Below are 144,179 nucleotides of genomic sequence, written 5' to 3'. Positions count from 1 at the left end.
AATGATCGATGCATTTGGGATACGATGACATGCACCAACCAAGTCAGCGAGCCTGACCACCCGACCCCGTCAGTCGCCTCTAACGACAAATCATAGTCGCCTTATACGGCAAGCATGATCTGCTTAAGATCTATTCTTCCCCGGATCTTCACGGGTCATGTCAATATTGAAAAGTGGCCCTACACCACAACAGCTTGCTGTGTAGTATTTGTTGGGCGACGAGGTTGCCTTGCGGTTTATGCGTTCGTCCGTCACGCCGAAGGTCCATGTTCGAATCCCCAGATGATATAGCCGTGATATTGCGGAGTACTACTAAAAGCGGCGTAAAACCAAAATGGCTATCTTTTTACACTGAATATTGAATATTTGAGAACACACGAGACAGTGTTTCGGGGAATTCGGGTACAGTGTATTTGGGTATTGGTAGATTAACATAGAGCATTAGAATTTTTTGATCGTTTCTCATGATCCACCCGTACCGAGTGCTGCCCTGCCCATAGTCCCTGTCTGACAGAGGCACCCAGGCCAACATGACTACACCCGTCTCCACATACCTCACCCACAGGGGGCGTTGCCAAGACAAAAGACATCACGTGATGTATTAGCATCACGGTCACCTTCCTACATGTGTAACCTAACGGAAAACTATAAAAAAACCTAAAAAAATACTAATATGTCAAATATTTTAAAGACCTTCATACGACATTCGGGCCTATATAAAGCTGTCAAAACGTTGTATGGTAGACATGTGGGGGACATTTCCCAGTTTGACGACATCAGTGTCAAAAATGATGTCCGATGCAATTATCTACATGTATAATGACGTATTCCATATGTTCCCGTATTTTATTCAGGTGAACAATTAACTTGCCTTTGCATGTGTTTGTGACAGGTGCCACAGGTGGGACAGGATGCACTCACCTTTTCGCGAACACTTGGTGTCATCACCATTTAATAGTGATTCATAAACACATACTCATGATATAGTCGGAATCGCACAATGGATATATTTGTAATAATAATGGAAAGTGTTCTTGTCCCTTTATATAATTGTACCATATACTAGTTATATTATTTTAATAAACATATAAAAAACAGAAAATAGTATTAGCTGTTTAATAACTTGTTCTCGTGGCCAGCCAAACTTTCACCTGAAACCGCCACTCATGAACATTTTAAGTTTATTCGATAAAAGAGACATGTTATTTGATAAGTGAAGCCCGATGTGCTCTAGACTCCCTTCATCACACATCATGCTAATCACAGGCTCGTCAAGCAGGGAGAGAGTACGCCCTGTTTAGACAGAACCAGTTATACCTTAACCAGCAAGTAACGCCTTACCTCAAACCGTACAAACCGACCCGGATACTTGTGGTCAAGAAGAAAACTCGTCGAACTAAACTCCTCCGCAAACATCTCCTTTATTCCCATCGTTTTTGTAAGGCTTCATCTGAAATATAAGAACACTGTGTGAGGTGAAGTGACCACCGCAATCGGTCATACCTGTTCCGTAAAAACCAACTGTAGGTATCGCTACCAGACCTGTGACGCACCATGCACTGGAGCTCTATTGATTGTCGCTGTTCTCTTTAGCCTCATTCAACACTTGCAGCTCCGGCAGTTTAGTACTTGTACATATGTCACTGTTTAACGACCTATATGCGGAGTCGATGCTGGATTGCCATCGTTCAGCCGAGCCCTAATAATACAAGGCGGATGTAATTGTGGAAGTTTCTATTCACGAGAGCGGGGTAATTGAAAACTGATCTGACGCGGACCCAGAGTGGAATAGTTCAATCGATTTCCATCAATGGAGTCAGGCCTAACAGTACAACTATCAACACCCTGTTGCCAATTATTAAATGTGACTCTCTACTTGCTTTGTGTATGGCCTCCTGTTTCTCTTGCTCTGTTTTCTCTTGTCATTTTTTCTTTTCAATCCATGTCCTTTCTTTCTTTATATACGGAGCTATAACTGCTAAGACTATCATTAATCCATCAAGTCATTGTGGCTTCTTTAGACTCCTCCACTGAATAGGGGCGTTTGGGTAAGTTAGTTGTTCAAGCGTTTGTTCGTCACGCTGAAAGCCCGGGTTTGAATCCGCACATGGGTACTATATGTGAACCCATCTCAGTGACCAGCCGTTATATTGCTGGAGGCTGCGTCAAGCAGGACTTCCTCACTCACCGATTAAATGATTACCTGAATATGACTCGCATGCATACTAACATTATGTATCGTTGCGTGTAGATAAAACTTTTGTTTGTTTGTGTTTGCCTATGGTTCGTTTTTCCTATTTGGCATATAAACCTGTCTGATAAGGTTTCCATTCGCTGAGAAGCATGTCCATCCATTGTCCCTCATCCGTCCAATTCCCCTCCTAGCCACACATCCACGGACCCAGCGACTGTACATGTATTGCCATCCACCCATTCATCCATCATTCCATTCATTATCGCGTCTACCATTCCACCCACCCTCAACCCACGCGGAACTTATCCACCCTCAACCCACGCGGAACTTACCCACCCTCAACCCACGCGGAACTTACCCACCCATTACCCAGCCACCTACCAATGTCGATCTGTCCATCTATCCATCCACAAATATATCTATCATCAACCTATACATCTAATCATCCACCCAGCTAAACATCCACCCATATATCTAACCATCCTTCCCGCTAACCATCCATACATCCATATATCTGTCATCCACCCATCTATCAATCCACCCTTTCATATATCCATCAACCCTTATACCTATCCATCCTCCCATATATCTATGCATCCGCCCAGCTTTTCATCCACCCATATATATATCCATCCGCCCATATATCTATCCATCCGCCCATATATCTATCCATCCGCCCATATATCTATCAATTCACTGTGGCATGTCCAAGGGGGCATGGGTGGCCCAGTCGTCTAAGGCGCCGCAATTCGCTGTGCAGAGTTGCGTCCCTTGGGCACGCCAGAAACCTATGATTGTGGGTTCGAATCCAGGTTCGCCCCGATTATGTTTCTAGGTTTGTCAGCACCATACCCATGCACGTGGGTTTCACCGAAGTGGTAAATGTCTGAGGCCTGCATCACTTCAGGCTTTCCTCCCACATTTAGCTGACGCGCCGCGACAAACTGGTATACTGTTAAAAGCGGCGTTAAACCCAACTCACTCACTCCAGACTTGCCGGCCTTATGTATTTATTAAGACAGTTACCAAGCTGTCCGAGGCGGGCGTTCGTGCCTTTGAAATCATGGCGTCTGGTCACAGGAATGAGCAATCCTTGAAAAGTTTCTTAACCACATTGTACGCCTGTGGCTCAGCGTCCGGCATGTAGCAATAGACTGCATCCACACAAGGAAGATAGTTGTCTTAATATAGTTCAATCTGTCATCATTCAACCATTGTATTAACATCAATTATCCACATGTATATACCCCCTATCTGACATATCTGTACACCACCTGCTTGGTAACGTTGTCAGCATCTACACCAAAAAGTCCCATTCATTGTAATACAGTTCTATCCATAGAGCTGTATCTCTTCCTGTCTCCATATGTCCTTTGTCCATTACACCAATGTTTGTAACAGGCTTTGCTGTAAATGTGACATCAAGGACATGATATAATACGTTGCTATGCAACACTTGTGTATATGATCATCTAACGCGGAGTCAATATATCGATTTTTGTACAGCATGCATTTAATTCAGTTTCTTTTTATAGTGATAGATATTATTACCTTAGTCATCGTGAATGTGGTTCCGGAACGGTACCAGAATATATCAGTATATGCCTCAAGCTGTATACGTGCTACAGTGTGTGTCAAACGGGACATTCATCAGTATTGGTTAGCTGTTACTGGACTCTATCGACTTCAATTGCGCTCCTCTGCAAAGCACAACACAACATTTTTTTCGGTTGTCGCTGGTTGAATAGTTCTGTCAATAACTGACGGAGGACTTTGTGAGGGTGTGTGTGGGTGTGGGTAGTATAATGTGGTTAGGGGTAGGGTTTGGCTTGTGTGGTGGGGTTGATGTGTGTGGTTGGGGTTGGGACAGCATCATTAGTTCTTGCTGCGGATAAACAAAGATCTGAAGACATCCCATCACAGGTGACGTCAGAGAGGACTTTCGCGAACTTTCATCGACCAACGGTAGGAGTGTTGATGTGCAGGGTGGGACTGTTGATGTCTGGTGGGTGTGGGGGTAATGTGCGGTGGGGGTTAGGGAGGGGGAGGTGATTTATAATGGGGAGGTGATTGGCGATGGGGGTGGAGGAGGAGCGGATGTGTGGTGCGGGTGGGGTGATGTGTTGTGGGGTTGGGATGGGTAATGTGTGGTGGGGGTCAGGATGGTCGGGATGGTGGGGTTGTGAGTGTGTGTGTGTGTGTTTATTCGGGGGGGGGGGGGGGGGGTGATGTGTGGTGGGGCTGGGGTAATATGTGGTGATGTGTGTGGTGGGGGTGGTGATGTGTGTGGTGGGGGTAGTGATGTGTGTGGTGGGGGTGGCGATGGGTGGTGGGGGTGGTGATGTGTGTGGTGGGGGTGGTGATGTGTGTGGTGTGGGTGGTGATGTGTTTGGTGGGGGTAGTGATGTGTGTGGTGGGGGTAGTGATGTGTTTGGTGGGGGTGATGTGTGTTGTGGGGGGAATGATGTGTGTGGTGGGTGTGGTGATGGGTGTGGTGATGTGTTTGGTGGGGGTGGTGGTGATGTGTGTTGTGGGGGGGGTGATGTGTGGTGGGGCTGGGGTAATATGTGGTGATGTGTGTGGTGGGGGTGGTGATGTGTGTGGTGGGGGTAGTGATGTGTGTGGTGGGGGTGGCGATGGGTGGTGGGGGTGGTGATGTGTGTGGTGGGGGTGGTGATGTGTGTGGTGTGGGTGGTGATGTGTTTGGTGGGGGTAGTGATGTGTGTGGTGGGGGTAGTGATGTGTTTGGTGGGGGTGATGTGTGTGGTGGGGGGAATGATGTGTGTGGTGGGTGTGGTGATGGGTGTGGTGATGTGTTTGGTGGGGGTGGTGGTGATGTGTGTTGTGGGGGTGGTGATGTGTGTGGTGGGGGTGGAGATGTGGGGGTTGTGGGGGTTGTGATGTGTGTGTTGCGGGGGTGATGTGTGTGGTGGGGGTGATGTGTGTGGTAGGGGTGGTGATGTGTGTGGTAGGGGTTAGTGGTGTTTGTGGTGGGGGTTAGTGATGTGTGTGGTGGGGGGGGGGGGTGATGTGTGTGGTGGTGGTGGGGGGTGATGTGTGTGGTTGGGGGGTGGTGATGTGTGTGGTGTGTGTGTGTGTGGAGGGGGGTGATTTGTGTGGTGGGGTTGATGTGTGTGGTGGGGGTGGTGATGTGTGTGTTGTGGGGGTTGTGATGTGTGTGGTGGGGGTGGTGATGTGTGTGGTGGGGGTGGTAATGTGTGTGGTGGTGGTGGTGGTGGGGGGGGGGGGGGTGATGTGTGTGGTGGGGGGGGGTGATGTGTGTGGTTGGGGTGGTGGTGGTGGGGGGTGATGTGTGTGGTGGTGGGGGGGGGGTGATGTGTGTGGTGGGGTGGGGGTGGTGATGTGTGTGGTGGGGCTGGTGATGTGTGTGGTTGGGGTGGTGGTGGTGGGGGGTGATGTGTGTGGTGGTGGGGGGGAGTGATGTGTGTGGTGGGGGTAGTGATGTGTGTGGTGGGGCTGGTGATGTGTGTGGTGGGGGTGGTGATGTGTGTGGTGGGGGTAGTGATGTGTGTGGTGGGGGTGATGTGTGTGGTGGGGGTGATGTGTGTGGTGGGGGTGATGTGTGTGGTGGGGGTGGTGATGTGTGTGGTGGTGGTGGTGGGTGGGGGGTGGGGTGATGATGTGTGTGGTGGGGGAGGGATGTTTGTGGTTAGGGTTAGGCAATTCCAGAAACCTGGGACATTTGGAAAGTAGGATTAAAAACATTCGTTGGCCCATCATTTATAAGGGCACTACAGGGTCGGACTCCCGTCAGCTGACGTCGTCAACAGCTGATAAGGAAGACTGACACTATCAGCTCAGTATGTCGCAGAGCCACAGCTGTCCTGTATGTGTGGGCGTCCTGCATGTGTGGGCGTCCTGCATATGTTGGCGTCCTGCATGTGTGGGCGTCCTACTTGTGTGGGCGTCCTGCATGTGTGGGTGTCCTGCATGTGTGGGCGTCCTACTTGTGTGGGTGTCCTGCATGTGTGGGCGTCCTGCATGTGTGGGCGTCCTGCATGTGTGGGCGTCCTGCATGTGTGGGCGTCCTGCATGTGTGGGCGTCCTGCATGTGTGGGTGTCCTGCATGTGTGGGCGTCCTGCATGTGTGGGTGTCCTGCATGTGTGGGTGTCCTGCATATGTTGGTGTCCTGCATATGTTGGCGTCCTGCATATGTTGGCGTCCTACTTGTGTGGGCGTCCTGCTTGTGTGGGCGTCCTGCATGTGTGGGCGTCCTGCATGTGTGGGCGTCCTGCATGTGTGGGCGTCCTGCATGTGTGGGTGTCCTGCATGTGTGGGTGTCCTGCATATGTTGGCGTCCTGCATGTGTGGGCGTCCTGAATGTGTGGGCGTCCTGCATGTGTGGGCGTCCTGCATGTGTGGGCGTCCTGTATGTGTGGGCGTCCTGCATGTGTGGGCGTCCTGCATGTGTGGGTGTCCTGCATGTGTGGGTGTCCTGCATATGTTGGCGTCCTGCTTGTGTGGGCGTCCTGAATGTGTGGGCGTCCTGCATGTGTGGGCGTCCTGCATGTGTGGGCGTCCTGTATGTGTGGGCGTCCTGCATGTGTGGGTGTCCTGCATGTGTGGGCGTCCTGCATGTGTGGGTGTCCTGCATGTGTGGGTGTCCTGCATATGTTGGCGTCCTGCATATGTTGGCGTCCTGCATGTGTGGGCGTCCTACTTGTGTGGGCGTCCTGCATGTGTGGGTGTCCTGCATGTGTGGGCGTCCTACTTGTGTGGGCGTCCTGCATGTGTGGGCGTCCTGCATGTGTGGGCGTCCTGCATGTGTGGGCGTCCTGCATGTGTGGGCGTCCTGTATGTGTGGGCGTCCTGCATGTGTGGGTGTCCTGCATGTGTGGGCGTCCTGCATGTGTGGGTGTCCTGCATGTGTGGGTGTCCTGCATATGTTGGTGTCCTGCATATGTTGGCGTCCTGCATATGTTGGCGTCCTACTTGTGTGGGCGTCCTGCTTGTGTGGGCGTCCTGCATGTGTGGGCGTCCTGCATGTGTGGGCGTCCTGCATGTGTGGGCGTCCTGCATGTGTGGGTGTCCTGCATGTGTGGGCGTCCTGCATGTGTGGGCGTCCTGCATGTGTGGGCGTCCTGCATGTGTGGTTGTCCTGCATGTGTGGGCGGTCTGCATGTGTGGTTGTCCTGCATGTTTGGGTGTCCTGCATGTGTGGGCGTCCTGCATGTGTGGATGTCCTGCATGTTTGGGCGTCCTGCATGTGTGGGTGTCCTGCATGTGTGGGCGTCCTGCATGTGTGGGCGTCCCTTTGGACGTCACGTATGCTCCCTCTGTTTCTTTACTCAGATAAATCGTGATGTGTCGAATTAGCAAAATCAATTTGGCCAAGAAGTTTAACTTGAGATTCCGATATATCAGCGAAAAGATACAAGTGAAACAGCCCAAACTACTTCAGATTTTGACTTACAATGTCTGCATAAAGTTTAAGAACGACAAACGACTCTCTTTACTACTATGACTGCCCAGTAGTCAGCTGTCCCTTTCTGTCCAGCAATATTCCAGCAGCCCCAGCCCTTGGTGTCTACATGTCACAACCTTTGAAGCGCAAGCGAGCATCTTCTTTCCACGAAGTTTTCAAAGAGCTATTCTGACTTGTACCAAATGTTCCCGTGTGTGTTAGTGTACACAGTTGACTTTCCTTTGCATGTGTTTGTGAGGGACAGGACACCCGGTATCATCACTTTTTGATATAGTCGGACCCGTACAAAGGACTTTCATCTTAGCAGATACTCCAAGTGATTATAGAAAGTGCTTTTGTCGCATTTATATAAACAATACAAAATAATTATACCGTTGCTATGAGTTGTAGTGATAAAATATGTCAGTTTCCTCAGTATAATGGAAAAAGGGTTTCTCGCTTATTTCGATGTTTAATAGTTTGGTAAAACCCACGAGCATGGATTTGGTTCTGACAACGATCCATATTCGAACCCATGATCATAGGATGCAGGTACACCTAAGGGACCCAACCCTTCACAGCAGAGACGACTTGGCCACCCGTGCGCCCCTTTCTCTAGACGCGTGGGTGCAGACTCATTGATTAACACATTATCACTTGCAGGGGCAATCCTACTGTGGGCGTCCTTATTTGTTTTTCTTTATTTGTTGTTTCACGCCGAAGAAAGCAATATAACAGCCATACGACGGCGGTGTGTAATTAATCGAGCCTGGACCAGACAATGCAGTGATTGACATCATGAGCATCGATCTGGATACGATGACATGCATAAACCTAGTCAGCGAACCTGACCACCCGATCCCGTTAGTCGCCTTTTACGACAAGCATAGTCCTCTTTTACGGCAAGCATGGGTTGCTGAAGACCTATTCTACCCCGGATCTTCACGGGGGACAAGCATGGGTTGCTGAAGACCTACTCTACCCCGGATCTTCAAGTTTCCCTACCATTTACTGCTGTGATGATCGTGAATGTTGCAGGTCTATGACGCGTCCTCATCCATGTGAAGATACCGATGTAAGTGTGGCAAATTGTTTAAATAAAAGATTATCTCTAAAACCTGTATCGGAATTGACTATCACAGTCTAGAAGTACTCGTTGCCTCCTTCCTGATATCGTGTTGATAACAAGTATCCCATAATGAGATGAAATTTAGATTTTGAATCTTTTCTGAACCTTATTATATATAAATAAGAATCAAAATGTCCTTGAAATGTGGCCAAGGTGCAGAGAACTTCCAATATTGCTGTGAATGTGAAGAGGCGGGTGTAGAGATCGATACAAAATGCGTCGTCAGGTGGTTTGAGTGAAATATGGTGCATGACGATACTTTACTTAACAAATATTACACAGCGGATTTTGAGAACGGAATACACTTGCATGTTGCTGCCATACAGCCGTGAGCCAGGCCGACCTTTACTTACACCTTCTAACTACACAGTCACCCGGCCATATTACCATCACGACACCAGTGCCACAAGTACTAGCCTTGCTCCAAGGCTGTACTGAAAGAAAGGCTCATTGGTGTGCAGTAATTCTATCCTCCTAATAGGCAAGTCTAGATACGTGAACAGTACAGTCTATTATGGGGACAACTTGTTATTATTATTTACAAAATCTAGGAATTATTATATAAACTAATAATTATTGCCTTAGAGACTTGTGCTAGTCCACAGTGCCACTCCTTCAGAGTGATAAGGCGGGACAATTGGTGAGATAATTCCTAGTAAGCCACTTCATGATAGATTTGTACCTTTTATGGTTTCCACATTCCTTCCCGTCTGCTTGTGGCACGGTGGTTATAATGAACGGTCACGTGGTGAGAGTAAATTGATTGTGGTGTCTACGTATGAATGTAGGCAGTATGCAAAAGTAAAATCAAATTAGTATTTAGTTCCCAGTCAAGAAGATTCCCACCCATTAATGTACACACACGTATGATCTAAGAAACGCGTCCAACAAGTACAATTCCGAGTTCTCAATGATATCGCCATACCAAACTACAATAGCTGTTCATATTTTCAACATTGACAATAACGACAATTAAATGTTTCTCGACGAGTTAAATGTATTTATCGCGCAGTGTTAGATATAATAATCTACTTACATTAATTCACGTGAATAGCCCCATCTGCCGCCACCTTGTAGCGGGGTTACAGGTGAAAACAGTTCGTATGTCAACGACTCCCAAGTGATCAACTGTCACTTGATATCTGGCTGTGTTTGGTGCAACTCTCTCCGACAGATGGCGGATAATGCACTGAGCAGTGGGCGGGCCATCCAGTGGCTGCCGAGTACACGTGACGCACTAGTCCCTGAGATAATGAAGTGTCACCAAGCCATGATGGGTACTTCGAACCAATCCAAGCATTTCTGCTGCCGACAGGACCCGAGGACCAGTTATCATTGTGGGCCCTTATTGTGTATTTAAACAGTAATGATCACGTATTGTCTTCAGATAACACCCGTTTTTGTGCAGGTGAATCGATCAAAATCATGTGCACAGCACTATAGTGGCAAAAAGCGTTTTTCACGTGCAACTGGTCACGTGCCCATAATACTGCACGTGTTTTCAGCCATACTTGTTAGCAGTCATTAACAAAAAAAGAAAAACACAAGAAAACAAAAGTCTTTACGGCCATTTGTCATGCCACGCCTTTCAAATGTGCAACGTGAACGTGCCATCGGCATGTTGCAGACGGGAACGTCCGTAGCTGAAGTAGCAAGGACGATGGGTTGTAGTCGACGGACTGTTTATGATTTACAGACGCGTCTACAGCAAACGGGTACCACCGCTGATCGCCCTCGGCCAGGTCGACCACGTGTGACGTCACATGCAGAGGATCGTCAGATTGACCTACGTCACCTCCGTAACCTATTTTTGACGGCTACATCAACCAGAAATGAACTGTTTGGGGGTAGACTGAGTGCGCAAACTGTTCGAAACCGTCTGAGAACTGCTCACATTCAAGCACGACGGCCATACTGCGGGCCGATTCTGACTCAATTACACAGACTTCAACGTCAATTGTGGGCACAGCGACACTTACGATGAACAATGATAGACCCCACACAGCAATTTTGACAAGGAATTTCCTTCAGAATGCGGGAGTCAACGTTATGGACTGGCCGTCAAGGTCTCCCGACCTCAATCCCAGCGAACACGTCTGGGACGCTCTTGACAGAAGTCTGCGCACACAGAATTTGCAAGATCTTGGCACCATTTTGCAGCAACAATGGCGTCGTCTTCCCAATCATGTGTTCACAAGCATCACAAGGTCCATGCGGAGGCTTTGTGTGGCAGTTGTCAACGCACATGGTGGCCATACACGCTACTGAACTTGTGTGCCATCAGATTCTCGTGCTTGGGACTTATGATTTAAACTGTTGATGTTATTACCGAATACCGTAGGTGCTTGGAACAAATTATGGTTACCACCGTTAATTAAAATCCTTCTTTGGACATTAATGATTAACAATTACCTTCTCTGATACATTTGTCCGTTGTATATCATATGTGGGATTACTTTTAAAAATGTGAAGATTTTAATTTGACTCAGTATATATATGCCATATACTAGTTTATAGGTTGATGGTGTTGCAAGGAAGGTTTATGGTGTTGCAGTGGAGGTTGATGGTGTTGCACAGGAGGTTGATACTGTTGTTTTGAAGGTTGATGGTGTTGCATGTGATGTTGATGTTGGTGTAGGGGAGGTTGATGCTGTTGCAGTGTAGTGTAATGATGTTGTCGTGAGGTTGATACTGTTGCAGGTGAGGTTGATGCTGAAATATATCCCTTTCTGTAGACCAATAGCGTTTACGTTTTGCCTTGGTCGTCTCGCTTTCTTAACATGTCCCCAACTGAACACCTTGGGACCACCTCTCGTTTTTCTTGGGAAAGGTGGTCCTAGTGTCTTCAACTGGGCACATGTTAAGAAAGCGAGATGGCCAAGGCAAAACGCTAACGCAGTGGTCTGCAGAAAGTGGTCGGCGTTACATGCTGCTTGTATATATACTAGCCACATAAAGAAACTGTGCACGGAGAAAATATGTTCTGGATTGAAATACAACACAGCAAGAACAAAATGATGCAGACGCTGTAGCAGCTGAATGATCGGACCATAAGAAAATGTCAACGGGACCTGAACAGCATCTGTTACGATGACGTCAGAAGATCACAATGGAGTAGGGGGACAAACGACAAAGTCACAAAGTCAATAACGGGTATGACCACCCTGTGCGTGAATCACAGCAGTGCATCGGCGACGCATGGAGTCCACCAAATGGGCATGGAAGGCCTGGGGAATGGCCTGCCATATCCTCCTCAAATCCTGTGCCAAGTCACGGACGTTATCTGGAGGATGTGGAAGACGACGCAGACGGCGCTCCATTTCATCCGACACATGCTCTATTGGGGAGAGATCTGGAGAAACTGCAGGCCATGGCAGTAACATGACATTGTTATGGTGAAGGAAATCCATTGCGACCCTAGCCGTGTGAGGACGAGCGTTGTCCTGTTGAAATGTCAATCCCGGGCCATGACGTTGCAGGAAAGGAATGACCACAGGCCTCAGAATCTGATCTCTGTAGCCAACACCGGTGAGATTGCCCTGAACAACCACCAAAGGGGTTCGGTGCCGTGCTGTTATCCCACCCCAAATCATCACAGAGCCACCTCCAAAACGATTCCTCTCCACAATACAGTTGCGTGCATAACGTTCTCCCAAACGCCGGGAAATGTTGAACCTCGATTCATCTGTAAAGACAACATTTCTCCACCATATTCGAGGTTGGCGAACATGATTTCGACACCATCTTAGACGGTTGACGCGATGACGGTGTGTCAGGATGGGACGTATGGCAGGGCGTCGTGATCGAATCCCGTATCCCGTACTGACGTAAACGATTCCTGACAGTGTTGGAATGGATACGGCGCAGTCCAGGAATAGTCTGGGACTTCGTTACTGCCGTTTGGAACCTGTGTCGGAGATGTGTAGCTCGAATCCATCTGTCCTGTCTTGGCGTCGTTACTCGGGGACGTCCTGAACGTTGGTGGTCGGCAACGTCATTTGTGTTCTGATAACGCCTCACCAATGCCGATATCGTGTTACGATGGCATTGGAAATGTTTTGCCACCTGTTGTTGCCTCATTCCCGCTCGGATCATTCCAATGGCTTCATGGCGCTGTGCAGCTGTCAATCTTGGCATGATTTGCTTGTGATATGCTTGTGTCTGCGCCTGAGAAGTTTTGAATTTTTGAATGACCACAGATCATGCTTTCCAAAGTGACAGCGAATTTTGAGTTGCACATGCTGTGTACAGCTGCACAGGATGCACGTGCAGTAACACATTGCACGCCCATAGGCCCCCATCAATGACGTCATATCGCATGGCACGTGCATGAGCGTTTGAATGTCTCCAATAATTGCTGTGTTCAAACCTATATTTCATATATGGACGGTGTGCCCTTATAATCTATATTTTCTCCGTGCACAGTTTCTTAATGTGGCTAGAATATATATCAGAATCAACCTCCCCTGCAAAGTTATCAACCTCTCCTGCAACAACATCAACCTCCCCTGCAAAAACATCAACCACTCCTGTAATAATATCAACCACCCCTGCAACAGCATTAACCTGCAACAACATCAAACTCCACTGCAACAACGTCAACTACCCCTGCAACATTATCAACCTCCCCTGCAACAACATCAAACACCCCTGTAACAACATCAACCACCCCTGCAACAGCATCAAACATCTCTGTAACAACATCAACCACCCCTGCAACAACATCAAACATCTATGTAACAACATCAACCACCCCTGCAACAGCATCAAACATCTCTGTAACAACATCAACCACCCCTGCAACAGCATCAAACATCTCTGTAACAACATCAACCACCCCTGCAACAGCATCAAACATCTCTGTAACAACATCAACCACCCCTGCAACAGCATCAACCTGCTACAACATCAAACATCTCTGTAACAACATCAACCACCCCTGCAACAGCATCAAACATCTCTGTAACAACATCAACCACCCCTGCAACAGCATCAAACACCCCTGTAATTACATCAACCACCCCTGCAACAGCATCAAACATCTCTGTAACAACATCAACCACCCCTGCAACAGCATCAAACATCTCTGTAACAACATCAACCACCCCTGCAACAGCATCAAACATCTCTGTAACAACATCAACCACCCCTGCAACAGCATTAACCTCCCCTGCAACAACATCAACCACCTCTGCAACAGTATCATCTACCCTGCAACACCATCAACCTCCCCTGCAACAGTATCATCTACCCTGCAACATTATCAACCCCCTGCAACAGTATCATCTATCCTGCAACACCATCAACCTCCCTGCAACACCATCAACCTCTCCTGCAACAGTATCAACCCCCTGCAACAGTATCATCTATCCTGCAACAGTATCAACCCCCTGCAACAGTATCATCTACCCTGCAACAGTATCAACCCCCTGCAAGTATCATCTACCCTGCAACAGTATCAACCCCCTGCAACAGTATCATCTACCCTGCAACAGTATCAACCCCCTGCAACACCATCAACCTCCCTGCAACAGTATCAACCCCCTGCAACACCATCAACCTCTCCTGCAACAGTATCAACCCCCTGCAACACCATCAACCTCTCCTGCAACAATATCAACCCCCTGCAACAGTATCATCTACCCTGCAACAGTATCAACCCCCTGCAACAGTATCATCTACCCTGCAACAGTATCAACCCCCTGCAAGTATCATCTACCCTGCAACAGTATCAACCCCCTGCAACAGTATCATCTACCCTGCAACAGTATCAACCCCCTGCAACAGTATCATCTACCCTGCAACAGTATCAACCCCCTGCAACAGTATCATCTACCCTGCAACAGTATCAACCCCCTGCAACAGTATCATCTACCCTGCAACAGTATCAACCCCCTGCAACACCATCAACCTCCCTGCAACACCGTCAACCTCCCTGCAGCAACGCCCTCAGTGACAGCGAGCAAAAAGAGAAACTTTGCCGACTCCGCCAGACAAAACACATGATATGCTGACATGATTTATGGAATGAGGTTAAGGTGGAGCATGGCGCTTTAGTCGGGGTATATGCGCGGGACGTGTTGACCACAATTCAGTGGGGCGTTACACAGTACAAAACGTCAGTCACACATCACCGCTTCTTGACAAATGTCATGCCGCAGTGCTTACGACCTTGAGCTTCGCTCTTCGCAAGTCACTTATAGGGACAACTTGTTCTATTACATAAAAATTATGATTTAAACTCCATGTAATAATGTTTGACTTAGAGACCTGTGCAAGTCTATTGCAAGTAATCTCAACGAAGGGCACGGTTTTTTTAACTGTTGTTGTAATAAATAGAACTAGAGGAAACTCCGTGCTGTGCATGTTAGGTGCACCACCAATAAACAGAATCAATATTAAGCAATCAATACATCTGCGTACCATCGACACCAAATAGACGCCGCATGTACATCATTCGGAATGCTCCACGCTCACACTGACCTAGCTTGACCTGAAGTTCTATTCTTCTTCACTGCCTTAGACACTGTCATCTCAGACATTTCTCCATCACACGAAACAAAAGGCAGCGGCAAGTATAAGTGTGACATCATCTGTCATGTATGGCCAATGCGAGAATCTGATGTAACACCAGAACTTAGATCTGAGTAATATATACTTGCTGTCGCTTTAATCATCGTGACAACATGTACAATGTGTGACATAAGTCCAGACTTGATTCCCTCCCCATGTACAATGTGTGACACAAGTCCAGACTTGATTCCCTCCCCATGTACAATGTGTGACATAAGTCCAGACTTGATTCCCACCCCATGTACAATGTGTGACATAAGTCCAGACTTGATTCCCTCCCCATGTACAATGTGTAACAGAAGTCCAGACTTGATTCCGACCCCCTGTACAATGTGTAACAGAAGTCCAGACTTGATTCCGACCCCCTGTACAATGTGTAACAGAAGTCCAGACTTGATTCCCACCCCATGTACAATGTGTGACACAAGTCCAGACTTGATTCCCACCCCATGTACAATGTGTGACACAAGTCCAGACTTGATTCCCACCCCATGTACAATGTGTGACACAAGTCCAGACTTGATTCCCACCCCATGTACAAAGAGTGACATAAGTCCAGACTTGATTCCGACCCCCTGTACAATGTGTGACACAAGTCCAGACTTGATTCCCTCCCCATGTACAATGTGTGACACAAGTCCAGACTTGATTCCCACCCCATGTACAATGTGTGACACAAGTCCAGACTTGATTCCCACCCCATGTACAATGTGTAACAGAAGTCCAGACTTGATTCCGACCCCATGTACAATGTGTGACACAAGTCCAGACTTGATTCCCTCCCCATGTACAATGTGTAACAGAAGTCCAGACTTGATTCCCACCCCATGTACAATGTGTGACACAAGTCCAGACTTGATTCCCACCCCATGTACAATGTGTAACAGAAGTCCAGACTTGATTCCGACCCCCTGTACAATGTGTAACAGAAGTCCAGACTTGATTCCCACCCCATGTACAATGTGTGACATAAGTCCAGACTTGATTCCCTCCCCATGTACAATGTGTGACACAAGTCCAGACTTGATTCCCTCCCATGTACAATGTGTGACACCCGACCTCCGCCCGACTGGACGTGACATGATACAGTAAAACCCAGTGTAAGTAATACTCACTCTCGCACAGCCATGCAACCCTCCCATGGATATGCATCTCCATAAACGTGGATGACGCATCATGCAACTCCATATCCTTTCTCTCCATCACACATTATGGATATTGTGTTGCAGCAGGCTGTTCCTGATTTAGGGAGAAGGCTTCACTTTAACCGCTGTTACGCCAGCCAGATGCTGCCAAGTTTAGTTTCCTGTGTATGCACATGTTTAAATTATATTGTTTTCTGTATTTCATCTGACATTCAACACGGGGCAAATTGAGATATAAGCTTGGCATAATACGTTCTGAAGACGAAATTGTGCTGACACAGCCTAACGCAGATTACTCTTTCATTGCCACTGCTTGAAGGCGTAAGACTGTAAGTGTCATTTCAAACTCTTGGTCGTCTGATAAAGTAGAGTTTCCATGAATTTTCCACTAGTTTTGATCTCCTTTTATGTCGAGCAATATTCCAGCAGCTCCAGCCTTTAGTGTCTAAAATTCACACGATACAATCGAGGATGCTCTTTATGCTGGGATTTCAAACAGATTCACGCGGCCCATATTGTTTGATCAGGGTTTTACTTCCACAGTAAAACTATCAAAAAGTGCAGGACATGTTCCAATCTGAATCATCAGTGCGGAAAATGATACAACTCCCTGTTTTGACGTGAGTGTGTTCCCGTATTTTCCAGGTAAACATTTGACTTGCCTTTGCATGTGTTTGTGACGAGTGCAACTGATGGGGCAGGATACGTGTACACCTGCCGTCATCACTTTTTGAAAGTTATTCATCAACACGTTTATAATATAGTCGACATCGTACGATGGAAAATTGTTATATTTGCGAAAAGTGTTTGGTTGCTTTTATTTGGATTTTTTTTCTGAACAAATAGACTTGTGAGTTGGGTGAATCTAAGGTTATACATGCTACATATACTACTCATGTCCTCCATCCTACCTCTGTGTCACACATCACCCTGTCTCCCTATCATATATGTCTCCCATGTCACCCCCGTCTCCCTATCACACCTGTCTCCCATGTCACCCCGGACTCCCTATCACACCTGTCTCCCATGTCACCCCCGTCTCCCTATCATACATGACTCCCATGTCACCCCCGTCTCCCTATCACACCTGTCCCCCATGTCACCCCCGTCTCCCTATCATACATATCTCCGATGTCACCCCCGTCTCCCTATCACACCTGTCTCCCATGTCACCCCCGTCTCCCTATCATACATGACTCCCATGTCACCCCTGTCTACCTATCACACCTGTCTCCCATGTCACCCCCGTCTCCCTATCACACCTGTCTCCCATGTCACCCCCGTCTCCCTATCACACCTGTCTCCCATGTCACCCCCGTCTCCCTATCACACCTGTCTCCCATAACACCCCCGTCTCCCTATCATACATGAATCCCATGTCACCCCCGTCTCCCTATCACACCTGTCTCCCATGTCACCCCCGTCTCCCTATCACACCTGTCTCCCATGTCACCCCCGTCTCCCTATCACACCTGTCTCCCATAACACCCCCGTCTCCCTATCATACATGACTCCCATGTCACCCCCGTCTCCCTATCACACCTGTCTCCCATGTCACCCCGTCTCCCTATCACACCTGTCTCCCATGTCACCCCCGTCTCCCTATCACACCTGACTCCCATAACACCCCCGTCTCCCTATCATACATGACTCCCATGTCACCCCCGTCTCCCTATCACACCTGTCTCCCATGTCACCCCCGTCTCCCTATCACACCTGTCTCCCATGTCACCCCGGACTCCCTATCACACCTGTCTCCGATGTCACCCCCGTCTCCCTATCATACATGTCTCCGATGTCACCCCCGTCTCCCTATCATACATGACTCCCATGTCACCCCCGTCTCCCTATCATACATGACTCCCATGTCACCCCTGTCTCCCTATCACACCTGTCTCCCATGTCACCCCGGACTCCCTATCACACCTGTCTCCGATGTCACCCCCGTCTCCCTATCACACCTGTCTCCCATGTCACCCCGGACTCCCTATCACACCTGTCTCCCATGTCACCCCCGCCTCCCTATCATACATGACTCCCATGTCTCCCCCGTCTCCCTATCACACCTGTCTCCCCGTCTCCCTATCACACCTGTCTCCCATGTCACCCCCGTCTCCCTATCACACCTGTCCCCCATGTCACCCCCGCCTCCTATCATACATGACTCCCATGTCACCCCCGCCTCCTATCATACATGACTCCCATTTCACCCCCGTCTCCCTATCACACCTGTCTCCCATGTCACCCCGGACTCCCTATCACACCTGTCCCCCATGTCACCCCCGTCTCCCTATCACTCCTGTCCCCCATGTCACCCCCGTCTCCCTATCACACCTGTCTCCCATGTCACCCCCGTCTCCCTATCACACCTGTCTCCCATGTCACCCCGGACTCCCTATCACACCTGTCGGCTATTTTACTCCTGGACCATCATCACCCGTCTGGCGTGTTACTCCTGGACCATCATCACCCGTCTGGCGTGTTACTCCTGGACCATCATCACCCGTCTGGCGTGTTACTCCTGGACTATCATCACCCATCTGGCGTGTTACTCCTGGATCATCAGCCGTCTGGCGTGTTACTCCTGGATCATCATCAGCCGTCTGCCGTGTTACTCCTGGACCACCATCACCCGTCTGGCGTGTTACTCCTGGACCATCATCAGCCGTCTGCCGTGTTACTCCTGGACCACCATCACCCGTCTGGCGTGTTACTCCTGGACCATCATCACCCGTCTGGCGTGTTACTCCTGGACCATTATCACCCGTCTGCCGTGTTTCTCCTGGACCATCCTGGACTACTGAGGCGTGATAAGTAAAGTATAAGCCGCATTGAATAACAAAGATTATTATAACAAACGTGTATTCAAAACTAGAATACGTTTATTGACAACAGTCCTTTATCATAAACAAGACATTTACATATATGTAATGACAGAGCACACGTGTTTTTCCTCAATACATTATTCATCAAAACATTCATTTCAATGCCAGAATAAGTTTATTGACAACTGTCATATCACGAACAAGACATTAACATGTGTAAAATGACAGAGCACACATGTTTTTCTTTAATATATATACATCAAAGCATTCATTTAAATTTTAATTTACAAATAAACATTAATCACATACAGTTTCGGCAAAGAATGTAAAAACTACATATACCTAATAACCTTTATATTCTCAGTTTAATTAACACACCAATCAATAAATGTCTACAACTAAACCAGGTCACGTTGAACAGGCCGTACCACAACGTGGCACAACAGGAATGCCGAGTCGCCGAGTTGCAGGGTAAATGTCACTGGAGACGCTGTATCAGTGAAACACAACGTCGCGTTGCAAACGTCTTTGGCGTTTGGCAAAGTGTGATCAGCAGGGCATGGAATCGATACCAGACGTTTGGATCAGCTCCCCAGCGACATGCAGGTGCACGACAGCGTCCCACCACACAGTGTAAAGACTGAGGACTGCCACCACACTCAGAAATAACCAGCGGGACGCTAGTGGCGTTAACGTTTCTATTCAGTCAGTGGGTAATCGTTTCCGTGAGGCTTGTCTTCGGCCACGGAGACCATGCATTCGCATCCTAATGACCCGACACCACAGGCAGACACGTTTGGATTGAACTGAAAATCACGTCAATTGCCCAGACTAGGGCTGAGGTCCAGTACCTTTCACTGATGGATCGATATGCTGTCTACATTTCAGGATTCCAACGTAGCCGAATATGGCCTCTCTGGAGGGGTCTTAATCACGATTTGGGTTGGGATCAGTAGAGCTGGAAGAACCGATCTCAACACATGTCATATCACAACGCCCTGTCCTTCCGGGAACTCTACCGGAACTCGGCAATGTCTTACTGAAGAGTGTCACAGTCTTCCCTTGGCAACCATTCAGACACTTATTGGGAGCATGAGACGACGGTGCCAGGCTGTGAACGCATCACGTGGATCACATACGAGCTGTTTTCCTGGTCAAAGATCTTGTTTTCGTGATTTTTGACTTTCGTTACTTTCAGTTATGGTCAGATACTCTCATTTTGACGGGTGATTGATTATTGGTCACATGATGTTTGTTGTCATTGTGTTGCACATGACAACGGATTTTTACCCATTAAAAGTGTCTTACTATCTTTAAAAGTGGTGCCCCTTTGTTCAGTATATATAAATATGTGCCATTGAGTTAAAGGTTAGGAAATAATCACAGCGTGTTCATAATGATGAAAACAATAACCCGAAAACAATAACAACAATGATAAATACAGCATTGACATTGGTATTCTGGAGGGGGATTTTATCGAAAATAAATATTGTCCCCGAAAATTCGTGAAAATAATAAATACAACTGCATGCATCAGACTGTTGAATAAAGGAAAGTGCCCACCACAAACAATACACTGTTGCAAGGTGTTTTTCTGTTTTAAAAAAGTGTCTTATTATCTTTAAAAGTGGTGCTCCTTTGTCCAGTATACATAAGTATGTGCCATTGAGTTAAAGGTTAGGAAATACAATACAATACAATGTACAATACAATGTTGCAAGGTGTTCTGTTCTTAATATTCTGTATTAAAAAATCAACTAAAATAATATCTGGTTTTGTAGCTGTAGCTAACCCCCTCCCCCCCCCCCCCCATCTCAAATGAGTGATACTCATTTCTCTATCCAATTGTTTTTATAATAGCTCATATATGAACAATGTGTTAAAGTAATCATGAACTCCACACACATGGTGAAGACGGTATAGTGAGGGGGAGGGGGAGGGGGGGAGGGGGGAGGGGGAGGGGGGAGGGGGGAGAATGGCATGATAGACTCTCGGTCGTTTACACATGAAACTCGCAGAACGCATGTGAAACTCAAGGCATCTATTACCCCTTGACTTCAGGGCGCCGTCACAGTCCCTCTTGTACAGGTGGTAGGAAATGTCTACTGACCGCACGCTAATGAACTGCTGACAGTTTTGTTACAAAACAAGGTATTTCTATATAAGGACATAATCCCTGAATTGTACATATTAGTGACAGTACTGAGAATTGGAAGGTGATGCACAGATTCTCGGTCGTCTATTGGATCCCAAAGGACTCCTGTATCGTGGTGTCCTTCAACTTCTGAAATATGACAAAAAAGACAGTCAATTTTGTGAATACATCACTCTAGAAAATACATCTTACACTTGTCGTTGCCATGAATTATAAATCAAATTAATCTTTGATCATCTGTGCGACTCATTTGTTAAAATACCTCATTTGGCGTGTTTACTTTTTAACATATGTGACCCACATCATGCATGAATGTTCTCCCTGTGGGCGGTGTAGGTTGCCGCGGGGATCCAACCTAAGGCTCAGATTCGATTTCCCAAATGGGTAAACTGTGAGAAGTGTGAGTGATTTGGGTTTAACGCCGCTTATAACAGTATTCCAGTTATATCACGGCGTGTCAGCTTAATGTGGGAGGAAAGCCCGAAGTGATGCAGGTCTCAGACGTTTACCACTTCAGTGAAACCCACGAGCACGGGCATGGTGCATAATCGGGGTGAATCGGGGTGAACGGAGTGAACCGGGATTCGAACCAATCATAGGTTTCTAGCGTGCCCAAGGGGTGCAACTCTGCACAGCGAATTGCGGCACATCAGACGACTGGGCCACCCGTGCCCCCGTAAACTGTCTATTTGAGGTGTTGACGGAAGGGGGAAACCTGGTTGGGACATGAGGACATTAGCTGTAACACTAACAGCTGATTGATGGCTTGTGGCGGCGAATGTGGACTGCTTCTGTAAGTCTTCTTTTAGTGAAATCATGGAGGTTGTTGGAGAGGATTTGGACGTTGTCCCAGTTAACGTTGGTGTTGTGACTAGGACAATTGCTGATATGGTCTCACATGGCTAATTTGCTCACGCAGTTAAAACTTTGGTTAAGAGTGCTAAAAGGGATTCATATTGGTTACTCAAACATGTCAGAACTGTTAACGTCCAGTCGAGTGTCTAACCAGAGCATCTAATGTGATGATTGCACTTCTTCTCCGGTATGGGTCTGAAATATGGGGGGTTGGGTATTCTGGAGTTGTAGACAGAGTACATCCTTAGGCTTGCCTCTGGCTAAACTCTATGACCCCAATATTTTATCACAAACGTGGAGGCGATATTTGAGTAGCTCGAAAGGCAATGACGAGCAATTTGTTAAACAACTTCCATCTCTCTGCAAATCATAATTGTGCCCAACAGCGATTTTTTCCCAAGTTTACAAACCAGATTCTACCTGTCACAATCTGCGGTTAGTATGGGGTCCATTGAGAACAAAGAACTTAGCTATTGCCGACGACTTTTATTAAATATTTCGTTGTGAGGTATTTTAAGAAGAAAGAATTTTTTACATATCTAAAAGGTATGAACACACAAGCCCATTTAGAAAGTGGTTAATTATAACAAATGATATATTTGGGAAAACACCTTTTTCGTAAAGTCCGGATTTTCGTACTTTTTTGGAAAAAGTCCCATACGGGATACGGACCCACACTACCAGAGTGAGGCACCTAATAGACAGCACACATAGTCAGGGATCTAACCCACTCAGCCGCAGAGGCTTCCACAAAATGAAAGACCGAAAACTGATGGTCTAGATCAGGTACTTTGTGTACCCCTCTGACAAGTGTAAATTATCACGGCTCTCAAGGTCGAAAGCTATGAACACACAATGCCATTAAGAAAGTGGACAAATGTAAAGAATGTTATATTTGGGATAACAATTTCTTCGTAAGGTTCGTATTCAGTACTTTTGGGTGGTTTTTTTGTGTGCTAGCGATTAGGTGTGGGTTCGAATTCCGAATCAAGAACTAGAATCTTTACTTTACTAAGAAAGTGCTATCCCAAATATATCATTTGTTAGATCTAAAATTATTTATGTTGGCAAAATAAGCTCTCTTTCCAACGACTATTTTATACTCCAGTTTGAAAGAAATGAATTATAGGATGTAAGAACTTATAGTCATCTTGTAGTCAATGTCTTCTGTGAATTATGCAATACATTGCTTTTGTACCACCAGCCGGGGTTAAGGGAGAAATAAAAGGTCTGAACAAGGATAGCTTATAAGAGATTGAATGATACATTATAATATCAAGGTTTGATTTGTCACATTAATATATATTGAAGTCGTAATACAATCGTGATGCAAGAATAAATGAAAACCGTTATACAGTTACAGTATCAATAACAGATATAGGCTTTAAGTTAATATTTATGTGCCAGCGGTACATCTAGAATGTCTTATGAGCGAGTATAAAGACCGACTGAATTAGCCATATAAATATCATCTGAACAGGATCATGGTTCATAGTCCCAGGTTATATTTATTCATTGTCACAAAACCACCTCCAGTGTTCAGTACATTGGGGAAATTGATAGCTAGATGCCCTTCAAACATAAATAATCACAGTGCTCAGTTGGGGACATTGATAGCTACATGCCCTTCAAACATAAATAATCACAGTGCTCAGTTGGGGACATTGATGGCTACATGCACTTCAAACATAAATAATCACATTGCTCAGTTGGGGAAATTGATAGCTACATGCCCTTCAAACATAAATAATCACAGTGCTCAGTTCGGGAAATTGATAGCTACATGCCCTTCAAACATAAATAATCACAGTGCTCAGTTGGGGACATTGATAGCTACATGCCCTTCAAACATAAATAATCACATTGCTCAGTTGGGGACATTGATAGCTACATGCCCTTCAAACATAAATAATCACATTGCTCAGTTGGGGAAATTGATAGCTACATGCCCTTCAAACATAAATAATCACAGTGCTCAGTTGGGGACATTGATAGCTACATGCCCTTCAAACATAAATAATCACATTGCTCAGTTGGGTACATTGATAGCTACATGCCCTTCAAACATAAATAATCACAGTGCTCAGTTGGGGAAATAGATAGCTACATGCCCTTCAAACATAAATAATCACATTGCTCAGTTGGGGAAATAGATAGCTACATGCCCTTCAAACATAAATAATCACATTGCTCAGTTGGGGATATTGATAGCTACATGCCCTTCAAACATAAATAATCACAGTGCTCAGTTGGGGACATTGATAGCTACATGCCCTTCAAACATAAACATCCCAGTGCTCAGTTGGGAAAATGGATAGTTACATGCCCTTCAAACATACATAATCACAGTGCTCAGTTCGGGAAATTGATAGCAACACATGCCCTTCAAACATAAATAATCACAGTGCTCAGTTGGGGACATTGATAACTTCATACATTTAAAACATAAACATCCCAGTGCTCAGTTGGGGACATTGATAGCTACATGCCCTTCAAACATAAATAATCACAGTGCTCAGTTCGGGAAATTGATAACTTCATACATTTAAAACATAAACATCACAGTGCTCAGTTGGGGAAATTGATAGCTACATGCCCTTCAAACATAAATAATCACATTGCTCAGTTGGGGAAATTGATAACTTCATACATTTAAAACATAAACATCACAGTGCTCAGTTGGGGACATTGATGGCTACATGCCCTTCAAACATAAATAATCACAGTGCTCAGTTGGGGAAATTGATAGCTACATGCCCTTCAAACATAAATAATCACATTGCTCAGTTGGGGAAATTGATAGCTACATGCCCTTCAAACATAAACATCCCAGTGCTCAGTTGGGGACATTGATAACTTCATGCCCTTCAAACATATAGCTCCAAGTGCATAGTTCTTCTATTAAACAATAATCATATTTAGTCGCGGTTAATTCCTACCGTCCATCTCCATATTGAACATTAATATGTTTGCTGATTATGAAAACAATGGTTCATACATTGTTTTAAAAATGGCGCCATTCTTGAAATAAGATCGTATTTTCATTCATGAATTGAATATACAAACATTTAGTTTAATGATCCTAGTGGCTTCATTGGCGATGTATAGACACAATGGCATCACGATATGACTATAAGCAAACTGCTTATAACTGATAACAAACCAAAACAAATTAAGAACTAATTATTGTTTTAACGAATACCGCGTATTTAATGAAAATATATTGTCACAATCATACATACTGTAAGTGTTGAGTTCTGACAATAAATATTTTATCAATACTTTCAAACTTGAAGACATAATTCTAATGGCATTTATAGGGGCTGTTGCCAGAGTTGCAATGTAAAATGGCAATTTGGGGATCATGGTGAAGGTTGAGAAAAGCTACTCTTTTGCGACGGTCAAACAAAGTTGGTTGTCTTAAAACATCAGTCCCACAATAACCTTACTGAGTTGTTTCCCTTAACAGTTACAGGACAGGCTAAGCGAGTATTCGAAGTACAGTTTGACCCAAAGTATGCCTCTTGGTTGAACAACCGACACCCCCGTGGTTTACAGAGACGCTGACACATGTGATGTAGTTAAAGGCGGCATTAAACAACACTCAATCGTTCAGACAACATAAACATAAACCGGGTGAGCGAATATGGTTTTACTCCGCATTTAGCAATATTCCAACAACATCACGGCGGGGGACACCAGAAATGGACTTCACACTTTGTACCCATGTCGGGAATCGAACCCAGGTCTTTGGCGTGACGAGCGAACGCTTTAACCACAAGGCTACCCAACCATTCCAAACATAAACCGAGATAAGTGAATTTAGTTATCATTATTAAAATGAAAAAGAAGATTACTTGATTATATCTATTAATTTACCTGTCACTTGACGCCAATGTTATCACGCCGAGCGCCGGTCAGGTGGGTCTGCTCATTGTCCATCCCGTGAGAAGACGGTCCACAACATCCACATACTTTATGACAGTACAAGCAGACCCGGTCAGCGACCCACCGCATCACGAACATCATGACCACGGACACAATCAGCACAATCCCACCCAGGATAACAATGACAGGTACCAGCCAGGCGTCGGTCACCTTGTGTTCATACCAGACTGCAGCTAACACCTTAGGGTCAAAGAATGATCTGCTTCCAGTGTTGAAGATGTTCTGTGTCGTTGTCACGATTTGTGATTCCAGCGCTGCGGTGATGTTGTGAGCCGTTGAGGTGATGTTGTGAGTCGTTGCGGGGATGTTGTGAGTCGTTGCGGGGATGTTGTGAGTCTGGAATAAGCCCGCTGCAGCACCATCGTTGTTAACCAGCATGCTGTCACGTCTTCTTGGTGTCCTGGTCAGATGAAGTCACCGTGTGCATGCCTCAGAGAAGTTCTGAAAACGGAACTCTCATATCAATGCAATGTTCACAGGGCATTAATTAAAACCTTAAAATTAGAAAAGACCCTCACACAAAAATACCATGTTTATTATATACGTCTTAATCAAAAGGTATTCGCCATCTGGCATTCATGCCAAAATCTTAACATCGCTACAGCATTTTGACATCTGTCCTCAATGTAACATCTGTCCTCAATGTAACATCTGTCCTCAATGTAACATCTGTCCTCAATACTACATCTGTCCTCAATGTTACATCTGTCCTCAATGTTACATCTGTCCTCAATGTTACATCTGTCCTCAATGTTACATCTGTCCTCAATGTAACATCTGTCCTCAATGTAACATCTGTCCTCAATGTAACATCTGTCCTCAATGTTACATCTATCCTCAATGCTACATCTATCCTCAATGTTACATCTGTCCTCAGTGTAACATCTATCCTCAGTGTTACATCTGTCCTCAATGTAACATCTGTACTTTTTCAACCAATCAACATTGTTAAACCGACACCGTTTTGGTTCAAGACATATATACACGCATTTAGAAAGTCTCCTACCTGGCTGTAGGAAACACAAGCTGGTGAACTCAACGAGCCATCAGACTTAGTGTCGATCTCTGTTGTCGACTGAGGGAATTACGAGCAAATCATATACAACATCACGCGGCCCATTGTATTAAAGTCTTCATCGAATTCCCCCTGGCAAATATGATGTAGGTTACATGATAGGGGATAGTGTCATGACTATGTATGATATTATTCACAGCACAACACTGGTGGCACTATGAATTACACAGAAATGGCTTGGTATTATCACCTGATCACCTATATTATTATTATGTACAGATTAAAATAAAAAATGCAGCAAAGAGGGTTTGGGTGATCCTGGCACAGTCAAGCTGGTTAGGCTCATCATCAGCTCAGGGCCCTTGCCCCCTCTACACGCAGCCCAGACGTCGAATGGGTAGTCAAACCCTACCAGAACTTTTCGGAGAATGTGAAGACTCCCCAACACTGCAGCCTTCTGACAATGTGTTGGACAGTGTCATTGCATAATCTACATTTCATATGTACATTTTAATGCAAAATCACATATTGAGTTTCGAGTGGGAAGTGACTGGTCCTTAGCAGCAAACAGAAAGCCTCCTGTTTCCCTTTGCAGGCCAGCCGACTTCATCAAAGCGAAGGACTCTGCAGGGTTGCTGATCTTCTAAACACACTGCACATAACCTCGATGCAGTGGTCCTTGAGACAGCCTCTCCTGGAAAAACTGAGTCCTGGCCGATTTGACATGGCACTTCGCTTGGTCGACACTTATTTCTGTACCGTCCAACAGTACAGAACCATCAACAAAATCAACACTGACATTAAGATTATGTCCCAGGATCCCAGAAGAGGGATCTGTTTTAGAAACAATTTTGCATGCAACATGCAATTCTCCATTTTGAGTCATACCTGTGACACCGGTGGGGCAGGATAGGCTCACCTTTTCGCGAACACCTGGCATCATAAATTACTGATAGTGATTCATAAACACAAGCTCTTGATATGATCGGTTCTGCTTTCTCGTGATTATGGAAAGGGATTTGTCACTTTCATTAATATTAGATACCAGATGTAGAAAAAAGATCTTGATGTCTTTAGGATTTACACTTGTATATTAACAAGTGTATAAGGATTACCTCCCTTTACTGGAATGCTATTTGAATCCTCCATCCTCTGATTAATCTAATACTGCATCACTCGCCTAGAACACCACCCTCACCACCCACAGCCATCCCCCACCCTAACTCCCACCCACCGCCAATACATGTCATTAAATCCGTCTGTATCAAACTTTCATGACACCATCCGTACTTTAACAGGTTATTTACTTAATGGAGTCACTGAGCTAAGCACTTCCAATAATATGCACTCATACCTGGATACAATGCAGGGGGGTAATAAAAACGTTGTGGTTTGCATTGAAACCTCTGAAACATGTGAAGTACATCACAAGATGAACGACATAAGTGATCCATTTGTCAAATAGGCCTTACCAAACTAACCAGACTGGAGATATGCTACCTCTCACGCTGTTAGAACTGAAATACTGCTCGATTACTCACTCACTCACTCACTGACTCACTCATTCACTCACTCACTCACTCAGTATGAGAGATTCAAATATAGAAAACGGTTATTTCCATGAATAGATTTCCTCAACCCGATCTGTTCCCTCTGAAACATAATAAAGATAAAATAAGCTGACTGTGGCCTGACTTCAAAGACATCGCTGAAACTTGCCAGAAAACGTTTGGACTTCAAATTGCGGCTTTGGTTGGCTACCTGAACTGTCCAGTAGCATTCCCAGGTCCCGTCTCTCTGTCGGACATACTGCAACAAAGGACATTTTCGTCAAGCCACAACAAATCTGTTCATAATTGTCTGTTATAGTGCATTGATTTCTTATGTTTCTCTGCAGTGTATTTCAGCTTTGTTTCCAAATAATGCGGTCGGAGAAAACAACTAGTTGGTACCATAATGGACCTCCGCCACCGTCTCGCTGTGACAGCCTAAACACTCACATCCGATTAGTTTGTATGTTTATTTGTTTGCATAACGTCGCATTCAGCAATATTCTAGCTGTAAACAATCCTGTCAGTACAATGATCAGTACAGTGTTATATGGTAGTGTAATTGTTGATCAATGTTGTCATTCTCTCATAGTGTTTCTGTTGAGACAAGTAGAATTGTTGCCAATTGTTAGTTGTCAGGAATGTAGTACTATCTAATGTAAGCAGTTGTGTGGAAGTTACTATATTTAGATGCTTTTTGGAATCAAGTGTAATCTGGACTCTTCCTGAACGGCTAGATTCGTCCAGCACTGTATCGAATTTTTTAGGAGGTATTTTCATTATATAAAGGGGCAAAACGTGCCTCTCTCACCTCACATTGCATCTCACATTACATCAAGACCAGCAGTTGGGTGAAGATAAATGTTTTCACCCTGGATATCCAGCCGAGGCCTATTGTGGAAGACTGACCACTGTTGCTGCTAGGTAAATAGTATTACCACTGAAATTTTTAACATATGTAATTGTACTGCCAGTGTTTTTTGTACTGCCACTGTAATGTGTACTGCCATTGTAATTGCTGTGCGGTATTGTATGGATAAGTGAAGCTATAACCTTACGAACAGTGTGTTTTGATAGCATTTGACATGAGGGGTCAAGTTCGATACCCAGCCAAATTGGCCATTACTGTGTAGGTCAGGGGTCAAATAACTATCCCAACACTGTTCAATGGAATTGTAAGAAATCGAATCAATTTTAGTTTTACAAAATCATTTATCCGAGAAAGCTCCCATCGATCGGCACGAGAGCATTACGGTAAGGGCGATAGATAATACCAGAATAGAATATGATATCTGCGACCCAAATACAATAATTGTGCGCAATTCAAGTAGCATGTTTCATCTAGACTCACTTATTTACATATAAACACTTCTGTCCGGCTTTGACTCGAGTGTAGTTGAGATTGCTGGAACATTACAGACTGTGACGTCAAACACCATCAAAATTACGTCACATGATTTTAAAAAAGAGTACATTTTCCCATACATTTTCTGTTCAAATATATATATATATATATATATATATATATATATATATATATATATATATATATATATATATATATATATACAACACACTTAAATATCTACATTCTCAGCTTAAACCTTCAAGTACAAATGCATACAAATAAACAGGTGCCAGACACTTATGACATGGCGATGATGACGTCACTTCCCAAACGATGCTGAACTGTGGATATTACGAGCAGCGATACACAAACCGTCCGGGACCGAAGACGTGCAATCAACCGAGCGTGACCACCCGATCCACAAACTCGCCTCATCTGAGCAGCATATGATAGGGCTGCTGGGAACCGCCTATACCCCATGGTCCAGGATTCATGGGTTGCTGAAGACCTATTCTACCCCGGATCTTCACGTGTTTCTTTTGATTTGTAACAAATAGAAAGTGTCGCATGGACTGCAGTTGTGGTCTGTCAATGACGATCGTTGTATGAATATATACGTCAAAAAGAAGTTATACCAATACTTCGAGAAACTACTGAAGACAAAACAAAACATGTTGCACGTGATTAATATCATGAGCATCGATCAACGCAATTGGGACACGATGACATGCATCAACAAGACAGCGAGCCTGGCCACCCGATCCCGTTACTCGCCTCTTAGGACAAACATAGTGGCTTTTTACGACAAGCATGGGTTGCTGAAGACCTATTCTACCCCGTATCTTCACGGGTCTATATATCAATGAGATTGGTGTTTTGGCATGTTGTGAAAACAAAATTACACTCCAGACAAGAAGAAACTGTCGGGGTAACAGGTCAAATGTGATGACCCACAAGGTCACTGTCAAAACACAGCTTGTAAAGTCAGTCAACACTGGATTAATAGCGAGTATGTCCACCTCGTGCATCACTTTACGTCACAACACGTCCCCGCACCGATGACGTCTAGCACTGGATGACGTCAAGCGCTTGGTGACGTCAGCAGGAATCCGTTGCCACTGTGAGCCTCCGCCACCGTGCAAGCTGTTGAATTCACTGTTTTGAAGTGTATTGTCTGGACAGAAGAACGGACACCGACAATAAATCCGGCGGAATACTTGTTGCAATTAGAACAACTATTAATACACATTTATCTCGAAATCTCGAGTTATCTCGAAATCAAAGCTTTTTCTCATGTTTGAAACATCAAAGAATGTCTTCAATGCCAAGTGTCCGGAAGACAGAGATCGTGCATATCTTGGTGTATAGATGCGGATACATTAACGTCTTTTGGCATCCCCTACAACGATCTCATAAAGACAGTGGAAAAATAAACTCACATGCTCATAAATCTATCGATATTTGTGAGAAAAAAAACACTTTTACATTGTAAATGGTCGATTAAGCGACGACAAAGGAGTCGGCAGAGTAACTTGTGAAGTTGTAAGCTTAGTGGATTATGCAATTGCAAATGCCGATAATTTTCGACAATCAATGACTTTTAGATGCACTGTTTTGAACCTCTGTTCTCAGATATCCACTCAGCATTCTCTGCGACCTTCTCAACAACGCATATTGTTAATAGTTTTCTTGTATCGCCCTTGGCAGTCAGTGGACTCCGGCTTATCAGAGGATGAAACAAAACACGTGTGCGTGATTCTGTAGACATTCACTCAGATTTGGTTAGATATCTAATGTGAATGTTTTTGATTCAGATGACGCACTCCATGTTATAACGAATTGTAACGATGCAATCAGCAATGTGCTGATCTCTACGGCTAGTAGAATGTTCGGCTATAAAACTGTCAAGCTGAAAACCCCACAAAGGCAAACATTCCAAAATTGGTTTGCTAAACAATGTAAAATTTTCCACGGTTGATATTTTGAAGCTGAGCGAATATTAAAAAAGTGAATAAAAGCTACAAAAACCTTTCATATTCATACAAAATGTCTGCCCAAAACGGTCGATTGTACGATTCGGACTGTATCCTGGGCATGTGTTTATGAATCACTATGAAGAAGTGATGATACCAGGTGTTCACGATAAGGTGAGCGTATCCTGCCCTAACGTATACGCTCGTCACAAATACATATGAAGGCAAGTCAACTGGTCACCTGCAAAAAATATTTCAAAACAAACAGCTTGTGTTAAATGCAAGTAAATAGTATAAAAATTGTCTAAAAAATATTTCGGAGAGTAAACATATAAATTGTGTGTTGTTTTTAAGAAAACACTGCTTATTGTTTTTACAGGTGCTCTTCTCAGTGCTATTAAGCGGTGCTATTTGCTGTTTGACTGGATAAGTAAGGTTGAATTAAGGCAAGGTTATGCATTATTCCACTGGGGAGTCGCATTCATATTAAGCCACATGTTGGGCTAGGGGGCAGCTGTAGTTTGAATTTGAAAACACATTAATTTCCAGATTTACAGTAACCGTCTAGACTTGAAAAACTTGACAGCTATTTTTGCATTGTTGTATACCGACGATACGGCTCTATTATCCTACGATCCGAATTATTTCCAGAATATGTTAGATTTTATTTGGCGGGACTAAAAAGAACTATAAGCACTCCTTTAACACTGGTGAATGATATTATAGATAATGTTGATTATTATCAATAACTTGGCGTCATGTTTCAGACATCTAACAAATTTACAAAGACTACACAAATTCTAAATGAACAGGCAACCAAGGGAGATAGAAGAATGTCCCCCTAATTGGTCGGGACTGTAACCTATGCAATCTCGATGACGTCGAAGATGAATTTCACTACCATTTTGTATGTCTAGTATTTGAAAAAGATAAATATGTTTTTTCATAAATATTTGTGTGTTGAGCCAAATGTATACAAAACGAATTACCTCTTTAATAGTTCAAACATAGGAAAATTGTCTAAAGTTATTATGGCTACATGCAGAAAATAAATTATATGGTTTGAAAACGCTGTATTTGTCTATATTCTATATGTATTTTGTGTGTATATATTTGTTACCACCAAGTGCAGATCTGTCGTGTAGCTAACATATCCTAGCATTGCACTGTACATATTGTACCTCGTAGGCAGAGACTGTGGCCTGAGTGTCATAAAGCTTTTTAAGTTAAGTTCAGTTCAGCTATGTCTCTCTCCAGGTCCCGACGGTTGCCTTGTGGTACTTACCGCCTTCTGACTTCACTGTCAAGGTCATGTCAGGAGAATATACTGGCCATGCGAACGCTTTAACAACTAGTCTACCTCACCGCCCCATTAATTAACGATGACAGCTGCATGTGCGTTAATAATAATAATAATAATAATAATAATAATAATAATAATAATAATAACAACAACGTGGATAGGCAGTTAGAAGTTGGTATGATGGACAAGGGAGATAGTTCTATAGATACACAACTTCTTCATGACCATTAATTTAACGCTTCGGTGTATATACTAACCCCGTTATCAAGCACGTGATGACCGTGGATCCCAAACTAGTCGCTGTATCCCTTGTTAACCCAGTACCCCAATACCCTAAACAACGGCTGCACACATCCTGGGGACCCGTGAAGATCCGGGGTAGACTAGGTCTTCAGCAACCCAGGCTTGCCGTAAAAGGCGACTATGCTTGTGGTGAGAGGCGACTAACGGAACTGGGTGGTCAGGTTCGCTGACTTGGTTGATGCATGTCATCGTATCCCAATTGCGTGGATCGGTGCTCATGATGTCAATCACTTGATTGACTGGTCCAGGCTCTATTATTTACAGATCGCCGTCACATAGCTGGTATATTGGTGAGTGTGGCGTTGAACAACAAACAAACAAGCACATCTGGCAAACCAATATGTGCAAACATGATTTATTCAAACCTATGCAATACAACATAGCTATAGCCAAAGCTGAAACACATCAGCACTTCTCCAGACGTTTAGTTCACTCAGTCCTGTGTGCAGACATGCGACATGACGAATGGTACTGACGTTATATACTTCAACAGACAAACTGGTTCCAACGTATTCCGCCGTTCCTTGCTCCCCGTCTCACGGTAGATGTCAGTGGTGTTGTCTTGTTGACCTCGTATAGTTCATTTAGTCCTGTTTGTCTGAACTAAGGCCTCGATAGGCCGCTGATGACCCGCTTCCTCGTTCAAATTCTGAAATGTGAGAGACAAGAGATTCAAGCATTGCAAATATATAAAACTAACAATATACAAAACTAACGTTAAGAAGAGATGTTTCCAAAATGTGTACCACTTAATGACAAAAACTAACGATCAGTCAAGTGTTACCACAGAGTGTCTATATTCTTATCGCGATATGCTGCATGTGACTTCGAACTTTACAGGGTAATCCTGCACGAGACAAGTGGTGCATCACGAGTCATGGATCTGTGACGTGACATGTGATGCGTTCATGATCATCGGATCACACAACATAACAGTATGTTCGTTTCATCGAATCAACCTAATATCCATTGAATAAGAGTAATTCTTCGTATATTAACTAACATATATCGTATTTGCGTTTCTTTTGTTGTTGGGTATATTTAGTAAAAAATATCTGCAAGGTGAATCTTGGATTCGAACCCACGATCACAGGATCCTGGTACGCCCAACAGACGCATCTGCACAGTGACCCAAGGCGCCTAGACTGAGGAACACGAGCGTCTCCAACAAACCTTAAATTATACATTTATGGTCAGTATTATTCAGACATGAAATTCTCAAATTTAAATAGGTCTAAGTGTGGTTTCATTCTGTTGTATTGGGGGCGGTGGGGTAGTCCAGTGGTTAAAGCTTTTGCTAGTCGTGCCGAAGGACCGGGTTCGTTTTCCCCCATGGGTACTATGTGAAGTCCATATCTGGTGTCCCATCGTAGTATTGCTGGATGTTTGACGTGTGTATGTATGTTTAACAACTGCATATACAGTCGAAACCGAACTGGAACTTGAGCCCAAATAGGTCAAAGCACAGGAACAATATTTCAGCTCAAATCGAGTTCTGGGACAAAACGTTGAAAATTCCATTTTCGCAAAAAATCGCTCTCCCGTGCTTCGATATTGTGATTTCTCTTTCTCATTTAGATCGATGTAAACCAACATATCCCTTTGTCGCATTTGTATACAAATATATAACCGTAGTGGACCCGTTGTCGCCTTCGGCTATTACATCAACGCGGGGGGCACAGATGGCCCAGTCGACTAAGGCGCCGCAATTCGCTGTGCAGAGTTGCGTCCCTTGGGCACGCCAGAAACCTATGATTGTGGGTTCGAATCCCGGTTCGCCCCGATTATGTTTCTAGGTTTGTCAGCACCATACCCGTGCTCGTGGGTTTCACCGAAGTGGTAAACGTCTAAGACCTGCATCACTTCAGGCTTTCCTCCCACATTAAGCTGACACGCCGCGATATAACTGGAATACTGTTAAAAGCGGCGTTAAACCGAACTCACTCACTATTACATCAACGCAAGGAGCACAGTAGTGGTTCGTGATATCAGGAGCTCTCTGTAGTCAAAGCATCCGTGTTTATGACCTCTACATCACTGACGTCAATGACATACTTGAATCCGACTGCCTTCACAACAGGACGCAGGATGCACAAGACATTCTTCACATATATGTGTGCTGCCAGTTTCATTTCTTGAAATATGTTCTCAGTAAGAAAATATTTATTTAGGAGAAGCTACGTCATGCATCACACTTGGTTTGTCATGCTATAAATTTAGTTTGTTGGCATGATAAAATGAATTGGTGTGTCACAAGTTTTAACATAAACACGGATACCGCACAGGAAGTATGATCTCCAGTATGGAGAAAAAAACTGCTGACTAACCGTTGTTGGGGTCAGTCACACAGACATTCAGCTTCATGGGGCCTATAATTTCAAAGGATATGGCTCAAACCTGAAGCTCAAATGAACCTAAAGTTCATATACCGATTATATAGATTGTGACAGACAGACAGTGCACGTATTCGAAGAACTACAAATGTTTGTGGTACGATTCAAACCTTGTAAAAATCAGTTGACGTGTTAATAATCAAGATGACCCGTGAAGATCTTCAGCAACCCATGCTTGACGTAAAAGGCGATTATGCTTTTCGTAAGAGGCGGCAAACGGGATCGGGTGGTCAGGCTCGCTGACTTGGTTGATGCATGTCATCGTATCCAAATTGCGTGGATCGATGCTCATGATATCAATCACCGGATTGTCTGGTCCAGACTCGATTATTTACAGACCGCCGTTATATAGCTTGAATATTGCTGAGTGCGGCGTTAAACAACAAACAAACAAACCAATAATACTTTCTCTCTTGAGGGATACGTATAACAAAACGGGGATAAATATTATTTTCGTATTTAATAAATTACCCTTAATAGGAATTATCGCAATTAGTTTATTAATTCCTGTGATTACCTGTCATGTTGACGGCGTCGTTGTCGTGCATGGATTCCGTCAGGTGGGTGTATTCGTTGTCCAGGCGTCGGGCGGGGGCCTCACAACAACCACACACCTTGTGACAGCACTTCAACACCCACAGTTCGAACCCCCGGATCACATACACCAGCGCCAGAGCCACCAGCACCAGTATCCCTACCACGACGACAATCACAGGCACCAGCCAGGCCACAGTCGTCTTGTTGGCATCCCAAGCTTCCGATAAAATCTTCTGGTCAAAGATCCCAGGCGATGTCGTTGTGGTGTTGACGATGTTCTGTGTCGTTGTGGGATTGACGATGCTCTGTGTCGCTGCTGAAGTAGTTTCCAACAGTGTGCTGGTAACGCCGACATGAACGGCGGCTGTAGCATTGCTCCCTGACATGTCGCCTAGTCGTCTTGAGCGCCCCCGGAGATGGTTATTCCAGCATCCTGTTTGATAACGACTTCCTGTAACAGTAGCAAGTACATCGCTGTCAGTTCTCTATTCAAACCCAAAACATTATACTTGCCATGAAAAAAACCAGTTGACCTTCTTTTGTTACCATACCCGTCCGGATGCATTCTGTCAACAATCGGGGCGGTCGGGTAGCCTAGTAGTAACGCGTTCTGTCGCCACGTCGAAGACCCGGGTTCGATTCCCGACATTGGTGCAATGTGTGAAGCCCATTTCTGATGTCCCCCACCGTGATATTCATGGAATATTGCTAAAAGCGGTGTAACACTATATTAACTGTCAACACTGCTAAGTAATTCTTACCTACATTTCAGTCTTAGAGGATAAGACATTTTATACGTATTTAGTTAAATACATAACTCCGAGTGTAACACAAACTGTTGAGCTCAGCGTATAACTATTCTATGGTCGAGTTATTAAATATATGTAGTAAAAATGAAACACTGCACGGTATGGTAATATCGTTATGATTATGTATTATATCGTTAATATCGGAACACATGTGTCCTTGTCCGTGACATAGGAAACTCACTTACAATCTCACCGGGATACACGCACGGGGAATGCCATACCTTGTAACAATATTACTGTGTCTATCCTATTTCTTCCACATACTGAACACGTGCATGCATTTAGCAGACATTCATATTGTCGGCAACGCCACTGTCGCAACGTCACTGTCGGCAACTTCATTGTCGCCAACACCACTGCCTATGGTTATTTATAAGGTTTGATCCTCACGGGGATGACAATGGGTCTCAACAACCGCTGTCTGTTGTACGAGGCGACTTTCGGGTGATCAGACTTGGTAGCTTAGCAACCCCGACCGGGTGGGGAGTATCTCGTGTTATCACTCACTGGTAATACCAATCACTTGTAATACCAATCACTTGTAATATCAATCACTGGTTATATCAATCACTGGTTATATCAATCACTTGTAATATCAATCACTGGTTACATCAATCACTGGTAATACCAATCACTTGTAATACCAATCACTTGTAATACCAATCACTTGTAATATCAATCACTTGTAATATCAATCACTTGTAATACCAATCACTTGTAGTATCAATCACTGGTTATATCAATCACTTGTAATACCAATCACTGGTTATACCAGTCACTTGTAATACCAATCACTTGTAATACCAATCACTTGTAATATCAATCACTTGTAATAGCAATCACTTGTAATACCAATCACTTGTAATATCAATCACTTGTAATATCAATCACTTGTAATATCTATCACTTGTAATATCGATAACTTGTAATATCGATCACTTGTAATATCAATCACTTGTGATATCAATCACTTGTAATAACAATCACTGACAATACCAATCACTTGTAATATCAATCACTTGTAATATCAATCACTTGTAATAACAATCACTGACAATACCAATCACTTGTAATATCTATCACTTGTAATATCGATCACTTGTAATATCAATCACTTGTAATACCAATCACTGGTTATATCAATCACTGGTAATACCAATCACTTGTAATATCGATCACTTGTAATATCAATCACTTGTAATACCAATCACTTGTAATACCAATCACTTGTAATATCAATCACTTGTAATACCAATCACTGGTTATATCAATCACTTGTAATACCAATCACTGGTTATATCAATCACTGGTAATACCAATCACTTGTAATATCAATCACTTGTAATATCAATCACTTGTAATACCAATCACTTGTAATATCAATCACTTGTAATATCAATCACTTGTAATATCTATCACTTGTAATATCAATCACTTGTAATATCTATCACTTGTAATACCAATCACTTGTAATATCAATCACTTGTAATATCAATCAATTGTAATACCAATCACTTGTAATATCAATCACTTGTAATACCAATCACTTGTAATATCAATCACTTGTAATACCAATCACTTGTGATATCAATCACTTGTAATATCAATCACTGGTAATGTCAATCACTTGTAATATCTATCACTTGTAATATCCATCACTTGTAATACCAATCAGATGTTGCACTATTAATAGGGTCATGTAAGACAGAGTGTGATATAAACTCAAAATGTCCGATGCAATTCCCTATTTTGACTTATACCATATGTTCCCATGTTTTTAGGTGAACAATCGACTTGTCTTTGCATGTGTTTGTGACGCGTTCCCATGTTTACGGCATATTGTTGTCGTGTGACATACATACCATTCAGTGATACATGTACATGACTTCCATCGCTAGTTTCAGAATAAAGAAGAAAACCAAATCTTTTTAATTCAATTCCCCGTCGTACTGGTTGATGCCAAACCCTGCTCGTGTCAAACTGTCAAACTGTAAAACATTTAAAAATCAAGTTTATTTTTCCACACTGTTTTTTTAAAAAAAGTATATATATATAAAATAACACTTCCCTTTGTTTACAGGTGTTATGATGAAACACATCAAACGTACCGACTCTTCCAGTTGATGATGGAGGAAAGTCTTCACATTATATAAAATACATACCACTGTATTATTGAAATACCGGGTATCCCCGTGACATATCCCCGTGACATATCCCCGTGACATATCCCCGCCTCCCTTGTCTCCAGCTTACCCACTGGAGTTCATAATTTAAGAAGAGACCCCACCCTCAAAACCCTGGATCCATCCATGTCAGCGGGAACACCGTGAGTGTATATGACACATTCTACCCTTGTCGGGAATCGAACACGGACCCTCGTCATAGCGGCCGAACGCTTTATCCACTGGGTTACCCTCTCACCCCTTCTATTATCAGAATAGTCCGAAAACATTCCAGGAAGAGCTAGACACTAAAACATACTTAATTATATATTTAGAATATTTTGAACGCACCATGAATCGGACAGTATAAATAGATAGTAACAACAAGAGTGCGCGGAACGTGGAGGGACTCCAAAAGGCCAAATATTTCATCGCAAAATAGCTTCTGTTATTACACCCAAACCTCACCGTTTGAATTTTTTTAAATTAATTTGTTTCATCCTATGTCACGGTGACACGCCTTTATCAACCACTCCTTATCAATCATTGATATAAAAATATACTGATCGTGAGATCTAACTGTTAAAAGACGTCCGTGTTATAAACAATCACATGATCAAACACTAGCCTGTGGCACAGGCCCTGAACCATATTATTTTCCCTTCCTCCCAGCCCTTTCTGTGATACAAAAATCCTAAACGAAGCAAGTCTAGATTTTTCTATTGAAGCTACCTTCTCACCGAGGCTCCTTTTCAATTTAAATTGATTAATCTGTTTCTATCAAAATTATATATTTTCAGAGACTAAGCGTTTGTCTGAATCAAACACGCACAATGTGCGCTCCCAACCTCCAGAAACAAGGCTCAGCGAGAACGGGCGATCTCAGTTTGGCCCACCGACGTGGCAACTGTGAGTTTGGGAATGTCAAAACTGTCAAAGACAGCGAATACAAATACACTTGAAATAGAAACTACCAAGGTTGTAATCTACTGATTGTACAGATTTTACTCACCTTGTATTTGAGAATTAGAATTTTGCACACAATCATCGAAATTCCATCATTCCTAAAATGAATCTCGCAGATGAAATTGACACCTCACACGTTTCACTGAACGGGCTTCCTTTCCCATGGAGGACGTCGCAGGGGGTCGTTTCATAACCACGTCATTCATTTCAAATTTTGAACGAATGTTTGAAGATTATCACATTCAACTCAAACTCAGGACAAATATATTTCTCTCTATTGGCTGATATGTCGATCATCGCATGTTACGTGATCAAGAGCGAGAGATCGACCTTAAACGACTTTAAATGCTATATCGTTTATGATATGTCCCTAAACAGAACCGCGTGGCCTCGGCTGGTGTTTTCAAGCTTGTCAAATTTTGTCATAACTCGAAAACGACATTGCACGCTTTGTGAATGATTTTCTTTCTATCATCAGCTTTTGTATTTTAGTCATAATTACACTTTAAGGAGACAATAACCTGTATGCTTGAAATAGTAATAGCTGTTAAATGTACGTAATTAAAGACCCATCAAGGTCCTGTTTTCATAAACATAGACTTTTTAAAAAACAAACATTTATGTTATTGTAAAGATAAGTAACTCATTTTCATCGACAATTTAAAAAAAAATACAATATGTTTTATACAATCAAGCATCATAAAAAGTTAAATTATATACTTTGTATCATAAAAGCTGAACCACATTTGATCCCTCGCACGTACAGCTGTTGTCACAGGGCTGGAAGATAGCAGGTGACAGGTAGATCAGGTTTATTGATTTTTACACCTGTAGCGGCGAAAACGCAAGCTGGGACTGTTACTGTGATAGCTTTCTTCACCTGGATATATATATATATATACATATTTATATATATATACAACTGAAACTGTATATCTACGTGATTACCGTTGAAAACAACACCATTGTGTGTGGCATCTGGTTCAGAGGACCAGTATAAAGTATATTCACTAGTTTTGTTTGTTTGTTGTTTAACGTCGCACTCAGCCATATTCCAGCTATATGACGGCGGTCTGTAAATAATCAAGTCTGGACCAGACAATCCAGTGATTGACATCATGAGCAACGAGTCACACAATTGAGAACGATGACATTCATGAACCAAGTCAGCGAGTCTGACCACCCGATCCCGTTAGTCGCCTCTTACGACAAGCATAGTCACCTTTTACGGCAAGCATGGGTTCCTGAAGACCTATTCTATCCCGGATGTTCATGGGTCATGGTCACTAGTTATAGTTTTCAAATTGTTTCAGGCTGTGGGATAGCTTTCCTTATAAAGTTTCGGCAAAATATAGCTTTGTCTCAGGTGGTATTTCAGTGTCAATAAGTGAAAAAGACAATTACCTGTTCACGCGCATACATAATTGTACAGGTCTAGTTTATGTTACTGACGGTCAAAGGAACCTTTACCATAGATTGAAATAACTCAAGTTTAAAAACAAATAAAGATAGATGTATGAAGCAAAATGTATTGAAAATATCAAAATCAACATTTGAAATGACAGTCATACAGTATCTCATATTTGCTCGAACTGAGGTGGGGTAGCAAAAATAAGCTTTCAACGTACTGGACAAAGGGCACGTACATCTAAACATCGCTCAAGTTCATTGACATGCTACATTAGTAGCGTGTTGGACCACCACCTGCTCGCAAAAACTCTCCGGCGCTCAGGAAAAGCCAGTCGTCACTTGGGATGTGGAGTCAGTATACTGTGTCTGAGTGGGGTATTCATGTTAAACTGCGGCATGCTATCTCAGTGTGCTAGCACTATAAATCGGCATAAGTACATTAGGGCCGGACTAGTACAAGCAGACAGACAGACAGACAGATACACACACACACACACGTGCATGCACGTCGCTATATAAATTTAAATGCAATAATCTTCGACACGACGTTAAACCCAATTTCACCTCACCTCACTTCTTCCTAACGTATGTAATGATATACAATTGAGAAAGAAGTTCCACAAATAATTTACATCTATTCTTAAATAAATTCTAAATAATTTAATTAAATACACGACGGAAGCCTTTTAGGGCCATCTGCTATTATAACTTTTTTCTTCATTTCAAAATACTTCGTTAACATTTCAAGTAAATGACCTTAAAACTTCAAGATAAGTCATTGAAAATTAAGTATTGAAATTTCCACTTAGTATCTTAAAATTTCAAGAAAAAGTAAAAAAGCCAATGGCCTTAAAAGGCTTCTGTGTGTTTCTAATCAAAACTAATAGAAACGTTTTTAAATATTTTTTCGTTCAGCGAAATTACAATATTTCTGCTAACAGCTGGTGTGTGGATGTGCTGGGCTGTAAACACAGCAACATGCAATAACGAAAACTAAAGCATTCCCTCAGTCCGTTTGACTCCAAATGAGAACGATGAATTGCAAAATAACTCGAAATCCAGAAAAGTGTATGAAACATCAATACGGTACTTGACCATGAATACCCTGTACCCAACAAAATCTGAATTTTGTTTAATTTAAGAAGACCTTTGTCAGGGTCACGCTGTCTTACGACTGCCACCTTATCACTGCGACCTGAATACAATCGAGTTGGTATGGGGCATCGTCAAGGGTGACGTTGGACGATCGAACACAACGTTCAAATTACGAGACGTTGAACAACTCGTTAAGGAATCCCTTGGTCGGGTAACAGTAGAAACATGGAGGCGTTGTGTGGCCACAGTCGTTGACGAGATAGAGTCACGTTATTGGTCACGAGATGGACTACGGCCAGCAACAGTCCAACCTATCATAGTGGCAGTCGGTTCAGGCACCAGCAGTTCCGACGACGAGATCTATGGCATGAGCGAGTCAGATTGCGACTGAAATTATCATGTACACATTTCTATACAAAATTACATGATAGTTTCTTAAAATACTTCTTCCGTCATTGGTCTTAAATTAAACAAAATTCAGATTTTGTTGGGTACAGGGTATCCATGGTCAAGTACCGTATTGATGTTCCATACACTTTTCTGGATTTCGAGTTATTTTGCAATTCATCGTTCTCATTTGGAGTCAAACGGACTTGTAGTGTTACACAAAATCGGTCGTGTGTGGGCGGTTAGTCTCTCTGCGGTATTGTGATGCTTGAATGACGATTTAGTACCAGTAATTTATTACATCGAAGCCTTCTAGAACATAGTTAGGTAATATGTTGTGTCGGTGGATGTAAAACATATCGGAAAGTGTCGTTCTGTGACTGTGAAGCCTTCTTTTTCCACACTTTAACGCCATGGTGCTGTTACAGTTATCTCCCTTGTAGACGATCTGATCGAAGCGCTCGTCAATTCCGTGAAACAACCATTCCTTGTTTTCGATTCACACGATTCCAAAAGTGATTACCTCTAATCCGTTCAACAGAATGTCACACTTTTGATGACACTTTATGTACATCAACAATAAACAGTGAATATTTATTTTTGCTTCAAATAATTTATTATGAGCAAAGGCTCTATTATGATAAGGTGATTACATCATCATCCACAACAGCCCACCAGGACAGGATTGATTGATTTATTTCCTCCACGTGCATGTATATACGTGAAATGACAAACATCAAATACTCCCTGAAACATGTAGGCAGCAATAATAGATATAAAATCTATTGCGCTTGAAAGTTAATACAATGCATTTTGAGCCGTGAAGATCTGTATCTCTTCTAAATGCCCTTCAAAGACTTAATGTAATTCTAAATGTATACACAGGTGGTTGCAAGAGACACTCTTCTGTTCTACACATTGTTTTACACATTATAACATAACGATATGCTGGAGATAATACGGCGTGACGTGTTTGTATGTACAGAACTTTCAGTGCACATATAACATGTTTGATCAAGGCAACGATATTCGAGGCCTCAGCAAAGCTTTCAAAACGTGTTATTTTTTACATTTGGAAGACATTACCAAATTTGACGCACCAGTGACAGAAATGATGTCCGTCGCAATTCCTTATTTTGACTTGTACCAATAAATTTTCAGGTGGGCAGTTGACTTGTCTTCGCATGTATTTGTGACGGATGGCACTTGTGGGTCAGGATACGCTCACCTTTTCGCGTACGCCTGGTACAATCACTATTTCATAGTAATTCATAAACACGTGCTCGTTGGAAAGGGAAACGGTTTTGTCGCTTTATTTCCTTTGTTTTCCTGCCGGCTCGTCTTGGGTCAGGCAAGACGGCACCACCAGCTCGGACAAAGACGGCACCGTCGGCTCGTCTTGGGTCAGGCAAGACGGCACCGCCAGCTCGGACAAAGACGGCAACGTCGGCTCGTCTTGGGTCAGGCAAGACTGTCGGGGCATTGGAGGGAGGAAACGTAACGCCTATTTATTTCAAACCAAATCGGTGCGAAACGGCACTTTTTGACAATTCAGAAATGGATTAAGTTGTTGTGTTGTACTACGGATGTAAACAATCAGGACACTTTGACAAAATGAACTTGACATAAACCGGACTATACCTGGTTGCTCTAAACCGATTTTCAGACCTTGGTCATGTTCGAATCTTGATTGGATTCGTTATTATTGTTACGTGTCGACTTCTAAATAGAAACAATAAGTTAACCAAGAAGTCCGTGGGCAATAGAACAGTGTGAAACCTACAAACAACAAAGAAATAGTATACGATTAACATCTGTATTATAAAAATAACTAGGTTACACATCAATGAAAATAACTGGAGTTACAATAGCAGTACCAGTACAATGACAGTACCAGTACAATGACAGTACAAAATACAACAGCTATACTAGAACATTCCAGAAGATTCGAGTAAAATACTTGACTTCACAAGGATCTAAATATAGCAACTTGCACTCAACTGCATAACTGGATATTACTACAGCTCTATTGACTTGTTCCATACGTTCCCGTGCCTTTGTCGGGTGAAACATTGCCTTGCCTTTGCTTGTGTTTGTGACGGGTGCCGCCGGTGGGACCTGGTATCATTACTGTTTGATTGTGATTCCTGAACACGTGACGATGATACACTCATTATTCGGAATCGTACACTGGATATTTCTTATGATTATCGAAATTGTCACGTCATGTATTTCTATCAAAAACAAGAACAATTAATTGACTATATTTTGGCTAAACAACTCGTTGTCTGCGGGATCAATACAACCTGTGATCGCCAAAGTGGTAAGCGTTTGAGACATGCATCGTTGCAGGCTTTTCGCACACTTCCAATTCCTTGCAATCACTATGTACTGTTCAAAGCGGCGTTAAACAAAGCTGACTCGCATCCATATTGGGGCGGTGAGGTAGCTGAGTGGATAAAGCGTTCGCTCGTCACGTTCGATTCCCCCACATGGGTACAATGTGTAAATCCCATTTCTGGTGTCGACAGATGTGATTTTGCTGGCATATTGAAAAGCGGCGTAAAACCATATTATCTCACTCACTTTTAATATTCTTAACATTTACATCAAGCGATTCTTCGTCAATTCTGATGGTACCGTTGCCAGTGACATCGTCCAGATTAACAACGTGATGTCACGATGTCCTAAGTAAGATGTACTCACCCCCACAGAGTCGTCCGGATAGCAGGGGTCCTGGACTCAGGGGGTCTCACTGTATGCTCAATACCAATCCTCCCGCGAAGATCCGGGGTAGAATAGGTCTTCAACAACCCATGCTTGCCGTGAAAGGCGAATGGTACTTAATTGTCTTAAAAGGCGATTAACGGGGTTGGGTAGTAAGGCTCGCTGACTGTCTTGGTTGATGCATGTCATTGTATCCCAATTGCGTGGATCGATGCTCTCATTATGTCAACCACTGGATTGTCTGGTCCAGACTCGATTATTTACAGACCGCCGTGATATAGAGGAATATTGCTGAGTGCGGCGTTAAACAAACAAACAAACAAATCAATACAATCTTTCCAGCAAAGACGTTCTGTTCCGTCTGACAAAACCAGTATTGTTCCTTCGAAGTATCAGTGAGTGAGTCACAATTCAACGTCACATCGGGAAACTTTCGGCCCTATTGTGACGTTCCTTCGAAGAAGTACTTGGCGCTGTTTTGATACTGCCGTGTCGCTTGTATGACCTGTCAGTGGTTGAGCTATGAAAGACAATTTGTTCCCTGTGGATAAACACGGCGCTTTTGTGTTATTGAAGAGCGTGACACACAACCTGAAGATATGCAACGTATAGTATTGGTCATTTCCTCTGAGTAAGAAATGTGGCATGTGAGAAGTGAAAAATATGAACAGGTTCCAACACGCATGTCAGGCCGGTCACGTGCAACACACGTGAGTCACTGAAGACTTCAGTCATCCCGTGTTTAACACTGTCTAGATTGTTGTGTGTATTCACCGTCCCTCCATGGTGTGGAATGCAGGTGGTGGGGATGTCGGATCAGTAGAAGGCGGTGGTGGTATCTTCAGTGACGCCGATGTCAAGACGCCAGGATACCGACCACACATTTAAAAGAAAGGCATGAACAGAAACCCAGTTATCTAAATTATTGTAAACTACGTTTATAACGAACACGCTTATAACGAACTGACAAATATTACGAACTTATTTTTAGTGTTGAACATTTGTTGTATATATATCCTGTATGTATGCGTATAACGAACTACGGTTATTACGAACTAAAAATGATAGTCCCATCGAGTTCGTTATAACCGTAGTTTATTGCATACATATCTGTAGGATAGATGTGTCATTTGTATGACTATTAACTTCATAGGCTTTAAAACCTTGAGTTCTTAGCTCTGTGTTCTGCCGATGCAGAAATCGAAAGCGGCAATTGTTGGAAGCAGACACGAGCTCGAGACGAAGGTTGACGCATCCAAACAACAAACAACGTATATGGACATACGTGACTATATGGACATACGTGATTAAGTGGACATACGTGACTATATGGACATACGTGGCTGTATGGACATACGTGACTATATGGACATACGTGACTGTATGGACATACTTGACTTTATGGACATACGTGACTGTATGGATATACGCGATTATATGGACATACGCGACTGTATGGAAATACGTGACTATATGGACACACTTGACTATATGGATATACGTGATCATATGGACATGCGTGACTGTATGGACATGCGTGACCTTATGGACATACGCGGCTGTATGGACATACGTGACTGTATGGACATACGTGACTGTATGGACATACGCGACTTTATGGACATACGTCACTATATGGACATACGTGACTGTATGGACATACGTCACTATATGGACATACGTCACTATATGGACATACGTGACTTTATGGACATACGCGACTTTATGGACATACGTCACTATATGGACATACGTGGCTGTATGGACATACGTGACTGTATGGACATACGTGACTCTATGGACATACGTGACTCTATGGACATACGTGACTGTATGGACATACTTGACTGTATGGACATACGTGATCATATGGACATACGTGACCGTGTGGACATACGTTGCTGTGTGGACATACGCGACTGTATGGACATACGCGACTGTATGGACATACGCGACTGTATGGACATACGCGACTGTATGGACATACGCGACTGTATGGACATACGCGACTGTATGGACATACGCGACTGTATGGACATACGCGACTTTATGGACATACGTGACTGTATGGACAAACGTTACGTGTGAATGGCCGACTGAACTTGTCAAGTAACATGAAATTGTAAACGTTGCTTTGTCGTTGCGTCTGTCCATTTGGTCCCCGCCATTGCATAATTCCAACGTGCAAGCGATTCATATAATACTAGTTTAGGGCCCCACGAAATTATGCAGAGCCCTGAACCATGCATTGTTAATATCCCCTCGCGACGGTGCTTGGTGCACGTGCAACTGCGGCAGAGGACGCATTCCTCGTGCTTCACGCAAGGGCGCCTCACGCAGTACAAATACAGACTCTGGTTTATTTTGCAAATATTTTCCCCAAGAAAATATTTTGTCAAAGTGTAAAAGTAGGAATGTGTTTCAAGAAGGGGAATACCCTCGTAACTCTCCATTCGTAACGCTCCATGTTTATTTACGTGACAGGTAATGAATCACGCTTTTGTAACCAAAGGTGCACGCGCGCGTAATCTATACATACGCATGTAACATTACCGGCCTCGCAGCTTCGACTAACGCCCAACTTACTCATCCGTTCAAATACAATCTAAACACAGAGAGAGAAAGAGAGAGACAATATTTTATTAAGATGTCACGTGCAAATAACATATGCAATATAAACAATTATCATCATTATTGCACCCAGCCTTTACAGGCTTATGAGACATCGTATGTACATTAAAACATGTATAAAAGTATTTAAACATAACTCAGTGAGACGTTTCCGATGAATCAAGATCCACCCTCAAGACTATATATAGACTGCCCTACCATGTCTGTGTGTGCTGTTCGTATACTATACTCAACAACAAAAGTTCCTGTGACATAATATTTTTGATGTATTTTCAAACAAGTAAAGTTTGGTTTTCAATATTGCAGTACATGTATGGAATCAAGTCACAAAAACCGCAGCTGCTACAGAAAAGCATGCATTCCATGCAAAAGTTGACTTTTATGCCAGCCCCATGCATTTCACTACCCAAGAATGGGTATAAAAACATGTGCGTTAACGGGATTCCATGATTATATGCATTGTTTAGCATCGTGCTGACAACAACCACCCGTGACGTGGGGTCAATACATGACGTCGAACAGGTCTTCGTGCAAAAAGTCCAGCCTCCCTCAGTCTGTTAAGTACCGTTTGATCTGATATTCTGCGTACCCCAGGGATCTGTGTGGTTGTAGACGTGGCTGTGGCAGTGCGGTCTCGGAGATGTCGCAGCCAGATGTATAGATCTTGTGCTTGGGTTGTCACCCTTGGTCTTCCTGACCATGGTCTGTCGTCAACTCTGTTGGTATTGTTGTATCGGGTCCACTGTGCGGAGATTGTCTGTCTGGATACGCGAAAGTTCCTGGCCACTTCTTGCTGAGTTGCTCCAGCTTGTAATCTCCCAATGGCGTTGTTCCGTTGAGCTGCATTCAGTCTTGGTATTCTGTCACTATACTGCCGTTATAAGGACTGTATGAACAGCCGTTGATGTGGATTTTTATACCCATTCAGCAGGGGGGCCTGCATGCCTAAATGCAGGATCCTGTGCTGCACGTTTTTTACAGGCGGTTGCGTTTGGATGAAGCTGCAATATTGATCCCCAAACGCTACGTTTATGTGCTTTGCGTGTGTTTTCGCGAATTATAGACACATCATCTTTCTGTTTGACTTATTTGGTTCTCATTTAATGTAATTATTTTAGATATTTGGCAAATAGTGGTTTTATATCTATGTCAAGTTTCTTTTTTTTAAGAGTATATATTACCCCGAACATCATGTTTGCCGTAACTCAATCGGAGATCTAGCTGAGATGTTATCTCTTATCTGATTCCTGACGAGACTCGTGACCAGACGTTAAGTTGGATTATTCGTTTCCTGAACACTTGCAGGGCAGGTTTATTTCTTTCTATCCAGGAAGAAACATGTCTGGGCGTGGCGAGTTAAACTTGTTGCAAATTGTTTGATTTGTGATAACCACGGCAGTGAGCTGGTGATTGACGACCTCCACAGTGCCTGAATAGTACCTGCGTGTAAAAACACCGTACTGAGGTGCATTCAATAAGCCGTTTGGTGCCGAGGCGCCAGCCAACGCTAGCGAGCACCTTCGAATATTTCCAAATGAACGAAACGCACGCTGAGAGCGCTTTCCAGCGCCTCCGCGCATACTGAGGAGGAGGCACGCCGAGGGACAAAGATGGCGGACTTGGACAAATGCGGGGCCTGTGAACATTAACTTTTCGACATGGAACAACTTGTAAGCCATACAAGCACTCAGTGGTGAAGTTTGATACCACCACGTTCATTGGAAAACTTGTCACTTGTTCAAACCAGGAAAACCCAATTATTTTAGTTGCATTTTGAAGCCCCTCGCAGCACGGAGTATTTTTCCTTGCAACCCATGTTAATTTCAGCACAGAAAAAAAATCCTTTTCATGCGTCTGTTTGTGAACAAGATGCAGTTTTGTCCCTATAACACTCATATGATTTCTTTTTGTAAACAATTGACATATATTATTATGCGATATAAACCTTCACTTGTCGAAAACGAAACTTCATAGGAGTCTGTCTTCTCTTATTTAAATCTAAAACATTGCGATTTGTTCATTTTTACTGCAGTCTACAGTATTCAAGCAATATCAGGGCGGCCTGTAAATAATCGATTTTGTCCCTGACAACTTTACCAGTGGTTGATTTTGACAACGTCCCATGCCGTCAGGGCATTCGTCTGGTAACGATTGGCGGGGTACAACGAAACACAATCCACCAAGTCACCGATCCATTTAGTTGAATCTTACACCATGCATACAAACGGATACAACGAACTGTTACAAAATCCACGATTTATCTCCTTTGAATTATCATATAAAATTTACGTACATAACGAACTCTCTACAGCGAATTAACGGATATATAGAACTGATATCGGATCACCGACGAGGCCCATCCACCACTAATTTGTGACTTGTGCAGCGAACTGCGAAATCTCACTCTGTGTGGGGGCGGTCGGGTAGCCTAGTGGTTAAAGCGTTCGCTCGTCACGCCGAAGACGCGGGTTCGATTCCCGACATAGGTACAACGTGTGAAGCCCATTTCTGTTGTCCCCCGCCGTGATATTGCTAGAATATTGCTAAAAGCGGCGTAAAACCATACTCACTCACTGTACGCAATCAGCGGCGAATCAACACAATCACAGTCTATATTTTTAACTTTCCTCGGTAGGATTACATGAGTTGGGTCCGACGTATATCACGATAATGCCATAAAATAAAGTTGAGTTATCTAAACGGTGACCGTCTAACTAACGGTAATTTTATTGTATCTTTATTCTAAACAATAAAACTTTACATACACAATGTTCAACAATATTGCTAAATTACGCCATTTTGAAAACCGCGCCCTCTGCCGGCGGCAGTTGACACATCGTTTGATTGCACCCGAACGTCCGCGGAGAACGCTAAGTAAGCGCTCAGAAAGCGCCTCGGCCTATTGAACGCATGCCAGGTGTTCAAGGCTCACGTGACCCTGAAACTGGAGATGTGGAGGGAATTCCCCGTGAATTCCTAACACACGCTATGATGTGACACACACACGTGTATTTTCAACAGGTACACACACGTGTATATTCAACGCCTACACACCCGTGTATCTATCTACCTAACTGGAATCGTTCACAAGTTGCTTCCGACATTTCAAAGACGCATTTCTAACGTTGCATTTAAACCCGTAGTGGAAGTTTCAGAATACCTCCTCCTCGCCACCAGGATGACATGGAGCGCCGTGTGCTCATCTCGACATTGACATCCCGGGCAACACGAGGGAAGTCCCGGGAAGCTTGTAAGTCAGTTGGATCGTCGGTTCAATGTAGCGTGACTATTTAATGATTATGTCATACAAGTACTCCGTTATTCCCGTCCATTCCTGAGGATAAAAACACATCTGTGACGTCATTCTTTTGTTTGAACGCTCCATTATTTTTCAGGAATGGAGAGGTGCTTATCAACTGTACATTATCTTGAAGCAACATTTGAATTTTTCAAATATTTTCAACTACAGAATATTTTGTCAAAGTGTAAAAGTAGGGGTGAGTTTTAAGTAGGGGAATGTCCGAGTAACTCTTCATTCCTTAAAAATAATGGAGCAGAGGCCCCTCTACATAGTTGATACTCGCTATCATGCTGTACAGACCCTCAACACGTTTAGAGACCACTTTTCTGTGCAGTGAATATATCTCTTAATGTTTGGATCAAATTACTGCCACAACTCTCAAGATTAGGGATATTCTGGGATATTCCGTAACTGCCATGCTCGAAGTCTTCTCTCCAGCTTCACCCTTGGAATCGTGTGATGATAATATTCATACTGAAACACTATTCACGCGAAGAGAAACACGAATACATCGGTTATGCTGATGGAATGAACTAAAATATATTTGCAAGGGTAAGTGAGTGTGTATGGTTTTACGCCAATTTTAGCAATATTCCAGCAATATCACGCGGGGGACACCAGAAATGGGCTTCACGCATTATACCCATTTCGGGAATCGAACCCGGGTCTTCGGCGTGGCGAGCGAACGCTTTAACCACTAGGCTACCCGACCGCCCCTATTAGCAAGGTTACGTGTGACATAGTTCAGACGGCGTGATGGCTGCTCATGATATCAGTCACTGGTTTATCAGGGTCATATTCGATAATGCACAGGCTGATGTAACATAGTTGAACAGCGTATCCATTCACTCACTCACTCACTTATATTCCATTTATATTCTTCGACTATCCTGGGTATTATATATCTAATCAAATATTAATCATAATATCATAATACTATCTATCCTGATGGAACTGAATAAGGGAACACTCAGGTTCAGACACAGTAGAATGATATGCTATCATGAGTTCCCAGCCTTGTCTGCCAAATACGTGTTGGAAACAATGCACACAAACACATCTCAACATTTGATTCTGTCGTGTTGAATTTGTATGTGCGTTATTTTCAATGTACTGACAGTAAAGTTTATTTCCCACGATTCCCTTATTCGATTTCCATCAGCATATATTGCCCTCGACAGCCGAGGATGATTCTGTATGCGTCATACTCGTAGCATGGACAACACTCGTCACAAGAAAGATAATCTACTCTACTTACATGAAACACACCGACAACAGATGTCACATGTTTGCATGTCAGTAAGATATAGGATAGATAAAGCATAGCTTTAATATTGCTCAGCATGACTCCAAAAGAAGAGGACAACATCTTGAAGTACAAAAGTGTCAATTTGCAAACATAGCCCACGACACAATGAGTGTAACTATTGTATTGTATAGTATTGTATTGTATTGTATTTATAAGATGTGCTCGTGAAAAAGGATGCGAGAGGAATATCCTGTCAATAAAATATCCCGTCCATATTTCGTTATGCTACCTACATCTATATATGGCGCATGACGCAGATGCATTGTGTGTGTGTGGCTGTGGGTGGTGGGGGTGGGGGCGGCCGGTGATGACGCTCTGCCACTGGACCACGGAGGCGGTCTGATTAAGTAGAAGATGAAGATGAGTGAGTGAGTATGGTTTTACGCCGCTTTTAGCAATATTCCAGCAACAGCACGGCGGGAGACACCAGAAATGGGCTTCACGCATTGTACAATATGTGGGGAATCGAACCCAAGTCTTCGACGCGAAGAGCGAACACTTTAACCACTGGGCTACCCCACCGCCCCAGGTGAGGAGGAATAAACGGCAATGACACACGCAATCCTAACGCACGTCAAACATTGGGATGGTCTTACCCACGTCCACGCTCCTCGCAGCGATATCCCGTGCGGGTTCTCTTGTACTATCGCTGCGGCCGGTCAAAGCTCCCCACTGTGATAGATGGCTACAACCATGCTTGGAGTTGAACTCGCAGCCGACTGCCCGTTATGTTTACAAACACGCGATGACTGCCGTGACGCCGAATACTCTTAAATTACCCCTGCAAAATTATTTTCTTTGTTTGTCAGGTTGAACTTCTGTTTCATTACAACAATCATGTATTTGATATAGTGAGGATGTAAGGGGGAAGTTGGTTGATTTTTCGTTCGTCTGCAACATCGAACCAATCTTTTCAAAGAAACAAACAAACAAAGGTAAATTCATCTGGCCAGTCGTAAAACCTTTTCAAAATTGCATTTCCAAAGACATAAAGAAAGTATAAACATTTGGGGTAAGCAGGCAAATTTCAGGATTCTCGTAATGGCCGCGCCCACACTGGTGGCAGCGATATGGCCGAGTGTAAAACGAAGGTGTCACGCGGTGTGAAGGATCTTGGCGCACGTCAAGCAAAGGGGCACAACTCTGTCGCGGTCTAACGCACGTTAAACAAAGGAGCATAACTCTGTCACGGTCTAACACATCTTTCAACCTGACCAGATGTCCCAAAAACAAACACAGAAAACATCAATTATCCAGAATTCAACTGAAACAAAAGTTTCCGAAATGTTCACGAATGTTAATAATGACGACCTCCTTAAAAACGTTCACCGCTGACTGATACTTGCGAAATGGCCTGCTGATGCCAAATATACGGGATTCTCAAATGCAGGATTCTACATGTCAGTTTAACACGGCGGATCAGCTTAGTGTGTGAGGAATGCCCCAAGTGATGCAGGTCTCAGACGTTTACCGCTTTGGTGAATCTCGAGAGCAGGGGAAAGGTGCCCCCAAACCAAGAACCATGAGCATCGGAAATCCGGGACTCGAACCCTGGATCGTGGGATGCTAACACGCCTCAGCCATGCAACTTTGCTCGGAGAATTGTAGCGCGTAAAGCGTCCAGGTTCGATCCCCACTTATTTGTTTGTTTGTTGTTCAACGCCGCACTCAGCAATCTTCCACCAAAATGACACTTATTTGTTTGTTTGTTTGTTAATTCCACCTATATGACAGCGGTCTGTAAATAATCGAGTCTGAACCAGACAATCCATTGACTGACATCATGAGCATTGATCCTAGGGATGGGACGGGTCCAAATTTACAACCCGGGTACCCACCACCTTATTACCCGACCCTACCCGGGTACCCGCTGTAGATATTTAGAGATAGATACAAACTGTCCGATTTGTAAAGGTTTGACCTCAGCCCTGGCAAAATGTATCTAGATACACGTGTAAAATGATCTGGTCATCCATACACTGACGTTTACTGCATGAAGTTCTATCTTTATTCAAACATATAAAAGACAGAAGGAATGGGTGCATTGTCAGAAAGAAATGGGAACATCAGTGACTTATAGTGTAACCATAGAGTTTTTGTCATTAAAGAATATATCACGTGACTAACCACGGGTCCGGGTAGTCCTGTGGGTACCCGGGTCCTACTCAGGACCCACCTGACCCGAGTAACCTAGTTACCCGCCCCAGCCTTAATCGATCCACGCAATTGGGATCGATGACATGCATCAACCAAGTCAACGATTTGTGATTTGTAACTTGTGGGAGACCGACACTCACGGAATATTGTATACTTACGATGATTTAACAGAGTTGCCTACCCTGACACGAAAATCGTTTTCGGAGGAGGGGACATGAGAGCTTCAGAGTTGATGCGCCGCGATACACGGTGCAGAGTTGCCTCCCTTAGTTGTGTCAGGATCTGTTTGTTGTAAGTTCGAATCCCATTATAATCTTCACGATCAACCTTAATTTGTCATCTCATGTGTTTCAGCAAAGCGGTGGAGGATTAATTATGGCATATTGGCAATATTATATAAAAGAAATTAAAGTAAACTACGGACATAACGAACACACTTATAACGAACTGGCGGATATAACGAACTGTTTTTTTTTGTCCCGGCCATTTGTTGTATATATGCTGTATATATGTTTATAACGAACTACGGTAATAACGAACTAAAATTACTGGTCCCTCTGAGTTCGTTATAACCGTAGTTTACTGTAACTGCACTGCACAACTACCCAGCCACATATTACTGTTTACAAACTGTAGCAGGAATCAGTGATGGTTGAATTGACGTGATCAAATTTCACAACAGTTCTTTCAATTTTCAATTACAAAAAAAACCAAACTCGGTACACTTTATTTTCCCCTTCAATACACGCCGCGTTGTCCTCACGCTGTATACTGACGCCGTGATATAAATACTTTTCTAAGTGGCTTCAATCCAAAATAACTCCCAATTATACACACGTTGCGGTCATTACTTTTCACCCATCTTATGTAACCACTGAAGTTCGCCAAACTTCTTATGTGCTCATCTTCTACAATATTTTGTTTTGGATGTTAAAAAAAAGTCCTGTTTACACCCACTTGACATTGTAAACAAAGCTTTGTTTACATCATTCAATTTTTAAACACTGTATGAATCTATTCATATCAAGTTAATTAATGCAAAATAAATTCGTATTTCTAAATATTTTAAAGAACTTACCAACTCCAACACCCAACCAATCATACCCCGGACCTGAATATGAAGAAGAATATTTAATAAATCATGTACAATTAAAACGAGAGAGAGTAGTAGTAGTAGTAGTAGTAGTAGTAGTAGTAGTAGTAGTAGTGATTTTGAAGTAACGTTGTTGTTTTTCTCTTCAAACATTTTAGCGAGGCGACAAGCGATTTTACTTATTTATCGGAACATAATATAAATTTTAAATGACCCCTAGCTAAAATTGCCAAGACAATATGCCTTTATTCAGCGGTTGAACTCTATATGTGTGGTCTTAAGTCTGTGTTATTTATCTTCAAAGCAAGACTTCCTTGATGGCCGCCTGAAGGTGTGTGGATGTGTCTCGGCCGCAATTCACAGCTGCACGTGCTGTCAACGCCAAGTTTGAAAACAACAATTGAAACAGTTTGTGTTTAATGTTTAATTAGTTGTTGTTTAAACAGAGGTTTAAATTACCCATGTATGTTAAGCGCCTACAAGCAGCCTGCTCTGCTGGATTCAGTCACGTGATCAAGCTGGAACACGTAAGGGATTTTCCAAGCGGTAAAACCCATCTAAATATAGATATGTTGTCGTCTCAAAATTCATTTGCAAATCTGACTGCGGACGAAGTAATAGGTTCAGAAAGGTAGGTACGCTTCATTTTCATCCACTATTTAAATAAGCTGGGTACATTTGTGAACACTATGTTTTCTACAGCGAGTTTGGCATATGGACCCTATGACCTTTACACGCATGCGCAAACATCATGTAAACAAACGCGACAAGCTTAGGATGTTACTTCATATCAGTTATTTACTGATTTGAAATAATATGATGTTTAAGTTTAAGCGATAAACATGAAACTACTCCCAAACTTGCTGATGGGAAGCATGCTTATCATTATCAATATACTAGTATTTGATCAGGGCTGGAGAAATCTGATTCTTTATGAAGTAACATTCTACGCGTGCCAAATGAAGTCATTTTGTGAATAATTAGACCCGCGTCAGTTTCTACACTGTCGACCAAGCGTCGAATGACGCCGTATTTTCAAAAAGGAAGTAGAATTAGTTTTTCCATTAGTCACTGCCCGGGAAGTAAATAGTTTTCCGAATCCTCATTGACAATGACAGGTAGAATTAGTGCCAAGTCACCCTGATGGGTCATTCTACTTCACACAGAGGAACCAGAGTGCTTAAAATGAGGCCATACAATTCTGACAAACATGCGAGATAGATTCGTGCATGAGCGCGATAAGCTGAATATGGATATTAGGGGCGTGACAGTTGTGTGCGCTATATATAATAGATTGTATGGATATCCCCAGACGCTCAAAACTCCTCGAACGGACACAAAATCATATTTCCCTTAAAAGTACGAGAATCAACCCAAAAGAATACGAGAATGTGTACTTTACTTGAAAAGTGTTATCCCAAATATTAAAGCTGGGACGGGTAACTAGGTTACTCGGGTCGGGTGGGTCCTGAGTAGGACCCGGGTACCCACAGGACTACCCGGACCCGTGGTTAGTCACGTGATATGTTCTTTAATGACAAAAACTCTATGGTTACACTATAAGTCACTGATGTTCCCATTTCTTTCTGACAATGCACCCATTCCTTCTGTCTTTTATATGTTTGAATAAAGATAGAACTTCATGCAGTAAACGTCAGTGTATGGATGACCAGATCATTTTACACGTGTATCTAAATACATTTTGCCAGGGCTAAGGTCAAACCTTTCCAAATCGGACAGTTTGTATCTATCTCTAAATATCTACAGTGGGTACCCGGGTAGGGTCGGGTAATAAGGTGGTGGGTCCCCGGGTTGTAAATCTGGACCCGTTCCAGCTCTACCAAATATAATATTAGTTCTATTTCCATTAGGTTTTGAGACATACCCAATAGCCCATCAAACCTAAGTGTTTAGTTAGTTGACAACGTTAAAGATTTTCACAGATAAATCAGTCATTGTACCATTGCATGAATGTGAAGCAGAGCAGAGCATGGACCCGCACCGGCGCAGTAGGGACGGTTTGTGGGCTTGCATCGTCTCTCTGATCTGTAGTCGAGGCCTGCGGTTGTGACGGGAGTTCATTCCTATTACATAGAGTAATGACGTGACGACGATAGCTGTCATTATTGACTTGAACCGGAAAATCGCCGAAATTTTGTCAGATTTGCTGACCTCTCCACACACAAAGTTCAGGAATTTCTCCATTACATGTAACTTGACATGTGTATTTCAAGAAATCTGTTTCCAATGTATGTTGTACAAAAAGGTATAATATTCGTTTTACATTTAGGTTTAATAGGTGGAACATGTAGGTATACTAGTGTTACATGTAGGTATAATAAAGTTTTATAAATCCAATTAAAGTACACGAACAGATCTGAGATCAAGCAGAGCGATTTTGAAGACCGTATCATGGCCCTATTCTGAATGAGTATAGTTTTATGCCGCTTTAAGCCATACCACGGCGGGAGACACCAGAGATGGTCTTCACACATTGTTCCCATGTGAGGCATCAAACCCGGACCTTCGGTGTGACGAGATAGCCTCTTGACCACTAGCCTACCAGAGGGTATCCTGACAGCAGATTCTGTACGGTTGTGTTACTCAAATACTACATGCCGCTCTGTAAGAGTTGGGACTCCTCGTCATTGCTATGTGTCACAATTTCGCTGTAAAGAGTCATTCGATTCCCCCTGTCAAGGACACGGGTAGGAATGGCTGGTCACGGCACAGAGACCCTGAATCATATACTAGCAGCTTACAGATTAGGACTGGGACGAGTCAAAATTGACAACCCGGGTACCCGACCCCCTATTACCCGACCCTACCCGGGTACCCACTGTAGGTCTCAAGAGTAGGGAACACAATGTCTAATTGGGGATAGTTTAACTGTAGCCCTGGTAAAAACTGTTTAGATACATGTATGAAACCAGAGACCATATAATAGATATATGGTCTCTTATGAAACGATCAAATCATGCCTACACTGAAGTTGACTGAAGCTTTATCTTTACTCAAACATATACAAGTCAAATGTAATGCGTGCATCATCAGAACAAAATTTGAACATTAGCGACTTGTAGTGTAACCGCTGAGCTATAGTGAGTTTTTGTCATTAAACAATACATCACGTGACTAACCACGGCTCCGGGTAGTACTGTGGGTACCCGGGTCCTACTCAGGACCCACCCGACCCGAGTACCCTGGCTACCCGTCCCATCCCTATTACAAATGCACGCCTAGATACAGAATACTACACTCGTCAGTGCCTCAGTTATCGATCTGTTATATATCACTGTAGTAAATTGCCACACTCCCTCAAATGTAAACAAACATGTGATAATATTTCGTGTGGAACTTTACATTCAAATATAGCAAACCACGTCATACAGAGCACGAGACATCTGCATATATGTTATGTAATATCCAAGGTTGGGTTGAGATCTGCTGTTGATCGCCTTATTCGGGTCGAGTCGAAGTTAATGGTTGTAATGACGTCATGTCAGTGATGTTACGCCAATATATCATTCGTGACCAACTCGTGTTATTACGGGACAAGCCGAATAGCGACTCGTGTCCCTCTCGTGGCCATTTTTGCGACCAGGTTCCGTCTTAGCGCAAACGGGCTAACTAAAACAATTGTCAACTCGTTGGGTAATGGTTCACATACATTTCCCCAAATATTATTATTATATATTTCAGATGCAATTTAAAGCACATCTGGACATGCGGAATTATACAGTTTGATTGAACACATTAAACTGTGTCTTGGGTATCTGTTTTTAGATTATTTCTGAGGGATTCTTTGACGAAGAACTTGAAATCATACGCGCATTCTGATTGGTTTGTCATATTGTCGCACATAACATTCATCGATAGGGGTATGCGTCTTCTTCAGGTTACGGAAAGGGGCGAGTGGTGACGAATGGCCAATATATAAGATAGCTACGCGATAAATCTCAAAGAAAATGAAAACGTTTATTTTACGTCATTTCTGGAGACACGAACATGCGCTCGCAACTTGATGACGTCGTATATTGGACGATGTGTTTGTACGGTGAGTGTCTCGTGAGTTGTTCCCCATAGGTGTAGCTGATCAACATAGGTAAACGCGAAGACCAAACGATCTCATCCCAAACCGGGAGAGATATGACAATCGGGTTTGGGAGAAAAGGTACAGGTAATTGACATGAGGATTGTGAGAATGTGCAGGAAATACTCCCCTGTGCATTAAATGGGCTTGTCCGACATTGCCGAGGCCGGATTCTATTGAGGGAGTCATCTTTAGTTAAATACGGGTATATATATTCGAAGCTTGCACATTTTATCATCATCATTAAAGAGGCTGTACATTATATTAAAAAGAAATAAACGACGAGTGGCGAGCTCCGCCCTAAACCTGGTGGTTTAATGTACATGCAGTGTTTTATTGTACGATAAACAACTCCCACTCGTCGTTTATTTCCTAAATATAGCACAGTCTCCTGGGCGTGGCAGTGCACGCCCATTCCTTGTGAGGGTACGGGGGTTTCAGCAGACTTGGTGCAAGTGGAGCTTGTTTCCCGTGTATATTCACACTGCACGCACTACACCCTCATCTGTACTTGAATCACTGATAGACAACTATTTGCTTATTAAACAAACGGGGACACGGTTGGCCTAAGGCCCCCAAATCGCTGTGCAGAGTTGCGTCTCCTGGGCACGCCAGAAAATTTTGATTTTAGTTCGAATCCCTGTTCACCCCGATTATGTTTTCTGGTTTGTCAGCACCATACCCGTGCTCGTGGGTTTCACCAAAGTGGTAAACGTCTGGGGCCTGCATCAATTCGGGATTTCCTCCCACATTAAGCTGACACGCCGTGATATAACTGCAGTGCCATTCAAAGCGGCGTTAAACCCAACTCACTCACTCACTCTTAAACAAACTTGATTTACAATGATGTTTAAAATTGTGAAATTGCAAAAGGATGGAACAGATCTAGAATGGAAGTGTGAAATCCCTCAATCTGCGCACATATACGTTTTGTTTATTTGTTTGTTGTTTTACAACAGTCTCGGACTGTCGGTCAGGCGGGTATTTATAACACTGCATACTGTGTGACTGACTGACTGACTGATATAGGAGATTTAACGTGCGCTTTCTGACTGTAGCGTATTTCGCACACGGTGCATACTGTACACACAGATGTCCATTTATAGCCACGCTAGTTACATCACGTTTTGACGTCATGACACAATGGTTCTTTTGTGTATAAGATACAGGGCGGAACAATCAGTGGACAATCAGTCTTACACGAGGTACGCGGGGTAGTTAAACACTCACATAGCTACGCTCTCCAGCTGTGTGTCACTAGTGACCATCATTTTTCCTTCCTGCTCGGAGATTTACAGAGAATGCGGATATCGCGGTAACCAGCACGCAAAGATATTACACACCAGGACCTAAATAACGTGATCCTTTCCAAAATCCCCGAACACATCCCGTTATTTGAATACAGCGTGTTAGAAGACGACGTGTGTGTGTGTGTGTGTGTGTGTGTGTGTGTGTGTGACAGTAAGCTCATCAGGTCCATATTTTGGTCAATGACGTATATCTGTTTAATCTGTTGGGGGCTTAAAGTCCAATGGGCGATCTCTCTCGATGTTATACTTCCCACCCATCCCTTCCTCTCGATCCGTCTGTTCAACTCATGTTAAAAACATAATAATAATAGCAATATTTCTCCATGGTATCCACTGAAGAGTGCCTGACTGTTCACAGCTGCCCCCAAAGGTCTCGTCAATCGGACACCTGTCACACTGGCGATAACAAAGCAGACATGGAAAAACCCAAGGCCTTGTTCTATTTATAGCTCTGACGGCTCTGAACTTCCCGATGATGTTAGCAATCAAGCTGTTGACATTGGCAACAAGCGACCCTTGTTTGCGACATTTGTTTCTGAGAACAATACTTTGCAGAGCTTCCTTATTGCATCGTTATTCTACAAGGAAGGTTAAAGGTCATCATAGATAAAACAAAATCGGGCCGATGTTATATGCAAACTTTGTTTGAATATAGTGTCAGTAGGTGTTATCAATCATGTTTGGTAAACTATGATACAGTTATTGTATTTCTGCCACCGAGAGAGAGGCCCGTTTGGCATCACGGTGATGTAGCCAGCACTGAATGTGTGAACACGAGGCTGCGTCCTCTTGGGGGACAAACACGCCAACAGACGTGCACCTAGTTGTGGTCCATTGATCGTAGTCGTCAAGGGTGTGTTGTTAGATACGCCAGGCAACGTTGTTGGTCTGTAGACGACGAATGTCTGTGCAACGCTGAGGTAGGTGAACGAATGGAACGAACGCTTATTTTAATGATAACAGTATGATTTTTGGAAGTTGAGAGTGAATGAGTGAGTATGGTTTTACCCCGCTTTTAGCAATATTCCAGCAATTTCACGGCGGGGAATACCCTTCACACATTGTACCCTTGTATAGGGAGGGAATCGAACCCGGGTCTTCGGCGTGAGTAGCGAACTCTTTAACCACTAGGCTACCCCACCGCCCCGGGAGATGAGAGGGTACTACTATTACACTAGAATTCCTCTCAGAAATAAATATGGATTCCATGTGGAACTGTTTATAAATTGGATGTCGGTACTCATTCTAGCCGTGTGACAGCACGACTGTGTTCTTTCTGGGCTGTATGAATGACATTAAAATGGGCAGTACCCTATAATAGGTCATTAAATGTCATATATGAATTCCGTCCACACGGAACATGGGGAGGGTCTAGCACCCGGCGTTTGCCGTAAGAAGCTATTAATTGGGTTTCTTTTATTGTTCCTTAGTCAGGTGCACAATTGCCTTGCCTTTGTATGTGTTTGTGATTAATAAACACATGCTCATGATGTAGTCGGAATCGTACGATTGACTCTGCTTTTGGCAGAATCTTCTTATGAATATCGAAGGTTTGTAGCTTTTATTTACACATTGTTCCCAGGGGGGAATAGAACCCGGGCCTTCGTTGTGACGATCGAACGCTTTAACCACTTGGTTACACCCTCGCTCCTTATATGTAGAGTATTAACATAGGGTGGGCATTTGTCCTCTAAAAGTGAAAGCGAAAGTATATTCGAAACTGAAAATGGGCCAGTTTCAGGGAAACTCTGTGACCAGCCTTGCAAGCCTTTCTTAGAAGTACATGGTTAACGAGTTTTTTTCAAAACTTTAAATAAAACTGGTGACTGAAAAAAGAGAAAAACGAAACTCCAAAACATAACAAATGTTATATTTGGGATAACACTTTCTTAGAAAAGTACAGATTCTCGTGCTTTTTTGGGTTGAGTCCCGTCCGGGAATCGAAACCCACACTTGCCAGAGTGAGGCACCTAATCACCAGCACACAAAGTCAGGGATCTAACCCACTCAGCCACAGAGGCTTCCTAAAAAATGAAAGTCCGACAACTGGTAGTCTAGAACACGTACTTTGAGTACCCCTCTGACAAGTGTAAATTGGCACGGCTCCCATGGCCGAAATCTATGAATACACAATGCCATTTAGAAAGTGGTCAAATGTAACAAATATTATATTTGGGATAACACTTTCTTAGCAAAGTACAGATTCTCGGAGTCGTGCCAATTTACACTTGTCAGAGTACGTGATCTAGACTACCAGTTATCGGACTTTCATTTTTGTGGAAGCCTCGGTGGCTGAGATTAGATTGGTTCGGTGGGTTAGATTGCTGACTTTGTGTGCTGGCGATTAGGTGCCTCACTCTGGCAAGTGTGGGTTCGAATCCCGGACGGGACTCAACCCAAAAGACTACGAGAATCTGTACTTTACTAAGAAAGTGTTATCACAAATATAACATTTGTTACATTTGACCACTTTCTAAATGGCATTGTGTATTCATTCAAAAACATATTCTGATACGAATAGCCACTCGTGTGAAGAATGGTGGTATGGCAGTCAAAGGCTTGTTTACTGTAAGCAGTAGGCTAATACATCGCCCTGACCACTCCGTTGGCAGTCTGATCAATCTAGATGGACGACCCTGACCATTCCGCGAGCAGTCTGATCAATCTAGATGGACGACCCTGACCCTTCCGCGAGCAGTCTGATCAATCTAGATGGACGACCCTGACCATTCCGCGAGCAGTCTGATCAATCTAGATGGACGACCCTGACCATTCCGCGAGCAGTCTGATCAATCTAGATGGACGACCCTGACCATTCCGCGAGCAGTCTGATCAATCTAGATGGACGACCCTGACCATTCCGCGAACAGTCTGATCAATCTAGATGGACGACCCTGACCATTCCGCGAGCAGTCTGATCAGTATAGATGGACGACCCTGACCATTCCGCGAGCAGTCTGATCAGTATAGATGGACGACCCTGACCATTCCGCGAGCAGTCTGATCAATCTAGATGGACGACCCTGACCATTCCGCGAGCAGTCTGATCAATCTAGATGGACGACCCTGACCATTCCGCGAGCAGTCTGATCAATCTAGATGGACGACCCTGACCATTCCGCGAGCAGTCTGATCAATCTAGATGGACGACCCTGACCATTCCGCGAGCAGTCTGATCAATCTAGTTCAACATATAGCATCAGTGTTCATGACACACGCCCATGAGCGAACTATGTACATACTGTTTGTTGAGTGAGTGGTTATTGTTTTACGCCGTTTCCAGCAATATCACGGCGGGGGACACAAGAAATGGGCTTCACACAACCACTAGGCTACCCCACTGCCCCACACACATACATAACAGATGAAGATAACATAATCTATAATCGTAACTACTTCTATTTGAGGCAATAATGAGACCGTTGTTACGTCCATATCTATTCCGGATGCGGAAAACGGGCGTTTTACATGAATAGCACATTCGTCATTTTCTTTCCGGTAAGATTGGGTATGTTAGAGTCCGAGTCCCTGACTGGTTCCGATTAAGATCCTTGTTCTGTCAACACCCGGCTCGATGGTGGCGAATCAATTCGACTTTCCTCCTAGATAACGTTGTCACGTGATATAAAAGCGGCGTTAAACCCAACTCACTCACTCACTCTTGCTGGTAAGCTCCCGATCGTCACATTCACCTTAGTAAATGAATTGTTTGTTTCTTTGTTGTTTAATGCCGCACTCAGACATATTCCAGCTATATGACGGCGGTCTGAAAATAATCGACACTGCACCAGACAATCCAGTGATTGATATCATGAGCATCGATCCACACAATTGGGATACGATGGCATACATCTGCCAGGTCAGCGAGCCTGACCAACCGATCCCGTTAGTCGCCTCTTACAACAAGCACAGTCGCCTTTTACGGCAAGCATGGGTCTATCCCGGATCTTCACGGGTCCTTTCGTAAATGAAATGAAAGGCAATGTGTATGTGTGTTTCTGAGACAACATTGGTTTCATATTGATGGTCAATCGTCGATCATCTTCATACTGATTTTCAAGGAATGCGTGATTGGAATGGATTTATATATTTTCAGCCAATCCAATGATGACGTCCGAGCTGAAGTGAAGGTCTTGCTGTGCTTGGTGCACGCTGTCAAGACTACTCTCCTCTGCGGTTGAGGAGGTGCAATAAATGCTGCTAAGGATCAACGTCGGCGACGCCCTGACATGCGTGTACATCGTGTTGGAACTTCTACAACTGCATACAATGCTTCGTGTCACAGACGGCTCATTTGGGCAAACCACGAGGCATTTTTACTTCAATAAAAATAAAATCGGCACGGGAGCCTCGAGTGACGTTTTCATCGGCGTTGAAAAAGTAAGACTAAGTGGATATTGGTTATGTGTATAGAATGTCATTAGAAGGTTCCTCGCCTTCTGAAACAGGAACCCGTGTAACTCTGTTTTTCACGGTGGTAGTTAGCTATAGGGTGGGGCATATGTTTTGCGAACACCTGGTGTCATCACTGTAACAATATAGGTTTTGATTGTGATGCTTCTGTTTTGGTAGTGTGACAGAGATATGTGACAGAGGTGTGACATAGTGGGGGGCAGGGGTGCGACAGAGATACACGTGTGACAGAGATGTGTGACATAGTGGGGGGCAGGGGTGCGACAGAGATACACGTGTGACAGAGAGGTGTGACATAGTGGGGGGCAGGGGTGCGACAGAGATACACGTGTGACAGAGATACATGTGTGACAGAGATGTGTGACAGAGGTTTGACAGAGATGTGAATATGAACATCCCTTTTGCCTGGACGTTGTTCGTGACTTGTATACAGTATCGTAACATGATGTCGGTATCGGATACACAGTGATTCTTGTTGCATGTCACTCGGGTTGGGAAACTCCAGCAGTTTACGTTCTATTGTCTTTGAAAGGCGACAGGCGAAACCCATGCGTTGAAGATCTTCAAGGATGCCCAATGGAGCAACTCTCAAGAAAACGTTCGAGAAGTTGAAGCTTTGACGAGAATGTCCCATCGAAACATTGTGGGCTATTTTCGACGAGAAGAGGAGGTGAGTACGTTTTTGTCACTGTTCATTTATCAAAAAAAGTAATATAAGAATGTCTTTATCATTGTGAAACACATTCTCTACTGGGTGCCGTTCTGACATAGTCCCTGTCGAATGATGGTGCTATGTTAAACACTAGTATGGAAGAAGTGATCATAATCACAGTAAGTGGGTAGACGGGAACTAGGGCTATACTTGGGGTCCTAGGTTGTCCTATTGACAGTGCTAGTGGTGACATGGGGGTCCTAGGTTGTCCTATTGATAGTGCCAATGATGACATGGAGGTCCTAGGTTATCCTATTGACAGTTCAGTTCAATTTCCGGAAACCAAGTGACAACCATAGGGACCTCGTTCTTGTTTCGTAGATGAAACAGGCCTGTGTGTTGTCCATGTGTTTCAATGCGGGATGTTTTGTCAGTGTGACACAGGTCGAGGAGTTCTTGTTTCGTAGATGAAACAGGGCTGTGTGTTGTCCATGTGTTTCAATGCGGGATGTTTTGTCAGTGTGACACAGGTCGAGGAGTTCTTGTTTCGTAGATGAAACAGGGCTGTGTGTTGTCCATGTGTTTCAATGCGGGATGTTTTGTCAGTGTGGCACAGGTCGAGGAGTTCTTGTGATGGAGTACTGCTCCGGGGGAAGCCTGCACTCCTTTCTCCAGCAACCAGAGAACATGCACGGTCTGGATGACCAGCAGTTCCTCATCTTTTTAAATGACACATGTAAGTAGTAGAAATAATAATAATAATAATGATATAATAATGATATAATAATGATATAATAATATAATGATAACAATAAATTACTTCAATCTGTTAACAATAAATGATAATGCTATAATAATGATAACAATAAATTACTTCAATCTGTTAACAATAAATGATAAAAAATTGGCCATTTATATAGCGCATATTTCCACACCACTCAGGGACATGCTCAAAGCGCTATTATTATCCCGGTCACTGGATCAGTGTGCAGAATCATTTTCAGCTCCTTGGGGAGTATACAACCCAAGCTGCCTGTTAGGCGCTAGAGGGTGTACATCCACATTGCCATCTCATACTACCGGGTACCCACTCAGTGCTGGGTGAAAAGAGGCCCATTTCGAACAAAGTCACTTGCCCAAGGAGACGCCACACGTTGTTCAGACTGACTGTGCTGCTGTAAACATATCGCCACCAAGTACCGTTCCTGCGATCGGTTATCATGGTAAGATATGTTGTAATTTGGTACTAAATGTCTGTTTCATGAAGGCCAGGGATGGAAGTACCTCCGGCAACGTGGCTTTGTGCACCGCGACATCAAGCCGGGCAACATCCTGAGAGACGTCAAGCCAGATTCAAGGTTTGTAACGCCCTGTGGTAGCCGCGCGGGTTTTAACGCTAAGATGAACGCGTCTAACCCACTTTAACACGAGGTTATGATGGCCATAGTGCTAACATCGCTTTGTGAAACGGGGCCCTGACTGTTGAAGCCACTTGTTTATGAACTGAAACATTTATATGACAATATATTTTTTTAATTAACAATTGTAGACATTATTCAATTCTGTACATGCTCACGTCACAACACGTATTTTTGTATTGATTATACAGTAAACTACGGTTATAACGAACTCAAAGGGATCATACATTTTAGTTCGTAATGACCGTAGTTCGTTATAAGTATTTATACAACATATATACAACAAATGGCCTGGACTAAAAAAAGGAAGTTCGTTATTTCGGTCAGTTCGTTATAAGAGTGTTCTTTATAAACGTAGTTACTCTATTATATTTTGAATTATATAGAATGGAGCGGTTCTAATTACATGGAATACATGAACGTATGCGTGTAATTATTTTCAGTATTTCGTTGTTCTGACAGTGTTGTGTACAAGTTGGCTGACTTCGGGGCCAGCAAGAGTGTTGAACACGACAATGGACAGTTTTTGTCTCTCGCTGGGACCGAGGAGTACTTGGTGCGTCTTCATTCTGATGATTTTATATTTTTTGTGATGATTCAGTAATGGTGTCTAGTGAGTGAGTATGCTTTTACACGCTTTTAGCAATACTCCAACAATATCACGGCGGGGGAAAGGTATGAAAGAAAGGTGCTTCACACATTGTGCCTATGTGGGGAATCGAACCCAGGTCTTCAGCGTGACGCGCGGACGCTTTAACCACTAGGCTACCCCACTGCCCCAAATGGTGTCTAGACATAGCTGAGACCTAGAAATGTCCGGGTTATAAAAGTAGTCCCCCTAATTGAAATGTGAAGAGAAACCTAACGGCTATCTGCACAAGCTATCTATCTTGATAATATACTGTCACAAGTTCTGCATCTGTCTTAAATCTGTCGTGATGTGTGGAAAGAATATCCCTTTTCCTGACGTCACAGCTAACTGTCACACGCAGTCCCGTGAAGTAAATTGTCCGCAGTGCATTTGTATAGTGATGTAGGATCCATTAACGAGCTCTTGTTTTCCAAGGAACAGAGAGAGTTCTCAACACACAATGCCGATGGCACTTGTTGTTACCCTGTCTGGCGCTCGGCATTAAGGGGCTAAAACAAGGACTGGTCGGCTCGGAGTCAGTATACTGTGTCTGAGTGGGGTATTCATGTTAAACTGCGGCATGGTATCTCAGTGGGCTAGCTCTATAAATCGGCACGTCGCTATATATGTGCAATAATCTTGGACGCGACGTAAAACCCAGTTTCACCTCACCTCACCTCATCTGGATCACAGCTTTCGGCCATGGGAGCCGTGCCAATTTACTCTTGTCTAAGGGGTACGCAAAGTACGTGATCTAGACTACCAGTTGTCGGACTTTCATTTTTTAGGAAGCCTCTGTGGCTGAGTGGGTTAGATCCCTGACTTTGTGTGCTGGTGATTAGGTGCCTCACTCTGGCAAAAAAAAAAAAGTACGAGAATCTGTACTTTACAAAGAAAGTGTATTATCATTATTATTATTATTATTATTATTATTATTATTATTATTATTATTATTATTATTAGCATCCAGCAATGTACGAGAAGGCCTTCATGGGCAGCGGTGGCAACACCGTGTTTGACGAGTCTGCAGACCTGTGGAGTTTTGGCGTCACCATCTACCACGCCTGCACCGGCAACATTCCCTTCAAACCTTACGGCGGCGTCCGCAACAACAGGAGTGTCATGTGAGTGAACGTTTAACAAGCTACAAAACTTGACCATTAATCAGCCGCCTATGCATATATTTTCCATCAGATCTGGACAAACCCGGGCACAGTGACTTTAATGTCGTGACAACTTTTAAATGACATCAGTATCCGTCTGTGTAAGTGGTCCTGTTCGATGCGCACCGGTCCTGAGTCAGGTGACGTTACGATGGCGGCGGAGAGTTGGTGGATGGGATCGCAAAATCGTCTACTGCTTCTGCCCTTCGTCTCCTTTTCTAACTGTGCTCGAAATGTGTCTGTGTTCTCCCCGCGGGAAAGGAAACACTGGGGCGACGTGGCAATGACGATGCACACCTTCCCGAGACAAACAGGCAGCTGGTGTATACTCCCCAGGTATCCGAGAATGCATTTTGAATGGACCTCGGTTTGAATGCTAAGGGGTTATAATAGTTCCGTGCTGGCTTATGATTCAGACCGTAGGTATGGAGACGTGAACGTGCGTGTTACAGTGATGTGTGTCTGTTCCGTAGGTTCATGATGATCACGTGCAAGCCAGCAGGCACGATAGCAGGAGAACAGCGGTCACCCTCTGAAGACATAAGGTGGAAGAGGACGCTACCAGACACATGCAATCTGTCTCCGTGAGTAATGACGTCATCCGTCACCCGTCACCCGTCACCCGTCACCCTCTGTTGCAAGGACCTTGAACGTCAAGCACCTGTTTGCCTGGTCGAGACACGACCGCATGCCACAGTGATACAGATGACATACTGCAGACTAACACAACCCCAGCCCCGTACACACACTTACGCACCACACACACCCCTAAAAAAACCCACCCCCACACAAACACACCAAACACACCCCTAACACCCACACACCCACACATACACACCAAACACACCCCTAACACACACACGCCCACACCACACACACCCCCAGCCCACACACACCCACACCACACACACATCCAGCCCGCACACACCCAAACCACACACACCCCCAGCCCGCACACACCCAAACCACACACACACCCAGCCCGCACACACCCCCACACATACACACCAAACACACCCCTAACACCCCCACACCACACCCACACACATACACACCACACACACCCCTAACACCCCTAAAGGGGTTGGGTGTTCAGGCTCGCTGACTTGGTTGATGCATGTCATCGAATCCAAATTGCGTGGATTGATGCACATGATGTCAATCACTGAATTGTCTGGTCCAGACTCGATTATGTACAGACCGCCGTCATATAACTGGAATATTGCTGAGTGCGGCGTTAAACAAACAAACAAAGAAACAAAGAAACAACATACCCCCATGAACCTTTCCTCACTTACTCTATCTCTTCATCCTGAAGTAAAGTATGCTGATGAACGTCTGTCTTCCTCGACGTTCTAAGTGATGTTGATTTCGGTTCCACAACAAGGAAGAACTTTAGCAAGTCAAACATGACGCGTTTTGGATTTATTATCAAAGGGATACTTAGGTTGAAGAAATATGTTTTGAGGTTCTTGTGGAAAAAAATTCAAACTAGACAAACGTATTTTCCGTATTTACACAGTATTCTGTAGGGTATGTCTGTGTGTTCTGTAGGGTATGTCTGTGTGTTCTGTAGGGTATGTCTGTGTGTTCTGTAGGGTATGCATGACTCGTCTGTTAAAGGGGTCAAAATGGTATTCAAACTGTGTCAGAGTCTATTGAGTAACGTCTGTACAACATGTTTGACATATCTTGAAAACATTCTGTAGCCGTTTTCAACACACGGCTGAGCAGAGAAGAGGCTTTATGTTCGGTCATGCATGACGTTCCGAATTCTAAAAAAAAACGTAAACAAATTCAAATAAGTCATTACGAATACTGGGTACGGATTATTATTAGACATGGTTCGTGTGTACGGAGGTAATGAGTGAGTGAGTATGGTTTTACGCCGCTTTTAGCAATACTCCAGCAATATCACGGCGGGGGACACCAGAAATGGGCTTTACACATTGTACCAATGTCGGGAATCGAACCGGGTCTTCAACGTGTCGAGCGAACTCTTTAACCACTAGGCTACCCGACCGACCCTAATGGTGTCCAGAAAGGGGGACATATGTAGAGGGAAGCGTCGTTTGGGTGCAGTTGGTGTTATTATGCTTATATAAATCTTAAACATTACTATATCATAAGCATGTGTCTAGGAATCGTAATCCCGGTGAGAATACCGGGTGGCACCCTGTCACAAACACATGCAAAGGCAAGTCAATTGTTCACGCGAAAAAAACCGTGGGCACAAAATAGGGCATTGCGGACAAGCAGTAACTTTGAACCCTGACAAAGAGCTGGTTATGTACTTGAGGATGCCACCAGGGGTTGTTCGACTGATAATATACTATGAATGTCCTTGTTGTTTTCAGAACTATTCGAGAGAGGTCAGTGTCGATTATAGCTGGTCTGTTAGAAGCAGATCGGAATCGGCAGTGGACATTCCAGACCCTGGAGCATTCTGTGCAGAGACTGAAAAGTCTGAAGAAGTTCACCATCATCAGTGCTGAAGATGCGGCTCTTCACACCATATATACCTCTACATCACCAAGGTATTATCACTTCATACCATATATACCTCTACATCACCAAGGTATTGTCACTTCACAACATACATACGTCTACATCACCAAGGTATTGTCACTTCACACCATATATACCTCTACATCACCAAGGTATTGTCACTTCACAACATATATACCTCTACATCACCAAGGTATTGTCACTTCATACCATATATACCTCTACATCACCAAGGTATTGTCACTTCACAACATATATACCTCTACATCACCAAGGTATTGTCACTTCACAACATATATACCTCTACATCACCAAGGTATTGTCACTTCATACCATATATACCTCTACATCACCAAGGTATTGTCACTTCACAACATATATACCTCTACATCACCAAGGTATTGTCACTTCATACCATATATACCTCTACATCACCAAGGTATTGTCACTTCACAACATATATACCTCTACATCACCAAGGTATTGTCACTTCACAACATATATACCTCTACATCACCAAGGTATTGTCACTTCACAACATATATACCTCTACATCACCAAGGTATTGTCACTTCATACCATTTATACCACTACATCACCAAGGTAGTGTCACTTCACAACATATATACCTCTACATCACCAAAGTATTGTCACTTCACAACATATATACCTCTACATCACCAAGGTATTGTCACTTCACAACATATATACCTCTACATCACCAAAGTATTGTCACTTCACAACATATATACCTCTACATCACCAAGGTATTGTCACTTCACAACATATATACCTCTACATCACCAAGGTATTGTCACTTCACAACATATATACCTCTACATCACCAATGTATTGTCACTTCACAACATATATACCTCTACATCACCAAGGTATTGTCACTTCACAACATATATACCTCTACATCACCAAAGTATTGTCACTTCACAACATATATACCTCTACATCACCAAGGTATTGTCACTTCACAACATATATACCTCTACATCACCAAGGTATTGTCACTTCACAACATACATACCTCTACATCACCAAGGTATTGTCACTTCACAACATATATACCTCTACATCACCAAGGTATTGTCACTTCACAACATATATACCTCTACATCACCAATGTATTGTCACTTCACAACATATATACCTCTACATCACCAAGGTATTGTCACTTCACAACATATATACCTCTACATCACCAAGGTATTGTCACTTCACAACATACATACCTCTACATCACCAAGGTATTGTCACTTCACAACATATATACCTCTACATCACCAAGGTATTGTCACTTCACAACATATATACCTCTACATCACCAATGTATTGTCACTTCACAACATATATACCTCTACATCACCAAAGTATTGTCACTTCACAACATATATACCTCTACATCACCAAGGTATTGTCACTTCACAACATATATACCTCTACATCACCAAGGTATTGTCACTTCACAACATACATACCTCTACATCACCAAGGTATTGTCACTTCACAACATATATACCTCTACATCACCAAGGTATTGTCACTTCACAACATATATACCTCTACATCACCAAAGTATTGTCACTTCACAACATATATACCTCTACATCACCAAGGTATTGTCACTTCACAACATATATACCTCTACATCACCAAGGTATTGTCACTTCACAACATACATACCTCTACATCACCAAGGTATTGTCACTTCACAACATATATACCTCTACATCACCAAGGTATTGTCACTTCACAACATATATACCTCTGCATCACCAAGGTATTGTCACTTCACAACATATATACCTCTACATCACCAAGGTATTGTCACTTCACAACATACATACCTCTACATCACCAAGGTATTGTCACTTCACAACATATATACCTCTACATCACCAAGGTATTGTCACTTCACAATATATATACCTCTACATCACCAATGTATTGTCACTTCACAACATATATACCTCTACATCACCAAGGTATTGTCACTTCACAACATATATACCTCTACATCACCAAGGTATTGTCACTTCACAACATATATACCTCTACATCACCAAGGTATTGTCACTTCACAACATATATACCTCTACATCACCAAGGTATTGTCACATCCCATGCTAACTGTTGATAAATAAAGCGACAAAACCCGTTCCATATCCAATAGGAATTTGTCGATTGTACGATTCCGACTATATCATGAGCATGTGTTTATAAATCACTATCAAATAGTGATGATACCAGGTCTTCGCGAAAAGGTGAGCGTATCCTGCCCACCGGTGGCACCCGTCACAAACACATACAAAGGCAAGTCAAATGTTTACTTGAAAAACACGGGAACATATGGGAATTGCATCGAACATCGATTTTGAAAGCTTTACTGAGGCCTTGAATGTTGTAACCTTGATCCAAAAGCTTCTGAGTAAGAGTCGCATGACGCTCTCTGAAGCTAGGTCTGGTTCGTAGTGTGCCAGTAGGTCCACCAAATATATGTTCAGGAATGTCTGCTTGGGGAGGAGGGTTGCTAGGAAACCGAATATGTTTCAGTACTTCAAGAAAGAAGGACCAAAACAATACCTTTTGGAACCATAAGATATTTTAGTACGTCGGGAGATATTGTTCTTGCATATTCTGGAACACATTGTTTACCTTTTTGCGTCCTTGCGTCAGTTGAAGACGTATGTTTTCTTAATCTAAATCCTTGTATATACCTTATGCCCGAATCGTTATTACTGAAGTTCGAATTATTTAGAATGAGATTCAGCACAGTGTAAGCCTTCTCAATTGTTACCAATATGGGTCCTTTTGTCCATGGCGATCTTAGCGCAAAGTTTGTCGTTACTTCCATACATTAACACAGATGTACGACAGTCGTCGTGCTGAGGTTGTTATGTACAACGGCGCCATCATACATAAGATTTTGTATTAAATGTGCCGTGCATCATGTCTCAACCTTGTGGCGCGGACGTACTATTATTCAGTGTGGAGATTTTTTTAAACGTCTCTGTTTCAGCTTGTCCGAGCTTCAGGAAGCCATTGCCATGGTAACGGAGGTTCCAGCTCCGAACCAAATGCTCTTCCATCATGACCAGCGTCTATGGGAGGTGGTCAATGCTAGTTATCCATTGAGTGCAGTCAATGCAGACGAGGAAGATCCAATAATTCTAGTCAACAAAGACGAGTCGGAGGAGGAGAGTTGCTCCAACCGCACTTTGGGTACTTCACCATTCGCAATATGATTCCGCGAAGCATGACATGATTGGTCTATTTTCCATGGTTTGGTACTTCAGTTCAGATATTGTCGTCATTTCTAAACATTTTACTGTTTGTTTATTGATCCTATAGAATAGAATAGGGTAGAATAGGTCTTCAGCAACCAATGCTTGTCGTAAAAGGCGACTATGCTTGTCGCAAGAGGCGACTAACAGGATCGGGTGGTAAGACTTGCTAACTTGGTTGATGCATATCATCGTATCCCAATTGCGTGGATCAATGCCCATGATGTCAATCACTGGATTGTCTGGTCCAGACTCGATTATTCACAGACAGCCGTCATATAGCAGGAATATTGCTGAGTGCGGCGTTAAACAACAAACAAACAAATAGATCCTATAATATTACTACTAAACATACTCTTTGTAAATTCCCTGGAAAGCCAGGTGCTACATGAATGTGCTTTGTTCTGTTTTCCAGGCCAAGAGCCTACATTCGGCGTCCGCCCATCTCTAGATTCTGACCTGAAGACTGCGTCCAAAATATGTGTGTTTGTCTTCCATCTTCTACTCCAAGTAATGACATCGGCTAGGGTTGAGAAAGGCCAAAAGCGAGCAGAGCTGTCTTTGTGGTAGGAACCTTACTCTACATAACTCATGACCCATCCATTGCCCATAAAATAGAAGCCACGAAACCATTTTCATAATAATGAGGAATCCATTGCATGATTCCGACCATATCATAAACCTGTCCAAGATTATTTCGATACAAGATGTTCGCGAAAATTGCTCACCTGAACAATCACGGGAACACATGGTACAAGTACAAGCAGGGAATTGCGTCGCGCATCATTTTGGTCTCTTTTAAATCTTCATATCTTCAATCTGCTCGATTGTACCTCAAATTTTGTGATATGTAGAGACCAAGGAACTGATGGAATGATAAAGGGGAACTTGACTATGACAAAGTCACCCCTCTTGTGGATACTTTATTGTCACTCTGAATCTTTATGGATATATTTAAATATGAAACATATGAGGTGGTCTTGGGGAACGAGGTGACCATGTGTGTGTGTGGGGGGGGGGGGGGGGGGGAGGGGGGGGGGACGGGGCGGCACGGGATATTTGTTTGAATATGTGTGTTACTTCTTCAAAACAATTCCTTCCTGTGAGAGGACGAGACAAACCATAGTTTGGGGAACCGCTGTCATTAGTGATGCATTTATAAAATCAATCATCACCAAATTGTGTTTTACGCCAAATGTAATTTGTAATCCAAGTACGTTTCAAACGTTGTCAGGAGAAACCTTTATTCTAACCCGTGTTTGTTTTCAGGTCCTACTTGAAACATTTGTTGGAAAGAGTTGAAAAGAAGTTCAGAGTTCTATCGGAAACCTGTCGGGAAAAGCAGTCCCGCTTTGAAATGATGAAATCTTACGAATCGACCAGAAAGGAAATCAGTCACGAATATGACTCCACCATATCCCAGAATACAAACAAAGCCAAACAGTCAGTATGTACAGTAAGTCCACACGATCACACTCAGTACTGGCTCAACCTTTGGAACACTGTGACACACATTTTTGCAACTGTGGCTTCCCGTTCTCGGGGAACTAATGTTGTAATGTGGCGGTCACTGACCATGTCATGTGAAACAGCTGTCTTCCCCTGAACATAATTGTTCCCATCTTCGCGAGGCAAGGGAGTTAACTGACTCTGAAAGTCCAGTTTCCACCCTTGCTGAACAAGGCTGGAATTTCTGGGCTCGTTAGTAGCGCCACCAGTGGCTATATTCCTTCTATGGCCCTCCTATTGACCAATCAGATTCCGCCACTCATAACTTGCATTTCTTTCAAACAAAATGGCCTTGTCCAGTCATCACCATCAGATCGATGATCAAGATCTATGTTGTAATAAAACGGATCTCACCTCGCGAAATGCATCAAATCACGTGTGCACCTTGATTTACAACATAAAAGGATTTGGAAAATATCTGTCGACGACCTTTGACAAATCATGTAGTCGACCGAAATCTGCACTTGAACTTCATGTTGGTAACGGACCGGATGTCGATTTCGTTATGCAAATTTGATTGGACTGTGCTTAGGCTCGTTAGTCAAGCCAACATATAACTGGCTCATTCCAGCCTAGATCGGGAAGGGCGGAATTATTGACAGGTCTTTGGACTTTGTTTTCATCCTTCTCTCCGTTGATTGGCTACTGACTTTGCGCACGTGTCAAGTTTTATGCATTAATTAAACAATCACCTGATTTGTGTCAGGCCACAGTATGTATTCCTAAACCTGGAATCTGCTTTAATATATACAACTGTTTATCGTTAAACTATTGCTGAAAAAACATTTTGTCGATGTCGAATTCAATTATAAGGATTGAATTTGTATTTGTTTCAGTTCACTGAGGTGTGAATCGAACCGATGTGCAAAACTTGTAATAATCCGCTACATGGAGTTATACCGCTTGCACATCATATAACTGTAAATGTTTTTAGTTGCAGTAGAATTATGTATACTGCGTTTATTATCATGACGAATGGTAATCACCCCAAAATCAGGTTTATAATGTTTATCATTCTCTTCTCCAGATTCATCGAAAACTTTGTCTACTGAAGAATGAAATATGTAGATTTAGGAAAAAAGTGAACGAACATTTAGAGTCATCACCCATCATCTCTGAGACCTCGGATCTTTCAAACCGGTACTGACATTTTTTTTATTCAAACTATTTATATGATCATAATTTCATTAACTCAACGTGTTTTATTAACAGCCATCATTAAAACAATATATATGCATATCCAAGCGTTTATAACTTTATTTCTTTACAAAGAAAAATGTCCACTTGTCAAAGTCGCCGAAGAATAGGTATAATGTATTTCAACTTATTACGTTTGTATTTGTTTCAGTCCCATTATGTTAAAAAGCATTTTTGAAGAAACAAAAACTATTTTACAAAGAATCCGGAGGAGAAGAAGTTCGCTGCCGCTGTCAGAATGTGACGAGTTGATGCACAAGAAGGACAGGTGGGTTGTAAACAGGAGAAAAAAACAAAAACTATCCGGATGACGTTTGAACGCATGTGTACACTTCATGCTATAATGCATTCCCTGAAAACGCCTCAACATCCTTGAAAGTTGACGAAACAATATAACGGTAACCATCTTGTTTGAGGGACCATCCTTCAACGTACATATATAGCCTATGTTCCTTTAAACATTTCATAGAATATGACGTATAGAAGTCAAAATCAGATGGAGTTTGTTCTATGTATGAATGGTGGCTATGGAGTAGCTACCGTTGTCATGACAACAGTAATGGGCAGTAGCTCTCTTGGTTTTCAGAAAACAAGGAATCCTGGCTTGAAAGGACAAATGAAAGGTTGGCCTTAAAAATACTAAGTACCAGGCCAAATCTTACATTTTCACCAGTCAATATTCATTTCCTTTCTATTACAGAATCAGATTAATGTCCGGTAGTGTCTGGCAATATTTAACTCTGTATTTCCTCCTTCCGTCATCTGTCCACATACATGCAGTAAACATCCACATGATCAGAGACTCCAGGCGGACACCAGAGTAGACAACATAATGATGCCGAGTAGTGCAATGGACACAATTCAGTCTCTCGCCCCTAATCTTTGTTTTACTTCCTACGTGATGAATGATCAGGCTCTCCCTGCTCACTGGCGCCCTTTGTTTCCAGGCGGGACTTGGAACAGCTGTGCCAGCAAAGCATATCTCACTGGCAACATCATCAGATGCATCACAAGCACCCATCACATTTAAAGTTCAAGGAATTCAAGGGGTAAGTTGAATTTATAGTTTTCTGTATATGATACGAAACGGCATTGTCGTAAAACCTTCACTGTCACCAAGAACAGACACAGACACTATGGCGGTTCTGTGACAGTTCAATTAAGCGTCCGTGACAGTTCAATTACAAGCCTGTGACATATCTATGGCGGTTCTGTGACAGTTCAATTACGCGTCCGTGACAGTTCAGTTACAAGTCTGTGACATATCTATGACGGTTCTGTGACAGGTCTGTGACAATACCCTTCTTCAACTACTGGAAGTGACCTGTGAAGATCCGGGGTAGAATAGGTCTTCAGCAACTCATGCTTGCCTTAAAAGGCGACTATGTTTGTCGTAAGAGGCGACTAACGGGATTGGGTGGTCAGGCTCGCTGACTTGGTTGATGCATGTCATCGTATCCAAATTGCGTGGATCGATACTCATGATGTCAATCAGTGGATTGTCTGGTCCAGACTCGATTATTTACAGACCGCCGTCTTAAAACTGGAATATTGCTGAGTGCGGCGTTAAACAACAAACAAAACCTCTGGAAGTAACGATCTCGGATATTGCGATCGTTTATTCAATTTTTACCGTTTACAACAATCAACATTTGAAGGGCCACGTTATCTGCATGGAACCATGTCATCTGCTGTATCTGTGTGTCAGTGCCACGGTGATATGTTTTGTGTTTCAGGGTGTATTTGGAACTCCAGGAAACGTTGCTTCATTTTCAGAAGATGCTCGAAGAGCTCGACATGGAGAGTGTGGTTTTAACAGAAACACTGAAAGAGGTAAGTCGCGAGCTGCATATACGCTGTTGTCAGACAATCACAGACGGGTACAACAGCAAGAACAGAGTGTGACTCAACCTTTTTGGGCGTTACTATGAAAACGCGAAGACGTATGAAACTGACTAATACATTTTGTTTTGAATTCATTTGAGGTTGAATATCCTCGAATTTTTAGGTTGGAAACAAATGCAATTAATTAATGTTTTTGAGATGCATATTCCCAATTTGTGTTTCTGTTATACAAACACATTTCACATTTTATTGTACTTTTCTAAAGAAAGGTGACCTCTCTATACAACATGGCTAGCAATTAGGCATCGGGACACTGAGAGTCAACAACGTGGTGAAGGAACGTCTTTATTATGAGGAACACAACGTATCGGAGTATTACTCCTCCATAACCTGATGAAACGTTGTGTTCCTCATAATAAAGAAGTTGACAACTATAAATTCTTTTCCTTATGTGTATCACTTCTAATTGCCTTTTAAAGACATGACGTCTTTGTTTTGCAGTGTTGGAAATCCTCGGACATTGCTTGGAAACACATTGCTTCAAGTGTCGCCACATTGTTTCAGTAAGTAGACCTCGTTAAAGTTCCCAATACAATATATTTGTCTAGTGACAACATTGGTACAACAGTTTACAGTTCTAGACATGTTTCCCGAACTGAGACGATGTTCGTGGCAGTTTGTTGTATTTCGGTATCATCTAGTTCCCTGGTTTATACATATTAATAACTTAAAGATTTGATAGTTTCTCAGTTCAAATTTTACTTTAGTTTTAAAAACGCATCTGTTATCCAGTGAAGTCATTTTAGATCGGTGACAGTGATGGCTATGTTGTCAATGACGCCGCAAGTCGCTGAGTATAGTTGCGTCCCTTAGACGTGCCAGAATCCGCTGTTCGTAACCGTGCTTTTGGGTGACAGCAAAGTGGTAAACTATTGAGTTGAAACTGACACACCTTGGTAGAATTGAAACAGAAGACAACGCTGCTTGAAACTCCCTCCCTCGTTTGTAGATCTGGTCCCTCCCGGCGTTCTCGGTTCAGCGTCAGACAGTTGACAGAAGAATGCGAAAACAATAAAAAACGGTTTGTTGTTATTTCATACTTTTTTCCACTAATGTGACCATAACTTTTATTTGTAAAAAGTCTTCAGTGTTCTATTTGATCTAAAATATAAGTTAGCAACCATGTTTATAGTATAAGCTGAAATTGGAATTGCAGGAATCTTATCATGCTTATATTTTTTAAGGAAGTCAGTGAACGCTCATATTTTGCGCGGTTAAATCCAAAAATGTTGCTTACATCATTGTGCTATTTATAGCGTCACTGGGATGTTCTACATATAAGTCTCAAATGATAGTTAGTACACTGGGGCCGTGTGCAGGAAGGTGATTCCAATGTTACTTTAGGCGTCCTGTGTCTCTCGATGTCTTCCGGAAGCAGGTCGTATTTCCTTATTATTGAAACAGATTCGGAAGTAGTCTTTACTTGTTATATCAACGACATTTAAAGGAGAGGCCGAACAAAATAGTGACAAAATAAAATAGATAAATGCTGTCACAAATATATAAAGATGCCACCAGGTGTTCGCGAAACAGTTTCGTCATCGCCTCGGTGTGGAGGGTGAGCACGCAATACAATAATAGGCTAACAACTTGTCATTGGATATTGTGAGTGCGTTGTGATGCTACTGGTAAAGCGTGCTTAACCTTTTTGCGAAAATAATGTTTGTTAATCAAGCTGTTGCACTGTATTGGTGCCCAGAAAGGGATTTCATCTTCAAGTCTCGTGCTACTTCAGGTCTTCGAGCTATGTAATATGAATCGTTGACTATCGTGAACATTTGATCAGGAATAATTACTTCAGTCTTCGGGAGAACAAACCAAGGAAGAAATGTCTAAAAACCTTCCTTGTAGCTTCATCCAAGTAGGGGACGGTCGGGTAGCCTAGTGGTTAATGCGTTCGCTCGTTATGCCGAAGACCCGGGTTGATTCCCCACATGGGTACAATCTGGAGTGTTTGGGCGGATAATATATTCTGGGTATTCTCTTGCATTAACTATTTATACTTAATAGCGTACAATGCTCCCTGGACATGACAAAAGTAAACCACGTGAAGATTTACGGACAGCCGTCATATAGCTGGAATACTGCTGAGTGCGGCATTAAACAACAAACAAACCACAACTCAAATTAGGGTTACAAAGTCATTACCAAGAATATGCGGATGATATATCACTGTGACTACATGTACCCTTGTCCTTGCAGGTTTGTGGACCTTATGGACCATCTGCCGGAACTGGAGGTGCTCAGTCTGGACAGCAGCTAGAGACATCAGGACATCCATGTGCGTCAGCGGGACTCTTTGAGACATCAGGACATCCATGTGCGTCAGCGGGACTCTTAGAGACATCAGGACATCCATGTGCGTCAGAGGGACTCTTTGAGACATCAGGACATCCATGTGCGTCAGTGGGACTGGGGACATACGCATCCTTCTGATAGACCCATGGATACATACGGACATAGGTGTTCTTCAGATGGACCCATGGATATTTACAGACATAGGTGTTCTTCAGATGAACCCATGGATACATACGGACATAGGTGTTCTTCAGATGGACCCATGGATACATACGGACATAGGTGTTCTTCAGATGAACCCATGGATACATACGGACATAGGTGTTCTTTAGATGAATCCATGGATACATACAGACATAGGTGTTCTTCAGATGGATCCATGGATACATACAGACATAGGTGTTCTTCAGATGGACCCATGGATACATACGGACATAGGTGTTCTTCAGATGGATCAATGGATACATACGGACATAGGTGTTCTTCAGATGGATCAATGGATACATACGGACATAGGTGTTCTTTAGATGGACCCATGGATACATACGGACATAGGTGTTCTTCAGATGAACCCCTGGATACATACGGACATAGGTGTTCTTCAGATGGACTCTTGGAGAGATATAAACATACGTGGCCTTCCAATAAATCCTTGGAGGCACGTGGACATGTAAATACATGTGCTAAGCAAATCTGTGATATCTAGACAATTATAACATAGTGTGGAGATTATGGTACAGGTAGTAATATCACAATACTATTGCAACAGTATCTCAGTTGTACAAAAGACGTTTCTGCGTAATGCGATTAACAACTTGAGAAGAACTGCAATTTGTGGGTATATATACGCAGCCAACCAGTAGGAATAATCTAACTACTGTTCTTATATTAAATATCCATATTCTGTCTTAGATTAATATATATTAAACGATATTATTGGAAATGTCAATTAATATGCAACTTATACAATTGGTAAGTATGAACGATGTTAAACAGTTATGTAAACTTTATGTAAAGTCTGTTGTCTAAGAAATGAAGTTTGAAATAAATTGATAATATATATATTAAGTAAATTCTCCTCACGTATCCCATTGTAATAATATGCATCTACCGATACCAATTTATCGACATCTGTGGATCCACCGCTGATTGCAAATATAAAGGTAAACACATAACTGAATTGTATGTCTGTAATCGTGCTGTGACTCGCCAGCAGGGGGCAGTATGCCTGGTTCCATGCACTTCATTGCATCTGAGATCCGCGAATGTCAGGCTTCTGTCACGTGTCCACCTCGACATTGAAACAATAAGTTAACCCAGAAATATGTACGCAAAAAGTCAGTGTGGACCAACAAACAGCAAAGAAATGCTATACGAAAAACACTTGTATTTTAAAATTAACTAGGTCTACAAATAAAAATACAAAGGACTTTAAAGTTACTACAATGGTAGTATACAATAAAGAGGTAGTACAATCTTCTATGGCAGTACAATTACAATGACCGTACAAAGTACAAAAGCAGTTGCAATAACAAATAAGTCATTAAAAAGAATATTCACCTGGCAGCGGCAGTGGTCAAACTTAAACTTAGGCTGAATATCCAGGGGGAAAATAATGATCTTCACACAACCACTGGTCTTGATGTAATGTGAGATGAGAGAAGCACGCTCTTGTCCCCTGATAAAGTCAACTTCCTCCTAGAAGCTTCTATACAGTGCTTGATTAGTTTAGCTGTTCTGGACGTTTCCAGATTACACTTGTCTCCTGAAGCATCTAAATATAGTAACTTCTACACCACTGCTTACATTAGATAGAAATACATTCCTGACAACTAACCATTGTCACAACACAATGATATTAACCTCTAGTGAATCTCAACAGAAACAATATATTACACTGCTATATAACAGTTCATTGTATTTGAGATCAGTGAGAATTGGTGATCGAGGTGACTGGAATTGTGAAATAACCACACGGTCGATGAAAAAATCAACATATAATATTGAAATACACAGGATTAGTTTTAGAAGATAAAACATCAGAAGATGAAAATATACATCAAAAGGTCACACACATTACCCCACATTAGCAGTGACTGGGTACCCGGTAGGATGAGATGGCAATGTGACTGTTATCCACTTAGTGCCTCAGAGGCAGCTTGGGATGTATACTCCCCAGGGGGCTGAGAAGTAAAAGCAAGTGCACGCTGATCCATTGAGGAGGTAATAATGTTAGTGCTATGCACCATCACGTGGTGAATGGAATTTGGCGCATTATAAATGTACGAGTTACTTATTAAAGTCTGTTTGGTAGAGCGTCCGCACGGAGAGCAGTAGGTCCAGGGCTCGATCCCCGGTCGCGTCGTACCAAAAGTCGTTAAAAGATGGTACTTGTTGCTCATAGGGCACAATGCTCTCACACACCGTACTCCTCAAGACCGGTCTAAAACTAATATTATTATTTGAAACGTCAACGCCAGACAACTAGTCTCGGTTATCCGAAGAAACAGATTCCATTGGGCGTGAAAGGCAAACTATAGCTTGACATTAATCAAAGGACGGTAAACAACAAATCAAAACAAAACAACGCATCTGAAAAACGTCTGCTATTTCTAACAATATGACAGTAACCATGGTAACGTGAAACATTAAATGCCAGAAAAAGAAGTAGAAGGATAAGAAGTAGAAGGAGAAATAGAAGAAGTAGTAGTAGAAGATGGAGTGAGTGAGTTGGGTTTAACGCCGATTTTGGCAGTATTCCTGTTATATCACGGCGTGTCAGCTAAATGTGGGAGGAAAGCCCGAAGTGATGCAGGTCTCAGACGTTTACCACTTTGGTGAAACCCACGAGCACGGGTATGGTGCTGACAAACCTAGAAACATAATCGGGGAGAACTGGGATTCTAACCGAATCATAGGTTTCTGGCCAAAGGGACGCAACTCTGCACAGCGAATCGCGGCGCCTTAGACGACTGGGCCACCCGTGCCCCCAGTAGTATAGGAAGAAATATAAGGAGAAATAGAATAAGTAGAAATAGAAGGAGAAGAAGTAGTAGTAGAAGAGGAAATATAAGGAGAAATAGAAAAGGTAGAAGAAGAAGGTTTGCTTGTTTGTTTTAAACGCCGCACTCAGTAATATTCCGGTCTGAAAATAATCGAGTCTGGACAAGACAATCCAGTGATTGACATCATTTGCATCGATCCACGCAATAGTGATACTATGGCAATCATCAACCAAGTCAGCGAGCCTGGCCACCCGAAGAACAAGAAGTAGAAGACGAAATAGAAGAAGAAGAGATACAGATTGAGTCGACATCATGTTTGACTTTATCACGAAACACCCGTCTGAACACATTACTAAAACTATTTTCATTCATATCTTCGCAATGGAAGCAATTTCGCATAATATATTGACATCAACACATTAAAAAATATATAGACGGAACTGTTTTCGTGCTAGCGGACGAACGGGCGAAGGACAAAGTCCTGGTAAATAAGAACATGAGAATGCCAAAGTAACCTAAAACGAGTGGCCAAATCTTGTTTTGGTTTATGAAAACATTGAAGCAAAAACGTTGGTTGATTAGCCAATAAATTGACTTGTAATCAATTACAATTTATTTGTTTGTATATGACTGCAAGAAGCTGTGGAACATATCATGGTTGTTTATTATACAATTTACAGAAATCACGTGTGACTCATGCATATAGTAGCGGAAAGAGAAACTGAATATGTTGGTCAATAGTGTTGCTTTCACATAAATTAAACAGTGGGATGCACCCACTTGGAGGAAATACATGTGAGAACGGCACTGTCTGTGTTTCCTAAGCCAATGTTCACTGTGACTTAAGGGTTCCGGTAAACAAAACAATCTTAGCGTTAAAACTGTCATAAATCTGTGTTCTAGTCTGGTGTTACGATAGACAAGCGGGAAATTCAAGAAACTGTGCTCAGGAATGAAATCGACACTCGTGAATACAAGCTAAGCACGTGAACACAAGCCACACTCTCAAATCAAAGCTATCCTCATGAATCAAAGCTAGACACATGAATAAAAGCCACACTCTTGAATCAAAGCTATCTTCGTGAATAAAAGCTACACACATGAATAAAAGCCACACTCTTGAATTAAAGCTTCCTCATGAATAAAAGCTACACACATGAATAAAAGCTACATTCTTGATTCAAAGCTATACTCGTGAATAAAAGCTACACACATGAACAAACGCCACACTCTTGAATCAAAGCTATCCTCATGAATCAAAGCGACAAACATGAATAAAAGCTACACTCTTGAATAAAAACTACACACATGAATAAAAGCCACACTCTTGAATCAAAGCTATACTCGTGAATTAAAGCTTAACACATGAATAAAAGCCAGAATTTTGAATCAAAGCTACCCTCATGAATCAAAGCTACACACATGAATCAAAGCTTCTCTCATGAATCAAAGTTACACCCATGAATAAAAGCCACACTCTTAAATCATAGCTGCGCTCATCAATCAAAGTAACTCTCATGAATCAAAGCTACACACGTGAATCATAGCTACGCTTATGATTCAAAGCTACCTTCATGAATCAAAGCTACACTCATGAATCGAAGCTGCACTCATGAATCAAATCTGTATTCGTGAATCAACGCTACACACGTGAATCTACACAAATGAATCAAAGCTGCATGCGTGAAATCAAAGCTACACACGTGTATCATAGCTACACACATGAATCAATGTTACACTCATGAATCAAAGCTACACTCATGAATCAAAGCTGCACTCATAAATCAAAGCTAGACTCATGAATCATAGCTAAGCTCATCACAGTTACTCCCATGAATCAAAGCTACACACGTGAATCAAAGCTGTATTCATGAATCAATGCTACACACATGAATCAAAGCTACACAAGTGAATCAAAGTTACACACAAGAATCAAAGCTGCACTCATGAATCAAAGCGAGACTCATGAATCATAGCTACGCTCATGAATCAAAGTTACTCTCATGAATCAAAGCTACACACGTGAATCAAAGCTACACACATGAATCGAAGTTACACTTATGAATCATAGCTACACTGGTGAACTTAAGCTACACTCATGAATCAAATCTGCACCCATGAATCAAAGCTACCTTTAGGAATCAATGCTACACTCATGAATCAAAGCTACCTTAAGGAATCAATGCTACACTCAGGAATCAAATCTGCACCCATGAATCAAAGCTACACAAGTGAATCAAAGCTGCTCTCATGAATCAAAGCTACACTGATGAATCAAAGCTACCTTCAGGAATCAATGATACACTCATGAATCAAATCTGCCCTCATGAATCAAAGTTACGCTCATGAATCAAAGCTACACATCTGAATCAATGCTACACTCATGAATCAATGCTACACTCAGGAAGCAAAGGTACTCTCATGAATCAAAGCTACACTCATGAATCAAATCTGCACTCATGAATCAATGCTACACTCAGGAATCAAAGTTACACTCATGAATCAAAGCTACACACATGAATCAATGCTACACTCAGGAATCAAAGCTACATTCATGAATCAAATCTGCACTCATGAATCAATGCTACACTCAGGAATCAAAGCTACACTCAGGAATCAAAGTTACACTCGTGAATCAAAGCTACACTCATGAATCAGTGCTACACTCATGAATTATTCATGGTTATCATGGTTATTCTCTGGCGTTGACGTTTCCTGTCAACATGTGCCAGTGCATATCAAATATGTCACCATAAGTCCAAAATGCGTATAAGCATTTACAGTTTCTATAGTCATCATGTTTTTGGTCACCCAATTTGAACACATTTTGTATTCTTAACAATATTAATTTTCCCCTACCCCCTACCCCCTACCCCCTGCCCCCTGCCGCCCACCGCACTCCCTACTCCCCCTTCCATAAATAAGCGGATGCAATGACAGAGCACCAAGAAGACGATGGAGTGTGATATCATTGTCAGCACCCACTATTAAATCATCATAAAACAATACACTAAAGTAATATTTAACATGTTGTCAGTAATAGCAATACCATCAGTATGTTCCTTTATCCAAAACAATAATTTGGGAAGAAAAACACTACATGAAATGAAGTGCGTTTCTCTTTGTCACTCTAACGTTCAGTGCATCTCTCAATGGGCACCAGTGAAGTGTGTTTCTCTGGTCACTCTAACGTTCAGTGCATCTCTCAATGGGCACCAGTGAAGTGCGTTTCTCTAGTCACTCTAACGTTCAGTGCATCTCTCAATGGGCACGAGTGAAGTGCGTTTTTCTCTGGTCACTCTAACGTTCAGTGCATCTCTCAATGGGCACCAGTGAAGTGCGTTTCTCTGGTCTCTCTAACGTTCAGTGCATCTCTCAATGGGCACGAGTGAAGTGCGTTTTTCTCTGGTCACTCTAGCGTTCAGTGCATCTCTCAATGGGCACCAGTGAAGTGCGTTTTTCTCTGGTCACTCTAAATAATAGCGACAGAACCATTTCCATAAGCTTAAGAATTGTCTGCTTAAGGCAGAGCACATCACTCTGATCTCTGATACGTCTTTCCCATGCCTACCAAAAATCATTTTGAAATTCTCTCTAAGTCTTGAGTTCGATGTCCAAGTCAGAGTCTGGAATATTGAAAGACCATGTTAGATATACCTCATACATGTAAGTTGTAATATGTAGACACGTCCGGCTGGGGCTGCTGGACCATTCCTCGACACAACACATGTACACACATCACAGGATGAGTTGGTTGGTTGGTTGAAGATGAATAATGGATGAACGTGCGACGCATGGATGATATATGTACAGACAGAAATGTAGATGATTGAATCAAAATATAATATCTCTACCCATATATTGAACTAAACTCATGAGAACGTGTAGGTCGGGTTTTAAATTATAATAAAACCTAGAATTATTTTTTATTAAAGTAATCTTATACTTAAGATAACATTAGAACTTAAACACACGTGGGGTAAGAAAATATACCTTTCATATATGAACTGGAAATCAATGTCCTGAAACATTTAATCTTTATTTCATGAATCAGTCTTAGCACTATCAACGTGTGTGAACTCCCGCTGCATTATTACACACAAACACATCTTGACATGGTGGACCGCCTCCGTGATCTAGTGGTAGACCCTCCGCCCGGAGAGCGCAAGGTGCGGGGTTCGATCCCCGGCCGCGTTATACCAAAAGACGTTAAAAGATGGTACTTGTTGTTACCCTGTCTGGCGCTCGGCATTAAGGGGCTAAAACAAGGACTGGTCGGCTCGGAGTCAGTATACTGTGTCTGAGTGGGGTATTCATGTTAAACTGCGGCATGGTATCTCAGTGGGCTAGCACTATAAATCGGCATCATTCCGGACTAGTACAAGCAGCCACACACACGTGCATGCACGTTGCTATATAAGTGCAATAATCTTGGACGCTACGTTAAACCCAATTCCACATCACCTCACCTCTTGTCATGGTGATATGGATCGAATATTGCTAAAAGCGGTGTAAAAGAGATTCACTCACGCTCTTCTCAATGCATACAGGTTTATTAGCATAACTAGATGGCAATTAAGATGTTTGATGGATGATCAATGGATGGATGGGAAGATAGAATGGAAAATGGGTGGTTTAATAAGATATAGTCGGCTACATGTACATGGATAGATCCACACTGTTGTCAACAAACGTGGTCACGTGGGCAACAATTGGAGGGTCGCGCTCAAACAGGACATCGTATTTTCCTCCGTTTAGTGATAACGCCAGCATTTCCTCCCAGTTCCGCCCATGTGTCGCCTCGTCGCTTCTATCAACACAACATCAACATATCAGCATGTGAAATCCGACTTTCACAGCCTGAGTATACACGATGCAGTTCATGGTCCTGGCGGCTAGCCTAGTAGGGGGTAAGATTATCTTTTGTGATTGGGCATTTTACATGTCATTATAGGAAAGATGTATTGTGTTATTAAGCATGGATATTCCAATGATTATCAAAGTCATGTATGTGTTTACAAGATACACCTAGAGATGAATAGTATAACTAGTTTCATATATTTACATATATACACGCGTACAACTAGTTTAATATACCAACATGTATACATGCATACAACTAGTTTCATATATTTACATATATACACATGTATAACTAGTTTTATATACCTACATTTTATAGTTTATATATCCCCATTTGTTAACATTTGTAGCGAGTTTTATATATCCCAACATGTTTATAGCTAGTTATATACATCCCCACGTGTTTGTGGCTAGTTGTATATATCCCCATGTGTTTACAGCTAGTTCTATATATCCCAAGATGTTTATAGCTAGTTGTATATACCCCAGCATGTTTATAGCTAGTTTTATACACCCATACGTGTTTATAGCTTGTTTTATATATCCCCACGTGTCTATAGCTAGTTTTATATATCCCCACGTGTCTATAGCTAGTTTTATGCATCCCCACGTGTCTATAGCTAGTTTTCTGATAATATGTTTATTCTCCAGGCTCTTATAGATAGGTATATTCAACGTAAACGTGGAAACTTGTATGCTATATTTGCAGATTTTCGAAAGCATTCGATTCAGTCTGTAGAGATTAGTTATGGTATCTATTTAATTCACATGGTGTCAGTAATAAAATTGGTAAATTGTTATGTGGTATTTATAAGGAAGATTTAGATTCTTTTATATGTCATACTGGTGTACGCCAAGGATGTGTATTAAGCCCTTTTTTTCTGTTTTTTTATTAATGTGCTTGCAGCCCAAATCAAAAGAAACTATGATGATGGTATACAATTACATCCTGAACTGAAAAAATCATGTTACTATTTGCAGATGATATAATCATGTTCTCGAGTACTGTAAAAGGTTTACAAACTTTGATAAATCAGCTAGAATTGTACTGTGATACTTGGAAACTTAATGTTAATCTAGATAAGACAAAAATTGTTGTATTTAGCAAAGGAAATACTCTGTCAAAAAACGAAAAGAGGTACTTTCGGGAACAATTACTCCAAACTGAAACCTCATATAAATATCTTGGTGTAATATTTTCAAGTAAATTATCATGGACCCGACGTATATGTAATGCAGCAATCCAAGCTAAAAGGATGCTATTCGGCATTTTACAAACGTTTGAACATTTTAGCGAGTGTGCTTATAAATCTTTCTTCAAAATCTTTGACACAAAAATAGCTCCTATTCTTTCCTATGGTTCAGAAATATTGGGTTTTGCAGAGGCTAAAGAAATTGAATCCGTACATTTATACGCATGCAAAAGATTTCTTGGTGTTAAACATAGTACGTCTAACGCAATGGTTTATGGTGAATGTGGTCGCATGCCCTTGTATATATATCACTACTTAAAAATCATAAGATATTGGTTAAAATTACTAAAAATGCCAGTAAGTAGATTGCCAAAAAAATGTTATAATATGATGCTATTGTATGAAAAGAATGGAGATCAAAATTGGGCAAACAATGTTAAATGTCTACTGTATAAATGTGGGTATGGTTACATCTGGGAAAACCAATGTTTCTTAGAGAATCATGCCATGTTCATATCGAAAATAAGGCAGACGCTTTTTGACATGTACTTTCAAACATGGAGATCTACTGTAGATGTTTCTAGCAAATGCGAATATTATAGATATTTTAAAATGCAAATATGCGCAGAAAAATATTTAACTGATGTAAATATAAGAAAATGCAGAATATCATTAACACAATTTGGATGCAGCTCACACAGGTTAATGGTTGAAGTTAGGCAGGCACAACAAAATACCCAAATGTTTAAGATTATGTAAACAATGTTCTTTAAATGTTGTCGAAGATGAATTTCATTTTCTACTTGTATGTTGTAAATATGATAATTTAAGGAAAAAATATATTGAACAGAAATACCATGTACATCCAAATAAATACAAGTTTATCTCTTTAATTTCACATGTGAGCAAAACGGCTATACAAAATCTCTCTCTCTTTATATATCATGCCATGTTATTAAGAAATGAATCCTTGTAACATTCCCAACCGCTTCCACATTGTCATGTATTCTGTACTATGGGCCTGTGGCCTTACAGTTATATATGAATAAACTGGTTGTATAAATATAGCTAGTTTTATATATCCCCACGTGTCTATAGCTAGTTTTCTACATACCCACGTGTCTATAGCTAGTTTTCTACATACCCACGTGTCTATAGCTAGTTTTATACACCCATACGTGTTTGTAGCTAGTTTTATATATCCCCACGTGTTTGTAGCTAGTTTTATATATCCCCACGTGTCTATAGCTAGTTTTATATATCCCCACGTGTCTATAGCTAGTTTTATATACCCCCACGTGTTTATAGGTAGTTTTATATATCCAACATGTCTATAGCTAGTTTTATATATCCCCTAATGTTGATAGCTAGTTTTATTTATCCCAAATTGTTTATAGCTAGTTTTATATATGCCAACATGTCTATAGCTAGTTTTATATATCCCCACATGCTTTTTTTTGCTAGTTTTATATATTCCCACATGTTTATAGATAGTTTTATATATTCCCTAATGTTCATAGCCAGTTTTATATATCCCCACATGTTTATAACTTGTTTTATATATCTCCATGTGTTTTGTTTTTTTGCTAGTTTTATATATTACCACATGTTTATAGCTAGTTTTATATATCCTCACATGTTTATAGCTAGTTTTATAAAACCCCACCTATTTATAGCTGGTTTTAAACATCGGTGATATAAGTATCTAACTCTGCTCACTTGCCAAGATATAAATATTAGGAAAGAAATACATCACATTTATCAATATTTACCACATTTTCAGATTAAACAAAATAGACTATGATACAAATCTTTGAAGTATAGAAAGTAAATAACTACAGCAATGAATTGCAAACTGATGTCCTTTCAAGAAAAACGTAGTGTCAGTTTCTACTTTATCCTAACCCTAACCCTAACCCTAACCTACATGCACAAAGCGCCACACAGCTGAGAAGCTGTGGTATAGGTACCACAAACAGACACCATCGACCCTCTATACTTACTATATGTTAAACCTCTAAGCAAATCCTACTATAAGTCGATACAAGGAACAGGCGGACGTTTCATCGCGACTCATTCAATGACGCAGTGTGGACTCACAAAAAGGAAGCCTCCTCGAACAGAGGCATTGTACAATAGTCTCCCGTGTGCGCACTTGAGATAGGGCTCCTGAGAGTTCTGTTGAGGGGCAATTCGAAACTTCCTGTTAAAATAACATGTGTGGTCCACTCAACCACGGCGCTGATCTGATGATGACAAAGCCGCGTTGGACGACAACAGCACCGCCATTTGTTGAGATGGGGGTGGGGCGGAGGGGGTGAAATGGGGTATAACGTCGCATTCAGGAGTATTGCACTTTTATACAGCACTGTGCATGTGGGTATAGTGTGTTTGGCAATCGGTCATTCGATTTTGTCCGAATTAACTTTAATAGGAGAGAGAGAGAGAATAATGTTTATGATAGTGTCATATGTTATATACACTTCATACTAAAACACGTACACGAACAGTAAAATATAACATCCGACCAGGTATGGCCTACGAGACACTTAGACATAAAAGCAAATTATAACGTCATGATCTGGGTAAGGTAAAATAAGACATATACAAACACAATGTTTTAAAATTAAGGTTGGGTTATGAACACGCACGCTCGCACGCACACACACACACACGCCAAATTACTTATAAAGTAAGTCACGCACACAATCACACCACCCCACACCATACCACGCACACACACACACACACACACACACACACGCGCACAAGTACACGCACACACAAACACACGCACTCACACACATATACCATACGTACACTATACCACACACACACACACACACACACACACACACACACACACACACACACACACACACACACACACACACACACACACACACCATACGTACAATATACCCCCCCACACACACTCACGCACAAATAATTTCTGGTGTTTCTATGGATATAATTTGATAAGACATAGGGCTCAGGCGCTAGATCCTTCTTTAGCAATCTATAGGTCCTCAGCTTATTACCATTAGGGTTATTAACATCATTCCACAGCTCTGAAAACCAAGCAGTTTCATCCACTTGAAATAATTTTTGCTTAATGAGAATGAACTGGCCACGTGTCATCGAATGGACATCGATCAAGTCCACGACGTTTAAGTTTCTACCTAGCTTGTAAACCGCCTTTTCCCATGAGCGCCCTCTTTTACTTGACCAAGCATGAATGACACGGGGCAATCTTGTAATTTCCATACTGTTAAGGCGGAAGAATAAACGAAATACTTCTATGCGTTGCTTAGTGACACATGATTTCCAACCCATGTCTCCCCTGTCGGCGACATTTGACGCATTACGTCTAAGCCCGAGAAAAAATTTACATGCTTTGTTTTGCAGAGTGTTTAACTTTTTATGTTCATACAACCCCCAGGTGGAGGCACCATATTGCATAATAGGCTGAACCAAGGATTCATACAATTTAGTGTAAATTGCATAAGTAAAACCACCAGCATCAAAATTTTTTGTACATAAAACACCAAAAGCTCGGCTTGCCGATTTAGCCAGTTCATTAATTGTGAACTTAAAGTCCATGTGTTCGTTGAGCCACAAACCAAGATATTTATAATTGTTACTATACTTCAAAATTGAAAAGTTGGTTGTGGAGTAATTTGTAAGGGGAGGCCTAAAATGAACAATCTTAGTTTTTGTAGGATTAACTGTAAGTCTCCACTTTTGACACCATTCATTGACCACGTTTAACATATTTCGCAGTTTGTCCTCCTAGGGCGCCAATAATATAATATCATCAGCATATAACATAATACCAATATTTAAATCATTTACGTCAACACCACAGTTCATGTTTTTTTTATATTGGCCGCTAGGTCGTAAATGTAAATAGAGAACAATAATGGAGAGACGAGACATCCTTGCCGTAGTCCCCGTGGGGCCTTAAACCAAGGTGAAAACGAAGCATTTACTCTAACGGCGCACTTCACATTGCTGTATAAACTTTTAACAGCTTCAAACATTTTTCCTTTACTTTCAATCTCAATGCTTTTTTTTCTTACAGATTACCACTGGAAATGTTTTAGAGACAGGGTGTTTTTTCGGCATCTGCGTCAAAACATGCACTCTCTTTTTGTGACAATTTTTTTTAAGGGCATTCAGCATGTCCATTGAGCAATATATTCAAGGAGAAGAAACCTTAGAACCAGTTATTTTTTGCAGTTTCTATTTGAAAAAAAAGTATTTATTTTAAAGTAGCCCCTCCCCTGCCACAGCTCGACTATTTACAGACCGCCGTCATAGAGCTGGAATATTGCTGAGAACGGCGTTAAACAACAACATATGAATAAAATCTATGTAACATTCGGATACTAAATATAAAACGTCAGAAAAAACAATTTCGATTATCCACCGAAACATATTCCATTGTGCATAAAAAGTAAAATAGCGGTGATGATTATATCAATTAAATTGCAACCAACAATTATCTGACAAAGAAACTTTGCCATTCAGTGGGCACATGGGCGTTAATGGGTAATTGTGAAGAAAATTCATTCCTTTCTATTTTTTACGACACGTGTCTGTGTCCTTTGTTGTGTCTGTGTATACACATTTCCGTTATCTTGTAAGCGGCGCTGTTGTTTCTTTAACGAAATCCCTAAATTTATCAAATCTGTTGGAAGAAATTCTCACCGCGCTTATTCCACGGGGTGCCAACGACGTTAATGAACACGGCACGGGAGGTAACCGCACATGACGCAAAAACAATAGTGAAGCATGTAAAAGTGGAACGAAGTGAACGATATTTTTTCATGTTGTCTTGTCTGTGTTGATATAACATTTTGAATAACTTTTTTTCTCATTGTAATTTGTTTAAATTTCAATTTGAATTAACCATGTAATTTTCTTCGGGATATTATATTTTGTTGCCTAATTCTTAAACGATAAATCAGCATTTTTATCTCATTCAGCCTTCAACAGCTTTTCGATATATTACACCGGGAGTGCACGGCAAGTGAAATATTTGGGCGAAATTATTTTGTTGTATATGTAATCTGACGAACAAAGAGTTTGCCGCCGTGTTGATGCAAAGCCTGAAAGGTGTCATGTGATGTCGAGATATATGTGCGACATATTTCATATGTTTTACCACCATAATTTCCATACGAATAATTAATGATAAATTAATGTTCTATTCATGTTGCCATTTACGATTTATGATCTTATATATTCCAAAATAAAAATTAAAACTGTCAAATGTATTGATCCTAACGCTCCGACAAACTTTGTGGTTTTAATTTAATTTACCGTCCCTCAACTGACTAAATCGAAGAAAACAATCTGATATTTTAATGTATATCAGTTTTAGGGGAAAAGCGATTTTATGCAAAAATATTTAATTACATGCAATTATTCGACAGCAATAACGTTGGACAGGTACAGAAGACAAAGACAACTTTTGCGTGATAGTAAAGACACACTCTCTCTCTCGCTCTCTCTCTCTCTCTCTCTCTCTCTCTCTCTCTCTCTCTCTCTCTCTCTCTCTCTCTCCCTCTCTCTCTCATGATGATTCACACACGGAAACTCTGCCCTGTCGACGAGGAAATATTATGGCGCTTATGTCTACCGTTCAGGATACACTATATTTATAAATAAACCAATGTTTACCCTTTAACCGAATTGTAAGCTGTTGACCCCCCCCCCCCCCCCCCCCCCCCCACACACACACACACACACACAGGGTGTCCGTGCAGGTCATGAGTGTAGTGAGGTCACGGAAAGAGTGCAATGAGTTGACAAGAGACGATCATCCTTCACGAATTCCAGTGCATGCTACAACATGTCTACCTGTCCCAAGACATTTATTTGTCTTGTGTCGACGTACGCTTTAACATCTATGAAATCGCATATATGACCCTTAGTCATTAACGATCATAAAATTCCAACATGGCCGCCAAGGAGCCATATTGAAAATTGCATTGGTCATTTGAACTTGAAGCAGTGTGCTATTAGTTAATATGTGAGCGTTCAAGTCTTGGAGGCTTGTCCATCGTCTGTCTGTCCATCGTCTGTCTGTCCATCGCTTGTCTGTCCACAGTCTGTCTGTCCGCCATCATACATTAGAACGTTGAAGCTGCCTTAGCACTAATGTTTCCCCAGGAATGGGCGGGAATACCCGAGTACTTGTATGACATAATCATTAAATAGTCACGCTACATTGAACCGACGATCCATTGACGCCCGGGTCTCCGTCACATGTATTATTCACCATAACACGCGAAGAGAATCGTTCAAATATTCCACCAGTGTTTGTTTGTTTGTTGTTTAACGCCGCTCCTCGCAATGATCCAGCTATATGACGGCGGTCTGTAAATAATCGAGTCTGGACCAGACATTCCAGTGACTGACATCATGAGCATCGATCTGCGCAATTGGGATGCGATGACATGCATTAACCAAATCAGTGTGCCTGACCACCCTATCCCGTTAGTCGTCTATTACAAGCATAGTCGCCTTTTACGGCAAGCATGGGTTGCTGAAAACCAATTCTAGCCTTCTTCACTGGTCTTTAGCACTAATGAGCTGCACTGATGTCATCAGAATTGCTCATAGATGCTGGATTGTACACACGTGAATCTATTCTGCCCATTACTCAGTAATCCAGCAACATCAACATCACATTCCCATCAAAATATGTCGGGATGGTGGACGCTGTTACAGTCGCCGGTCCTGTATTGGAGGTGGAGGCGGAGAGATCATGTGTGTTGGAGATGGAGAGATCATGTGTGTTGGAGGTGGAGAGATCATGTGTGTTGGAGGTGGAGAGATCATGTGTGTTGGAGGTGGAGAGATCATGTGTGTTGGAGGTGGAGAGATCATGTGTGTTGTAGGTGGAGAGATCATGTGTGTTGGAGGTGGAGAGATCATGTGTGTTGGAGGTGGAGAGATCATGTGTGTTGGAGGTGGAGAGATCATGTGTGTTGGAGGTGGAGAGATCATGTGTGTTGGAGGTGGAGAGATCATGTCTGTTGGAGGTGGAGAGATCATGTGTGTTGGAGGTGGAGAGATCATGTGTGTTGGAGGTGGAGAGATCATGTGTGTTGGAGGTGGAGAGATCATGTGTGTTGGAGGTGGAGAGATCATGTCTGTTGGAGGTGGAGAGATCATGTGTGTTGGAGGTGGAGAGATCATGTGTGTTGGAGGTGGAGAGATCATGTGTGTTGGAGGTGGAGAGATCATGTGTGTTGTAGGTGGAGAGATCATGTGTGTTGTAGGTGGAGAGATCATGTGTGTTGGAGGTGGAGAGATCATGTGTGTTGGAGGTGGAGAGATCATGTGTGTTGGAGGTGGAGAGATCATGTGTGTTGGAGGTGTAGACATTATGTGTGTTGTAGGTGGAGAGATCATGTGTGTTGTAGGTGGAGAGATCATGTGTGTTGGAGGTGGAGAGATCATATGTGTTGGAGGTGGAGAGATCATGTGTGTTGGAGGTGGAGAGATCATGTGTGTTGTAGGTGGAGAGATCATGTGTGTTGTAGGTGGAGAGATCATGTGTGTTGGAGGTGGAGAGATCATGTGTGTTGGAGGTGGAGAGATCATGTGTGTTGGAGGTGGAGAGATCAAGTATGTTGGAGGTGGAGAGATCATGTGTGTTGGAGGTGGAGAGATCATATGTGTTGGAGGTGGAGGGATCATGTGTGTTGGAGGAGGAGAGATCATGTGTGTTGGAGGTGGAGAGATCATGTATGTTGGAGGTGTAGAGATCATGTGTGTTGGAGGTTTAGAGATCATATGTGTTGGAGGTGGAGAGATCATGTGTGTTGGAGGTGGAGAGATCATATGTGTTGGAGGTGGAGAGATCATGTGTGTTGGAGGTGGAGAGATCATGTGTGTTGGAGGTGGAGAGATCATGTCTGTTGGAGGTGGAGAGATCATGTGTGTTGGAGGTGGAGAGATCATGTGTGTTGGAGGTGGAGAGATCATGTATGTTGGAGGTGGAGAGATCATATGTGTTGGAGGTTTAGAGATCATATGTGTTGGAGGTGGAGAGATCATGTGTGTTGGAGGTGGAGAGATCATGTATGTTGGAGGTGGAGAGATCATGTGTGTTGGAGGTGGAGAGATCATGTGTGTTGGAGGTGGAGAGATCATGTGTGTTGGAGGTGGAGAGATCATGTATGTTGGAGGTGGAGAGATCATGTGTGTTGGAGGTGGAGAGATCATGTATGTTGGAGGTGGAGAGATCATATGTGTTGGAGGTTTAGAGATCATATGTGTTGGAGGTGGAGAGATCATGTGTGTTGGAGGTGGAGAGATCATGTGTGTTGGAGGTGGAGAGATCATGTGTGTTGGAGGTGGAGAGATCATGTGTGTTGTAGGTGGAGAGATCATGTGTGTTGTAGGTGGAGAGATCATGTGTGTTGGAGGTGGAGAGATCATGTGTGTTGGAGGTGGAGAGATCATGTGTGTTGGAGGTGGAGAGATCATGTGTGTTGGAGGTGGAGAGATCATGTGTGTTGTAGGTGGAGAGATCATGTGTGTTGTAGGTGGAGAGATCATGTGTGTTGGAGGTGGAGAGATCATGTCTGTTGGAGGTGGAGAGATCATATGTGTTGGAGGTGGAGAGATCATGTGTGTTGGAGGTGGAGAGATCATGTGTGTTGGAGGTGGAGAGATCATGTGTGTTGGAGGTGGAGAGATCATGTGTGTTGGAAGTGGAGAGATCATGTGTGTTGGAGGTGGAGAGATCATGTGTTGAGAGATCATGTGTTGAGAGATCATACACATGAACTTGCAACAGATGAAGTTCTCAGAAGATCCGGATCATCCCTAGCTAGTCATTTAATCAATTCTAGGCTTAAAGTTAATCCTCATTGCCATGGGAACGTTAACTCAGATCTTTAAAGAACTTACAAGGGATGTTTGCATTCATGTTTCGTGTGCAACTTTGACTGTCGCGTGTCGGTAGCGCTCTAACGATAGGTCAATCTGTGTCCTGCGCGAAGCTGTGCATATACTTAAAGTCAAATCCTCAATGATACAGCGTTGTGTATCACACGTCACGTGATGTACTTCTTTCTTCACAACACGTCTCTACAGCACTGCCTCTTCACGTCGATTTACGACTTTAGTAGACAATGTCTAAGTATTGGGTCTTGTGTTTGGTTCTTTTTTTTTACAGGAGCTGGGATGTATCAAAATTATTCAGAATCAGATTATTCTCGGTAGTTCTGCTTTGATCTATCATTCTTGAACTGTTTGAAGAAGTCTATCAATGGGGGCGTCAGCAACACCTGTGCAGTCGTATAAACGCATATCTGAATACAAATAACAGAATTCTAACTTGAGACATCCAGCAATGTCTGCTATGGGCATCTTCTTGTTGGAACAGTTTACAAGGTAGGAAGGAGCATGGCATCTGATTCACTAGTAACCATGACATCCACTATATAAGTCATACACACACACATGGTATTCTGGCAACGTATATATCGTACATGTATATATAGGTGTACACACACACACACACACACACACACACACACACACACACACACACACACACACACACACACACACACACACACACACACACACAGAGTTATGACATCACGTGTTCGCGATGGCGGCCTGTAAACAAACCAGACAATCAAGTTATCGATGCACCAGAAAATAACATCCAGAAAATAAAAATCTTTCTTAAACATTTAATTGTTTTGAAAATAAATTTAACTTGATGCTCAATATAAAATTTATTAATTGTTAAGAATAGGTGAAACATAAACACCATGACATCCAAACTTCTCCACGGCGCCGACAGATGTCGAGTTGAAATATCGAGGCCACCTGACGGCACAACGAAGAAGTTTGTATGACATGGAACTGTAGTTGACCATGTTTGTTCTGCAGCGTTGGTCAGTTCGGCGGCAGGATGTAGCAATGAGGAGGCAGCAGTTTGTCCCCACATCAGCAACCTCATACGTTCCAAGCTGACGTTCCTGGATGCCTCGAACATAGACGCCGAATGCAGGTCTGCCTTGCTTTCAAACAGAGAAAGGATATTATTCTCTTAGGGGTTCAAAACATTCCATTTCCGACTCATTAAATCATAGATAGATAGATAGATAGATAGATAGATAGATAGATAGATAGATAGATAGAGAGACAGATAGAGAGATGGATAGATAGATAGATAGATAGATAGATAGATAGATAGATAGATAGATAGATAGATAGAGAGACAGATAGAGAGATGGATAGATAGATAGATAGATAGATAGATAGATAGATAGATAGATAGATAGATACAGAGATAGATACAGAGATAGATAGATACAGAGATAGATATATTGATAGAGAGAGAGTTAGATCGATAGATCGATGGATAGATAGATAGATAGATACAGAGATACAGAGATAGATAGATAGATAGATAGATAGATAGATAGATAGATAGATAGATAGATAGATAGATAGATAGATAGATAGATAGATCAGCCGTGGCTAGGACACCTGGTGTGGTAAGTTTAACTTGGCAGAGGAAGTTTTCCAGGATTCAAGTGTTTGTTCCTTGGATTGAGACATACTTACGAGCGTAGATATCAGCAGTCATTAACGTTAACTGAAATCAAAACTCCAGGACCAACTGAAGATGGTTCGTTATACGTTTCAGAAAATACAGTCAACTGTTTACTTGTGCCGAGCGGTTTATTGGCGACTGCGATCTGAAAAGTCGGCTGTCATGGCAGCCATCGCAATGCAGATCAACAACATATGTAACCAATCAAAAGAAGGTGAGATTGTTTGTCCTTCTGTGCTAATGGCATAACATTTCAGTAGAGTTCCGTCAGCCTCAAAGCCACATTAGAGTTACGACAGTCGCAAAGCAACATCAAGTTACAAAGTGTAGCCTCTTTACTCTACGGGCACCGACACCTGAAGCTGATCACTTACGGTGTTACCATTTTCACAATCTCATTAAAATCTGATCTTAGTTTTCGCTACCGATAAACAAAGATCTGAGGACATCCCATTAGGGATCACGTCAGAACGACCTTTCATCCGTCCAATCAGAGCGTCGCTTACCAGATTATGAACGTGACAGTCGGAATGTGATTTCTAATCATGCTACCTCGAAAACTTTAACACAGGGTATTCCGAACGATAGTTACGGGTTTAACGACCGAATCCATACAGTCTAGACCATCTATTAGCCATTCAAGAATGTTCTTTTAGAGGCCAATTTGAAATTAGTGCTGTAAAGTACGAGAAAGCAGCTTTCTGATTGGCTAATGTCGACTTCTTGTCGGTCATTCCATTAGTCGGTCAAAGTTCGTGCAAGGTCGGTCTGACGTGACCCGTAATGGGATGTCCTCAAATCTTTGATTAGCGGTAGCGAGAACTAAGATCTGATTTTAATGAGATTGCCATTTTCGCATATTCCCATATACATTTGGAGGCTTCAGGGGTTGGTACAGGCTTCAGGTGCCCGTGTCTCGGGGTGTTGTGTAGCCTCGTCTTTTAAGCGCATGTTCAATGGTGTGAAGCATCAGACCTCCCCCCGCCATTATATGGTGCGAATAATGTGGCGTCCCGTCTCCCCCACTCACACACTGTGGACATTTGAACCACAGGTCTTCATTGTGGAGACAGACGAGTCAGATAATTAAGTGTGGGGCTGTTTATGTTAAACCCTCGTAAAAGTCTTCACATTTTTATGAAATAATTTTTATATTGTGTCATAATGCTTTCACAGTTGAGTTGCTTTTACATGTGTTTGTGACGGGTATTACCGGTGGGGCATGAAACGCTCACCCTTTCGAAAACACGGCATCATCATTATATGATAGGTGTCCATGAACACATATTCATCATTGTTGGACCAACGCTTGGCCGTCGGTCAAAACAAAGCTGGCTCAAGGTTGATAGCCAACGTTGGCCCAACGTAAGTGATAACCTTGACTTAACGTTGGCCCAACGTCTGACTACCATCTGGGATGCTAATGATATAGTGAGACTCGTACAATAGACTCTGCTTTTAGCACTGCTTTCTTTTGAATATGGAAAGGGTTTTGTGGCTTATTTTTACTTTAAGTCTGTAATCTGAAGACGTACGCATCATGGACGACATGGACGTCATCTACATGTGTAGTTGTTCGTTGTAGACTACGTGAAGATCGGCAGCTGTTGGCGAGAAGAAATGGACATGGAGGTCGACCTGTGCAATGACGACGTCAAGGATGTACGCGAAACCACGGAGATGTGCGGGTAAGGATGTACGTGACACCACGGAGATGTGCGGGTAAGGATGCGGACAACCATTCACTTGCGCTTCTCCGCTCTCGGGGAAATTAAAACACACCTGTGACGTCTTCCTAATTTTTCAGGAATGGACACGTTGTTTGTCATTTAAACATTATCCTGAACCGACATTTCAATGAATTTGCACCTGGAATTGACGAAACTATTTTTTCAATATTTTGAATGATTAATTTCTAATTTTATCGGAAAACATGTGTCGCCAGCGGGGTTCGAACCCGCGTCGTGTGATCTGAGGATGTAAAATTGTCGACCTCAAAAGTATGCATATCTATATGATGTTGTGTTAGAGAACGTTACCTATGGCAATTTTCATATTTATAGCAATTAGATCAACCTTCATCCTTGTTCGGGGCTCTATACTTCCGAGTATTCCCCTCAGCATGTACATTTACAATGTACAAGCGATTGATGACATACTACACAAGGACCCTACACAAGTTTGTCCCATATTGTGAATATCAGCTCGCGACGGAGCTTGGTGCGCGTGCAAAAGCGCAAAGAACGCATTCCTCGTGATTTACGCAACGGCAACTCAAACAGAATAAATGCAGTCTGTAGAGAGTTCTGGTTTATTTTTCAAATATATTTCACAAGAGAATATTTTGTCAAACTGTAAAAGTAGGGACTGTTTTAAGTCGGGGAATGTCCTCGTAACTCCCCATTCCTGCTGGGCCTCGGCTCCATTATTTTTAAGGAATGGAGAGTTACTCGGATATTCCCCTCTACATAAATTCAAATTTAAAATCAAACTTTAAAATAATTTGCTTTCTCCATTTATATTAAACACGTCAACTTATGCCATGACTCCCTTTAAGCCTAAATCAGCAGGGGCATAGGTGGTCCTGGAACCGGCTGAGGCGTCGGTTCCATTGTGCACAGTTGCGTCCCTTAGCGTGCCAGGATCCGATGACAGAGCGTTCAAATCCCAGATTCACTTAATTGTAATTCTCCTTTTGTCATATCAATGGCCAGCTGGAGGGTTTCGCCTCAGCAATAAAAGTCCAAGACCTTCATCACCTCAGTCTTTTCTCCGCCATTAGGCTAACACGCTGTGATATATCTGACATAGTGTTCGTAAAACCAAACCCACTCACTCACTCACTCTGTTGCAGAGCTCTCGACATGTTCGTCGAGTGTTGTGGGAGAGCTGCGGAAACGCTGTGTGGAGCAGAGGCAAAAAAGGTGATGCACAACTTGGCCACAACCTACGTTTCCTTGAGCAGAGGGGCCGTGTGCACAACAACACAATCACGTGAGTTCCCGAACAATCCCGCGAGATATGGTCGTTTAGTTATGTCTCAATGCATTGTTCATCGTGTGAACGTGTGCATCTACAAATGCAAAATTGCATTTATTAGTCACCCATGAAGAGATCAACCTTTATTGAGCAGTGTTTGATAGCATCACTGGCGGTCGGGACTATTTCTGGCATCAGCAGTCATTTGAACGGTGGTGTCGGTAGTTATGTAGCAAGGTCTGTTGACATATTTTACTTGAATTTGAATTGCAAAGGGATATTCTAGAAGTGGTTCAAACAATCACTGATGCACATCGTACTTCCAGTAGGAAGCAATATCATTACAAATGGAAGTCTAATGGAGGCTACAGTCTCCTGACTCTCATTCCCCGACTACAGCACCACCGCAGAATAGCAGAATACCTTCAATACTTGAAATCATCCCGAAGGTTGAAAGGTTCTACACTTGCTACGTATTTCGCACCTTTCAACTCAGTGATTACAACACGTTTCACTATTGCTGAACTTCAGGCCTTGATTAGGTGGTTCAGACGAGTAGATCACATGTTGCAATGGTTGCTCGTGTCAGCGAGATTCATGCTTTTGAGGTCAATAAGACTCTTACGACAACGCCATGGTAAAGTCTTTAAGGCCTCAAATGCCAGGAGGCCAGAAAAGTTACTCACTGTCTCTCCACTAACCTCGATCTTAAGCCAAGAAAATCACAAAGACCCCTCACTGCCCAGTGAGTGCCTTAAACATCCTCGATCTTAAGCCCAGACAATCACAACACAAAGACCCCTCACTCTGCCCAGTGAGAGCCATTACCCCTTGTCAACAGCTGCGACGACGGAAGTATCCAGAACCACAGTGTCTTTTTGGCTCCGATCAGTCATCCTCCAAGCCTACACATTTGGAGGAATATCGCCCCCTAACAGACCCCAACCAGCATGTGCCATGGCATCAACCACTACATAGCAACTGTCATCTCCCCGAGGCAAGGAAGTGGACTGACTATAAAAGTCCAGTTTCCACCCTTGCTGAACTAGGCTGTAATTATGGAGTAATATGTTGGCTGGACTAACGAGTTTATGCATAGTCCAATAAAAATCGCGAAACGAAATGGACATCCGGTTCATTATGAACACGAATTTCAATGTGCCGATTTCGGTCGACTGCAGGATTTGAAAAAGATGCGTTCCGTCAACTGGACGTCGACAGATATTTTCCAAATCTTTTCACATTTTAAATGATGTGCTCACATGATTTGATGCATTTCGCGAGGTAAGATCCGTTTTATTACAATATACATCTTGATCATCGATCAGATTGTCTTGACTTGGCGCCGCCATTTTGTTTGAAAGAAATGCAAGTGAAATGAGAGGTGGAATCTGATTGGTCAATAGAAAGGTCATAACTCGTAATAGCCGAGCAAGCCCAAAATTTCAGCCTTGTTCAGCAAGGGTGGAAACTGGACTTTTACAGTCAGTTAACTCCCTTGCCTCGGGAAGATAAGAACAAATATGTCCAGGAGAAGACGGCTGTTTCAAATGACATGGTCGAGCCAGAAATTCTAGCCTAGTTCGGCAAGGAAGGAAACTGGACTTTTACAGTCAATTGACTCCCTTGCCTTGGGAAGATGAGCATCTGTGCATTATCAGCGGTAAGGGAAGGTTGTTTCTGGAAGTCCCACACAGTGCCTCACACTACCTGAGGGATGTCTCTGTCTCGGAGGTACAGGGTCGCACCAGTTTGGACAACTAGTTCTGGCTCAACAACTGATAGCAGTTGGGCGTAGGATCGACACCAGCATGCAATGGGATCGCGTGCAGTATCGTGCACATACAAGAAGAATTATTTGAAATTCCAAGCTTCATGCTTGAATACCAGTGGAGGGTAGATTCTTCTGTAAAGACTTTGCCTTCAACAAACTGAAATCGCCACAAGGTGAGGTTTCACGTGTCCCCAACCCTCTGCTCGCGAACCCCAGCATGGGCGGATACAGTTTTTTTTAAAAGGGGCGGGGGGGGGGGGGGGGGATGTGCACCATTAAGATCTATTTATTGTCTTTGGTGGTAATTTATACAGAAATAAAGATTTATTTCGAAATAAAAAGGGGGTGGGGGGGGGGGGGTGGGGGGTGGGGGGTGGGGGTGGTGAGTGCGGCATTCTTGAAAAACTTAACTGTTGGGATAGGGATGATTCACTCTATGGAGCGGGTTGTCGATTGTGGCCTCTTCTCGTTCTGGCGTACTCAATCACTGCGGTTGTAGCTGACGGCTTCAACGAATCGAAAAAAATGAGATGCCCAGCTGCTACACCTTATTTCACTTGACCGTAAATGTGCGGGCCGTCTTCACTGCCTGGCTACGGAGTGGTGGGGGTGGTTCGTGATTGAAAGAGTGGCGTCCTTTGCGAAAACACGACACACATAAGTTACCCGCCCTCGTTATAAGTGGGCCTGCATAGTGCATGGTTGGGGGTGGGTGTGTGTGTGTGGGGGGGGGGGGGGGGGGGGGTGGGGGGGGGGGGGGGGGGGGTGTTATTGTGTTAAGAAGAAACCCATGTACGAGCAATGAGCCTTATTGTTGGATCAGATCATAGTTTAGGACCGGCTTCCTCGTGTACATGGCGCCGTTGAGGTCCTGTTACAGGTTTGGGTATCTGCACCCTACCGACCATGGGATAAATGCACAAGAGTGAAAAAGGGCAAGTTTTAAACAAATCAAATTTTACCATAAATTGTGTATTTATTAATACCACCCATCAATCCCGCATCACAGTTCCACCAGTCTGTATGCTTTTGGAATGAGTAAGCGTGGGATGTCATGAGTTGCGCGGAAAACAAGAAGTGCACAGTCCATTGTCAGTGATGGAAGCCATGGCGACTGAGGGGTGTTTGGGTGAGATGTTTTTTAAAGCTGAAAACTTGGTTTGGGATCGTTTCCACACAAGGATCGAGAAAGAAGGGAAAATGCACTGTGTGAGATAGGATACGTATTTGTAAATATGCAATTTATTGTAAAAGTTACAGCCTTCTTTAGGTGGTATTTAGAAGTTGATATGACGAACAAGAGAGACAGTTCGATGGATGAACATTCTCTGTAACAAAGAAGTTATATATCCATAGAGGGGCGGTCGGGTAGCCTAGTCGTTAAAGCGTTCGCTCGTCACGCCGGTTCGATTCCCGACATGGGTACAATGTGTGAAGCCCATTTCTGGTGTCCCCCGCCGTGATATTGCTGGAATATTGCTAAAAGCGGCGTAAAACTCACTCACTTATATCCATAGAACTATCTCCCATGACCATTATCACATAACCATAATATTGGACATTTCCAGTGGGTAAATAGAGGCCCAATTCCTCTTTATACAATAGAGTTAGTTTCAAACGTATGTTGTTATGCTTCAGCTTCAACAACATCAACAACCACAACAACAACAACCACAACAGCAATGACAACAACAGCAGCGACATCAACAACAATAACAAAAGCTCAAGATGACGCATCAATGAACCACACGGCTGAGGGAAATGTCGGTGTTTCGACATCAATGACGGCAGACGCCGCCATCGGGGCAACACAAACCGGAAGTCGCACGATGTTTGATTGTCAGAAACTTTTATTCATAATTACATGTGTCGTCCCCTTTCTCATCCAAACCCTATTTCCATAGAGCAGCGTGAGACCCGTGGAGCTCCAGGGTAGGATAGGTTTACAGACCGCCGTCATATAGCTAGAATATTGCTGAGTGCGGCGTTAAACAACATGAAACAAACTAGAAAAGCGTTAACCTGAGAAAGAAACATTAACAGAAATTAATTTTTTTTATATATTTCATCATAAAACGGGTAAAGTTTTAGACAACTGCATCAGAGAATAGTTCTCCATCACTGCCAGTATACAGTTTTACCGCTGTATTGTACATATATTGATTGTATGTCTACACAACCTTGGGAGGAAAAGGAAGCATAGCGAGTTGTGTTTATGTAACTGAAAATTGAAAGACTGTTGTTAAAATATATTGTTTTTATTTAACCATAACGACGTATTCCTGCAACAGTTTGTAAAAAGTAATCTGTGACTGGGGAATTGTCAGAAAAATATATTGATTCGATGAAGACTGGGGTAAGAAATGAATTTGCAATAACATGACAGTGTTTGAAATTTGGGCCGAAAAAGTAAATTTATTGATTTTCAAATATATCTAAGATACCCATCAGCAGTTGTGTATTATGGGAAAAGCTATTTTACATTTTTAAAAGTTTTAAATAAAATCATTTTTCAAAATATATAAACATGTGGAAGTATCCTTTGAGCCCGACGAAGCGCCAGCACAGATAAGGTTTGGACAAAATATCGCTAACTTAACATGCATGTAATTTCAATTTATGATAAAATCAACTGCGATGTATTGGTTCGTTTGCTCCCCTGTGTCCAAATATGTAATTCAGTTATATAGGGCTTTTGTTTACAATTCTATTTGTTGATGTTTACAGTTATATTTGTTGATGCTATGTACTGTTATAGAAAACCCTTCTCCTCAGACAATAAACCCTGGAGAAAGTCCTTGGAATGGTTATATCCGGACAGGTGACATCAGGGCTATAACGGGCTAATCCTGCCACAACACATTCCAGAAATACAGACTTGTATCCGGAACACCACCGTAAACACTCGATGCTTGTTTGACGGCATTCACATTATACACGTGCATTCACGCTACACACATGCATTCACTCTGAACACATGCATTCACACATACACAAGTGACCGGCCGTTGTCATGCGCGTATATAAAGTATATTTTACGGGTGATTCATTCCCTTCGCAAGGCCAGCTCGTCACAACAAACATGTTTCTTATTCACCACCACACACACCTTCAGTTGGGGGCACGGGTGGCCATGTCGTCTAAGGCGCCGCGATTCGCTGTGCAGAATTGCGTCCCTTTGGCTCGCCAGAAACCTATGATTGTGGGTTAGAATACCGGCTCTCCCCGATTATGTTTCTAGGTTTGTCAGGACCATACCCGTGCTCGTGGGTTTCACCGAAGTGGTTAACGTCTGAGACCTGCATCACTTCGGGCTTTCCTCCCACATTTAGCTGACACACCGCGATATAACTGGATTATTGATAGAAGCGGTGTTAAACCCAACTCACTCACATATTTCAGACACCTGCAGGGATGACACGAGTTGGTCACAAGTGGTCTCCTGACGTCTCATTCAAGATATATACCTATATATATACCTTCGATGATGTTACAGTAAGTGGGTACAGTGGCTGAGTACTTAAAACGGGCATTTTGTAGGTGAGGTGAGGGGAGGTGAGGGGAGGTGAAATAGGGTTTAACGTCGCGTTTCAAGATTACTGCACTTATATAGCGTGTGTGTGGCTGCTTGTACTAGTCCGGACTGATGCTGATTTATAGTGCTAGCACACTGAGATACCATGCCACAGTTTAACATGTATACTCCACTGTGACACAGTATACTGACTCCGAGACGACCAGTCCTTGTTTTAGCCCCCTAATGCCGAGCGCCAGACAGGGTAACAACAAGTACTATGTTTTAACGTCTTTTGGTATAACGCGGCCGGGAATCGAACCCCGGACCTTCCGCTCTCCGTGCGGACGCTCAACCACTAGACCACGGAGGCGGTCTTGGGCATTTTGTACAGTGAAACAAGAACTATACATGCACTGCAGACCTTACCCAGAGTGGTAGCACATAGGCCACTCTGTCGAGATACAACGGATCCCACATCACTTTTAATTCGTCCTTTTTGTCGAAAATGTAAATGAATTATGGCATTAATTACCACTTCCATTGAATGGATGGTAGTTATGGTGTTTTATTGTTCAAATATTACATTATATTTCCATATATATATTACGTTTTATGATATTTTCATGTTATATTTACTCTGTACGGATTCTATGCTGATGCCATTGAGCTCTGAAACACGGCAGTTATAATTCTTTTATTCTCCATTCGGAAGTGCCCGTTAACGCTCGTGCTTGTGTCGAGAATTATGAATCCTCCAGGCTGATTGGTTGATAGGAAAGTTCACTTCACGTGACCTATGGTGGTTTTGTCAGGCTTTGCCAGAGTAAGAGATCTGATTGAATATGATTGTGTGCATATACTTACTACGAGTAATGCATATACTTATTATGTGTAATCAGGTTCGCGGGTCATGAAGTGAAATGTTTAGCATAAATACCCCACTCAGACACAGTATACTGTCTCCGAGCCGACCATTCCTTGTTTTGTCCCTTAATGCCAAGCGCCAGGCTGGGTAACAACAAGTACACAAGAAAGGGGTTTTAACCACCTGCCTTCCGCTCTCCGTGCAGACGCTGTATATACTACACAAACAGGGTGGTTCAGTTGTTGCAATGGAAATGTGTATGTTATATTGATTCATTGCAAAACACAATCATTTCTGTCTTAAAGAGGGACTCTACAATTTTCAAAATATTTTATGCAGTGGTAATTACGATTTGTGGTGATGTAAAAACATGTATTTTTTCAGTTTTTGCGAAATAATTAAAATCAAGAAATTCAAGTGTGTATGGAAACCAGAAATCAAAATGCAGAAATGCAGAAAGCAAAACGCAGAAATGCAGAAAGCAATTTATCATCCAAAACTGGCTCCCACAGGAGATATTGCTTGGATTAGATCAAGCGATATCTACAGAGTGTGATATCGCTGCAGTGAAATTACATCACAATGCTTTGCAGACCATTGTGACGTCACTGGTTACCATGACTTTTTCCACTTTTATCAACTCGTGTTGATATATTTGATATCAAAAGACACTCGGGTGAGATTCTCTATATATCTTCTCCATGATGGGTTTACGTAATGTATATCGCCGGGTCAATAATGCCTTGATTATTCATTGGATGTTTTATTGATGGGTTTTTTTATATGAAATTATTATTTTGTTGACATCGAAATATGTATTCAAATGCATAATTTTGTTATCATTCCTTGTAGTCATGGTGTGTATTCGATTTGTTCTTAAAAAGAGAATGAGTTTTTTGTACAGATTGATGAACTCTATGCCGGAGCTTGATCGTCGACGTTGTCGTTGTAGATGAAGGCTCGGGATGGAGAGGGTGGCGTCGTGTAGGTGTTTTACTTGTTGTTATGTTTGTACTTTGATATTTCGTCTTATTTTCTGTGTTGAACTAAATAAAATGTCACATCAAGTGTATTAATAATTCTTTTATTGTCTTTGTTTTGATAAAAAAATACATTATTTACATAGAAATACTTATTCTGTTAATACCAGAACTCCTGACAAAATGCAACATTCTTCAGTGAGGGGAGATTTCAGAGGAAGTGACAAACACGAAGCGACCGCAGTCTACACAGTGACTCTATTATACAACTTCTGGTATAAGATGTGTTAATGAAACCCCTCAATTTTCGACAGCACAACCTCTCTCTCCACGGATCTGATACAAGGGAGATAACCGAGGAGACAGTTGGCCATGCCCGAACAACGAATCACGCTCCAATCCAAATTTCACAAATGACGCTGCTCAGACGGTATTGAATATGACATTCAATTTCATGTTAACAGACAGTTATTAATAAATACCACTTAAACTGAGGGCAAAAGAAAGAATACACTTGAAAATTGGATTTGACCAAAAAATTACAAATGTCATTAAAACGTTAATAGGCTGAAACAGTCGCCAAAACACAACTATGATACCCGTATCAAATACATCGAATAACCGTTTCTTGCTTGTAAGTTAGGTATTAGTTACTATCTGTACAGCATTGCGAAGGTCTTGACTCATAAGCCCGGACCTAACCGGCACTTTAATCACCCGCATCCATCAGCTCAGTGCTCTGCAGGTGCTTCAGACATTGCCATTATCCTAATTGATTATAGAGTTCACTACAAATGTGTCGTTGGTACATTTTCTTTTTGTCTGTCACACAGATGTTAATGTGTAACACCTTTTCGTATGGATTCATCAATATATCACTGTACAAATAATACTTAGAAACTCTGGTGGCCCTGTCGTCAAAGACGCTGCGCGGTCCTTCCTCGTGTCAGAATCCGAGGGTTCGAATCCCAGATTAACCTTTACCATGTTTAATGGTTTGTCTGCACCACACCAATGCTCGGTGTTTCCTGTCACAGCAAGCTGACACGACGTGATGTTACTAAAATACTCACTCATTCACTCACTCACTCGATCACTCACTCACCCACTTCATCACCCACTCACTCACTCACTCACTCACTCACCCATCAACATACTCATGCACTCACTCATGCTCGTTCATTTCACTCACTCACTCATGCTCACTCACTCACTCATGCTCACTCACTCACTCACTCACTCACTCACTCACTCACTCACTCACCCACTCACTCACTCATGCTCACTCACTCACTCACTCACTCACTCACTCACCCACTCACTCACTCACTCACTCACTCACTCACGCTCACTCACTCACTCACTCACTCACTCATGCTCACTCACTCACTCACTCACTCACTCATGCTCACTCACTCACTCACTCACTCACTCACTCACTCACTCACTCACTCACTCACTCACGCTCACTCACTCACATAGCCACGGTTGGTGCATCAGTGCATCAGTTATAACCCTCACAACATCAGGCTTCAGGAGAAATAATACCACGTATCACAACAAAAGTCCTCCTATAACAACTCCGGTTGTTACGAACTCCGTGACTCATAAAATCAAGTCGCCATATCCGAAGTTACTTCTCCACGTGACAAGTCCATTACATTAATTAGAATTGAGTTCGATATAGCCGACCTCGTTATATCCGCACTGGCCTTCTGTCACAGGTACCTCGAAGTGTATCCGTTTGTTACATTCATTAATACAGTACAATTGCACCGATATGATTAAATATCACGTGGTACCTTATAATCAATAGTCACGTGCCCCATTGTACACACACCGCAGTATAATCTGCAGAGATCTGGAAATACCAGCATCTTCAAAATTCTTTCATCAACTTGTCTGCTTATTTTTGGAAGCACTTTATCAACTACAGCAACGTATAACGTAAGTTATAATGACGTCATACTTCAAGACACACTTGTGGAGCCAGGTTCGAGTTCGCAATATTCCGGAATCGACCTCGGAACCTGATAGTCGTTATCCGACACTTGCAACACACCTCCTTTTTCGCTGGGGGCGTTCGGGTTCGTGCCTCGGGTGTATATACTCAGAGGCGTATAGGACTTAGGGGTCGGGGAGTCCAATTTGCTTTCATCCAAGGGAGAATACTCTGCCTGGTTTGAAGCTCCGGTAGCATCAGCCGGGCTGTCGGGTACAGTAAGTGTCACTGACGTCATCTGTGACGCCTTTCCTTGTATGACGTCATTATCATCAGCGTATCCCGGGTTATCGTATGCTACATCCTCGCGCTGAGACCGATCCCTCCCCGGGGGTTTCGCCTGGCTGACCTTGAGGGCAGGGGAGAGGGTGAAACCGGGGCGGTTAGGGGGCAGAGGGGGGCTGGTTCCGTTTCTCTCCTTATAAACCGGGTCGCCCTGGAACAAAAGATTTTCAATTTCATCGTTTTTTATTGTTTATGGGCATTCGGCGTTTACACTTGTTTTTCTCCCAATCGTCATTTGTAAGTTAATTTTCAATTTGTGTGGAGTATGAACCTTTATATCGTGAAGGTCAACTGTGCGGCCTTGACACAACGGTGGCCATCTTGAATATTACTATGTATATGCAACCGACGGACAGTAAAACAATCTGTGCTTATCATCATTTGAACACATTTATATCTAATGCAAAGTTCTACCTAATGTTTCTTTCTTTCTTTCTTTGTTGTTTAACGCCGCACTCAGCAATATTCCAGCTATATGACGGCGGTCCGTATATAATCAAGTCTTGACCAGACAATCCCGTGATGACATCATGAGCATCGATCCATGCAATTGGGATACGATGATATGCATCAACCAAGTCTGACCATCCGATCCTGTTAGTCGCCTCTTACGACAAGCATGGGCTGCTAAAGACCTATTCTAGCGCGGATGCTCACTGGTCAACTCAATGTACGAGTAAAATCTGTAATGATGAAGTAACCTCTCACCATTTCACCAATCTCGGCGTAGTTCTCTTCAGTCTTCTCCTGCCTGCCCTGCCGGCGTTTAAAGACGCCCATGTAGTCACTGGAATATATTTGAAACCAAACACTTGTATAAACGCTCATCCCCATCTTCATCAATAAAACCAAGCATGACAGGAACAAAACACAATGTCTGCCACAACCACATTGCAACTGTGAACTGAAACTTGGCTACCCTACTGACATTGAATCCTTCACTTCTTTCGCTGGGTGAGTCATTTGTGACTAGTTCCTGCCATTCCGGAAGTTTACGGAAAGATACGAGTGCTGGCGAATGCGCGTGAGAGAATATTAAACTAGGCTCTGTCTAACTGATACCAGAGTGAGTGGCAATATACGGATGGACTCTGCATGAAATTGTCCCCTTTTCTTCTAGGAAACAATGTTTAAGGTGCAGCTCGTTTTAAAAGTCAGTGTTTCTGTAATGTCCCGGAGAGGACATCAAGACCTGGTTGCACACATTGCACCCATGTTGGGAATCCCACCCGGCGTTAACAGTTTAAACCCTCGGCTACACCCTTTATACTGACGACATTCTGCAGAACGTAGTATAACTTGGCCTCTTATCTCAAAGAGTTTTTTTGATAAAATATTTACATGTCTATTTTCAAATTCATTAAAACATAATCCATTCAAACCATACACAATTTAGTCTGCCAGATGAAGTCGCGAACAAAAATTGCTTCTTTTTTTTTCATCTTTTATCAAGAATGAGTGAATGAGTGAGTTTGGTTTAATGCCGCTTTTAACAGTATTCCAGTTATATCACGGCGTGTCAGCTTAATGTGGGAGGAAAGCAAGAAGTGATGCAGGTCTCAGACGTTTACTACTGCGGTGAAATCTACAAGCACGGGTATGGTGCTGACAAACCTAGAAACATAATCGGGGCGAACCGGGATTCGGACCCACAATCAGGTTTCATGTGTGCCCAAGGGACGCAACTCTGCACAGCGAATTGCGTCGCCTTAGACGACTGGACCACCCGTGCCCCCAATGTGGAAGGAAATCCCGAAGTGTCGACGTTCCCCATTAATGTAATGAGAACACCATCTCATTAAAATTAGATCTTAGTTCTCGCTATCGCTCGACAAAGATCTGAGAACATCCCATTGTGGGTCACGTCAGAACGACCTTTCATCCGATCAATCAAAGCGTCGCTTACCAGATCATGAAAGTGACAGTCGGAATGTGTTTTCTAATCATGCAACCTCGAAAACGTTAACACGGGTTATTCCGATCGACAATTACGGCCCGTACCACTGATTCCGTCAAATTTATCGTCATGTGTGCCCAAGGGACGCAACTCTGCATAGCAAACTACGTCGCCTTAGACGACTGGGCCACCCGTGCCCCCGTTTAACAATGAAGACGTGTGACGAAGTTGCACCTACCTGAGCGGCTTCCCGCGTTTCTTCAGGTAAACGACCAGAATGACGACGACGACGGCGACGACTAAAAATGCTACAACAACACCCACTATTGCCGCCGTGTTGTCGCTTGGGTTGCCCGTAATAGCCCCTGGGCTGGGGCTGGGGCTGGGCGTGGTCCCTGTGCATCGCTCCTGCAGCTCCGCGACATTGGCACCTGACACTGAAACAGCACGCATAAACTGGAGTAAGTTTCCTCACCATGTTGCTGTCTTCCATACATTTTGTAATGCAATAAATAGTCAAAACTTTTAACCTCGGCTCAGGGTATTCGCTGTACTGAGCTACTTACGAGAGCTGCCAGCAGACACTAGTAGTGGGTTCGAATCACATGTTCGCCCTAAATGGGTTGCTTGGTCTAACAGGACCCGGGGCGGTAGGGTAGCCTAGTGGTTAAAGCGTTCGCTCGTCACGCTGAGGCCCCGGTGTCGATTCCCCACATGGGTACAATGTGTGAAGCCCATTTGTGATGTTTCCCGCCGTGATATTGCTGGAATATTGCTAAAAGCGGCGTAAAACTCACTCACTCACTCTAACAGGACCCTGGCATCGCTCGCACGCTTGTACATCAGTCACGTCGGTCGTCCCTCCCACAGGAAGCTGACACCAAGTGAGAACTAAAATACTCTTCAAATCAGCGTTAAACCACACTCACTCACTCACCCGTGACAGAATCACGAATGTGATCAGGGTCCTTAGTCCAATGTCTACATATTTCCGAATTTCAGCTGCATAATTATATTGTAGAAATAATTTCGCTATGATGTGATTAAATTAATTTGGTAACTGTCCGATACCTACGAACACTTCACTCCCAAATCAAGTTGACTCTCCGTGATAAGACTGAAAGTTGAATGAAACGGGGTTAAACTCAGCACGCGTGCAATAACACACGCACGCACGCACGCACCAAACCTACCTGTTGAACACCTGAAGTATGGCTTATCAATAGCACAGAGTTTGTCGACAACGACCACGTCTTCTGTCCGCTCACACGCGCCATTCACGTGGTTGAAGGCGGTCCCCGCACTGCAGCTTCGAGGTATGATTTTAGTGATTGTCTCACACAAAAAGAAGTTCACACAGTTGCAGGGGTCGATATATTTGTCACCAACTGTGCAAGGGTAATCAATCGGTATGCACGAATCTGAAACACAATGGATATAATACTGATGATGATGATGATGATGATGATGATGACTCTCCTGTAACATGTAGCGCTATGAGCAACCACTTGGTGGTAAAAATGCATATTTGTACTTATTATTATATCAATGTTATTTCATGCTATATTATTGGTACTTACTGTATAACATTTATCAGCGAGAACGTTGTCTGAATGTTTATGAGTAAAATCACACCAAAACGTACTGGAAAAATGTCGGTCAAAGTCGTTGGCCATTGTTGATGAAGTATACAGGTAGCCAGACAACCCGCCGGTCACTCTGTCACTCTGAAATAACAGAGATTCTACATTAATGCATGATTTGTTTGCCTGTTGCTTGACGCCATACTTGGTAATATTCCAGCTATATGACGGTCTGTAAATAATCAAGTCTGGACAGACAATCCAGTGATTGATATCATGAGCATCGATCTACACAATTTGGATATGATGACATGCATCAAACAAGTCAGCGGGCCTGACCACCCGATGCCGTTATTCGCCTCTTACAACCATAGTCGCCTGTTACGGCAAGCATGGGTTGCTGTAGACCTATTCTACCCGGATCTTAACGGCTCCACAACTAGTCTGCAGTATAGCATAGTAGATCATGGGCATATCTGGCACCATACTTGACGCCATATTTGGTAATATCCCAGCTATATGACGGCGGTCTGTAAATAATTGAGTCTGGACAGACAATCCAGTGATTGATATCATGAGCATCGACCTACGAAATTGGTACACGATGACATACATCAACCACGTCAGCGAGCCTGACCACCCGATCCCATCCGCCTCTTACGACAAGCGACCCGTGAATAGGTCTTCAGCAACCCATATATGCCGTAAAAGGCCACTATGCTTGTCGTAAGAGGCGACTAACGGGATTGGGTGGTAAAAACAAATATTTCGACAAACATATAGGCCTCTTACGTCAAGAATAGTGGCCTCTTACGACAAGCATAGTGGCCTCTTACGTCAAGAATAGTGGCCTCTTACGACAAGCATAGTGGCCTCTTACGTCAAGAATAGTGGCCTCTTACGACAAGCATAGTGGCCTCTTACGACAAGCATAGTGGCCTCTTACGTCAAGAATAGTGGCCTCTTACGACAAGTATAGTGGCCTCTTACGACAAGCATAGTCGCCTCTTACGACAAGCATAGTCGCCTCTTACGACAAGCATAGTGGCCTCTTACGACAAGCATAGTGGCCTCTTACGACAAGCATAGTCGCCTCTTACGACAAGCATAGTCGCCTCTTACGACAAGCATAGTGGCTTCTTACGACAAGATAATGACATTAAGATCGGATAAAAAACATTAAGATAAAGTCCAATAAAATGTTATCCTGCTACGACTACAGCGACATGGGCGGAGACACCACTTAGTAGGAGATACGACCGGTACATAGACTAACATTCAGTCCTGTGCCCCTCCTGACAAAGGAATCTAGCACTGCCGTGCTTCTTGTAAAGGTACATGGTACATGGTACATGTAATGGGTTTCACACACGTAATGTTGTCATGTTTACTGTAAAGAAAGTAGTCCGCTGATGTCCTTAAGGTTCAAGAGCACTTGACACTGGGCTCTGTCTCACTCTCACTTTACACTGTGTACACGAAGCCCTGCTTAGTAACCTAGCAACGGGGCCACAACATCAATAAATAATTAACATATGTCAAGATAAGAATACGGTAAAATATGTAGGGATAGGCTATTACACATTCTCAAATACTTCTAGCATGACAATATGCTTGGTTATATTTTATATAATCACGTTATTCATGCAATGGTCATTGTAAAATATCACTCTGAATACCTACGTTATATATCTATAATACTACCATTCGTGTATATCGTATCTCGTAATATATTTCTGACAAAACACAATTGTTTGAAGTAGCATACATGCTCTCCGAATGAAGTGAGGAAACCGAAACCAGTCGTGTGATGGTACATTTTGATGACGACATTTGTTCATTAAAGTCTCATATAAAACGTTCTCAAGAACAACAAAAATGATGTACAAACGCCATCCATTTGGTTATGAGACAAAGTTAAACATGATTGATAGCATAAAGTATATATAATATGTTCCATACATAGAACATTCATCAATCACGTGCTTTAAAAAAGGATATGACTCTGTCCTTACGACTTGTTCGTGTGCCAACCTTTCAGCGGTGTCACCTCAGACATTAAGCAACAAGAGATCAATGTCAGGTGCAGATATTTTCACAATATTCATGGATGTTAGAGACTTGAATTACACCAAAGAAAGGTGTGCTGAGCTTGTTTCAAGGTGTACTCATCCGTTACAGAGGCTTGCTGCTCCGTACTGTGTGGTTGTCTTCCTACTGGGGCCGAGAACAGACAGGGGAACCTCGTTAACCCAGACACCAACGTTCCCGGTGAAATCGTCCGGATAAACGAAGTTCTGGATTAACGGGGTTTGTTACATAATGTCCCTTTAAATGTTATTGTTGGCAACGTATATATATTACATGTATATATAGGTGAATATATATATCTACACACACACACATACACACACACACATATACACACACACATACATACACACACACATACATACACATACACACACACACATATACACACACACACACATATACACATACACACACACATACATACACACACATATACACACACACACACACACACTCACACACATATTTATACATGTACTACATATACGTTGCCAACAAAAACCGCCCGTATTGAGGGGTGTACTGACTTACGGGGTTTGACTGCACTTGTAAATGAAGGTAATTAGCGGATACGTTATCATATTAATCGTTTTTGTCAAGTCGGATTTCAATCAATCACTTATGTACGACATCGTCTCATAAAGTTTCATTATTACTGTAAATAAACGTTTTTGTCTGTTGAGTAAATTCTATGGCTTACTTTTCAATAGCTAAAAATAGATTCTCACACCAATTGGCCGACATAGACTGTAGTTTAAGGGTTTACACGCGTTCATACATACATATATGACTACTGACAAATAATAATGTATATATACAACATGCACGCATGATTTCTAATTGAACTGAACCTATTGAGCTCGTTATCAACTCGACAACTCAGTGACACTATTCGGATATCTGAAGTTCGCGTGGCAGATTACAAAACATGAACCTACGTTCCCAGGTTGTGAGTTTCATGTCCTTATATGGTCATTTCATAGGTTATAAAAGCTATAATAACATAAACAATAATAATCATAACAATGAAAATGAATAACTACTACTACTTCTACTACTACTACTACTACTACTACTACTACTACTACTACTACTACTACTACTACCACCACCACCACTGCTATTACCACTACTAACAATAAAATCATCAATGGGGGGGGTGGGGGTGGGGGTGGGGGCGAATGCTATATGTGTCTGTGGTTTACAGATATGTTATATAGCTTAATAACGTGTTAAAGTGTTCAAAAATATGAAACCGCTGCAAGAGAACATTATACATTCAACCGGCGTGACTGGCGGGTTGACATTCTTGAAATATCCTGAACGAAGACGTCACTCATTTCCTGCTCAACGAACGGTTGCGTAACAGTCTGAGGGACAGAGATACGCACGACTGATCACAGCGAAAGATAACGACGCTTCTGCAGACAGCACCGGACTTCCCAACATGGAGAGAGTCGTCAAAGGCATCCACAAGATGACTGATTTGATTGACAGAAACATGCAAACCTTTATTGCCACCATAAATAGTGTATATTTTCCAAACGAGTTTATTTTAAACACGTCAAAATGACAACTTACTGCGTTTTAACTAACACAATCTTTATCCGGTACTGTTTGGGGTGAACGTCAATTCACGTATGTGAACAACAAGAGTTTTTCATGATCACAACAGTTATAACGTACACCACTGGTCGTCAAACACAGTTTGGTATATCCGTAGTAAGGAGATGTTCAGGACAATTTGTCAAAAATGAAAGCAAATGCCATCTGAAGTGTACTGTGTAACCAATATGTGAAATGCTGGACTTCCTCGTTGATAAAATATATGTAAAATGTGGGGGTAAGACATTTTGGAAAGAAGTAGGCATCCCTATGGGCACCAGCTGTGCTCCCCTTCTTGCGAATCTGTTTCTTTAATGAAAATGAATCGGAATGTCTGCTCCAATACACGAAGTGAAAAGAAGACAATTTGGCCAAGACGTTTACTTAAGCTTCAGGTGTATCATTGATCTAAGTGTCAAGATCACAGATAATCTTGTATATTTTAATTATATGTTAGTACTTCAGATAGATGTATTACGGTATGGTTACATTAGTATATTAAGCTTAGCGAGTTGTTTTTAGATATTGTCAGGTAATACTATGGGAACGGGTTAGGTTCAGGGAAGCGTGACTGGGTACGGCTGATAGCTGGGGAGTTAATTGGTGTAACAATAGGGAGGTCAGGGGTAGCTTGGGCTTTGGGGTCAGTTTAAATAGCGGGGCAGGGTAATAATTTGTACAGTCAGCCAGAATCAGCATGGTCATGTAAGGCATGGACTAATATTGTGGGAGACTTCTACTCTGGTTGGCGTAAGTTTTTACATTTATTGTTTCATGTTGAATTGTATTTTAGAGGATAGAATTTTGAGTTATGTATTTTTTTCAAACGTAATTATATACACATATTGATGGTAATAGCGTAAAGCCACTGTAACAATTAACCACAACATGATCAAAGTGTAAACAGTTCAACTCAGTAATATGTAAATCGGAGTATTGGTGCATGGCTGTATGTATTGTGAGGTAGTGACACATACCTCAGTGACTGTAATTGCTTATATTACATTGTAGTGTCCCGGAACTGGCCGGTTAACCTTAGAGTGCGTAGGAGGGAAGAACCTCCGATATTACGTAGGAGGAAGTAACAACCTCCAACATCACGTAAGGAGAGAAGTTCTCCGACCCAACGTAAGGAGAGAAGTATCTTCGTCTCCGTGGCACATCGTAGGATGAACACAGCCGTGGCATCCATGTAAACAGGCACCCCTAACTCCGTGGGGACAACATCGCCTGGGTGGAAAGATCACCATTCGTTATTACGAGGAAGAATTCTCGTATGAACTGCTCAATAACATCAGAGATTCTAAAGTTCTGTATAGAACTTTTGTGACAGTGACAGTGAAGTGGCTTTGTATCTTTTGGTTGTTTTTTTTGTTTTTTTGTGGTTGTGTGTTGTTGTTGTATATATATATATACACACACAAAGTTTTACTGTGTATTAGTTGTGTTATTCTTAGAACATTTGTATTAGTGTTAGTATTGTTAGAAGTAGACTATTAGTATTAGGATAGGGTATCGTGATAGTTGTATTGTTAGTAGTAGATATTTGTATTGTTAGTAGGAGATAGTTGTATTATTAGTAGTAGACATTTGTACTGTTAGTATTAAGATATTAGTATTAGTAGTAGGTGGTAGTATTGTTATTGGTAGGAGAAGCTAGTTTAGTTAGTTGTGTTAGTTAATTTGGTATTAGTTTGAATTTAGATATTGTTATTGGGATTTAAAATTACTTTAAGGGAGGGAATAAATCTGTATTACAACTTCATTTGTGTTTGTGGTTGATTCAATACGTGACATTTTGGTGGCAGCGGTGGGATATTTAATTATTGTCACTATTGAATTAACTCAGACCATCATTCTATGAGAGATTAGGAGTTACTTCCTTGATGGTTTATCCTTGTAGTATTTGTTTGGCCAGAGGTGTGATAGGACCTCCGGCACCACTTCTACATCCTTGAGTGTTCGAGTTAGAATCAAGGTTGGTAGGGTGTATTTCATTTATTGGTCAGATTAGGCTATTGGTTGGAATTTTATATTTTTGGGTTCCATTCTATGCATGAATGTACTTTTGTATAGTCTAAGTTCCTATTGGTAGCATTCATTATTCACAGTTGTCCAAGACTAAGCCTGCTGGGTTTAACTGTACTTGTACTTCATACTATCACCATACAGCTAGATATGGATCTTGAAAAGATTATCAAATTGGGTCAGAGTTTAGGGTATGAGCAAAATGATTTGAGGACGTTTGTAAAAGAACAAACTGAGTTAGAGAGAGAGAAAGAGAAGGAAAAGTTGGAAAGAGAGGAAAGAGCAAGGGAGCGGGAAATCAAGAAATTAGAATTGGAGGAGAGAAAGGAGAGAGAAAAGCTAGAATGGGAGAAAGAAAAATTAGAATTGGAGGAGAGAAAAGAGAGAGAAAAGTTAGAATGGGAGAAAGAAAAATTAAGAGTGCAATCAGAGGAGAGAATAGAATAAGCCAAGTTAGAAAAGAGTTATGCTGGAAATTATGAAGGACAGGTAGGAGAGAAACAATCAGGTGCTGCACCTAAGATGCCTAAGATGCCTCCGTTTGAAGACCGCAATGACAACATTGATGCATATCTTCAACGGTTTGAACGGGTAGCTGTAGCACAAGGTTGGAAGCCTTGTCATTGGGCAGCATATCTTTGTACGCTACTAAAAGGTAAGGCTTTGGAAGTATACTCCAGATTAAGTGTAGATGACGCAGAAGATTATACTGCTGTTAAGACTGCATTGATAAAACGCTATGAAATGACAGAGGATGGATTTCATCAGAAATTTAGAACTGCTAAAACTGATACAGGCGAGATATTCACACAGTTTGTAGTTAGAATTGAGAACTATTTCAACAGATGGATTGAGCTTAGTGGTACTCAAAAGACTTTTGAAGGTGTGAAAGATTTATTGTTGCGTGAACAGATTTTAAATGTAACTGGAAGGGATCTTAGTATATTCTTGAAAGAGAGAAAACCAAAAGATGCTATGGAAATGGCCAGACTAGCAGAACAATTTATAGAAGCCAGAGGTACAGGTCCTGTTAGATATGGTAAGCAAGGTAGTTTTGGTCAACATGACAAAACAGAGGTCCGAGGTAAACCAGGAGAGAACAAGGCGCCAGGTGATACAAAACCCAAACCATTTATTCCTATTAAAGAAAGGACATGTTACAACTGTAGTCAAATTGGACATTTGGCAGCACAGTGTAAGAAACCCAAATATAACGTGGCAAGTATCCAAGTAAGTGAATACACCAGTAACGTGTCTGCAGTCCTTCCAGATTGTATAGATGTTGAGGCAAGAATACCTGAAGTTGTAGATGGTGATGCCACAACTTCAGAGAGGGTGAGTGAACCAGATGTAGCCTCAGGAAGCATGTTTACTACAGACCACAACATGCCTATTCACAAGGGAAAGGTAAATGGCAAGCCAGTGGATGTCCTGAGAGACAGTGGCTGTACTGGCGTAATAGTGAGGAGGTCAAAGGTAGAGGATGAATGTTTGTCCTCAGAAACACAATCTTGTAAGTTGGCTGATAGTAGGGTGCTAATACTTCCCGTAGCATGGATTACCGTGGACACACCCTTTTATACTGGAAAGGTAAGAGCTGCATGTATGGACACACCACTCTGTGACCTGATATTAGGCAATATTCCAGGAGTGAGAGAACCAAGCGATCCAGATCAGACGTGGGATAAGGATGATATCCAGATGGTAAGTGCTGTGGAAACAAGAGGCCAAAGAAGAGTAAGACAAGAAGGCATGGAACCACTGAAGGCACTGAAACCTGTGGGGCTGACATTGAGTCGAGGTGAGTTCATTACCCAGCAACAACAGGATTCCAGTTTGGACAAAGTCAGGAAATTAGTGGAGGAAGGGAAAATTAGGGAGACCAGGCATAGTACTTCCTCTTACTATATTGAGAATGATATGCTCTATAGGAAGCATACCTTCACCAAGTTTGACAAGGGTAAGCAAGTTGTACAGGCAGTTGTACCAGTCGGGCTGCGTACCCAAGTGATGAAAGTAAGCCATGAAGCATTGATGGGAGGGCACCTTGGAATCAAAAAGACTTTAGATCGGGTTATGTCTCAGTTTTATTGGCCAGGAATAATGGGTGATGTTAGAAGACATGTGCTGTCCTGTGATATTTGTCAACGCACAACCCCCAAGGGCAAGGTAAGAAGAATACCACTAGGACAAATGCCATTAATCGAAGTACCATTTGAGAGAATAGCCGTTGACCTGATAGGCCCGTTGTATCCTGTCACTGACAAAGGTAATAGGTATCTTTTGACGGTAGTTGACTATGCTACCAGATACCCAGAGGCAGTACCTTTGCCAAGGATTGAAACTGAGTATGTTGCTGAAGCTCTTTTCGAAATATTCAGTAGAGTAGGTATCCCCAAGGAGATCTTGACGGACATGGGAGCCCAGTTCACTTCAGGTGTAATGAAGGAGGTAAGTAGATTATTATCCTTGCATCAGCTAACTACTACCCCATATCATCCAATGTGTAATGGCCTTGTGGAAAAATTCAACGGTACTCTGAAGACAATGTTGAAACGAATGTGTGCAGAACGGCCATATGACTGGGACAGGTATGTAGCTGCTTTGTTATTTGCATACCGAGAAGTACCTCAAGAGAGTTTGGGATTTGCTCCCTTTGAACTACTGTACGGGCGTACAGTTAGAGGGCCAGTGCAGATTCTCAGAGAAATCTGGACTAAAGACATACAAAATCCTGAGGTAAGAACTACTTATGAGTATGTGTTAGATCTGCAAAACCGACTGGAAGACACTATTCATATAGCACAACAAGAACTAAAAAAGAAATCAGGTAAGTACAAAAAGTTCTTTGATGCAAAATCACAAGCACGGAAAATGAAAGTAGGTGACAAAGTGTTACTTCTGTTACCTACTGATTCCAACAAACTCCTACTCCAGTGGAAAGGACCATATGAAATCTTGGAGGCCTTTGGTATTGGCAATTACAGAATACAGGTAGGTAATAAGACTAAAACCTATCATGCAAACCTACTGAAAAAGTACATTGACCGAGAGGAGATCAAGGACACAACTGTATGTGACGTCAGCATAGCTCACCTGATGTATGCTAGTGCCGGGCTGGTAGATGTCAAAGCGGAAGAGGTAAGTATGCTAGACATAGTTTCACCTGCGCTAGTTTCAAAAGAAACATATCAGGATGTAGACATTTCCAAGGACCTGACAGAAGAACAACAAATTGATGTGAGCAAGGCATATTGGCAGATCCCAATGGAAGAGAGTAGCAAAGAACTCACGGCCTTTATAACCCCTGATGGGTTATACCAATGGAAGGTGATGCCATTTGAAGTAGTCAACGCACCAGCAGTATTTTCCCGACTCATGAGGCAAGTATTACATAGCATACCTAACACTGACAACTACATAGACGACATCATAGAAGGAACAGAGGAATGGTCACCTCATGTGGTAAGTCTGAGAGACATATTTACAAGGTTAAGGCAATTTCATCTTACAGCTCGACCATCAAAGGTAAAAATAGGATACAAACAGTTGGAGTTTTTGGGACACAGGGTTGGGAGTGGCCTAATTCAGCCGGAGGGTAAGAATGTGGAGAAAATCCTAAATGTTGAACGACCACAAACTAAGAAACAGGTCAGAGCTTTGCTAGGATTAACTGGGTACTACCGGAAATTCATCCCAAATTATGCAGCCATAGCAGTGCCTCTGACTGATCTTACCAAGAAGGGCAAATCAAACAAGGTAGTATGGACAGAGAGTCAAGAGTTATCTTTCACGACGTTGAAAACACACGTCAAGTTTTCCATTCTTGAAACTGCCAGACTTGGAGAAAACATTCCTAGTAAGAAGTGATGCTTCTGACGTCGGAATCGGAGCTGTTCTTTTACAAGAACAGGAAGGTGAGCGGTTTCCAATAATGTATGTGAGTCGAAAGTTGGCAGAACGTGAGAGGGCGTACTCTACCATAGAAAAGGAGTGTTTGGCAATAGTATGGGCAATACAGAAGTTAGAAAGATATCTGTATGGGCGGGAGTTCATTCTTGAAACGGACCATCAACCCTTAGTATGGATGACCAAAGCCAAGTTGACCAATGGACGAGTGATGAGGTGGGCTCTAACTTTACAACCTTACAGGTTTCTGATCCGTGCAATCAAGGGGATTGAGAATGTGGGAGCTGACCTCTTGAGCCGGTGTTCGCCCTAGTCACACTGTGTGCATAGCAGTATGTAAATAATGCATTTTTCAGCATCATAGTGAAGATATGACAGTCATTACTTTTTGTGTATTATTGTTGTCATTGTGTATATATATGGTTTTGTATTAGATAATGTCTTTAAAAGACGTTAGGACAAAGTTATATGTGATCTTGTTTGTTATATAATTGTGCTCAGGTACAATTAACTTAAGTGGGGAGGTGATGTCAAGATCACAGATAATCTTGTATATTTTAATTATATGTTAGTACTTCAGATAGATGTATTACGGTATGGTTACATTAGTATATTAAGCTTAGCGAGTTGTTTTTAGATATTGTCAGGTAATACTATGGGAACGGGTTAGGTTCAGGGAAGCGTGACTGGGTACGGCTGATAGCTGGGGAGTTAATTGGTGTAACAATAGGGAGGTCAGGGGTAGCTTGGGCTTTGGGGTCAGTTTAAATAGCGGGGCAGGGTAATAATTTGTACAGTCAGCCAGAATCAGCATGGTCATGTAAGGCATGGACTAATATTGTGGGAGACTTCTACTCTGGTTGGCGTAAGTTTTTACATTTATTGTTTCATGTTGAATTGTATTTTAGAGGATAGAATTTTGAGTTATGTATTTTTTTCAAACGTAATTATATACACATATTGATGGTAATAGCGTAAAGCCACTGTAACAATTAACCACAACATGATCAAAGTGTAAACAGTTCAACTCAGTAATATGTAAATCGGAGTATTGGTGCATGGCTGTATGTATTGTGAGGTAGTGACACATACCTCAGTGACTGTAATTGCTTATATTACATTGTAGTGTCCCGGAACTGGCCGGTTAACCTTAGAGTGCGTAGGAGGGAAGAACCTCCGATATTACGTAGGAGGAAGTAACAACCTCCAACATCACGTAAGGAGAGAAGTTCTCCGACCCAACGTAAGGAGAGAAGTATCTTCGTCTCCGTGGCACATCGTAGGATGAACACAGCCGTGGCATCCATGTAAACAGGCACCCCTAACTCCGTGGGGACAACATCGCCTGGGTGGAAAGATCACCATTCGTTATTACGAGGAAGAATTCTCGTATGAACTGCTCAATAACATCAGAGATTCTAAAGTTCTGTATAGAACTTTTGTGACAGTGACAGTGAAGTGGCTTTGTATCTTTTGGTTGTTTTTTTTGTTTTTTTGTGGTTGTGTGTTGTTGTTGTATATATATATATACACACACAAAGTTTTACTGTGTATTAGTTGTGTTATTCTTAGAACATTTGTATTAGTGTTAGTATTGTTAGAAGTAGACTATTAGTATTAGGATAGGGTATCGTGATAGTTGTATTGTTAGTAGTAGATATTTGTATTGTTAGTAGGAGATAGTTGTATTATTAGTAGTAGACATTTGTACTGTTAGTATTAAGATATTAGTATTAGTAGTAGGTGGTAGTATTGTTATTGGTAGGAGAAGCTAGTTTAGTTAGTTGTGTTAGTTAATTTGGTATTAGTTTGAATTTAGATATTGTTATTGGGATTTAAAATTACTTTAAGGGAGGGAATAAATCTGTATTACAACTTCATTTGTGTTTGTGGTTGATTCAATACGTGACATTTTGGTGGCAGCGGTGGGATATTTAATTATTGTCACTATTGAATTAACTCAGACCATCATTCTATGAGAGATTAGGAGTTACTTCCTTGATGGTTTATCCTTGTAGTATTTGTTTGGCCAGAGGTGTGATAGGACCTCCGGCACCACTTCTACATCCTTGAGTGTTCGAGTTAGAATCAAGGTTGGTAGGGTGTATTTCATTTATTGGTCAGATTAGGCTATTGGTTGGAATTTTATATTTTTGGGTTCCATTCTATGCATGAATGTACTTTTGTATAGTCTAAGTTCCTATTGGTAGCATTCATTATTCACAGTTGTCCAAGACTAAGCCTGCTGGGTTTAACTGTACTTGTACTTCATACTATCACCATACAGCTAGATATGGATCTTGAAAAGATTATCAAATTGGGTCAGAGTTTAGGGTATGAGCAAAATGATTTGAGGACGTTTGTAAAAGAACAAACTGAGTTAGAGAGAGAGAAAGAGAAGGAAAAGTTGGAAAGAGAGGAAAGAGCAAGGGAGCGGGAAATCAAGAAATTAGAATTGGAGGAGAGAAAGGAGAGAGAAAAGCTAGAATGGGAGAAAGAAAAATTAGAATTGGAGGAGAGAAAAGAGAGAGAAAAGTTAGAATGGGAGAAAGAAAAATTAAGAGTGCAATCAGAGGAGAGAATAGAATAAGCCAAGTTAGAAAAGAGTTATGCTGGAAATTATGAAGGACAGGTAGGAGAGAAACAATCAGGTGCTGCACCTAAGATGCCTAAGATGCCTCCGTTTGAAGACCGCAATGACAACATTGATGCATATCTTCAACGGTTTGAACGGGTAGCTGTAGCACAAGGTTGGAAGCCTTGTCATTGGGCAGCATATCTTTGTACGCTACTAAAAGGTAAGGCTTTGGAAGTATACTCCAGATTAAGTGTAGATGACGCAGAAGATTATACTGCTGTTAAGACTGCATTGATAAAACGCTATGAAATGACAGAGGATGGATTTCATCAGAAATTTAGAACTGCTAAAACTGATACAGGCGAGATATTCACACAGTTTGTAGTTAGAATTGAGAACTATTTCAACAGATGGATTGAGCTTAGTGGTACTCAAAAGACTTTTGAAGGTGTGAAAGATTTATTGTTGCGTGAACAGATTTTAAATGTAACTGGAAGGGATCTTAGTATATTCTTGAAAGAGAGAAAACCAAAAGATGCTATGGAAATGGCCAGACTAGCAGAACAATTTATAGAAGCCAGAGGTACAGGTCCTGTTAGATATGGTAAGCAAGGTAGTTTTGGTCAACATGACAAAACAGAGGTCCGAGGTAAACCAGGAGAGAACAAGGCGCCAGGTGATACAAAACCCAAACCATTTATTCCTATTAAAGAAAGGACATGTTACAACTGTAGTCAAATTGGACATTTGGCAGCACAGTGTAAGAAACCCAAATATAACGTGGCAAGTATCCAAGTAAGTGAATACACCAGTAACGTGTCTGCAGTCCTTCCAGATTGTATAGATGTTGAGGCAAGAATACCTGAAGTTGTAGATGGTGATGCCACAACTTCAGAGAGGGTGAGTGAACCAGATGTAGCCTCAGGAAGCATGTTTACTACAGACCACAACATGCCTATTCACAAGGGAAAGGTAAATGGCAAGCCAGTGGATGTCCTGAGAGACAGTGGCTGTACTGGCGTAATAGTGAGGAGGTCAAAGGTAGAGGATGAATGTTTGTCCTCAGAAACACAATCTTGTAAGTTGGCTGATAGTAGGGTGCTAATACTTCCCGTAGCATGGATTACCGTGGACACACCCTTTTATACTGGAAAGGTAAGAGCTGCATGTATGGACACACCACTCTGTGACCTGATATTAGGCAATATTCCAGGAGTGAGAGAACCAAGCGATCCAGATCAGACGTGGGATAAGGATGATATCCAGATGGTAAGTGCTGTGGAAACAAGAGGCCAAAGAAGAGTAAGACAAGAAGGCATGGAACCACTGAAGGCACTGAAACCTGTGGGGCTGACATTGAGTCGAGGTGAGTTCATTACCCAGCAACAACAGGATTCCAGTTTGGACAAAGTCAGGAAATTAGTGGAGGAAGGGAAAATTAGGGAGACCAGGCATAGTACTTCCTCTTACTATATTGAGAATGATATGCTCTATAGGAAGCATACCTTCACCAAGTTTGACAAGGGTAAGCAAGTTGTACAGGCAGTTGTACCAGTCGGGCTGCGTACCCAAGTGATGAAAGTAAGCCATGAAGCATTGATGGGAGGGCACCTTGGAATCAAAAAGACTTTAGATCGGGTTATGTCTCAGTTTTATTGGCCAGGAATAATGGGTGATGTTAGAAGACATGTGCTGTCCTGTGATATTTGTCAACGCACAACCCCCAAGGGCAAGGTAAGAAGAATACCACTAGGACAAATGCCATTAATCGAAGTACCATTTGAGAGAATAGCCGTTGACCTGATAGGCCCGTTGTATCCTGTCACTGACAAAGGTAATAGGTATCTTTTGACGGTAGTTGACTATGCTACCAGATACCCAGAGGCAGTACCTTTGCCAAGGATTGAAACTGAGTATGTTGCTGAAGCTCTTTTCGAAATATTCAGTAGAGTAGGTATCCCCAAGGAGATCTTGACGGACATGGGAGCCCAGTTCACTTCAGGTGTAATGAAGGAGGTAAGTAGATTATTATCCTTGCATCAGCTAACTACTACCCCATATCATCCAATGTGTAATGGCCTTGTGGAAAAATTCAACGGTACTCTGAAGACAATGTTGAAACGAATGTGTGCAGAACGGCCATATGACTGGGACAGGTATGTAGCTGCTTTGTTATTTGCATACCGAGAAGTACCTCAAGAGAGTTTGGGATTTGCTCCCTTTGAACTACTGTACGGGCGTACAGTTAGAGGGCCAGTGCAGATTCTCAGAGAAATCTGGACTAAAGACATACAAAATCCTGAGGTAAGAACTACTTATGAGTATGTGTTAGATCTGCAAAACCGACTGGAAGACACTATTCATATAGCACAACAAGAACTAAAAAAGAAATCAGGTAAGTACAAAAAGTTCTTTGATGCAAAATCACAAGCACGGAAAATGAAAGTAGGTGACAAAGTGTTACTTCTGTTACCTACTGATTCCAACAAACTCCTACTCCAGTGGAAAGGACCATATGAAATCTTGGAGGCCTTTGGTATTGGCAATTACAGAATACAGGTAGGTAATAAGACTAAAACCTATCATGCAAACCTACTGAAAAAGTACATTGACCGAGAGGAGATCAAGGACACAACTGTATGTGACGTCAGCATAGCTCACCTGATGTATGCTAGTGCCGGGCTGGTAGATGTCAAAGCGGAAGAGGTAAGTATGCTAGACATAGTTTCACCTGCGCTAGTTTCAAAAGAAACATATCAGGATGTAGACATTTCCAAGGACCTGACAGAAGAACAACAAATTGATGTGAGCAAGGCATATTGGCAGATCCCAATGGAAGAGAGTAGCAAAGAACTCACGGCCTTTATAACCCCTGATGGGTTATACCAATGGAAGGTGATGCCATTTGAAGTAGTCAACGCACCAGCAGTATTTTCCCGACTCATGAGGCAAGTATTACATAGCATACCTAACACTGACAACTACATAGACGACATCATAGAAGGAACAGAGGAATGGTCACCTCATGTGGTAAGTCTGAGAGACATATTTACAAGGTTAAGGCAATTTCATCTTACAGCTCGACCATCAAAGGTAAAAATAGGATACAAACAGTTGGAGTTTTTGGGACACAGGGTTGGGAGTGGCCTAATTCAGCCGGAGGGTAAGAATGTGGAGAAAATCCTAAATGTTGAACGACCACAAACTAAGAAACAGGTCAGAGCTTTGCTAGGATTAACTGGGTACTACCGGAAATTCATCCCAAATTATGCAGCCATAGCAGTGCCTCTGACTGATCTTACCAAGAAGGGCAAATCAAACAAGGTAGTATGGACAGAGAGTCAAGAGTTATCTTTCACGACGTTGAAAACACACGTCAAGTTTTCCATTCTTGAAACTGCCAGACTTGGAGAAAACATTCCTAGTAAGAAGTGATGCTTCTGACGTCGGAATCGGAGCTGTTCTTTTACAAGAACAGGAAGGTGAGCGGTTTCCAATAATGTATGTGAGTCGAAAGTTGGCAGAACGTGAGAGGGCGTACTCTACCATAGAAAAGGAGTGTTTGGCAATAGTATGGGCAATACAGAAGTTAGAAAGATATCTGTATGGGCGGGAGTTCATTCTTGAAACGGACCATCAACCCTTAGTATGGATGACCAAAGCCAAGTTGACCAATGGACGAGTGATGAGGTGGGCTCTAACTTTACAACCTTACAGGTTTCTGATCCGTGCAATCAAGGGGATTGAGAATGTGGGAGCTGACCTCTTGAGCCGGTGTTCGCCCTAGTCACACTGTGTGCATAGCAGTATGTAAATAATGCATTTTTCAGCATCATAGTGAAGATATGACAGTCATTACTTTTTGTGTATTATTGTTGTCATTGTGTATATATATGGTTTTGTATTAGATAATGTCTTTAAAAGACGTTAGGACAAAGTTATATGTGATCTTGTTTGTTATATAATTGTGCTCAGGTACAATTAACTTAAGTGGGGAGGTGATGTCAAGATCACAGATAATCTTGTATATTTTAATTATATGTTAGTACTTCAGATAGATGTATTACGGTATGGTTACATTAGTATATTAAGCTTAGCGAGTTGTTTTTAGATATTGTCAGGTAATACTATGGGAACGGGTTAGGTTCAGGGAAGCGTGACTGGGTACGGCTGATAGCTGGGGAGTTAATTGGTGTAACAATAGGGAGGTCAGGGGTAGCTTGGGCTTTGGGGTCAGTTTAAATAGCGGGGCAGGGTAATAATTTGTACAGTCAGCCAGAATCAGCATGGTCATGTAAGGCATGGACTAATATTGTGGGAGACTTCTACTCTGGTTGGCGTAAGTTTTTACATTTATTGTTTCATGTTGAATTGTATTTTAGAGGATAGAATTTTGAGTTATGTATTTTTTTCAAACGTAATTATATACACATATTGATGGTAATAGCGTAAAGCCACTGTAACAATTAACCACAACATGATCAAAGTGTAAACAGTTCAACTCAGTAATATGTAAATCGGAGTATTGGTGCATGGCTGTATGTATTGTGAGGTAGTGACACATACCTCAGTGACTGTAATTGCTTATATTACATTGTAGTGTCCCGGAACTGGCCGGTTAACCTTAGAGTGCGTAGGAGGGAAGAACCTCCGATATTACGTAGGAGGAAGTAACAACCTCCAACATCACGTAAGGAGAGAAGTTCTCCGACCCAACGTAAGGAGAGAAGTATCTTCGTCTCCGTGGCACATCGTAGGATGAACACAGCCGTGGCATCCATGTAAACAGGCACCCCTAACTCCGTGGGGACAACATCGCCTGGGTGGAAAGATCACCATTCGTTATTACGAGGAAGAATTCTCGTATGAACTGCTCAATAACATCAGAGATTCTAAAGTTCTGTATAGAACTTTTGTGACAGTGACAGTGAAGTGGCTTTGTATCTTTTGGTTGTTTTTTTTGTTTTTTTGTGGTTGTGTGTTGTTGTTGTATATATATATATACACACACAAAGTTTTACTGTGTATTAGTTGTGTTATTCTTAGAACATTTGTATTAGTGTTAGTATTGTTAGAAGTAGACTATTAGTATTAGGATAGGGTATCGTGATAGTTGTATTGTTAGTAGTAGATATTTGTATTGTTAGTAGGAGATAGTTGTATTATTAGTAGTAGACATTTGTACTGTTAGTATTAAGATATTAGTATTAGTAGTAGGTGGTAGTATTGTTATTGGTAGGAGAAGCTAGTTTAGTTAGTTGTGTTAGTTAATTTGGTATTAGTTTGAATTTAGATATTGTTATTGGGATTTAAAATTACTTTAAGGGAGGGAATAAATCTGTATTACAACTTCATTTGTGTTTGTGGTTGATTCAATACGTGACACTAAGTATCAGGTATATCGGTGATCTAAGCTTCGGGTATATCAGTGATCTAAGCTTCAGGCATATCATTGATCTAAGCTTCAGGTATATCACTGATCTAAGCTTCAGGTATATCGGTGATCTAAGCTTCAGGTATATCAGTGATCGAAGCTTCAGGCATATCATTGATCTAAGCTTCAGGTATATCATTGATCTAAACTTCAGGTATATCGGTGATCTAAGCTTCAGGTATATCGGTGATCTAAGCTTCAGGCATATCATTGATCTAAGCTTCAGGTATATCACTGATCTAAGCTTCAGGTATACCATTGATCTAAGCTTCAGGTATATCAGTGATCTAAGCTTCAGGTGTATCAGTGATCTAAGCTTCAGGCATATCATTGATCTAAGCTTCGGGTATATCAGTCATCTAAGCTTCAGGTATATCGGTGATCTAAGCTTCAGGTATATCAGTGATCGAAGTTTCAGGTATATCAGCGATCTAGGCTTCAGGTATATCACTGATCTAAGCTTCAGATTTATCAGTGATCTAAGCTTCAGGTATATCAGCGATCTAGGCTTCGATATATCAGCGATCTAAACTTTAGGTATATCAGCGATCTAAGCTTCAGGTATATCAGTGATCTGACATCGTTCAGTAACCATCAAGTAGCTAATTCCCTTCCACTGATTTACCACCTGAAATAGAAATACAGGAGACCAATGCGACCGCCTCGTCTGTTTCATATTAAAGATCAATGTATAAAATTCAGAGTGACAAAACAAGACTGTATAATTCCTTTATGTCGAGCGATATTCCAGCAGCTCCAGTCTACATTTCAGATATATACGACTTCGTCATATCCGTAGCAGATTATATGTCTGAGTAATATCCAGAGTGATGCACAAACAAATCTTATTTTCAAACCACACATCCAATCGCAAACATCCATCAACCATGCATCAATTTATTTTCCAGGTACTTCTGATACAACGAACTCATACAGACTCTACATTATAGTTCGGTACATCCGAACTTTTTGACATGCAGTTTCAAGGGGAGTAAAATCGAGGTCGTTATAACCAGCTGTTCGGTATATCCGACTTTGTTATATCCGGAGATAACTGTGCTTCACTACGGTGATTCTTACACAAAGCCTACTCCTACCTCTTACCCTTTCACAGCAGGGGTTGGGTGGAGCACGCAAAAGAAATTTCGATCCTGAGTTCGAATCCCAGAATATTATGATATAGTTACAATAGTATAAACATATTATACCACACAACTGTAAACAGCCCTTGGTTTCAGCATGTTATAAACATATACCACACAACTGTAAACAACTCTTGCTACAATGTTATAAACATTTCATACCACACATCTGTAAACAGCCCTTGGTTACGCCATGTTATAAACATATACCACACTACTGTAAACAACTCTTGCTATAATGTTATATATACCACACAAACAGACCTTGGCTACACAATGTTATAAACATATACCACACAACTGTAAACAGCTCTTGCTACAATGTTATAAACATATACCACACAACTGTAAACAGATTTTGGCTACACCATGTTATAAACATATTATACCACACAACTGAAAACAGCCCTTGTCTACACCATGTTATAAACATATACCGCACAACTGAAAACAACTCTTGCTACAATGTTATAAACATATTATACCAGACAACTGTAAACAGCCCTTGTTACACCATGTTATAAACATATACCACACAACTGTAAACAGCCCTTGGCTACACCATGTTATAAACATATACCACACAACTGTAAACAGCCCTTCGCTACACCATGTTATAAACATATACCACACAACTGTAAACAGCCCTTGGCTACACCATGTTATAAACATATACCACACAACTGTAAACAGCCCTTGGCTACACCATGTTATAAACATATACCACACAACTGTAAACAACTCTTGCTACAATGTGATAAACATATTATACCACACAACTGTAAACAGCCCTTGGCTACACCATGTTATAAACATATACCACACAACTGTAAACAGCTCTTGGTTACACCATGTTATAAACATATACCACACAACTGTAAACAGATTTTGGCTATGCCATGTTATAAACATATACCACACAACTGTAAACAACCCTTGACACACTATGTTATAAACATATACCACACAACTGTAAACAGCCCTTGTTACACCATGTTATAAACATATTATACCACACAATTGTAAACAGCCCTTCGCTACACCATGTTATAAACATATACCACACAACTGTAAACAGCCCTTCGCTACACCATGTTATAAACATATACCACACAACTGTAAACAGCTCTTGCTACAATGTTATAAACATATACCACACAACTGTAAACAGCCCTTGGTTACACCATGTTATAAACATATTACATACAACTGTAAACAGATTATGGCTACACCATGTTATAAACATATTAAACCACACAATTGTAAACAGCCCTTCGCTACACCATGTTATAAACATATACCACACAGCTGTAAACAACTCTTGCTACAATGTGTTATAAACATATACCACACAACTGTAAACAACTCGTGCTACAACGTGTTATAAACATATACCACACAGCTGTAAACAACTCTTGCTACAATGTGTTATAAACATATACCACACAGCTGTAAACAACTCTTGCTACAACGTGTTATAAGCACCTGTTATTCTGCTATGACCCTCGATTGACCTTGATTCCGCTCTGTTCTCGGTGCCACACGTCACGCTCTGGTTGACGGGAAATGCACTTTTGTCACGTTTTGAATACGACTTTTTGTCACACTACGGGTAATGCAGAATATGTTGTCATGGATTCTAATCAGAAGAACCGAAGTATCAACTTGATTAAAACGTATGTTAAACAGCCACAGTCACGGTTGAAAGACTATAAACACAGACATGAGGTCTGTCGGGGACACCATGAACCTTGGATTGTGTTGATGCAGTGAAAGTATGGACACTGTTAACAGACAGACAGAGAGAGAGAGACTGACAGACAGACAGAGAGAGACTTACAGACAGACAGAGAGACAGACGGACAGACACAGAGACAGACAGACGGACAGAGACAGACGACAGACAGACAGAGACGGACAGAGAGGGAGAGACGGACAGACCGAGAGACTGACAGACAGACGGAGAGACAGATGGACAGCCAGAGACAGACAGAGAGAGACGGACAGACAGAGAGTGACAGACGGACAGACAGACACAGAGAGATATAGAGAGACGGACAGACAGAGAGACTGACAGACACAGAGAGACAGACACAAACTATGCAGTCTAAGTGCTTACCTTCAACAATCACAAAGATATCCCGTTACTAGATGAAGTATGCCTTCCTGCTGTATCCACGGTTGTACAATGTCGATATTGCTTCCAACCTCTCCTCGTTCCCCTGTGCAAATGAATATCAAATCTAAACAGGAACTTATATACATCAATGTAAAGGACTGAACGTAAAACATGCCAATTACTGTACACACCTTTCAAAACTAGACACGATTGCCTGAGTCACGGCCTATATCCGAGAATGTTGGTAAGACCACTGATATTACATTACATTCAGCGAGGCCGCTATTGTTAACAATTCGCCGGGCCAGGAAATCCATACGTTACGCATGACTTCTATCGACCACGCGTCATAAAGGGCTTCCAGTATGACAAGACAGCCTAGCGTTTTACTGAACTCTACCTGCTTTAAAATACGTGATACGTAACAGGCAGGTGATCTTTCCACACAAGTGAAACACTTTAGAGAACCTGTTCCAGATGTCAATAGTATTACACTATGGATGACATGTGATTTCACGTCAACACTGTACGTCGTTAACGTAGTAGATATGGCTGATAAGCTATACTGTGTGAGGAGCCAGTGGCGTCCATACAGAGGGGTCGCTCTTGTATTCTATAAAAGGTAAAGTGCAACCGAGCGTAGCGCAACGTAACGCTGCAGTGAACAGGCTGGCGAACTGGGAGACAGGTTATAATTTATTATATGTTGTCTGTGTGTTGATTTGCGATTATTTATCACCATAATAGATTGTTTATTATAATAATCTATGTTTATCTTTATAATTATATCAATTAGTTAAAATGTACAGTACAGTGGGGTACAGTGGGGTACAGTGGGGTGCAGTGGGGTACAGTGGGTACAGTGGGATACAGCGGGGTACAGTGGGGTACAGTGGGGTACAGCGGGGTACAGTGGGGTACAGTAGGGGTACAAAGGGGTACAGTGGGTGTGAACACACATCCTCCTTTTTCCAGATACTATACATATTTACTGCGCCCTCGTGACTTGGGTAAGATGTGGCTGTCTAACATACGTTTTAATCAAGTTTAGTCTTGACCGCACAATCCAGTGATCCAGTAGGACTATCCAGTGGGATACGATGACATGCATCAACCAATCAGCGAGCCTGACCACCCGATGCCGTTGGTCGCCTATTACGACAAGCACGGTTGCTGAAGAACTATTCTACCCCGGGTGTTCACGGGCCGAGAGGTCGAGGTGTAACAGCTGATATACAGTCCCCGCTCTTATACAGCAGCCGTCTCTCAGTCGTTAAAGTAATCAACCTTACGGGTACCCACAATACAACTTGCCAGACCGAGATTAAGAGTGTTTTGCAGGATTCGCGGGGGATATTAGATATGGATATGAGAACACGTTTAGTGACATTAACTGCCAGCAACAGAAAGTATACATCCATGTTTGATGGTGAAAATAAAACTAAACAATGGGTATTTGATGGAGATGTAATTGTTGTGTGTTGGATCTTATGTTTGTGGTGTTTCGGCGGCTGCTTTCATTTGGGTCAAATTCAATTTTAATGTCTCGATTTATCATTGTTTGTTTGTTTGTTTGTTTTGTTTTTCTGTTGAGCGAGCCTGACCACCCGATCCCGTTAGTCGCCTCATACGACAAGCATGGGTCGCTGAAGATCATTTCTAACCCTGATCTTCACGAGTCCATTGTTATGTAAGATGAAAACAGTTTACACGATAGTTACTTTTGATAGTGTTAATTCTCAAAATATATTTGTACAGAGGCGTTCATACTTTAGCGCATACATAAATATGTTATTGTGTGTGTGTTTTCACTGTACGGAGTATTATAATATATAAAGGAGTATTTACACACCAAGCACGTCCACGTTACGAAGTCATTGACGTCACAGCTGGTGGTTGTATGACGGCTATGATCTTCCATATTAACAGTACAACACTAACATGAATACGATTACACATCGTGCAAAGTGTGTGCTTGTATTATAACATCCGAGGTTTATATGATATCACAGCCCCCAGTATGTACAGCGTGATCACAATGTTAAAATGAATCCCTCATAGTTAGAATCTGTCATGAATGACAACCTTATACTTGTGTCTGACGGTGATATATCTAGTGATATAGACTGTCTAGTGATGATATATCTAGTGATACAGACTGTCTAGTGGTGTTTTATCTAGTGATATAGACTGTCTAGTGGTGATATATGGACTCACACCGGGATATACAGATTGACGCGTGAGGAGACTGGGGACTACAGAGCACAACACAATATTCCTCTGTCAGCAACAGTGTTTAAGTTTACTTTCACTTTAGTGTACGCCCATGTTCATCTGTACGGTGTACACATCGGGTAGAATAGGTCTTCAGCAACCCATGCTTGCCGTAAAAGGCGACTATGTTTGTCGTAAGAGTAGAGGCGACTAACGGGATCAGGTGGTCAGACTCGCTGACTTGGGTGATGCAAGTCATCGTATCCCAATTTCGTGGATCGATGCTCAGGATGTCAACCACTTGGTTGTCTGGTCCAGACTTGCTTATTTACAGACCGCCGTCATATGGCTGGAATATTGCTGAGTCCGGCGCTAAACAACAAACAAACAGTGGTGGGCGACCCCGTACATAACCCGGAGTGGGTGTGTTCACTGAACTTTGACACATGCATATTAATGAGTGTAACCGAGTCCTCTGGCCACGCTCGGGACGGACCCTGGAACAAAGGAAGAGTTTCATATCCTGACAACAACAACTTTACTGTGCATTTATCGCCTGGGTTGGCATCAAGTCTAAATATTTATGTCGTTTGGGTGTGGCTTGAATAGGTTTGATTACACATGGTTTAGATAGGTATCGATCTATGATAATCGAACAAATCTTTTGTTTTGATATTGAAACTTTTAAATGTTCATTTCATCTGAAACCTATATTATTTGTGTAGATTTCCGTGTAGCATAGCGAGAGAGTTGTGTTTTACGCTGCTTTGAACACTAATTCAGCACACACACACACACACGCACGCACTCACGCACGCACGCACGCACGCACGCACACACACGCACACACACCGACGAGCGTCCACACTGACAACACATCCATCACTCCAACATCCACTAGATGGTGAACTATCTTTCACGATCACCAAGTGTTCAGCGCTTTTCCAAGTCATCCTATTTCTAACATCAGACAAGTATGACTTATCTAATTCCATGTTGTGACGAAATAACCGTCAGACTGACAAACCTCGGAAATGAGAGGTGTGAGAGAGTTGGCTTTAACGCTGCTTTTAACAGTTTTCAAGGAAAACCCGAAGTGATGCAGGTCACATACGTTTACCACCTCCGTGAAACCCACAAAAAACAATCGGGGCGAACTGGGAATAGAACCACAATCATAGGTTTCTGGCATGCCCAAAGGACGCAACTCTGCACAGCGAATTGCGGCGCCTAAGACGGCTGGGCACCCCACGCTCCCTTAGAGGAGAGGAGAGGAGAGGAGAGGAGAGGAGAGGAGAGGAGAGGAGAGAAGCGGAGGAGAGATGCCCACTAGAAAATTCAAATTCAAATGACAGACGTAGGCTGAAAACACTCTGGATCCGCCAGTTTGAAATCAAAAGATTCTGGCGAGATGATATGGAATACATGAAATCATATTCTCGGAGAAAGAAATGCGTTATTGTACAATAGGTCGATTTTTGCTATATTCAAACAACAGTTACACACACAGTGAAAGACAACTGAACTTACCGGCGTAGATATATTCACGTCCTCACCGAGAGTAATCCAGTCCTTCTTTTCATGACGAATGACGGATCCCATTAACGTCAACAACTGGGGCAGCACCATACGTCATAACGTCACCACAGCTACTCCAACACTGACAGCAAAACATAACCCGGATCCACTTGTTGCACAGCTATGACATGTGGGTGTGAGCTATATTTACCGGTGTAATACACTGACTTGTGTGACTGACTTGTGTGACTGACTTGTGTGACTGACTTGTGTGACTGACTTGTGTCGCTGACTTGTGTCACTGACTTGTGTCGCTGACTTGTGTCGCTGACTTGTGTTGCTGACTTGTGTCGCTGACTTGTGTAGCTGACTTGTGTGACTGACTTGTGTTGCTGACTTGTGTCACTGACTTGTTCCACTGACTTGTGTCACTGACTTGTGTTGCTGACTTGTGTTGCTGACTTGTGTGACTGACTTGTTCCACTGACTTGTGTCACTGACTTATGTTGCTGACTTGTGTCACTGACTTGTGTGGCTGACTTGTGACACTTACTGCCCAGGTCGTGTCTACAGTCTGAAGTCACCCAAGAACCATGAAAGTCGGACAGCGCATTCCTTGACGTGCCTAAACCTACGGTGCTCTGTTTCGGACATATTCCTGAGTAACTTCGTTGACGGCGGTTTGTGTTATGTCTGATTTGTCTGGAGATTAGATAGTTTTCAGCTGCAGCTGCAAAACCAGATATATGTTTATATAAACCCTAGGAGCCTTCATAGTTTTTTAAAGAAATGCACCTTGCAACAACAAAATTTTTGTGGTAGGCAATTTATGTTTCTTTCAACAGCCTGAAGCATAATTTTATGAATAATTTTCGGGGACTAT

General features: G+C 42.2%; 7 protein-coding genes and 1 pseudogene across 12 annotated transcripts in view; 5 read left to right on the top strand and 3 right to left on the bottom strand.

The window, feature by feature from the left end:
• Window positions 1–9,917, bottom strand: part of LOC139445717 (protein rolling stone-like) — a 19,038-nt gene extending 9,121 nt beyond the window's left edge. The window contains exons 1-2 of one of the 2 annotated variants that reach the window (XM_071226921.1): window positions 9,786–9,917; window positions 1,342–1,450 (exon numbers count right to left, since the gene is read on the bottom strand). In XM_071226921.1, the coding sequence (XP_071083022.1) occupies window positions 1,342–1,431 (90 nt within the window). In that variant the 5' untranslated portion in view covers window positions 1,432–1,450; window positions 9,786–9,917. Of the gene's footprint in view, window positions 1–1,341; window positions 1,451–1,553; window positions 1,657–9,785 lie in introns of those variants that run through there. The other variant, XM_071226922.1, reaches the window with a different exon arrangement.
• Window positions 9,918–9,923: 6 nt separating this feature from the next.
• LOC139445364 (serine/threonine-protein kinase phg2-like) lies at window positions 9,924–14,763 on the top strand. The gene is made up of 2 exons (XM_071226499.1): window positions 9,924–9,972; window positions 13,514–14,763. Exons 1-2 carry the CDS (start codon window positions 9,924–9,926, stop codon window positions 14,761–14,763), a joined length of 1,299 nt encoding a protein of 432 aa, XP_071082600.1.
• Window positions 14,764–34,141: 19,378 nt separating this feature from the next.
• LOC139446042 (uncharacterized) lies at window positions 34,142–40,766 on the bottom strand. The gene is made up of 3 exons (XM_071227307.1): window positions 40,656–40,766; window positions 36,653–37,123; window positions 34,142–34,391 (listed from the first exon to the last, which is right to left on the bottom strand). The coding sequence occupies exons 2-3, from the start codon at window positions 37,056–37,058 to the stop codon at window positions 34,327–34,329; spliced, it is 471 nt and encodes a 156-aa protein (XP_071083408.1). The 5' UTR covers window positions 37,059–37,123; window positions 40,656–40,766; the 3' UTR covers window positions 34,142–34,326.
• Window positions 40,767–57,326: 16,560 nt separating this feature from the next.
• Window positions 57,327–84,094, top strand: LOC139445352 (serine/threonine-protein kinase TBK1-like). 3 transcript variants are annotated; one of them, XM_071226484.1, is made up of 19 exons: window positions 57,327–57,350; window positions 66,219–66,502; window positions 67,068–67,205; window positions 67,794–67,923; window positions 68,455–68,545; window positions 69,068–69,161; window positions 70,200–70,360; window positions 70,873–70,983; window positions 72,757–72,936; window positions 75,939–76,141; window positions 76,619–76,769; window positions 77,473–77,659; window positions 78,740–78,852; window positions 79,061–79,177; window positions 79,857–79,958; window positions 80,646–80,742; window positions 81,256–81,317; window positions 81,764–81,835; window positions 83,017–84,094. In XM_071226484.1, the coding sequence occupies exons 2-19, from the start codon at window positions 66,317–66,319 to the stop codon at window positions 83,075–83,077; spliced, it is 2,256 nt and encodes a 751-aa protein (XP_071082585.1). In that variant the 5' UTR covers window positions 57,327–57,350; window positions 66,219–66,316; the 3' UTR covers window positions 83,078–84,094. The 3 variants fall into 3 exon arrangements, with proteins under 3 accessions (XP_071082585.1, XP_071082587.1, XP_071082586.1); XM_071226485.1 differs by lacking the exon at window positions 57,327–57,350 and adding an exon at window positions 62,978–63,042; XM_071226486.1 differs by lacking the exons at window positions 80,646–80,742; window positions 81,256–81,317; window positions 81,764–81,835; window positions 83,017–84,094 and adding an exon at window positions 79,496–79,532 and having other exon boundaries at window positions 79,857–79,905.
• A 6,829-nt stretch (window positions 84,095–90,923) lies between these two features.
• LOC139444765 (uncharacterized) lies at window positions 90,924–112,989 on the top strand (annotated as a pseudogene).
• Window positions 112,625–143,372, bottom strand: LOC139444764 (uncharacterized). 3 transcript variants are annotated; one of them, XM_071225711.1, is made up of 7 exons: window positions 143,309–143,372; window positions 139,565–139,667; window positions 118,718–118,799; window positions 118,266–118,493; window positions 117,311–117,509; window positions 115,884–115,962; window positions 112,625–115,326 (listed from the first exon to the last, which is right to left on the bottom strand). In XM_071225711.1, the coding sequence occupies exons 3-7, from the start codon at window positions 118,746–118,748 to the stop codon at window positions 114,859–114,861; spliced, it is 1,005 nt and encodes a 334-aa protein (XP_071081812.1). In that variant the 5' UTR covers window positions 118,749–118,799; window positions 139,565–139,667; window positions 143,309–143,372; the 3' UTR covers window positions 112,625–114,858. The 3 variants fall into 3 exon arrangements, with proteins under 3 accessions (XP_071081812.1, XP_071081813.1, XP_071081811.1); XM_071225712.1 differs by lacking the exon at window positions 143,309–143,372 and adding an exon at window positions 139,965–140,081; XM_071225710.1 differs by lacking the exon at window positions 143,309–143,372 and adding an exon at window positions 139,756–139,951.
• On the top strand, window positions 124,886–128,252 carry LOC139445360 (uncharacterized). The gene has a single exon (XM_071226491.1). It carries the CDS (start codon window positions 124,905–124,907, stop codon window positions 128,250–128,252), a length of 3,348 nt encoding a protein of 1,115 aa, XP_071082592.1. The 5' UTR covers window positions 124,886–124,904.
• LOC139445359 (uncharacterized) lies at window positions 130,585–134,304 on the top strand. Its single transcript, XM_071226490.1, has 2 exons — window positions 130,585–130,826; window positions 131,115–134,304. The coding sequence occupies exons 1-2, from the start codon at window positions 130,585–130,587 to the stop codon at window positions 134,302–134,304; spliced, it is 3,432 nt and encodes a 1,143-aa protein (XP_071082591.1).
• Window positions 143,373–144,179: the final 807 nt, after the last annotated feature.

The sequence above is a fragment of the Haliotis cracherodii genome, unplaced genomic scaffold (assembly GCF_022045235.1).
Source record: "Haliotis cracherodii isolate W230 unplaced genomic scaffold, xgHalCrac1.p SCAF_6, whole genome shotgun sequence".
Lineage (NCBI taxonomy): Eukaryota > Metazoa > Mollusca > Gastropoda > Lepetellida > Haliotidae > Haliotis > Haliotis cracherodii.
Note: the sequence above shows the minus strand (reverse complement) of the source record. Positions and strands in the feature narration are given on the sequence as shown.

What these genes read in the sequence shown, in the direction of transcription:
- LOC139445364 (XM_071226499.1), top strand. Translation starts at nt 9,924, where the DNA reads ATGGCGGATAATGCACTGAGCAGTGGGCGGGCCATCCAGTGGCTGCCG. An exon ending in GGCCATCCAGTGGCTGCCGA is followed by an intron (nt 9,973 to 13,513) that starts GTACACGTGACG and finishes CCCCTGCAACAG; the next exon opens with CATCAAACATCTCTGTAACA.
- LOC139446042 (XM_071227307.1), bottom strand. Translation starts at nt 37,058, where the DNA reads ATGTCAGGGAGCAATGCTACAGCCGCCGTTCATGTCGGCGTTACCAGC. An exon ending in CGACGCCGTCAACATGACAG is followed by an intron (nt 34,392 to 36,652) that starts GTAATCACAGGA and finishes CTCACATTTCAG; the next exon opens with AATTTGAACGAGGAAGCGGG.
- LOC139445352 (XM_071226484.1), top strand. Translation starts at nt 66,317, where the DNA reads ATGCTGCTAAGGATCAACGTCGGCGACGCCCTGACATGCGTGTACATC. An exon ending in ATTTTCGACGAGAAGAGGAG is followed by an intron (nt 67,206 to 67,793) that starts GTGAGTACGTTT and finishes ATGTTTTGTCAG; the next exon opens with TGTGGCACAGGTCGAGGAGT. An exon ending in TTGATGCACAAGAAGGACAG is followed by an intron (nt 79,178 to 79,856) that starts GTGGGTTGTAAA and finishes CTTTGTTTCCAG; the next exon opens with GCGGGACTTGGAACAGCTGT.
- LOC139444764 (XM_071225711.1), bottom strand. Translation starts at nt 118,748, where the DNA reads ATGGCCAACGACTTTGACCGACATTTTTCCA. An exon ending in CTTTGACCGACATTTTTCCA is followed by an intron (nt 118,494 to 118,717) that starts GTACGTTTTGGT and finishes ATTGTGTTTCAG; the next exon opens with ATTCGTGCATACCGATTGAT. An exon ending in ACGCCGAGATTGGTGAAATG is followed by an intron (nt 115,327 to 115,883) that starts GTGAGAGGTTAC and finishes CTTTTGTTCCAG; the next exon opens with GGCGACCCGGTTTATAAGGA.
- LOC139445360 (XM_071226491.1), top strand. Translation starts at nt 124,905, where the DNA reads ATGCCTAAGATGCCTCCGTTTGAAGACCGCAATGACAACATTGATGCA.
- LOC139445359 (XM_071226490.1), top strand. Translation starts at nt 130,585, where the DNA reads ATGGATCTTGAAAAGATTATCAAATTGGGTCAGAGTTTAGGGTATGAG. An exon ending in GAGAGAAAAGAGAGAGAAAA is followed by an intron (nt 130,827 to 131,114) that starts GTTAGAATGGGA and finishes AGTATACTCCAG; the next exon opens with ATTAAGTGTAGATGACGCAG.